Source organism: Chiroxiphia lanceolata, chromosome 8 (assembly GCF_009829145.1).
Source record: "Chiroxiphia lanceolata isolate bChiLan1 chromosome 8, bChiLan1.pri, whole genome shotgun sequence".
In the NCBI taxonomy this organism is placed as follows: domain Eukaryota; kingdom Metazoa; phylum Chordata; class Aves; order Passeriformes; family Pipridae; genus Chiroxiphia; species Chiroxiphia lanceolata.
The window spans coordinates 1921751-2053277 of NC_045644.1; the positions used below are offsets into that span (position 1 = coordinate 1921751).

General features: G+C 40.1%; 1 protein-coding gene across 2 annotated transcripts; it reads left to right on the forward strand.

Annotated features, from left to right (window-relative positions):
* The first annotated feature begins 2483 nt into the window (after positions 1–2483).
* On the forward strand, positions 2484–55622 carry PLPP4 (phospholipid phosphatase 4). Of its 2 annotated transcripts, XM_032695321.1 has the most exons (8): positions 2558–2897; positions 20595–20703; positions 24498–24588; positions 27882–27945; positions 29431–29555; positions 47445–47615; positions 52618–52806; positions 54146–55622. In XM_032695321.1, the coding sequence occupies exons 1-8, from the start codon at positions 2842–2844 to the stop codon at positions 54154–54156; spliced, it is 816 nt and encodes a 271-aa protein (XP_032551212.1). In that variant the 5' UTR covers positions 2558–2841; the 3' UTR covers positions 54157–55622. The 2 variants fall into 2 exon arrangements, with proteins under 2 accessions (XP_032551213.1, XP_032551212.1); XM_032695322.1 differs by lacking the exons at positions 24498–24588; positions 27882–27945; positions 29431–29555; positions 52618–52806; positions 54146–55622 and having other exon boundaries at positions 2484–2897; positions 47445–47570.
* The last annotated feature ends 75905 nt before the right edge of the window (positions 55623–131527 follow it).

Genomic DNA, 131527 nt, shown 5'->3' on the forward strand with positions numbered 1-131527 from the left:
TTCTCTGCTGCACCTGGGTTGGAGCTCAATGCCACAATGTAGCCTAAAATCTCTTCCTTGCTAATTATCCCCCTAACTCGTATTTGGTTTAAAAGTCAAAGCAAGTTTTGTACAGCAGACAGCTGCAGGTTGGGTCCAGTTTAAAAAAAAAAAAAAAAATCAATCTGATGTTTATGCTTCATAAATCCCCATCAGTTGATAGATATTGGAAAATCAGAACACTGCAGCAAGACAAATTTTGTTTAATTTCTAACCAGCACTGTTTATTAGCTCTGCTGGTAACAGTTGAGTGATTCCAAACACTAATAGAAACCTGTGAGAAAATCCCCTTTTCCTGCAGCAGGATATAGGAAAGACACTGTAGCAAAGTCAAAGAAGCTGAAGAATCCTGTGAGCAACCAGACAGTGGAAGGTGTCCCTGCTCACGGCAGGGGGTTGGAACAAGAGGATCTTTAATGTCCTTCCAAGCCAAATCACTCTGTTATTCTAAGATCCATAGGCTAAGACAACACAGTTGACAAGATATATGCAATTACAGGACAAAAATGGAAAGGTGACCAGAGCTGGAACTGGTAACTGTTTCCCCAGATGCCCAAGGAGAGCAAACACTCTCCACTTCGGTCCCCTGTGTCCTTCCCCAGGTTTTGTGGACCTGGGAACTGCAGTCCAGACTGACATCTTTATCTGATAGTCTTTGCAACTCCTTGTTTCATGCCTGGCTTGATTCACACAAGTTGTGAGGCTATTTCTGTGAGGAAGGACTATTAATGAAAACAAAGATTATTCTTGTGCACACCTAGCAGCAGTGGAGATACACATCCAGTCACTGGGGGCACAAGGGAGAGGGAGCACAAATATTTGACAATAGAAGACAAACCAACTTCGTGTCCTCAAAGGAAGGTGACACGTCCTTTATCACCACCACCAGTTTAATATGGAGATTTCACCATTGAGCTTTGTTTCCTGAAAGAGAGTGACCTTTTATAAAATCCAGAATATAAGTACTTGACCGAGCTTTGTCTTGAAAATTAGTGCAATCAGGCATACAAGGGAGAAAGATCTCATCTAAGTAACACTAACACTTCAAAAGCTCTCTCCAGTGCCAGTCACACATCTGTGTTTCCTGGGCTTCAGTCATATTCCTTGGAACAAATCTAGCACCGGTGTATTTATCCGTAGATGAGGTTAAGATGGAAGCTTATGTGTCTGTTTTCTTCCACAAACACAGACAATAAAAGTTTTACTACATGGTAGTTAATTCAGAGTTCAAAGCTTCCATTTTATGCATAGTGCATATATTAAGCAGATGGGTTTAATAAAGCCTCTCTGGCATTAATTCTCTAGCAATAATCATGTAGTAAAGTGAATTGGATCCCCACTGCAATCCAATGATGGCTGTTTTGTAACTATGTGCAGTATTAATAGCTATGAACACTTTCCTGAAGGACATGCCTTCAAAGGCCCCAAGAAATCAGATAATGAAATATATTTAAGTGTGAATTAGTTTGCTGCATTTCATAACTCAAGGCTGAAACTCTCTTACACTAAAGATGTTCAGAATCCAGTCTCTCCATGCAGAGGAAGTTAAATGAACTCTGTGCAAAAGCAGGCTAAGGTAATACAAGGATTAGGGTGGTTCAGAGTCTGCCATTGGGAGGAAGGGAAGATGGATTGGAGGAAAAACAGGAATAAACTGATGTCATGGTTGTTTTGCTGCCTTTCTCCCATCACAGCAATTTGAGGCCATAACTACAACCTCTGCCCATTTGTTGAGCTGGACCCAGCTCTGGGAATGGGCAGTGAACTGTTAATATAATTAGGCTATAATATCATATATTGGGCAGAATCTGACCAAGTGACACAGGAGTGACCTGCTGGGTTATCTGCATTAACAGTGAGAAGCAGGGTTTAAAACGGCACAGATGTCCAAAGGGTGGACAGCCTGTTATGGAAATACACGATGTAGAATGTGTTCAAACGTTGTTAATCCTTTATGCAAGGATAAAGCAAATGGGCCGGGCTCGGTGCCAGCACGGGTGGTCTGGTGTGTAATTGCCCATGGCACGGCAGGATAAGTCTTCATGAACACCTGATATTACCTGTGCGCGGTGTGCTCCCTCCCCCCAGCCCCGTTTAATTTTTGTTTCTCCATCTTTTCGGAGCGCAGGGGTTCAGCAGCAGTCCGTGATGAAGAGCGGAACGCCTGCCCAGCCCGCCACCGGAGCCGGGCTGAAACCCGGCTGTGCCGTGGGAGGCGATGGGCACTGATGGGCGACGGGTTAATGGCTCTCCAGCTAAGGACGGGTGAGCGCTGCGCTGAATGGGGTAGGGAAAAGCGCTCTCTACGCCCCACCGAGCCCCTTCCCGGCGTTAGGCGGGGACGGAGCCCGCAGTGCCCCCGCCGAGGGCATCGCAAAGGAGCCCCGAGGGGCGGGCGGGACGGCGCGGCTCCAGCTGCAGCTCCAGCCCCGGCTCGACAGCGCCGCGGGGGCGGGGAAAGGGAGGAGGGGAGGGGAAATCCCCAGGATTCCAGGATCCCCGGCCCCCGCACGGGGGGACACGGCGTTAGTCCCCGGGACCCTCCCCCGGCGCGGGCGCTCGGCAGTGCCCGCCCCGCACAGCGCGGCAGCCGCGGGATGGCGGGGCCGGGGCTGCGCCCGGCGGGGCTCTCCCTCTGCCTCTGCTTCTCCCTCTCTCTCTGGCTCTGCCTCGGGCTCTGCGCGGCCCCTCGGGGCACCGGGAGGGCGGCGTGAGGCGGCACAGCTGCCCCGGTGCCCCCATCGCCGGGCGGGGGATGAGAGGCGGCGCCGCGGGGGCTGCGGGAGCGCGCCGGGACCCACCATGCGGGAGCTGGCGATCGAGATCGGCATACGGGTGCTGCTCTTCGGGGTCTTCGTGTGAGTACCCGCAGCAACTTCGCTCCGGTGCCGCGCGGTGCCCGCGTCCCTCCTCGCAGCGGGGCGGGATGTGGGGCTGGGATGCCGTCCTGCATCCCCAGCATCCCGCATCCCCTGACCAGCGCCGCCCCGGGGGGCTCCGATGCTCAGGCGGACCCCGCGGGGGATGCCCGAGCGAGGGGCAGCTGCCGCCGTTCTCCTCCCCGCGCTGCGGGGGTTTGGAATATTGCAGCCGGGAGCCCTCTCCGCCCCTCGAGGTTTTGCCGGAGACAAGCGTGCGAAAAGCTACCAACCAAAAAAAAACCCCAAAAACGCCGCGACCCCCAAACGTGCTGCGGGTTTGGTTCGGGCGGTTGTGGTTTGCGCTGTGAGGTCTCAGCTGGCTCGGCGGTAAATGCGCCCCAAAAACTGGCTGGGGAAGCAGCGGGAGCCCCGCGCTGGGAACCCTGTGCCGGGGAGCTGCAGCGCTGGGGCTGGAGCCGAGCTCGGAGCTCGGGCTGAACGGGAGATGATGGAACGTGGCTGGCTGGCTCTGGGAATGCTCATCCGCGCCCTGGTGTGTGGGGAGGAAAGTCAGGGAAATCTGGTTGCCGACTGATGTGCAGCTATCGCTGCAGGAACGCTCTCTGCCTTTTTTAGGAGAAAGCTGTTCCGTGCTGTTTTGCTGCGTGTACTTCAGGCAGGCTTCCCCCTTGCCTTTCAGAGCGGTGCCTGTTTCTTTCTTCCAGGCAGTTTGTGTTCTGCGTGCATTTGAGCGAAGAAAAGTTCCGCTCTGTGTAAGTTTGCATATCTATTGCTTAATGTTTAAAGGGGAGCCTTTGTGGCCTCTCAGAAGTATCACGGAAATCGGATTTTGCTGTTTGCTTGTTTGTTTTCTTAACCACGGGGGTTGATGGTCACAGCTGCAGGCGATATATCTATTAAACTGTGGTACTGACTTACAGCTGGGGAATCTGAATGCTTTGATGCGAGTCCTTTCTGAACCTCTCACGGTTAATTAAGAACTTGCCCAATTTACTGGTGCTTGATTTTTCCCTCGGTGCTCATTTCTCTGGGATATTGATGCTAATCCTTTGATTTGCAACATGTTTCATTAAGTGGAATCATCTTCATTTTAGGGTAAACTTTGATACCCTGAAAATCCTGTAAGGTACCTTTGATATCTGTCAGTTCAGTTACATTGTACTTTGAAAGTAGACCTGTTCCTCTCAACAGAACTCCTTTCTGGAATACATGGACTTACAGGGTGAGCCAAGACCTCAGAGTCTGATGCTGCATCAGAACTTTTCTCTTAATTATGGTTGTGTGTGTAATTCATCACCATCATAGTAATGCTTATTACTATGATATGTAAATCATACCCCATTTGAAGTAGTCCTTTCTTGGTTATGCTTCTCTTCTGTCTTTATTTCCTCTCTAAAAGGTTCTGTACTTTCCACTGCTCTTTATGCTGTGGTTCTGAAATGCACTGAGGGGTAGCTGATGGAAAAGCTTTTGGTAGAGTCACCAAGAATGGCAAATGCCTGTGGAAGAACCTCCAGCATTTTCATGTAGCTCAGCTCTTGCCTCCTTGGAATTCTGGGGAATAATTCTGATGTTTCAGTAGGTCATTTAGAGCATTCATTAAAAGCACTAAGCACTGTAGTAGTCTAAATTCAGGTTGGTGTTCAGTTCCATGAAGAACTTCACTTTATTTGCTTGTGATGGTTCCGAGAATATAATCTGTAGTAGACCAAAAGAACAGCTTTATAATTCAGATAATCTTAACACCCAAGTAATCTTTTGCTGTTGAAATAGTACTCAATAGTTCTCTGTTTTCTTAACTGGCAATTATTCATGTTTTGAAGCTATTATGTTACAGAGGTTTAAAAATGGTATTTCCTGTGGCTTTATACACAGCCAGTGCAAGGATTTTTATGGAGCATTGAGTTCAGTGAAATATCTTTTCAAGAATGAACTTTTACTGGTGAATTTGGAAGCCCTGGGACTTTGGAATCCAGGCAGCAGCTCTCTGAGCTGTACTGCAGAAGAGATTTCTAGGAATGGAAAGGAATGCCATTAACATAAATGAGTGGAGGCTGGGTCTGAGCTCATCCCTGTTGTGATTGCCAGCTGGGACACGGATATTGGTCCAGGAGGAACTGGACAGCAGAGAATCAGCTCATTCTGATAAGGTGTTGATGACTTTGGGCCGTTGTGGTGTTAGAAGGCTGACCTTGAAGGTAATGGTTCCACATCCATTTGTCAGTTGTGAACCATCTGTGCCTCCCAGATGTCTTTTAGCTTCAGCCTAACAATTCATATAACTCAGAGTAAGATACTGGCATATTTTGTACCATAGAATGCAAAAGAATAAAGGTGCATATTCTGTGTCGTAGCCTTGCTTGGTAATAAATGTCATTCCATTAAAATGGAGGTGTGGAAACTCCTGTTGATGATTGCTGAAATGGAATGTATTGCCAATTGGGATGTGTTTTACAACCATGTTTTCTATACTAAAAACTGGGTTTTTTTTTTCCTCCAGTTGCCATAATTACCAACTTTAATCCTTCCACCAAAGGCAGAAACCTATAGTTATGATTCAAGATATCTTCCATCGAGCAAATGAACAGCCTTAGAAGTACTGCACACTTTTGATGGCTGTGTGTTGATTTGGTTGAATTCTACAGACGCTTAGGGAGGATAATGATAACAACTGAGTCGGTTCTAGACGTGTTCTTGGCAGTTGCTAAGTGTTCACTTAGCTGTTAAAGACCAGATTAGGCACTGAAATTTAGCAACTCAAGCTTCTGTGCTTTTAGAGAGATCTGTGCTGAAGGGCATTTTAGCCCTCAGGATTTACTGGTATTGAAGGAGGGATTAGTTAGGAGAGATTTATTAGAAGAACTACAGCTGCCTGAAATTGAGAAGCAGGAGTTAAACAAAACTCCTGCCCCAAACAACAAACACCCAAACCCCAAACTCAAGTGGCTGCAGTCAAAAATATGCTTAATGCACACTTGACTGGGAAGGTAAATAGGTAATTGGTTGAGTACCTTCAGCAAAATAGCTCTCAAGGTACACGTTAAAAACTGCAAGGAGAGATTTCTGTTCTGCCCCTCAGTTTTTCCCAATTCCTTAACATTAAAAAAATAATTTTAAGTTTTCAAAATATGTGGCCTTGCACCTTTTGACTGGGCTGAAGTGATTTGATGGAAGGTGGTTGATTTGCTACTTCCTCGGCCAAGAAAATTCTCCTCCTATAATTTGGCCATTACGTTGTTATTTGAAACTGCATAATGGAATATTTTCCAGTGAAACCTTGGCTTTAATCAATTCTCACTTCATATTTTTGTTTAGGTTCTTGTTTATTAATAAATATATGTGAATACAGAACTGATTTTTTTTTTTTAGAAGTGAAATTTTTGACGTAAAGTTTCAGAAGTAGAAATGGTCTATTGTTTAATAACTATGAGGATGTACTCTGTTTACAGAAAATATCCAGTGCTAATTTGAAGAATGATTGAATTTGAGTCTTGCATCTCTGTTTTCTTAATTTCTGTACTTATTCCTATGACCTGGAGCATCTTAAGATGCTTGATTAATGCTAAAACATGGAAAATGTGGCCAGTCTTTCATCTGATCCACGTGCCCAGTGGCATTTGTCACTTAGAGGATGATTGAGGAAAGCAAGTTGTTTTGACTGACTTGGTGGTTTTTTTTAAGATAAGCCAGTTGTAAAAGGATTTGTGAGCAAGTCTGGTATTTTTACACAGGAGTGGTGCCCTTAAAACAATGTTTTTCATCTGTCCTAAAAAGAATTCCATGAGTGGTGGCTCAGAGTGAGCCTGAGGGATGTCTTTGTTTCTTAGCAGAATACACAATGGTCTCTTTTAGGTATCTCTTGCAAGGAAAACTTTGTGCATCTGTTTGAAAAGTTTTAGAAGGCCACACCATTGTCTCTTGGTAGGAAGCTGGAATTTGGGTGTGCTGTAGTACATTTAACCCAATGACTTATCAACAGCATATTGCTGATATTTTGATATTGAATTGATTAAAAAGACAGTGTTTCAGGGATTGCTTCGTCAAAACTCGAGCTCTTCGGGGCATGTGATGTGATTAAAACATGAATGTCATTTAGAGTAATTGGATATCTTCCCTACAGCACAGTCTCATTAGCAGCCTCCCTTGGGAATAAATGTTTATCTGCAGGTAAACACATGTATACATCACACACGTGTGAGTTTGCAGGATTGACTGATGCTGACATGTTTTGTGTGTGTGCCATGGTCAAATTCTGGTGTAAGTAAATAAAAACTGTTTCTCTGCATGTTTACAATGTTGAGATTTTAATCAGGTTATGAATATGCATGAAATAATTTAGCATGGAAAGTTCTTTTAGGTAGCTCTCTTTGTCCTGGAGTGGTGATCTGGATATTGTGGATACGCTGCCCTTATAAATGACACTAAACATTGTCTTGTTAACACAGACAGAAAATCAATCACCTGAGGAAATTCTACAATGCTGCAGTTTTGCTTTGCTCTTCTCACAGGCTGTGCTTGCCTTTTCTCTCTCATATTAACTGGATGTTTGGAGGATAGACTGAGCTGGGAATCATGAGGAGCTGGAGATCTGCAGGGAACATACACAGAACAGATTGAGAAGAAATCACCAGTCTGAGACATTCAGATTTATTTCCTCACTCTGACTCAAACACTGCAAAATTACACAAATCAGTTGGACCAAGAATTGAAAGTACCTTTTAAGCCTGGGCTCTATAGCTGAAGGTTTCCAAGTGAAGTAGGTGTTTGACCACCTGAGCTTCTTGGTCTTTTTGTGTCCTACCTTCTCAGTTTGAATATCTGATAATTCTGACTTGGTTTGGAACCTGAGTTTTGACTTCTGATCCAAACGGTTTTGGACTTCATTTCTGTGTGCCCTAATCTCTCACCAAGAAAGTGAGAGTAATACTTCTTTTGCTCACCCTTCCTTCTCTTAATTGATAAATTCTGTGTTGTGAGGTAGCCAACACCCTTGAACAACTTCGGAGCTTTTTCAATATTGGTTTTGTGGGAAATATCCCTCTTTTTAAATTTAGAAAGATGGCATCAACTCAGGGAACAAAGAAACAAGGAAGAATTTATTCAATGCATCGGTTCTTTATCACACTGAGTTTCCAGGGAAAAAGACACTTTTGGTTTAAATTCCATACATTTTATAGTTTCACAAAATCCCCACCCTTTTCAGATAAGTTTAATATATTCATTTTTGCCTAAAAGGGTTTCTTTTCTCTGAAAAGGGGCTTTCCCTTTCTTTCAATTGGCTGCTGGATATCCTCTGTCAAAAATGATGGATCTTCCTTTGTTGTTAGCCCAGAGAGAGAAGAAACCCTCATGTACAAAAATTCTCACATGGTCCCGAAAAATTCTAGTTTTTAGGAACTTTTATATTTCCCTTATCCAGTCAAAAAAGTCCCTGATAGCCAGTCCCAGTTTGGGACTTGAATATCTTACAACTTCGTGATACACGTATTAAAAACCCCATATTTTTATTTCTCATCTTTCATAGCTAGTAATGATAATAAGAAATGAGAACACTCAGATGTTTTCTAACCTGTTTAAAAATGGGTGCACTGTTGTAAACCATAACTGACGTGTTAAAATGAGGGGAAAATTTTAGTTTTGTGGCACAGGTTGAAGTCTAGTTCACTGACTGGGGTTAACAAAGAGTTAAGGGAAAGACCTGCTATAAAAAAAGACAGCCTCTTTGGTGCTCAGGATCTGAGAACTCCTATCAAAGGTTGCATATTGAGCTCCAGTGGCAAGCAACAGAGTTGTTCCAGTGCTCAGCAGAGTCTGTGGTACCTTTGAAGTGATGAGAGAGTCAGACATAGAGCTTCTGTAACTCCCTGAATGTAGCTGATATATCACAGACTAACCTCAATTTTAACTGTGCTCAACACTGTGTCCTTGACAGGTTACTGTAAAAACAAAAGGCCCTAAATATTTATTATAGGGCCTTAATAAAGCACACAACCAAATAACCCTGTGCCTGTCCTGATGTGTGAGGCAGATTTGCTGGCAGGGCTCGTGACCCTCACTGGGGCAGCTCATGAAGAACTGCAGCCCTGGGCAAGGACTCATGGAGGAGTTCCTGGAGAACTGTCCCTGGGAGAGGGACCTCACTCTGGAGCAGGGACAGTGTGTGAGGAGCCCTCCCCTGAGGGGAAGGAACTGCTGAGGCAACATGGGATGATCTGATCACAGCCCTCGTTCCCCTCGTTCTCTCTCTGGGAGAAAATCAGAGTAAAGTTGGGAGAAGGGAGGGGTGGGGGGAAGGTGTTTTGAGATTTAGATTTTATTTTCTCATTTTCCTACTGTGATTAGACTGGTTTCCCCCCCTCAAGTAGATTTTGCCCGTGGAGTGATCTCCATCTGTTCCTATCTCCACCCAAGAGCCTTTCAATGTATTTTCTCTCCCCCATCCAGCTGAGGAGGGGAGGGATGAAGTGGCTCTGGTGGGTACTTGGCATCCACTCAGGGTCAACCTGGTGTTCAGATACTTGGTGTTCCACTTTGTTGAAGCTTCTGTTTCCATCATTTTCATATTGTATTTATTAGGGTAGGATTTTACTGACTTTGCTAACAGTTATTCAGGAGAAAATGTGCTTGTCTTTTTGTGCAGACTTCGGTCAGTGCAAAAGATAAACTGTTTTTACAGACTGTTGTATCAATACTTCTAGACTGTGGAACAAATTTATTTCATTTGTCTTCCCCGAGGCCCGTGGGAGGGGGGGAAGGGAAGCTGGAAGGGGATTTAATGGCAGGAATTCTAATTGTCCTGCTAATAGGATGGGATCTCCATGGCTAAACTCACAGCTGAATCCACGCTAAAAAAGGATGCTATTGTAAATGCCAAAGCATCTGCTCCAGATTTTTTGAGGAGTAAATGGTGACTTTGTGTCTCTTCTTGTTGAATCCTATTTACTCACAGACTTTGACATGTGTATTTATTTGCTTCTGGCCCGATTGAGGGTGTTTTATAGTGAGAATGCTACTGAGACTGGTGGGGTTCTCATAGGGGAAATTTTTCTTTAATAAATTGATTTTTATACTTCGACCTAAGCACAGTCAAGAAAGGACACAACTGTGTTTCTGATGGGAAAGACTTTTAATAAAAAGTACAATCTTTTTGCTGAGAATGCACTCACCTGGCACAGTAAATCAAGATCTTTATGGTCTCCCAGTCTGTCACTGACTTTGAAAAGTGAGTACTTGGAAAGAGCTGGCAGAATTATTGATGCTAAAAGTGGATCAAGGATTATATTTAGTGTGTCTTGTAACTTTTTTTGCGCAGTAAGGACCGTGCTGACACTGAACAAGGGAGGCTTGAGTGCCACATCCATGTTGGCAAGGATTAAAGGACAAAGTCTGAAAGCTATGCAAGAAACTCTGTCACTGATTGAGATGATTCTGTAAAAAAAAAAAAATAGATTAAGACTATTTCCCTGTTGAAAATCAGATTGCTGCCATCACTGGGTATTGTATTTGTTTGTTTCTCTGCATTACAAAACAGTTTTACCATCCAAATGGCTAAATATTTTCCCTGTTAAAATACCACTGAATTCTAATTATAAGTGCCTATAGATAAAATGCATAAGTGGAAATTGTTTTGCTGTAGGGTAGAGTAAAAGCATTGACAACTGGTGTTTTCACACTAAGTGGATGATTAAGATTAATTATGTATGTGAATTCTAGAGAGCTGGGGAGGAGTGAGGAAGATGGTAAGAGTGGTGTAGAAAACAGGTTTTTCTGAGAAAATGTAGAAATAATTGAGCTGATTAATCTAGAAATCTGAGGGGACGTGGCAGTAATTTTCACATACAAGCAGCTCCATAAAGATGTGTGAAGAAGACAAGCTGGGAATTGCACAGAAAGACTTTTAAAACAGTAACAAGGGAAACTTGAGCTGAACGTGGGGAAAAACCAACTAATTGTGAGGACTCGAGTGCTGTGATAGAGTGCCTGAGGCACGTGTAGAATCCTCCACCAAAGGAAATTTTAAAAAGCAAGTTACACTGAAGTGTCTTGGGTGTATTTTACACCAGGTTTTGCTTTGTTGTGAGGAGACAAGACTGGGTGGTCTTGTAAAAAATCAGCTCAATGGCCAGAGGTTTATACTGCCTGAAACTTTCCCAGCTTGCAGGGAAAAGTTTAAAGGCATTATGGCAAAATGTCTTGTAGGAGATTTTTGACTCCTCTTGATGGGCAGAAGAGGAAACAGCAGCACCAATATGGAGTTATTTGGAGAAAACTTCAGCAAACACTGAACAGAAGCTGAGTGATGCCAGTCTGTGTGCTAAATATTCTGCACTGATGAGACTGGGGGGAAAATGAAATCCTAGATTAGGTGAAATGTTTTACTCTGCAGTCTTGGCAGGTCAACATTTTACCCTGTTTAGAGTGCAGAGTTTTTCTGCTTCTTCGGGTTGTGTGCTGGAGGTGCAAATGATATAATGGAGGTGCAAATGACAGCTCAGGAATAGTTCAGCTCTGAAGGATTTGTGGCCTGTGTGGTGAGAGCCTTGCAAGTGGCAAACAACAGAGGAGAGTGTCATTTGATATAAAGTGTTAGATTTTCATTAGCTGCCAATTTTCACTAATGGGAGAACAGATCTAATAGCCTGTCTGTACTCTCACAGCCTGCAGAGAGAACATTAATAGTTTCCTTCATCTGCCGGCCAAGGTGCTTTCCAGGAGTGTAACTGTTGTTATTGGACTTTGGTGAGTGCTACAAAATGCAGAAAGTGATGTTCTTATTCCCCATTATTATAATTTACTACTTTTTTTAAAATAATTACTAATACTCTGGAACATTTAGTACTCACACAAGTTTTTTTGGGCTGAGTGGTTTTAATATAGTTGGATTTGATTGTGAATGTCATTAAGCAGATCATGTTTTTTTTTATCCCAAGAGAAAAAGGAAGTCATTGCCTACAGCAACTGTGAAGGAAAAACTGGAACAGACTTGTAAATTTGTATTACATTTACTAAATAACTTGGCCAAAAAAAGTGTCTCGGAATTAATACCAAAGTGTTTTATTTTAAAATGCATTTTTTTATTTAAGCAAGTTGAATGGATGCCCAAACAACAGATTATTTCATTTCAGTTTGGGTTGAGACGCTGTTATGTTTGAACAAAAATGGATGTTTTAATTTCACACAAAGAAAGTCTTGCTGGAGCCTTCTAGACTGGGCCTCAGTATTTCTCCTCTCTCCTGCTTCCTTATGAGCTCCTGAGTTTTAAATCCAAAAAAATGGTCTGAAAATGTGTTTGTTCACTTTTTTTTTGGACAATTTTTTTGGATACTACTTAATCCTCACTTTTATTGAGATTGCATCCCTCAGGTGTTGGTTCATTATTCAGACATGTGCTTAGTTGATTGAAGCATGTAAAATGAATTCTGGTTTTCATTTTAAGATCATGTACAGCTGCCAGCTTTGACACTTCTAACAGCTACACCAGTTCTCCTCTACTGAGCATTTCCTTTCCTTCTACTTTCTCCTCCCCAAACACACATTAAAAAGGCTTCTGTGGAATATTTTGTATCGTAGAGTATATTTAATAAAAACAGAGCACAGAGGCAGCAATTGATACCATAAATCACATTTTTTATTAACTAAAATGAGAGATAATGCAATGAAAGCTGGAACCAGTAGTCTTCACTTTGTTGATACCTGTTATTTCTGTAAAACTCTTTCTGTGACAGCAAAGATCTCTTTCAATCTCAGGTCACAGAAAGTTTTAAAAGTTAAAACCAAGCCAAAATATGTGACTTTGAGTCATTTTGCAGTGATTTTTTTCCCGTTTCAGTATAGCCACCCTTGGTTCCTGCTCCACTGTTCAAAGCTGCAGTGCAGCACGACCAGCTCTCCCCTCTTTCCTCCTTTCACCTTTCTTATTCCCAAATATTCCACTTCTTTTGGGAAGATAAGATGGTGAAAAGGTGTATCTAAACTAGTTAAGTAGTTTACTGCCTGGAAAGCCATTTTTAATCCCACTGAATGTGAGAGTTTTCCAAAGTCAGTCACCTCACAGTGGCAATAAGGATGCTCAGTGATATTTGCTTTCAAAGTGCTCAGCCCCCAAGCAAGGAGAACATATGGATTGGAAGGTTAGGGATTCTTTCAGGTGCACAGACTCCTTGTTCTTGGGCTGTTCATGCATGCTCAGATAGTCCTTTTCCTTTCCTCTTAGCTTTAAATTATGTCACAGGAAGGAAATTGTTTACTTAGAGGGTGCCAGAGCTTGAGAAAACAGTAGAAATACAATTTAAGTATTACTAAGAAAACTAACATTAGGTTCTAAAACTCCAGGCTGTTCTTTGTTTTTCAGCTTTTCAAAAGATTGTTCGTTCACTATTTGATAGCAGGTACTCTGAGGACATATGAAATAACATATAAATGAGATATATAAGCTGCAGGACTCCTGTTGTGAATCTGTATTGTTTTTAGTTCAAGATTTGGGCTTTTAGCTGAGCCAAGACTCCTCAGCTGTTGGCTCCTTGCTGATTCTTGTAACTCATATTGTTTCTTGAATTCAGAAGGCACAAGAAGGAAGATAAAATTCGAGCAGAAGTTTTGGGTCAGGTTTTAACTTGTTTCTGTTCAGATATAGATTCAGTGTGGGTACCTGTGGCACGAGTCAGGTGCTGTAGCAGATTTAGGAACAGTAATTCAGAGACCCTGACTGGCACAGACTCCATCACCTGGTTAAACACATCCTGGTTGAAAAACCTGCCTTGCATCATGGTTGGTTTTGTTGGACCTGTAATAGCACAGGTCACCCTGACTGGGATGAGAGTAAAGAGAGTGGCCATTCATCTTTGGGAGAACTCATACCCTGATAGATCTCTGTAAAATCAATGGGTCTGTGAGGCAAATTTGGGAAACCTGCTAGTGAAGCTGAAGAAAAATACTAAAAAACGCCTTTTTCAGCACAGCTGGGAAGTATGACTGCTATGGTGATATCTGCATTTGTAAAACTGCATCAGAATTTATTTTCAATCCCTCCTTAATCAAAATGATTTCTCATATATCTGAAGGGCTAACGTGGGCATATGTGCTAATTAAATGTCACACTGCAATTGGTAGCTAATTTAAAATATTCAGATGTATTTTCCATTGAGTCATAGTGACTCATCTGAAGCCAAACCTGCCCTCAGGAACCAGTTATCTACTTGCCAGTGACCTTAAATAAGAAAACCAAAACCATTGCTCTTCCCCTTTGCCTTTATCAGTCCCAGCATTTAATTCCATTGACGTTTGGCTCCTCTCTGGATAAAAGTGCACCCACTGAATTAAAAGTGGGGGAAAGCTGTATACTTTCAGATCAGAGTATCAAATGTGATTAGGAAGTGGTGTAGAACCTTTGTTTCTGGCTTCTCAAAAGTACAGGAGTTAAAAAAGATCTATGAACCTGCTCTGTTCCCACAGGTGTACTGGGCACTGAATAGGGACTGAATGAAAAATGCTTCCTGCAACCTTTTTTCTTGCCAGGACTCCTCCCAGCCTTTGTAAATACTTGTACCTACAGACAGGAGGTTACTGCAAATTAAGAGAGGCATCAGATCTCATTTCTGTGGCAATAAAAATGCTTCTGAATTTTCTTTTTTGGATGTTCCTGCTGAATATTAACGACTCTGCATCCTGCAGGACACTCAAACCCCATAAAGCTCTATATTAGGATTGTACATTGTTAATCAGAAGTAGGAGGTGTATACACTGCATGGCATTGTACTGGGAAACAAAAGTTTTTAGCTGTGAAGAAGGTAGAGATAATTTATTGATGCAGCGGCTTCCATGTCAGTGCGAGTGCACATTCCTTAATTGATTTTAGTGCAGCTAAAAATGATGTTTGCAATAGCACATCTCCATAAAAGCCTCTGAAGAATAAAACTAATAAACCACTGGTTTCTGTTCTGATGTACACGCTTCTTTTGCATTCAGCATCTGTTGCAATGTAAATTCTAATATATTTTTAAAATAACTCTTTTGTTTGATTTCTGTGGAGAAGTTAAAGCTCTTCCTTTCCTAGCTGAATGTTTGCCAGCCAGCAGGGTGTACTTGGCATCTGGAAGTACCAGTCCAGAGCAAACTGGAGCATTAGGAGTCTTGCTTTGATACTGGCACTGACACTTCTTGCTGGAATGGTTTTCCCTACCTTTGGGAAACAGTGGCAGAAAACATCAAACCTCTTGATACCCAGTGTTGTGCCTTAACCACAGGGAAAGTTTCTTCTATCCAACTAAAGTTTATGTTGTTGAAGTTATATTTTTAATTCATGGCAGCTTCTTCCTTGGTGAAACTGCAGTTCTTCATTAATAATTGAGTCTTGACCCTATTTGTGTACCCCTTTTTTTATGGCTGAGGAGCTGTGGATTTCCCAAATTACTTTGGGTATCAAATATCTCAAATCTCTTTCCTCTGAGCTGGTACAAAGCTGTCTCATCGTGCTGATGTGCACAGACAGCAGCATTTCAGAATCTGAACTCCTCCAGCTCCGTGGGGAGCAGGATGATGGGGACAAACCACAGGCATTGTTTCTTATCACTCTCCTCTCTGCTTCAGTTCTGTGAATTCTACATTCCAGCCACACACCACTTCAAGCTTTTCATATTTTGTCTGTCTTTGCAGGAGTTTGTGAAATAACCACCAAGAAGTTATATTTTTCTTCTTCAGTATTGCCCACAGGGAATAAACAAGCCTAGGTTTTCTCATGACATGGAAATAAGTTGTTCTCTCCAGGTATATCAGATAGCATGACATGAAGGCATTTCCCACTATAAGCATGGATAAGCTGAAGTCCTGGATTTAAATGTGAGCAGAGAGGGTGTGGATAAAGAGTGTTCAATGCAATGTACACAGCTGATGGTTGTTTAGGTTCTGTTTAGCCTAAATCACTTGTGGGAAACCCCTAAAGCAAATTCTGGCTTTGAGAATATAATTGTCTTCTCAGCTGTGGTGCCTTATGATGTGTTGTGTTTTATGGCTCTTCCTTCAAAAGTTTGAGGCTGTGAATCTGTTGTGTGAGAATCCCTCACTGAGTTCTGTGCTGTGCAAACACACTGTAGATAAGCCAAGCAATAGAGATTGCTACCAACTCCAGCACCCCTGACACTGCTCACAACCATGGAGTTTTCGTGTCAGAACAACCTGTTGCACAATTTAACATGGCAGGTACACCATAAAAGCTTTTATTACTAGATTTGAGACCCAGTTTGGGGAATAGTCAAAGAAATACCCGTGTAAGAAAGTGCAAAGTGGAGTTCCAGTGGCACAGTCCCAGCTGACCTGGGTCTGTGGGAGAGGCAGCAGTGGCTTTGCTCACTCAGGAGTTGTGCAGGCAGGGAGTGGTGGTCAGAGCCCAACTTTTCATTCCACAAGCCCTCAGAGGTGCTTTCTAAGAGAGGTTCATGACCCCTTGCTCTATATTCATTGCTTGCTCCAATAAGGGCTTACATGCAAAGGCACTGGAGGATCAGATGTGCTCATCGATAGGTGGAGCTTAGAAAAGATCACAATCTGTGGTGGTTTGAAAAACACAGGAATTTCAAAAAAGGCCAATTTAAAGGGGTTGTTACGATTTGTTCTTATGTGAAAGGGAAGAAGAAGTTTTCAGACACATACAACTTGGTATTAGGGGAAGGGAAATATTTACAAGGTTTATTTACATACATATGTATATATATAACAACTTAATTATTTCTTCTACAGTAAAATAATATATTACATTAGATTTTCTCCTTTCTTTCAAAAAGAGTCCAAGAAGAAAGGGGAAGTAGTCCTTTTTTTTACTTTCAAACTATAGTTCTTCTAAATTAATTTCTTGTGGCACTGTTAAGTATCTCTTATCTTGTCTTTATCCCCTGTTTTTACTTCGTGGAAATCCCAGCTCCCTCGAGTTCATGTTCCTTCTCTTCTTGCCATCCCATATGTACTGCTCTGTCCTCTCAGGGATTGTCACTTGGGAAAAGACTTGTCTGCAAGGGACAAAGTAAAAGGCAAAAATTCCCAGTTCCCACTCTCCCCCTGCCAAACCAGCTGAGGGCTGTGCTGCTGAGGGCCAGGCAATGGTCAAAATATTTATGTAATGTTTGATTCATGCACTTACCAGTGAATGGTTTCATAAAAAATCCCCCCCCAAAAAGCATTATTAGTCCATATTATCACAGAACTTCTGTGCACTTTTACCTGGGTCTGGCTGTGATGTGGTGCTTGCATGAAATGATCTTAAAAGGGCTCCGTGCTGTTAAATGGAAATGGAGTTAATGAACCTGGGAATTGTCCAAAGCAACTGCAGAGACTTGGGCACCTGCTGCTCAGGGGTGTTTTTAATGGGATTAGGGCTCCTGTTTCCCTTAGCTTGCTTTGAAAGTCACAGTTAAAGGCTCTTGAAGTTCACGGAAGTCCTTTTATACCTGAAATATAAATATCATCAGGCTGAAGTGTTCAAAATCATGCCTGTTAAACTGTTAAAAATGTTGGACAAATAGGTAAATCTGAAGAAAATCTCAGGCCAAAACCCTAAGACTAAATTTTTATGTACTAATACAAAATAAGGGGTTTTTGCCCACCTGCTACCAGGGGACATTCTGTGGCTGAGTCTGTAATTCCAACCATAATAGAAAATGTCTGGAAATCAGCTTTCTTTATCTGAGGAATACAATAATTCCTAGTAGCATCTAGTCATTTAAACAAGCTTGTGCTGGCTCAGGGGTAGTGATAGACTGTGCTTTGGGTTGGGATGAAGGAACATAAATCACCAAGTGCCAGGCAGCTTAGAAACCAGTGTGTCCTCATGACTGTTTAATAGAGTACAAGGGGAATTGCCTTCAAGCTACTGAAATCTCATATCCAGTCACCCATTGGTGAAGCTTTAAAAAAGAAGAGAATTGTTCTCTTATGAGTCTTGGCATAAAATTTTAATTAGCAGTTGAGCTCTTTCAGAAGATTAAAAAAAAAAAGTGATTTCTTTTTATACAGTCACTTTCCTTTAACTGTTTACTTTCTATTTCTGTGTTGTTCACACAGATGGGATCTGCAGCCTTCTGCATCTATTTTTTTTCTCTCCTTCAATAGTAATTTTGAAATTATTTTACCCAGTTTCAGGAATTTTATTTTTTCTTTTTTTTTCATTTGTTTCAGCATATTTGAACACTGTTCTTGGAAGACATTCGGAACACAAGTCAAAGAAATAAATGGATGCATAATCAGATTTATATATGTAGTGGATACAAAACTGCTGCTGTTACATCAAATAATAATAATGATTACTGTCATTGATAGATTTGTTGAAATTACTCATTCTTTATATGAGTACAGATGAGTATATATTAATCAGAAAATCAGTCCTCCACTGAAATCAGATATTATTTCTATTATTTATTATATTTTCATCTCATTAGCACATCTGTTATTTTGCTCTCAAAGGCATTAAATTTCATGACAGTGCATCATACCCAGGCCTGTGACCCTACTCAGCAACTGAACCCTTTCAACCAGCAGTTAATTGCTTCTCTATATAGCCATCAGTATCTTTAAAGACTGAAACCAAAAATAACATACTTTAGGACTCAGTTGAAATTTAGAACCAAAGTTGCTCGCATGGTCTGGGAATTGACCTTTATTTTTCTAGTTGAAGAGAGAAGTGTGAAATGAATTTTTCATACATGAAGTTGTTTATTTCCTGGAACTGTTCTTTAGAAATGTCTTCCACTTTCATGTCTTGTACAAGCCATTGTTTTTTAAACTTAAAAAAATCGAGTTTTAAACTTAAAAAATTCGAGTTTTCCTTTTGAAAAACACCAAAACAAAGTGTTTTGACACTTCTGAAGCTCCCCTTGTACCTTCTTTGGGGAGAGCAGGGTCAGACTCTGGATTTGAAGGAGCTGAGTATAATAGCAAATACTCTCCTTGCAGTACCAGGCTCTTTAAGCTTCCAGAATAATCTTGTTGTCCATGGAGGTCAGTGAAGGAAAAATAACTATTGTTACAAGTGACAAGAGTGTGTTTGACGTGGTTGGTCCTCAGATTTTGTTGTTTTCCTTTAGGAAAGGAAAGGAAGGAGAGGCCAGTTGGGCTCTTTTGTACACTCTGTCTGGTGGGAGTCTGACTGTCCTCAGGTGAAGGGGGTCAGAAAATCATAGGAAATTTTGAGTTGGAAGAGACCTCTAAAGATGATCCAGTTCCAACCCCCCACAGGCAGGAGTGTGGCTGGAAACTGGCGCTGATGCTGAGATCTTACACTACAGTGAGAAACAAAGAGCCCTCAAAAAAGTCAGCCCTCAGAAGGGATAAAAGAAAGATTTCCCAAGACCCAGAAGACTGGGTAAGACTGTTTTTTAGGAAATAGTTGACCTGGTTGGATTTGAGGACTCATCTTCGTTGGGGAGAGTTGCATAAATAAGTATGGTTTAATTTTACTCTGCTTTAAAAATCACTTCGAGCTTTTTCTCTTTACAGATAAAGTCAGTTACTGTGCCTGTTACTGGTATAAAACCTGGTATTATAGGAGAGCTTTAAAGCCCTTGGGCTTTGGAAAATTTACACTAAGAAAAGCTTTGCTGCGCTGCTGTGTTCTGGCTGGGCTCACCAAGTTAGACCAGTCTGCAGAAAACTGGTCCCTGTGTCATCTTTCCACAGCCTTTCTTTGAGTGCCAATAAACCAGACCTGAAATGAGCAATGCAAAGCAAAGGCCAAACCTCCCAGGAAGTTTTATACAACTTCAAAGCCTAAAAAACTTAAAGAACAGCGAAGGACTGGGTGGAAAAAGGAATATGGTTTAAATGAAGTGAGACAAATTATGCAGTCATAAAAGGTTTTTGAATCTTGATACAGTCAGAGATCACAATTCCTGCTTTCCCTCTCAGTGCATGAGGAAAGGTAGCCACACAAATAATTTACTTTCTATAGAGCAGTGTAACCTCAACATTTTATTTTGATGCTCTTCATTTCAAAATAATACAATTACAAAACCATGGGGGTTTTTGGCTTGTTTGGAATTTTTTTTTTTCTTTCTAAGAGAGCTAAATGACATAATAATGGAATTAAAACCAGTCTGTTTTGGTAGAATGAGACTTTTCTGGCATACCTAGATTCTTCTTAAGCTTGACAGCTCATTCTGTTTTAGGAGCAAGTGTCTTTTGGAGATATCCTCTGAAGTTATCTGTTCTTTCCATCAGTAGAAGGAATTGTTTGGGCTGCTTCTTTATCCCTACTTTGTGATCCTGCAAATACAACAGTCATGCTTCAAAGTCTGAATCTTGGCGTTTGAAAGACATTTTGGATTTGATGTCTGGTATAAAATTTCTTCAGGGTAAAAAACCTGCTACATGGATTTATCTAATCCCACAGTATTATTTGCACACCTACAAAAAACCCACCAAACAACAAAGAAGGCAATTTATTCTCCACAGTAATGCTTATGGAACTTTTATAAAGTTGTGGAATATAGACTTTTAAAAGCCATTTTCTGAAGGGTATATTTGTAAAGGTCGTATTACTAAAAATCCATGAGGTAGGATAGCAATGTATCAATACAGACAATTCATACATATTTAACTTTGGGGGAAGTTTTAAATCAGCAGAACTCTTCTGGGGCTTTTGGTCATCACTTCCAACTGTGAAAAACTTGTGTCTTTGATTGTTGTTTTCAGTTTTACAGAGTTTTTGGATCCATTCCAGCGGGTGATCCAGCCAGAAGAGATCTGGCTGTACAAAAATCCTCTGGTGCAATCAGACAACATCCCTACACGTCTCATGTTTGTAAGTACTAAAGGCTTGTTGGTCATTTGATGGCTGTGAACTTAAGTGCACTTTCATTTGTTGAGCAGCAGGAAATCTTTTGGAAGCAGAGGATGTTCCTTTGATTCTAAAGAGAACTATTTACCAAACCAGGGATGTCCAAAATGACAAAATGTAGCAAATCATGGGGAGTTTGTAAAAAGCAGCATTGTCAGGTGGCTGAATTTATGACTTGATTTTTCAGTTTAGGAGTTAAGGTGGTTTTAGCTTAGAGGAATGCTAGAGAAATGAGTGGAGAAGCTTTTTCAGTTAGCTGGTTGGGTGACCTGACAAAACCTTGCCATGCTTTTATTAGGTTAAGTGCTTAAATTCTGAAATCCAGTTTGGTTTAGGTGTGTTAGACACTGAGATACTTGAATCCAAAGAGTCCTTTTATGAGGTGACCATATATCCCAGCCTTCTAAGACAGAGGCTGAAGGCCTGCTTTTAAATTTGCCAACATGTTGTTTATATTGAATTAAGAAGTAGCTCTACTGTGGACTTTTTCAGCTTGGATGAATGAAAATATATGTTTTTCCTGAAATGGAAGAGAGCTATGTAAAAAAACCCAAACAAATGAAAAACAAACAAGCAAAAACAAACCTCAAACCAAACGTTAAATTGTTGTGCTGGGAAAGGCTGAATTGGATTCTGTTTTTCCTTATGCTGAGCATTACTTTGCTGCATGATTTCTCTGATCTGTGTTTGTAACTGAAGAGTTCAGGAGCCAACAGTGAATCATTGCCCAGGGTTTGCTGCAGGTGGTGGAACTGTTTTTCAAACCAGTTGTGATAATCATTAGTCCATCCTCTTGTTCTCCAGGCAGTAGCCACTGGGAAGCACAATTTTGGGATATAACTGTAATACATTTCCCTGTTGAGCACTTCCCAAAGCCAGCTTTTATAAACTTCATGGTGGGTGGGACTTCCAGGCAACTCTGTGTCAGCAACTTTTGCATGGACTGTGTTCCCTTTCTGGCTCAGGCTTTAAATGTGTCAGTAACTCAGTGAACAGCTGCTGAAATTAAGAAATGGAGCTAATTTCTAGATATTTTTTTTTTCTAATTTATGTAATTAAAAAGAAGAAAAATTCAACTCTAGCATTGATGACAAGCTTTCATTACCCAAACAATTTCTCACCACTAGTGTTGTACTCCAGTATTGAAATGTATGGCTGTGGCTCACCAGGAGGTGAACTGCAGGATTAATTTATATGGGGAGAGATTTGAATTGAAGAGAAATGTTGTGGATACTCCAAACCAAAAATCCAGATTGGACAAAGCTGACTCCTGCATGGGTAGCCAAGGATGGAAAGCTCTGAGCCTTGTTCTGTCTATCAGTGGATATTCCTTGTCTTGGAAAGTTCAAGGCACTGCCAACTTCCCTTGAGTGCATGGAAGTGTGTGGGAGTCCCTGTAACTTCAGCACATCTCTGACTTGCCAGGATTTATAATAAATGAGAGAGATTTTTGTCCATGTTTCACAAAAGCCAGGAAAATGTTGGAATATTTCACTGCTGGAAAAAAAAACAACCTTGCTGAAATGCAGTGAGGAGAGTATTGCTCAACAGAATGTTGCCAAATCTGTTATAGAGATGAGCCATACAGAATCTTTTTTGCAAAATAAAGGAAAAGGAGGCTTTAGCAAGCCAAGATTTTTTTGTATGTGCATTTTGCTGCGGAATAAAAAGCACCTTCCAGCTAATGCTTTTGTGTAAGGAACAGTAATGTGCTGCAGACATGAATAGTTCATTTCTCTCAAAAATTCACGTGCTTGTGAAATATGAGGAAATCTGCAGTTTTGCCAGGTTTCTGAAGATTGATTGGAAAGTGGTTTGGAACAAGCTGCCACTTGAATGCTATTCTTTGTTGGTATTTTCTGCTGCTCCTGCACGTTCAAAAGATTTCTAACTCCATTAAACCACCACTCTGATGTTGGCCTTGGCTGTATTTCGACGTGTTTTTCAACAGTGGGATGCAGATATCTTTCTTCTTTCCATTCCTGATTGGAATCCTTACTTTTTAGAAATTAGTAATTCCAGGTTTTGCTTTAATTTTTTTTTTTTTTTTTTTTTTTTTGTATTTCACTCTCTGTCTCTGAAAGCAGAAATTAAACTATTGCTGAGGATGGAGAGAAGTGAACATGGCATTGGCATCTGAACTTGAATCTCACACACTGGAGGCAGAAGGGAATTTTAAGTAGAAATGGTGCATCTTTTTGCCAACAAAACTTGGTTTTACTTGGTATCTTCATTTAGAAACTGCCTTTCTAAATGCAGATAAGGGGAACAGACTCCAGACTGTGTTTTAATGTATGTGGCTCGCTGGGTTAGATAATATTTTGCAGATATAGGTGAGAGGCAGCTGGTGCAAGATGCAGAGCCAAAATAACAAATACAGTGCACTCTCATGTTGTTGCCTACTCAGATATTCTAAAAGCATAAAACGAGGACTGGGATTAATCTGTGTTATGAAAAGAAGATTGAGTCACACATCTTTTGTCATATCTGTCCTTTGGTTTTTATTTCAATGAAGGCTCTTTAAAAAGTAAGGCACTGCTCAGCCTCAGTAAAAATAACAATCTTACTTAAGCCCTGGCATCCCGTGTGCCATTTACAGTTTAATTTTGGCCTTGTTTTAAAAAAAAAAACAGAACCAAACAAACCAATAATCAAGAAAACAGTCATTTTCACTCTTCTTTAAGAGAATAAATGCTTTTGAAAGACTGGGATTTATTTTTGCACAAGTGTGGTGGTGAAGAGGTTTGTAGGGTCAAGAAAGGAATGGGTTACTTTAGGCTGGAACCAGCAGGAAGCATAAATACAAGTTGCCTTTCACCTCTGCAGCTGAAACTCTGAGACAGAAAGGACAATGGAAGGGCCAGTTGGGAATAAAATCGTAATTCCCATGGCAAGGTGGTAATGAAAAACTCCCTGGTACTGTGCTTGGGACAAACTGATGTGTCTCTCTGGAGAAGGGCAATAAATACCTGCTCTGGGAGGCCAGACTGCAGCAGGCAGACACTGCCCCAAGATGCCTTTTGGCTCCCATTTACAGTGAATCATCCCAGCCCAGACTGCTCTGTGATAACAGAGCTGCTGTTCCTGGGAACCAGGGGTGTGCTTTGATGCACAGATGCCATCTCAGGTTCCTTGGAGGAGGAATCCTGCCCTGCAGTACTGACAATAAAATAATAAGGTTCTGCTTAACCAGGGACTGCACTTGTAGGTGCTCAGGTGTTGTTTTTCCCTTTTTGAACAAAATTGAGTGGTTTGCTCCACATCCAGCACTTGCAAACGAAAGAATCATAAAGACACGATCTTCCCAATGCATTCAAGAATGGCAGTTAAAAAGAAAAGAAAAAGTAAGCTAAAGAGCATTTTAAAATGCTGGGAAGTTGGTGCTGAGGTCTGTTGTGTTGAGGAGGGTCCTGCTGAGCACAGCCTGGATGAGCTGCCTCCCACAGCAATGCTCAGTGTGGAAAAAATGTACAAGGTCTGTGTATGAATTTTGTGGGCCTTATAGACTGTTACTTTTTCATTTGAGAAGCTGACACTTTAAATGCAGCTCCAGGCAATTACAAATCAATTATAACCCACGGCTGTGTTAGAATTTTAATGTGTTCAAAGACGAATCATCCCATTTTATTGAAGGTCAGGAGCTGGATAAAGATCATTCAGCTTCCCAGTTTAAATGGAGCTAACTGAAGCTAATTATTAATCAGCTGGCCTGAAAGGGGATTGCTGCTCTCACACATGGTATTTGTTATCTCTTACAGGCCATTTCGTTCCTCACACCACTCGCAGTCATCTTTGTGGTGAAGATAATCCGTCGAACAGACAAGACTGAAATTAAAGAGGCTTTCTTAGGTAAAGTGTGTCATACTTCAAAGATGGAAAATGTGTGATAGCTCTTGGAGATTGATTCCAACTGTGGTATCTAAGCCTTGAAGAAAACCTGTCTGTGTTCCAGCCCATTGCAGTAGTTTTCTGTGCAAGCCATCGCACAAAAGCCTTTGGTTTTAGGTGTGTTTCTAGGTGGACAAATTCTATGCCTTAATTCCACAATCCAGCTAGCAAGGGTTGGAATTTGATCAGCAAAGACAAATCCATCTGAGACACTGTTCAGATGGATATTTTTCTGTCACACCCCATCTATTACTTACCTCTTATTTATACTTGCAGCTCGTGTAAATTAAGGGTCTGATTAGAAAATCCTGTGAGACTCAACTGCTTAGTGCAGGAATTTTGTTTCCTCTGAGCTTCTCAGTGAATTTACTGTTACCCATTGCAAAATCCGTGATCTTGGCTCAGCTTTTCTAATTAAAAGCTGATCTTTCATCTTAAACTGCCCATGGAATTGGATATGCACTTTATCCTGGGCTGTGAACTGCAATGGCTTGTTTTGGGTCAGGTCTGATTACAGCTGTGGGCAGAAAATTCCAGCGGAGGAACAGGTAGACAATGGGGAGGGTAAGTCTTAAGCTGTTCCAGCTAATGCTGGCTCTGCCTATCCTTTGAAGTATTAGTGATACTTGCCCGGATCTTTTTTACATAGATATTGCCAGAGACCAATATTGACTAAAGCACTTCCACTGGCAGAAGATACTTTGAAGCACTAAGAACTGCAAATGTTTTTGTTGGCATGATGTTTGAAATATGCATCATTCTGAAATTCTGTTTTCCTGGCTAATTTACACTTTAATTTATTGGCCCTTACATAGTAAAACCAAAGCAATACTCAGCCTTGCCTTAGCTAGATGGGATGGAAATGGCATTATGTATCTGCCTGTGAAAAATCTTTCTGCACAAGGCTGCATTCCCTTAGCTCCTTCTTTCTCCAGCTGCTCCACCACAGGTGTGAAATGATCCCAGTTTTGTTTTGGCTGCTGCCACTTGTTTGCAGTAAGTTCTGAAGTGTCTTACAGTGATATTTTCCTGACAAGTCCGTTCAGTAGAAAAAACCCTTCATTCATAAAATGCACACAGTCACAGTTCTGAGCTTCCCCTCCCCTTGTGTAAAGAATGAAAGGAACTTGGGGTAGTTTCTCCATCACTTATTCTCACCTTTTTGTTCTAAAAGCACTTTTTTTCCTGCTGTTTTGCCTTCTGATTTGATACCTTCTGTAATGTCTAGGAGAAAACTTGCCAGCTTCCCCAGCACTCCTCTTGCTACACAGACTTGGAGGAAACACCAGCCTTGATGCTCTGTTCAGTTTGTGCCATAAGTGTGGAACTTCTTGTGGCTTATTTCTGTTCAAGTGTGCTCTGCATTAATAGGAGTCAGTATATTAATGTGTCTGGTGATGTGAAGGTTCATTAGCTGTGGTGGAGCATTGCTGATTGGCAGAGATCTTGCAAATGTTCATGATGAATGATCAGGAAGTCCCTCCAAAGGAATTTCTCTGGGCATGACACGTAGAAGAAAGAAAAAAAGTTAAAAGCACATGAAAATTCTTTGGCCCTCGTACAGCCATTAATGCAAAGAAGGTGGTTCAGTACACCAGGGGTAAGGAGGAGTTAAATTCCTACATGGAGATGCCCTTCAGCCTTCCCCTGGAAGTGCCTAAGTCTCTTACTGGCTGGATTATACAATGGGCAATATGAATATTTCCTAAAGGGAACAAAATGAGAGCAAATGGAATTTATCATCCTAACAGTCACACTGTCATTTGATCCCTCGATTGTCATCGTGAGGAATATTCAACAGTGAAAGTGTGGTTCAGTCAGGGGTGCAATGAATAATCAAGACAAAGCTCAACAAAAAGAGTAAATTATACTGCAAGTTTTCCAAAGTATTTTTTAAAAGGGGAATTTAGTGCTGTGACCTTGCTGGTCACGTGCATTTGACTATGGGGAAAATTTCCCCCATGCAATTACCATCAAAAACTGAGACAAAACAACTGAGGGGGGAAAAAAGAGCATGGAATTGAGTGGTCACTGTGAGCAGAGGTGGAAAGAGGAAGACTTTTTTTGACAATATGAGTGTCTCTAGGATTGAGTTGTTCTTTTATTTTTGCTGGCAGCTATTGCTATAATCTGAGAAAACCCTTATTTTTGCTTTGACGAAGGACCTACTTTTTTTTTTTTAACTTTAAAAATAGATCCTATAACACACATTTTTATGATTTATAGCATCCTCAGGCAAAGATTTTATGGGTGAGTGCTGCTGAAGTGCAGCATCTGGGGCCAGCCCAGTGAGAAAAATAGCTCATGGAGCTGTCAGAATCCAAAGTTACATTACTGTAAATGTTTTCCTGGAAATTAGAGATTTACCTAGTAACTTTTTTCTAATGGGAAATAAAATTCAGTGCCCCTTGTTTTGTAACAGAGAGCTATGGTGTGGACTGCAAAATTAAATCAGTTTTAACCCAAAAGGAGTCTATAGGCTAGATCCAAGTGCCCCTGAAATCCAGGCAGGGATCTCCACAGGCTTGAGATGAGACTTTCTTCAGAAAGTCTACAGACTTGACATGCAACTACAAATAAAAAAGATGATTCAGCCCTACCTGATAGGTAGGTTCCTGTTTATTACTCCAATTTTATTAGAAAAATTGGTTAATCCTGGGAGCAAGTGTAAGGGGAAAACTTTGAGATTTTTATTCAAAACATTCACATCCTTTCAAAAGGAAAATAAAAAAGTCATCCAGTTCTAGTTTTAGTCAAAAGTCAATTCTTAGCTTGAAATTGGACTGTTTAATATATATATACATGAGCACACATACACATGTGTGTGTGTATATATATATATATATATGTTACATATAGGTCTATACAGGAATTCTCCTTGACCCAAAGAGCCTAAGTTTTCCACCTGGTAAATTACAAACCTAAAAAATTGCAAACCCACAGTGCTTTATTCTCTGATTTTTTTTTCCCCCATTTGGTGGTTTATGCCTGTGCAAATGGCATGACAGGAGAGCTGGCTTTGTGTGGGGAAATAAGATTTCTCAAGAGTAAAAGCAGAACAAAGTAAGTCATGATTATTATGATGCTTTGGGGTCTGTTCTTAGTCTGGGTAATAAGTAAAACAGAAGGCTGCCAAGATCAGTCAGTTTTCAGTCCAGCAAAGGTTTCAGTCTGGGAATCAAATGCTGTAATGCTGCAATTTATTGCTTGGTATTTAGGTTGTTATTGTTCTGTTTGTTCATTCTGTTTTGTAGCTGTTTCCTTGGCTCTAGCTCTGAATGGTGTCTGCACAAATACAATTAAATTAATAGTGGGAAGGTAAGTCTTGTCATGTTATAAATGATAGCTTTAAATATTAAGATGAATGGAGACAGGTTGACAACTACAATACATTTTAATAAATAGTTGGCTGCTGTTCCCAAACTCGTGGAGGTGGAATAGGCTCCTGAGAGGTTGTTTTTTATGTGGTGCAGGTGTTGTACAACTCCATTCTGTGACATCCCACTGGGGCAGGAATCCATGCCCTCGTGTTTTGTTATTTTTTTTGAGGATCTGGCAGATCCAGACAGGTGAGGAGTTCAAAAGGAACAGTGTGAGCTGAAAACAGTCCATTAAATTGACAACACAGAAGGGAAGAGTCACAGCATGTGGGAGTTGAGATGCCAGTGCCCCTTGTCTGATTAAGTGGAAATCAGTTGAGTCTCTGTGTAACCCAGTGCCTACATTTTGTGAGAAGCATATTAGTGAGTGTGGGATTTCCAGGAGACTCCAACATCCACGACAGAACAAACCTTGGAGTGAAGCAATAAATGAACTCCTAGGCAGGCCATTTTTTTTAAACATAAAGTTGAAGGATGGGCTCAGAAAAAAATATAGCAAACAAAACTCCCTGAAAAGTGATTTTTAAGGTATTTTTTGGCTCTTTATCAAATTTTGAATAATTTCAGCTGAAAAATACATATTTGACTTGAATTCATAGACTATTTAATAGATTCCAAAGCTGCTTTTGTTGTTGACCTCTTTCACAGCATTGAGGGAGCAGTATTTGGTTTCTGATGAACCCTCTCTGCTGTGGTATTGATGCCATGACAGTAATGGTATTTGGGGCTTTTATTTTAAGAGTGTTTTTGAAAATAATTCAGAATCCTTTTTGCTCATTTTACCTGCACCCCAAGCCAGCTGGTGGCTCTCTCATCTTGTCTCTGAATCTGTGATTATTCCCTTTACTTTTTTAGGGGGGTTATTAGCTCAGGATCAGGATGACACCAGTCAAACCAGCTCAGAGCTGGGTCACCAGAAACTCAGAGGTTTGTGTAATGCACTTAGTCAGCATCAAGGCTGGCATTAGAATTTGGTGGTTGCTCTGGTGCCAGCCTTGTAGCCTCAGTTGTAGTCCTGGATGTGTTGGCAAGACTTGTGAGAATTTGTGAGTCATTCCGTTGTCTGGCTCTGTCACTGGGGTGCTGTGCAAGGTTGATCACCAGGCAAGAGTAACCCTGCATGGGTGTTTTTAGAGACAGCTCCCACTTTCATGCTGTGCTAGAAGCTTCCCTGTGAGAGCCTGCCTGCAAAAAATGTGACCTTGAGTTGACAGACATGGTTTAGTGGTGGATTTGGCAGTTAGGTTTGCTCTTGAGCTCCGGGATCTTCAGGGTCTTTTCCAACCCAAATGACTCTGTGTTGCTGTGTTAGAGCTGGAGGGAATGAACTCTGTATGTAATGAGCAGTAAATGTAATAATCACTTTGAGGTTTATCTGTTACTACAGCTTTTATATTTTTAATATCCATGGTGTTTTTTGTAGACCGCGTCCCGATTTCTTTTACCGCTGCTTTCCAGATGGAGTCATGAACTCGGAAATGCACTGCACAGGTGATCCAGATCTGGTGTCTGAAGGCAGAAAAAGCTTTCCCAGTATCCATTCTTCCTGTAAGTTCATTTAAATACAGTGCCTCTTCTGTAAAAAGCTGTCCTTTCTGTGCTTTGGAGTTGCTCTTTTGCTGTTCGATAATTAACCTGATTTTGGCTGAAGGGGTCTGCACTTCTGACTTTGCTCTCCACTCTCAGAAATTTCCTTCTGGAAATCAAGCTGTGAGCCTTTCTTACCTTGAGAACCACCTGACTTCACTGGGAGCCATAGGAGGACTGTCAGTAGAGTGCAACCCTGTTCAAGGTTACAGAGCACAGTGGGATCCTGAGGGGTGTCTGTTCCCCAGTGCAGACCTTTGAATGCAACCTTTGTCTATATATTACGTATTTATTTTGTTATATTCTGTTGAGGTATGAAGCAGGACAGTACAGTCACTTATCACTTTTGGCTTTGAGATGCTCCTCAGTTTAGGTCTGATGGTTTATTCCCAGCTTATCCTTTATCTTGACAGACATTTAGGTAAAAATCTAAAACCCTGTCTTATTTAATTAGTTGTATTAACTTAGATGTTTGCAAAGGTTCCTTCTTCTGTCTTAAAGAGTTTACTTCCAGCGTGTTTCATATCAAGTGTCTAATAAAACTTCTTTTCAACAGTAAAATAACTTGATTGCTGTGAGGTTGGTTGGGTTCTTTGGCCAGGATTGTTTGTTGCCTTCTGGTGTTCTGTTGCTGAGAACTCTAAGTTGTATCTGTGGAATTTGTTATTCTGATCTTTTTTCAAAGTAGTAACTTCAAATTGCCTAATTATGCAGAACTACATTATAAACAAGTTGGGTAATGAGATGAAGGAAATTGTAAGTTAATCTTGATTCCTTTTTCTTGTTTGAGTGCTAGAAATGGATAAGAGAGCAATAAATGTTTGTGGATTAGCTTTATAGTTCTAAACCACAAACCAACTTAGCTGTCTCAAATTTTGTTTGTAAGCTTTGATTACATTAAAAGGACAATATCAACTGCAGCTGCTTGAACTGCTCAGCTGTTTGAAGACTGATGTTGTAATACCTAAATCTCTGACAAGCCTTAAAATCCACACATATTTTAGTCTCATAACAGAGAAGGAAACCTTTAATTTGTCTTTAATTTGACAGTCTGGCAGTGCTAATCCCTGCTTCTTCTGTGCAGTAAAATTATTTACATAACTGGGATTGTCAGTATTATTGTATCAAGAATAGTTTATAGTTGTGATCATACCTTTAGTTTCTTGCTGTTTCCTCATCCCCACTTGATTAAAGATTGAAAAGGGAAAAAAATATGATGGAAAGCATGCAATTATACTACCTTCCCAGACCTATGAAGCAATGAGGATGTTTGGGATATAATAGTTCATGTTTGTAAATTTTTCCATAATTCTGCACTTTCTTATCTCAGTCTTACAAAGCTGTCCTTCCTGTCTTCTTAACATGTAGGTGTTTTTAAACTTTCCTGTCATAAAGTCAGTCCAAAATTTTTTTCATGGCTCCTTTCTCCTCCCTTCAGCATAAGATTGCTACTACATCAAATGCAGGAGTTTGATTCTTCACATTTGTCATCCGTTCTCTGTGTGTGGTGGAATTAATGAAAAAGCATCAAAAAATATATTATTTTTTTTTTGTTTCTGTTACTGTTTGAGGGATTTTTTTTTTTTTCTATTTTCATGACTGGAGAAATGTAAGTGGGGAGGATGAGAACTGACATAAACTATAATACCTCTCTTGGAGTGATAGTTCCAAGTAGTCCACTGCAGTTTGGTGTTTCCTACTTGCACACACGAGGAAAATAAATCACCAGTAAGAGCTGCCGGGCAGCTCATAAAGCGAAGTTAGAGGCTTCAGTCAAGAGCCATTTTCATCTTCAGAGCATTTTCTCTCAAGGCATTTCTTGGATAGGCTGTCAATCAAATGCTTTGTTATAACAGAATCTGAAACCTCATCCATGCAAAATGAGGCCCTTACCAGGAAAGTCTGGGGTGCTGTGAATGTTGTGCTGTGAGGGTGTGACACAGGGATGTGTATGGAGAGGGACAGCACTGACGCTCTCAGATGGCCTGACCTGACCCTGTGCACTCCTTAAAAATGTTGTGAACTGCCTGTTACTACTTTGAGAGTCATAGAATCACAGAATCAGCTGGGTTGGAAGGGACCTCTGAGATCATCAAGTCCACCCTTGATCCAACCCCGCTGTGGTTCCCAGCCCATGGCACTGATGCCACATCCAGTCTCATCTTAAAAACCTCCAGGGATGGAGAATCCACCACTTCCCTGGGCAGCCCATTCCAATGGCTGAGCACCCTCTCTGGAAAGAATTCCTTCCTAATATCCAACCTAAACCTCCCCTGGCACAGCTGAAGACCGAGCCCTCTTGTCTTGCTGATGGTTGGGTGGGAAAAGAGACCAACCCCCCCCTGGCTCCCCCCTCCTGTCAGGGAGTTGCAGAGTGAGGAGGTCTCCCCTGAGCCTCCTCTTCTCCAGGCTGAACAGCCCCAGCTCCCTCAGCCTCTCCTCACAGCACTTGTGCTCAAGATCCCTTCACTTTTGCCCTGAAGGAGGGTGTGTTCTCCTTATTAGAGCACAGATGATTTTCTTGGCTTCATCTCCCTGTGCCAAGGAGTGCACATAAGATAAATCAGAAAAGTGCATGGAGCACTCACTCCTGTTTTGATGCCAGCTGTAGTTCCCTAAGCTTTTAACTGTGATGATTTTGGCTTAGAATATGGACCCAAATCATCTTTCCAAGTTGGTGACTCCAGGTTTTGGGTACAGAACTCTAACTCAGAGGAGCAAAGACCTGACCTGTCACATTTAAACTGAAACTTTGACCTGGATTTCACCTGTATAAATGAGGGCAGACAACCAGTAGCAAGCAAAAATGTGCTGCTTAAGTAGTATGTGTTTATGTTATAGTTTAATGAATGAGTCTTGACTTACTGCCAAAACCAGGACAACTTCATGGTTAGATCAGACCTTAAATATTTGTTTCTGTTCACATGTTTCTAGAACAGTAAGGAGGCAAAAAAATTAAGGAACTAGACACTCTATTGTTTACAGAGAAAGGGTGTATCCAGAGACCTGTTTTATACCTCAGCTCAACAAGGAAGAGACCATTCTGATGTAAATATAGATTTGCAACAGCTGCAACCCCCCCAGCTTGGTTTTCTGATCTCTGAATGGCTTCTCTCCTGAAGTTTTTTAGAAAAAATGTGGCAACTCAGCAATACAGAATTGCTTCAAATATTGTTCAGTAAAATGGGCTGTTCAGGTTAAAAGAAAAACTAAACTCCTAGAGAGGCAGATAATCTTCTATGCTGCCATTTCTGCAGTAGTGAAGTCCCTGTACAAGCAACTGTGGGTAAATATTAGTAGCACAACACATTTTGTTTAGAAACACCAAAAATCCTGTGGGAATGAAATGCCAAATTCTTGACCCTGTTTTGCTTTCTTAGAGGAAGTGATTAATTTATCATGATAAAACTCCCTTTAGGCTCTTATTCTGCTCACAGATTGCAATTGCCAGTCTTGGCTTCAGCTTTGTTTAGTGCCTATTTTTAAATGTTTCTGAATTGGTTTAAATATTTCTGAATTGGTCAGAACTATTTAAGCTATATTTTTCAGTTAAGGGGTTGCTGCCTTAAATTAGAGGAAGCTGCATGAAAATGGTTTTGGTACCTTTGTACTGAAGGAAAAAAAAGTGGCTTGGTGAGAGTTTAATTTAACCTCCTTGGAGCCTGTGCTGCTTATTATTTGTCTCTTCTCCTTTTCCTGGCTGCCACTGAGAAGAGTTGGGATGAACTTCCCCCAGTAAAGGACTTTGCAGTTCCCTGTGTTGAACTTCAGGAGATCCCAGGAAGAAAGATCCCAGTTGGTATGAATGGATTTCACATCAAATGACTGGAAACCAAACTTGATAAAAATTAATCACTTGAAAAACACAGTGGCTGCAGAGATAATTGAACTTACAATTTCCTGTTGGATAGGAGAGATTTATGGGGAAAAAAGAAATCAACTAAAAATTAACATTTTCTGTATAGAAGTGCTAGCAGCCAAATAAATAAAATAGTTGTGATTTTATTTTTGTAGCTGCAATTTAGTTACTTAAATTAGTTTGAAAAGTTTACTTTTCCCTAAATTGTGCTATTGATTTCTTAATTTTTTTTTAAAGAGAAATCTTTATCGATTCTAGAGATTTCTTTTTACATGGAAAAAAAAGTAGAGTTTTGAAGAACTTATTTTGTGGTAACATCTCAATTTTGTTTGTACAGTTCCAGAGTGAATGTTAACACAGAGCTATACAAGAGCTCTTACTTCTTGTGTGGGTGTTTTTGTTTTTCTTCTTTGTGTTATTGGCTCAAAGAGGTTTGTAGTGATTACTATTTAATGTAGCTGAAAAAATCAGAGAATTTAATCAGAAATCTGAAATGAAGAATGTAGTCAGTGTGGGGACAAGAACATTGATATGTTATGACACATGTATTTTAATTACATCCTTGATGAATGAAGGTGTCTTGATCCATTTGAGAAAATAATGGCCTTTTAAAAGTGAAGAAGAAAATTATTTTCTCTGCCTTTTGAGTATAGTTTAGTCTTATCTCACAGCCCTCACAGACAAGATGCTAAATAATATGTAAAAACCCAACTATTATGTATTGTTGACCCCATTTTCCTAAGGAATTTTTGTTTTCCAAAGAAACAGTTCCTGTCACTGTTTATGTTTTAATAAATGGCACTTTTTATACAATTAAAATCTAGGTAGTAATATGTCAGTGCCAATGGAAGTGAAGTTTGCAGTGGCCAGATTGTCATGGTTGTAAGTGGTTGTAACATCCTGAAGAATTGATTTTTCCCAGTGTCATTGTTCAGGATGAGCCTTTGCAGGTATAAACTCATCAAAGTAAACATCCATTTCCAACACGGGGCATAATCTTGCTCTGCTCAAAAAACTCTGCCAGAACTGCACTGCCTGAAGAATTCTAATCTATTAATAGTCAGCATTACTACATCAAAGAAGTTTGCAGCAAACAGGGTTAATGGGAGCAGTGGTCTGGGAATTAGGTTCTTAACACCCACTGTGCACTTTAATAGGGTGTTAAGGAAACACTGCCAGTGGAGCATGTTACACATTGTAGATTCTGTTTGTATTAAAAGGAGGATGTGCACTTTATAAGAGTACTGGTGGCCTAAGAAAGGAAGTACAAACAGCAGTAGGAAAAAAGTAATTGGTTACCCTTTTCTTCTGGCATAATAAATCGGATTAGATCCTCAGGCCAGTCCTGAAGAGTAATTGCCAGCTTTCAGTAGCCAGATTCCATTATGAATAACAGCAATAATTGCTCATTCTGTTGTAGCAAGCTTAAATATAAGGAAATCTTTTCTTTAGATTTCCCTCATCCTTTCTCTGAATAAAGAGAGAGGAATCCCAGCTGATTTTTTGCACCTCAAAAATGTTCCTTGTGAGCAAGGTCCACTCCCAAATCCTACAGATATTCCTGCTCTGCCTTTCCCCCTCAACACTGACATATTTCCCACAAGTGGAGTTTCTAAGTTGGCTTCTTAGGATTGCTCTTTATTAAGGCTCCTCACAGAACAGAAAGCCTCCACTAGAAAACCAGCAGTCCTGTTGGTGTTTGGATTTGTTGGTTGTCACTGAGAGCAGGTGGCAGTGGGGGAAATGACCATGGACGTCATCAGCCTCATTCCATCCCTTGTCCAGGAATGGCACTTTACCCAACTTTGGAGCCAGTTCCCTTATCCAGAAGAGAGAAGGTGAACACTGAATGTCCCTTCTTCATCCTTTTCCCAAGAATCAACAGTTAATTCCCACAAGCTCGCACTAGTTTAAGTATAAACTGGCTCAGCAGCCAAGTTTTCAAGCAGCTATAATGCACATTGTGATAAACAAGGTGGCTGTTTCTCTGGGTATTTTCTTCCATGAAAATATATCTGTTCTATGAAAAGATAGAGCCATGCAGGTATGTTATTCATCTTTGCCAATGCTTGCCACTTATCTGTGTGAGAACTTAGCAAAGGTGGGAAGAAAGGCCCTTATCCTTCCCTCATTTCCTCTGCAGACAGTAGGCTTGCAGCCAAGCCAGGTAAGATCTCTTTACCCCTCACCAGCACCCAGCCTTCTTCATTAAAGTGACTAAAACAGATGAAGGATGAGGTGTTACAGCTCTCTGCTCTATAGAAAAATTCATCAGACCTTCTTGAAGAAAAGCTGAAAGTAAAATGTTATTTAGCAATACCGAAGACTGCATGAAAAATCAGAATTATGTCAGTTAAGCCTGTTGCTTTCTTGGTCTCAGGACTGAGATTTGCTGGTTTACAATCCACTGTAATTTGTGATTCACACAGAATACCAAAGAGGGATCTATGTGTGCTCTTCATTTTGTTTGTTTGTTTGTTTTTCCTAATCTGGAGGCCAAACCATGCAGGAAGAGTAGAGTGAGACTTCAGAGGAGAGGAAGCAAAAACAGGGAATCATCTTAAATCCTGAGTCATTAATGAGGAATACAGTGAATGACTCTATGGGTCAGCATGGTTCTTCTTCAAAAGCTGGAGAGCTGAAGTTAAAGAAAGTGAGCTGGAAATATGAGTAAATCTCTGAGTTTAACTTCAATAAACCAGTTTTTTCCAGCAGTTACTGCTGTTCTTGGTCATTATAGCTGTTCAAATTGCTTTCATTTGTGTAGGGAAGAAGCTTAATTACCTCACCATCTGATTTTTCCTTTTCTTTTGCCTATCTTCAACTTTTTAAGCTGAGTTTAAGGTATATGCTTGATTTCCCAGCCTGCAGAAGACTTCATGGTGAAGCTGTAGACTTCAGCTGTATGTAAAGATCAGATCATTGTTCTTCTGCCTGACCTTTTCAGTTGAAAGGGCTTGGAGTCACACCAGAGATCTAAAGATCAATTTTCATCTGCGAACTGCAGTGACAGCTCTTCTCTGCAGTGAAATGGGGCAGAAAGCTCAAGTCTGATTGGGAAGTGGATGGCTGGTAACTCAGAGGAGGCTGGCACATCAGGGCCTGACCATTTTTGGGGAAGGAGCCTCACTCCAGCACTGGCAAATATTGAGATTCCTTGAAATTCCCGTTGCAGCACAGCACTGACACACATCACACTCCAGGACCCATTCTGTGTGGGTTCGTGTGGCATTTCTGTATAAAAACAACCCAAATATAGAGATGTTTCTAAATCAGGTGTGGTTTTAGCTCTTCCTTAATAATATATCTTTCAGCCTGGAGTTTTCTTTAAGGTGGATCACCTCAACAGTGGGCTGATTGAGGCAGCACTTGGGAGGTAGGACAGGCTTGGATGAGAAGCAGGTAAACAGCCCAAGTAAAACCTTGGCTTGGTTGCATGTTCATTGTATTCACTGCATAAACATGTTTCTTTACTCTCTTCCAACTTTAATTTCAGGTCAAGGAAGGATATCCCTTTATCCTTCTCTGCAGACAGGAAATCAGAGAATCGTAGGAGTGGTCAGAATTCCTGTTTTGAGAACTAGAAACTGATATTTGTGTGGGAATTTGCCCCCAGTCCCTTCAGCTGTGAAACATTTTGATCAGTAAGGACTCCCAAAAGCAATCCTTGCTCTTCATCTTGGTAGGGTAGTTTTTTCACATCTATAGAGACATAAATCAGAATATGTGTGAGAGCATTCTGTCTAGACTGGAGCTGCTTGGAAGTAAATCCAACCATCCTGTTTCCATGGGGACTTTAAAACTCCACAGGGTTGTCACCTTCATGAGCTGGGATGGGTGATCAGTCTCCAAATGCTACTTGCTGCCTCAAAACCCTTTTGAGCAGCAAGAGTGATAGAGTTGACTCATGTAAGATCATGTTCTAATGAAAGAAATGAAATGAAAGGAGGAGGGCACTCCAAAGAAAAAGTTTCTTTATATACATTTAAGCTTGCTACAACAGAATGAGCAGTTATTGCTGTTATTCATAATGGAATAACCGAGTCAATCCTGAATTATTTCAATAAAAACAAGAGTACCAAGTGCAATTCTGCTGTAAGCCCAAGAAAAATAGATCAATAAAAAGCCTTGAAATGGAATGATAAAGTTAAAATGCTGGGCACCTTTCTTTAGAGGTGGCTGACTGATTTATCAAATGGCAGAAATCTCAGTCACAATGTTTTCTGAAAACATTAATTTAAGTCTCTTGAAAACAAGGGGATATTAAAAGTGTCTTGAGATAAAAGCTATGAGATAAATACAGGAAATCAAGTATGTTATTTATGCCAGAAAGGAAAAAAAAATCTGCAGAAAACCTCATTTGGATTTTGTTATTACTGTCAGCTCTACATAGAAATCACAATCTATTATAGGTAAGTAAATAGGTAATTTTTTTTCCCACTTCCTTCTGCAGAGGAATGAGCAAATAATATTCAGTGTTTCATCTAATGAAACCTACAGGAAAAATATTTATGCAAAATATTTTTATAATAATACAGCTTTGTTGCAATCAGTGGATTTGTCTGGTGATTTGAGACTTTTGGTTTGTCTTTGTTTCAGTCTGAACTAAGACAGTGGGTTTAGAAGTCTTTCACTTTGGGGTTCCTACACTTTGTTTAAGCAACTAGAGACTTTTGGAGAATGGTTCTGTTGGAAGTTTCTGGTTGTGTTGAAAGGCAATGCAAGTTGGATTTGTGGATGAAACTGCCAGTGGATAAGAGCACGGGAGGTCTTAAAATTACTTGCAGGGGAGCTGGGGGAAAGGAAAAAATTTTTGGATTCTTTTACTGAGGGAATTAATCAGAAAATAGAAATCAGAATGGTTGACCAGATGTTTGTGTTATCATAGCATTTCCATAGACACTGGGGACTAAATATGATTTAATATGACCGGTGAGTCAAATTAAATCATATTTTTAAAAGTATCTAAATATCACTGAATATTTAATACATCACTTGCTCAGCCATGCAAGAACTTCTCTCTCATATGATAAACCAGTTTATTCTTCACTGTATTAGCCTGTCTTTGCTGATCTCCCTGGGATCCAGTGACAGGACATGGGGGAATGATTCAAAGCTGTGCCAGGGAAGGTTCAGACTGGAAGCAGGTCCTTATCAACAGGATAATAATAAATAAAATAAATAATAAATTTGCTTTAACTTTTGGTCAGCCCTGCAGTGGTCAGGCAGTTGGACTAGATGATAATCCTTCCAACTGAAATATTCTATTATTTTTTATTCTGTTCTCCATGTTCCCTGCTCTGGAAATGTTCCTTCATGACTTACTTGAAGTCAATAAGTTTATGTGGGTGAACGCAGCAAGATCCTGTCTGGAAAAATGGAACTACTGGTTGATGTAAATAACAAAAAGGTCAATAGGTGATGGTTAAAAGATATTTATTTGTGCTATCAAGCAGTAGAATATAATATCACTTTCTGGTGCTGTTTAGTATGGCAAGGAGGCTGGAATCTGGATGAAAATAGAGTATCACTGTGTTCAGAGAATGCCCCTTTGCAGTAGGGTAAGTGATGAGCAGGAGTTAAATATGAGAAGCAGGATTACAATTTGGATATGAATATTCATGGCTCTGGCCTTGATGCTGTTACCAAAAAATGTTCTATGGTATACCTTGGAAATGTGTATTTATCTCTGACAATTTTAGTCCTGATAACTGGTCCACATCCCGGTGTCTGCATTTTTTTGGATGTGTCCTATTCCTCCTAAGAAAACTCTGCTTATTTGGGCAGAAAGAATTCTAAAGCTTACTCCTTGATTGAGTTTCTATCTTTTGGGAGAAGAAGCAAAATCTCTTGATTTTTTTTTTTTTTTAATTTTTTTTTCCTTCTCTAAACCAGTTGTAAAGTCCCTGACAGTCAACCCAGGAGTCTCCTTGGTGTGAGTTGTCATTTTAGACCGGTAAAAACCACTGCAAAAGTTCTTAAAACAACCCAGCCCCTTTGCTGCTGACTGGCTGATTGGTTAATATTTTATTTTCTCTTTATTTTGGCAGTTGACTGCTCCACTCAGTGCTGTTTGTCACTGTACAGCGCTGCTTTTGTGTTCCCCCTGAGGAGCTGCCTCCTCTGGTGATATCAAAGCTGATTATGCAGTTCATGCTCACACCAGATTTGCTTGATGAAGCACTAATTAAATGAGTGGTGTTTCTTGCTGTGCCACTAAAAAGAAGAAAGGTGATTGGGAGATATTATATCATCAGAGTGAAAGGACAGGTAGTTCCTCCTCCCTTTTCCACTAAATAATTAGAATTAGTCAGCTGTAAAAATGAAAATATTTTTACATTTTTAAAAGCCATTCATTTGTTTGAAAAATTAGAATTATGTGCTTCAGAGGGAAGAAATTACTGAATTTCAGTAGAATTGTTTGCTAGCCTGTGATAATTCATATAAAATATTACTTCAGTACATGTAATTATAGTTGGGTATCTAAATTTGAACTGTTAATTATCTTTAGCTAGCAATTTCATGGAGGATAATCATACTTCCTTCAGTTGAAAGTGAGGATTTTAAGTAACAAATGAGCTACAAGCCACAGGTTTTTGGCAGTAATTGCTGCTACTCCCCTATTTTCAAGATAAATCTCTTAATTAACAGCTGTATGGCACCGTCTCACTGAGATGATTCACCCTTTTATAAAAGAATCCAGGGAAATAAGAAACGGATTTCTTAGATAGGCAAAGAAAAAATAAAATAAAATCTCCTGTGGGGCTTATTGGCTTCTTAATTCAAACTCTGAGGAGCTGAATTAAGAAACACAACCAGGAATGGTTGTGTTTAATGCTTTTACCTGCTCTAGGACATGTTTACCTCTCAGTCCTCAATAACAAGGGCTGTTGGAATTCAGGAGGGGCTTGTGGGATGATCTCCTTGGAGTTCAGTTTTCCTTGTCCCTTGTCCTGTCACTCTACCTGGATTTAAGGCCTCTCTCCTTCCTTTTTTATGAGCTCCCTTAAGATACTGCAGGGCTGTAATGAGGTCTCCCCAGAGCCTTCTCTTGATGCTGAACAACCCCAGTTATTCAACACAACAGCTTTTTTTTTTAATGCTGTTATATGCCTGGATATTTCCTCTTCTTTCTTTCCATGATTAAAGAGGTTAATCCCAGATGTGCTGTGTACTCCAGAATGGAGAGCAACTTCAGTTTTGCTGTCTTCAGGGGATCTGGGCTGAATTGGAAATGCCCAACTTTAGAGTCCCTTATTCTCTCAAGAGAGTTTTTTAGAAGTTTGGAGCCCAGCGTTGAGTTCAGTGACAGAATAATGTCACTGTGCAGCCACTCACCCCTTGGTGTCCTGCTTTACTTTGATACCTGAGGTGTAGTTGAAGAAAACTAAATCATTTACCATTTTTTCCCTCTCCAAGCTCTTCTTCTTTACATAAAATTCCCAGTGATAAGTTCCTCTTGCAGATGGTGGGTAGATCAGGCTTCATTGCTCTGCATTTTGCAGTGTTGCAGGAATAAATAACATTTTCCTATTCCTGCTGTGTCTCACAGCATGAGAGATGTTCTGAGAGAAGCAGAGATGTTCTGTATAACCCTTACTGCTCTGGCTGTGCATGATCTTGGGGTTTTCCTGGTTTATTTTGGAAGTGTTCAGGGGGATTATTTGCAGGCAGTACTGACAGTGGTATAATCCAGAAAAATCAGTGCACCTTGTAGAGATCCTGATCCTCCACTGTAAGAAGTTTCCATCCATCAAGATGTACTTCAGATTGTCTTCTAACTGTGTTTTATATGCTGGTCTGGATGATTGTGCCAATTTCCTTCAAGTAAGTTTTAAGTTAAATGCACATCCCTGAACGACTGATACAGATACTTGGCAGGGTGAATGGAATGACAAGTAGTTGTGCAGGATATGATCCACTATCAAGGCTGCTCCATGCCATGTGTATGGCAAAGGAAGCAAGAAGTTACCCTGATCCCAGTGGATGGGACTTGGTGTATTCCAGGGTTGAACTGGAAAAGAAAAAATTGCTGTTGGCAGGGGTTATTTGTAGTTGGGTATCTCATAAATGCCCCATGACCATAATTTGTATTGGGGTTGGAGAGACAGTGACCCAAAGCTGGTGGCTGGGTATTGTGTTTGGGCTGAGTTCTGGCAGGAAGAGAAATGTGTTCTCTGATTATTGATCATTGACAGGTTGTAGCTGTTTACTTAGCACTGACCTCTTTGAATTAATCTGGTAACTCTTATCTCAGTTTGATTTTTTTTTTTTCTCAAGAGACTGGAGGTGCAGTATCAGGACTCTGTTTCATAAAGGGATGCATGTTTGGTCTAACAAACAAATTCAGCCAGCACTTGATCTTCCTGCTGCCTGTAAGGAGAAGAGTGTGTCAGCCTGGGACCACACCAGGGCAGCACCATCATGGGTGTGGTCAAGGATCAGTTCCATCCTGATGTCATTCTTTATCAAATCTGGTGGAAATTCATTAGTTGGACCTGATTTCACCAAGTGTGTTTGAGAAGCATTGAGATATTGGCAGTGAGTGAAGAGTTAAAAAAATCCTGGGCACAGAAAGGGATTTTTCTGGTGTGGTACATTTGTATGATTAGGGCTGCATTTACAGGGCAGGCTCATATATCTTATATTAATACTAAGGCTTCTTCAATTACTCTCTGAGTGTTGACCCCTTCTCTTCAAAGTTATGAATCTTGAACTGGTTTGGGCTTTTCTTTCCCATGTTCTCAGAGAAAGGGGATTTGTTCAAGATTTCTGTCAACAGAAATGGCAAAGTAGGCTGTGGAGCAGGATTACCTTTAGGATTTTTTGTAAATAACACCATTAACTGAACAAATCAAAACTTAGTTCTCATTGGTAGCAATGAGATGCACCCCGAGACCACTTCAGGTATTTCAGGTAAAATGAAGTGTCTTGAAAAGTGTATTAAAAATATATCAGAAAATAACCTAAAAAATATTCACAAGAATTCACTGGGACGGTCCTGCAAAAACAACCTAATGACTAACACTCTTGCTTTTCAGATAATATAGGTCTGTTTTTGTTCTAACACATCTCTGTCTCCAATAACTCTTTTGTTTCCCAAATAAATCCCTGCATACATTTGTATTTCGTGATGTGCTTTTCATGTTGCTTCTGCTGAACTGTCTTTCTTTGTGAAGAGAAATTAATAAAGCTGAGCCAAAGGGAAGGTGATTGACTGTCCCACTTGGAAAAAAAAAAACAAGAAAAATATTTTGCCTGTGATAATAAGCTCAAAACACATTCTTTGGGAATTGTACTTCTATAAAATGCTCTTTGAGTTGAATTTCAGCATTAAAATTTATGCCCTCATTTGGTATCATACTTTTTCCTTCAAGAAAGATAAATAGTTCAGTTCTTTGAACAGTGTGAGACTGAAAACATTTGCCAGCAGCCCCAGCTACAGGAATTACACAGTAGGCTGCTGTGCAATTCCAGAGATGAATAGCATGTGTTTGCATTTGGAAAATATAGAGTAATCACTGCAAGTCTAAAGCATTACAGACAAAGAGATGGATCATTTTGTCTGGTTCTTATATAGACCATTTGAATGGTAGCCTTGCAGTTTTATAATGTGATGCCACTTAAGTAAGTTGAGGATTTTTTTCTTCAGCTCAAAAACTGCTTAGTGGAAAAAAGACATTTGTTGTGTGCTTAGCAAAGCATCCATTAAAACTTGAGAAGCTGAAGATCCTCGTGGGGTAATTTAATTTTCAGAAAACACTCACAAAAGCAATTACATTTTTTTTTTATGAATAATTTACTTGGGGTGCTTTAGATCAGATTCTTGTTCACAGTTTCTCACTTTCTGCATTTTAACTTGGTAATTGTTTGGTCTGTACAGATCTCACCTGGACCCCTTGTCTGGAGAGAATCAGTGTCAGGATGGGGCCTGCAGTGTCTCCAGATGCTGTTACCTTTTTTTTTTTAAAGAATATGATAAAACAGCCTGAACAATTGATTCTAATGTAGTTTTATTTACTCCAATAATCACAATGCCCAAGAGGGAGCAGTTTTTTACGTGCTACAAGTAGCAATATGGTATATTCTTTTATCTCCTTTAAGTTACTTCATAGCACCTATTCCTGTAAGACTTAAATTTTTCCTTTTCATTCCAAAATTCCCTTCATCTCTGTTAATTTCTTATGGAACCACAGCTGGCTTATTTAGAGAGAACAGTTCAATGACAGTTCACAAAATATACAGCATTTTGTCAAGCCCTGGCTTTTCTTAGGAGAAGTTTTCCTCTGTCCAGCAGCTTGTGGTTTGAGGAGGACTTTTGATTTGAGTTAGCTACACCAATGGTTTAAAATATCTCATTTCCCTTTACTATATGTTTGATTCATTCCTTTCTCCTCTTTCACCACTTAAAATAATCTAAATATTTGTGCCTGGAATTTGCACCAACGTCTATGTTGTGTTACAATTGTTTTAAACTAAATCAGACTGATGTTCTTATTTCCTTTTATATCAATGTCCCCAAAGAGACCTGGTTGGCATTTTATGTTGTGGTCTTGCCTCTTTTCTATAAACAGTCTTAATTTCTTTCTGGAAGAAACCAACTTAGAACTGTTTCTGTAGATGAAGAGCGTTGCTTTGCTGCATCTTTGGAATCTTCTTATGCAAAATTGTAATTTTTATTATGGCACCATGTCATAATTTAGGGCATTTGATATGTGTATGTGTGCATTTGCATTTCCTTGGTGATATAGTGAGATACTGACTTTAGCTTTTAGAAAAAGGACTCATATATATTCTACTAATTGCCCAATTCTTCAGGGTAAGTAGCACCTTCAAGCCCAGGATTCTTGAAGAGTAAATTTTTGCATCTCTGCAGATGTTAGTTCCATAGCCACAGGCTGGAGCATCATTATATTACTTTTTTCCATCTTATATTAGGTGTAAATTGCCCTAGAGGAGTGGTTGTGAGTCTCTTCCTGACTTTTGGTTCAGAGGAACACATCAGGCATCTGAGACAAAATCCTCCTTTTTGTCTTGTGCAAGTCTCCTGAACTTCCATATTCCTTCCTGAGCACCTCCTCCTGGAAATGTGGCAGATCCTGATTAAAAAAACCCACAAATTCTGGGGATTTTTGTTATTTTGTTGTTTGTTTTTTTTTTTTTTTTTTTTAAATATCACCAGATTTTCTCTAAAGCCCCTTTAGCTAAATCTGCTGCTACTGACAATTGCTAGTAAAATTGCCTGGTATATACCAGTAACTCTGAATATGAGTCTGTGTGAACTGAACACCTAGTTTATAGTTTGGGCAGTATTTCTGTAAGCCCTCTAAATTGCAAGGCATTATAGAATTGCCTGAAAATGAAACCACAGAGCCTGGGAATGCTGTCTTCAGATTTTAATTCTGAAGATCTAAAAAAATAATAATAGCCTGAGATGAAAAATGGAAATACAAAGACAAAAGTAATTCTTGAGAAGAAGTATTTGAAAGTATTTATTCCAGGATTGCATTTGATATTGCATATCCAAGGCAGATTTCATTTGGGTCACTCCATTTACTCAACTGGAAAATGGGATGATGCAAAAAATCCTGTCTTTGCAGTCTCAGGTAAGTTTAAATGTGTTTCTAATTCCAGAAGTCTGCAACCCTGTGTCTGCTCACACAGATGTGAATGTGTTTTATTAGCCATCAAAAAAACCCCCACCCTAAACCCAACCCTGTAAAGAACTGCAGATCTTTGATACAAAAGACAGTGCCCCAAAAATCACCTGGTGCCACAGGAAGAGCATAGACAAGAGCAGAGTTGCTTTTTGTCCTGGCAAATGTGACACATGTGAGAGGCACAAGAAGAAATGTTAATTTATTGGTTTAGGTCTGTCAGTCTACACTGGGTACTAAGAGTTGGAGAGGATGTTTGAAAAAGGAGGAGGGTATTCCAATTTTCTGAGCTGTGTTAGTATCATAAATTTATTTTTTTCATGGTGGGTGTAGCCTGGAGCTCTGACTGTGCATCTCACAGCCTTTTTCTGTGCAAGACATGCTGCTTTTAGGAAAATACATTCATTTCAAGAATTCCCTGAAATGTCAGAAGAAATTATTTCTTCTTGTTCAACAGCCTGAAAGGCAAAGCAGGTTTGCACAGCTCTCAAAGGTCTGCACACAGGAAGGTGGCCCAGTCTGCAAGAAATCTTTTATTTATTCAGGATTGTTAACATTTCAAAGTTTGCCTCCCACCGTCTTCTGACAAATACGGAATCAGCAGTGGTTGAAAAAGCATCTAGAAACCAACATATTTGGTGTGCTGGTTTGATGATTAATCTGCATTCTGTCTGGCTCCACCACAGCCGTGCAGGGCAGTGATTTATTTGGGTGTTTGAAGATGAAATACAAGTCTTCAGTAGTTGCATCCAGGCTGTGGAATACAAACTTGGGAGGGAAAGCACTCTGGTGTACTGGCAGCTAAAAATGACCCTCCCATGGATTTATCAGCAGAACACAAAGGGGTTGCTTTACCCACCTGACATTTGGGAACCTGAGGTGAAGGTTTCTATCAGGAGATTAGAAAAAAAGATTTACATCTGACCCAGCACTGATAGTGATTTTACCATTACATTGGCTGAAAGCAGAGCCAGAACAGAATTATATTTTATGTATTATGAATGTCACCTATTACCCCTTATAGAGTTCCTCAGGTATAACAAAGGTAAAAACTATAGTCAGAAAAAAAAAATATTTCAAAAGGTTGCATAAATATGCCACCTGTTGCTTCTTACAGAGTTGCTTAGATATCACAAAGATTGAAAGTATAAAGATAATCAGAAAAAAAAATTTCAAATTCTTTATGATAAATAGTTATGATTTTGCTCTCTGTGGTTTGTGTGCTCACGTTCTAATTTTTGATCTCTGCAGTCAAAAGCAAAATTGAGTATGATGTTTGTCATTGTGATTGAAGAAAAGAGATGTATCTCACATATTCAGCTGCAGCACTAATTTTCCTACAGAAAAAAAAATATTCAGATGTTTGGTTCTTTCGAGAAATAGAAATGCATATTAAAAAATAATAATAATAAAAAAATCTATCTCATATCTCTCTGGAAGGTGAGGAGCCACAGCAAGGAAGAAATTCAGTACAGAAACTTGGGGCCTGAGTTCTCTCATCACTGCATGATGAGAAACAGGTTAATGGAACCTAAAAAATCTCATTTAAATGTAATTCAACTACAGTACAAACTGTCTGAATCTTTTTCTGCTTTGAATCTTGACGTTTTTGAATAGGTCTAAAATCGGGAAAGATGTGCTGAAAGTTGAAGCATGAAAAAGCTTTTGTGACTCGAGTTAAAAAATTTGCTTAAACGTTTCATTTAGTGTGCAAATAAAATTGGGCATTCTTTTCACAGCTGATGTCTCCCCCAGAGGAAAAAGGCAAATTGCTGAAGGGAAAAAAAATAAATTAAATTCCTCTTGCATAGGTGAATGTCTAGAGGTACCACACAGGGTTTGCAGACCTGTCAGATTATATGAAAGCTGAGTGTGGATGAGAAGAAAGTCAATTTGCTTTGCAGTGTTCACTTGCCTGCACTACTTGCATTGCCACACTGATAACACCCCTGCTGTGGAGAATATAAGTATGTCCTGGATCTTGTGGAAAATATGTCTTTTCCCATTTAGCCCCTCAAAAATGAGATTTTGTTAAAGTTTAAGGTCGTGATTGCTTTATTAAAAAACAAAGCAAGAAGGCAATTTGCTGCATTGTCTTAAAATACTAAGTTATAACAGCATCCTTGATATGGTTACATGGGAATCATCATTTAAATTTTGAAGCTCCCTCAGTTTTTTGCAGATGGGTCTTTTCAACTTTTATTATCACCCTGGAATGTCCAACCCTTCTCTGCAGCAGAGGAATCCTGCTGTCAGACCTTAAAGGACCTTGAGGGCTAGTATTGTGCTGTGATAAAAATAAACCCCTGTAGTGATGTGTTTTTTCTTTATCAGTTGCATTTTCAGGCCTTGGCTTTACCACCTTCTACCTGGCTGGGAAGCTGCACTGCTTCACCGAGAGCGGCCGGGGCAAGAGCTGGAGGCTCTGTGCAGCCATCCTGCCTCTCTACTGTGCCATGATGATTGCCCTGTCACGGATGTGTGATTACAAACATCACTGGCAAGGTGAGCCAGGTTTTTTCCAACTTATTTTTCAAATTCTCTGCGTGTTTCTTTGATTTTATTTGTGTGTTGTTTTTTTTTTTTGGTTACATCGAGACAGTTAAAACACGACGGGGCGGGTGGATGCTGAGGTTTCCTTGTGAGGCTGAGTTAACCAGCACTGACCTTCACAGCTTCAGGTCTCTGCCACAGCCCCCTCTCTTCCCTCACAGCAGTCACTTCCCAGTCAGATTAAGTGTATTTGTCACATAAAGACTGTTATCTCAGCCCTTTAAAATTCAGGTGTGAGACTGATGTAGAAGACTGCAGAGGTCAATGAGTTATCACAATCCCAGAGGAGGCAGAAAACTGGAATCCTTTATTGGGTTCACAACTTCATATTTAAGGGGTTCAAGGTTACATATTCAACAGGGGGCTTGCATATTCATTCTGTTACAATTGGGAGCTTTCCAGAGGTGAGGTAAGGGAAGAACCAGGTTTGACAAATCTCGGGGTCTTAGGAATTACCTCTCATGGGAAAAACCCACTTTAACTTGGGGGATTTTACAGGGGGGGACGGGTAACACAAAAGGAGAGATAAAAAACAATGGTTCTGCATAGGTTGATCAAATCAGGGTATGATCTCTTTGGCTTGGGTAGGGCATGTAATAACATCATGCAAGGAGTCTCTTCCATTGTGCTGGAGGAGGCAGGAAGAATCCACAATGATGAAGTTACTGAAAAGGAGTTTTCCCCAGCATCTGTGACTCGAGGTTTTCTGTTTAAACCTAACAGTTTCTTTTCTCATATCTAAAATTCAGAATCCAACAGAAGACTATGCCATTTATTAATTATACACTTATATTACTGAGGCACAATTCAGAAAACACTACCATCTATTCTTTCTAACATTTCTTGACCCTCTTTATTGCCATCTCCCATTCGCTCATCCCTCCTACTAAATAAACCAGCCTGTAATTATTTGTGCCCTGTTTGTCCCTATATTCCTATTGGAAATGCCATAATTTCTGATACTATTATGTAGGTCCTCCTGGCTTTATGTGGTGTTGCTGGTGCAGTACTGCTGGCCTTGCAAACTGTGCTCCCCTCAAGGTCATGAGTGCTCCTTTCCATTATCTGGTTAATACTAGTTACATATTGTTTTCCTGTTTTCCAAGACAGGCTGGAAATTTGTTCCCACCAAAGCCACTCTGTCACTCCCCTCCTCAGCTGGACAGGAGAGAAAAAATGCAATGAAAGGTTCATGGGTTCACATAGTTCAGGGGGAGATCATTCAGCCACTACCAGCATGGGCAGAACAGACTTGACTTGGGGAAACTAGTTCAATTTATTACCAATCAAATCAGGACAATGAGAAATGAAAGAAAATCTTAAAAACACCTTCCCCCTCTCCCTTTTTCCTGGCTGGGATCAACTTCACTCCCAGTTTCTCTCCCTCATGCCTTCCAGTGGCACAGAGGGATGGGGGTGGGTGATTTCTGGGGAAAAAGACCCCTTCAGTTTAAATTCCATACGTTTTATAGTTTCACAAAATCCCCACCTTTTTCAGATAAGCTTAATATAATCATTTTTGCCTAAAAATGTTTCTTTTCTCTGAAAAGGGGCTTTCCCTTCTTTCCAATTGGCCACTGGACATCCTCTGTCAAAAATGATGGATCTTCCTTTGTTCTTAGCCCAAAGAGAAAAGAGAAACCCCCTGTGTACAAAATTCTCACATGGCCCCGAAAGATTTTAATTTTTAGGAATTTTTATATTTCCTTTATCCGGCCGAAAAAGTCCCTGATACCCAGTCCCAGTCTGGGACCTGAATATCTTACAACTTCACAATACACCTAAAAAACCCCATATTTTTATTTCTCATAGCACTGGGCTGGTTTGGGCTGCCTGTTAAAGAGAAAAGGGAGCAGTGTGAATGAATGGGAAGAGGATGTTCAGGTTTACTCTCCAGTTTTGGACATGTGTTTCCAGCATGTACTGTCTCTTGCCAAGAGTAAGAATTATTTATGTACTGAAACAGAGGTTATTATGGCGTGGTTTATACACCACAGAGGAAAACTGCACCCATGGGGGTTGTGACTGTTGCTCATCACAGCTGCTTCTGTTTTGTCTTTGAATTTTAAGGAGATGGAGCTGGAAACTCAGCTCTTCCTGAAGAGCAGTGCTGGCAGATGTTATCAGGTGACCTGTGTTTTTCCCTGAAAGAACTGTGTTCTCAAGGGAGGGAATAGTTCACTCTGGAATACACAGCACAGAACCTCAGGCCTTGACTTCTCTGCTCAACAGAGTCAGCTAATTGTGTTAAATTATTTATGGTGCCTCTGTGCTGGAGCCTTTTCTGAGCTGTGAGGAGTGAAAAAGGACCATCAGTTTAATGTCCAAGGCTGAGCACACTGTAGGTGAAAGATGGAGTGGAGAATCCTTATATTAAAAAGCCACTGAGTGGGCTCAGAAGGTTAATATTATGAGAACTTTATGAGCTCTTTTCAGTTTGACTGAAGAAAGTAATATTCAAGACCTTAGTGTTGGTGTTCATGAATATTAGGATATTTCATTGTGAATCCAGAATGTATTGACTGCTTTTTAGTCCCTAAATCTCTCTGTAGACTTCTAATTCTGGAAATGTTAGTTTACTCCTGGAATAAGCAGAAATAAAGTTAAATGTTCTTTTTCCTTTATGGGAAAAACAAACAAACAAACAAACAAAAGAAACCCCAAACCAAAATAAACCCCCAAACAAACAAAACAAAACAAAAAAAGTAAGTTATGGCTCCCACCAGCTCAAACAAAGACAGAATTGTTGTCTTCAAAAACAGGAGTCAAAATAGCTGCCTGTGTGTTTGCTCCTCACCCCCAGACAAGGTCAGTAAGCGAGAAATCTTTGGCATAACTCATCTGTGAATCTGCATGACTGTGGTGCCCAAACTGAGGCCCAGAGTTGCATAATTTGCATGTAAATGTTTTGAAAGAAAGAAAATCCGGGCAAGTTCGCAGCAAGTCTTAAAATACCAGGGAACTTGTAGAGGACTGGCAAAAATGTGATGTTTCTCCATGGTTAAAAATAGTAATCATAGGCTTGACTTTATTGCTAGGCAAAATAAAAAAACAGCTGGGATAATAGTCAGTCAACAATTAAAGCAGAGTAATCTGAGAATTGCACCCAACACAGGTTTATAGAAAATTAATCTTGTCACAATAACTAAATTTTCTGCAAGTTGATTGATGCTGATACAGTGAAAATTGTTGCCCTGGGTGCCTTTTGTACCATGACAGTTTGATAGGGACAGGCTGAATGGTACAAAATCAGCTTCTCTGTGTGCATAGGGCAAGATTCCATCTGCTTCCAAATACTGTGTACACACAATCACCTTTTAAAATCTTGCTTGAACCTCTATTACGTCTGTTTGTGATAGATTTGTTATGTCCTTTTGTGTGTAGAAGGATTAGAAGGGATCTCCTCTTACTCAGCCGTGACTTGTAATCACACTTCTTAAATTCATCCATCTCAACATTAAATTTTTCAGGTTTTCTGGCCCTAGCTGTTCCTCTTAAAAGAAATCTCACTTCTCTGATGAGAAAAAAATACAAACCATTTGTCACCCACTGAAAATTGAACCTTGTTCTAATGCCTTTGTTCTAATATATATCAGACTGACAAGCTAGGGAATTTAATCTTTATTTAACGACTTTAGACAAAAATAATTTGTATTGATTTAGCCTTCTTTGTCACTAAACTCAATGATTCACCATTTTTATTACACCGTGGTTTCTTTGTAATTGAAAGGATGGAAACACAGGTACACACAGATGATATGGTGCTTAATAAGTCTGGTTAAAATAAAATGTGCTGCCAACTCATATTCCAGGCAGTGCCTCTTGTTCATTTCCATTTATTAGTTGTGCTCAATCTGAGGCTTTCAAAGACAGGCTGTATTTCCAGTGAAATTTTGCTCTGGTTGTTTGGAAATAAAACACAAGATCAGAGGAGTATTTATTAAGAGGCAGAACCTGACAGCAGAAGGAGTCTTCTGACACTTCAGGTAAGTGTAAGAATAGCTTCTGTTCCCGTAGGAAACTTAAAATTACCTGTGTGTGAGAGCTGCAAATATCTCATACAATGGCCTTGTTTTATCTTATTTTATTTTGGTTTTTTTTTGAAGGAGTATGAGACAGTAAAAAGCATCAAAAGAAAGATATTCAGAAGGTGTTAAGTCAGTTCAAAGGCATGTCAATCTTTGACCTTTCAGGTGCTTTTAGTAAGAATTCACCCAGCCTGAAATGGTTGTTGAGAGCTGTCTTTCTCAGGGGCCTTGCAGGAGCTGCAGGAGAAGTGAATTGCTGAAGCTCCAGTGGCCCACTGCCTGGAGGGAGAGAATTTTCCACTTACATCCTGCCTGCTCCCTGGAGAATTCCTTCTGGAATACAAACAGTGTGGTGGTTTGAGACCCCCAAAAATCCAATTTCAAAGTCCAAGTCCATGAGCAGATCTGGCACTGTAACTTGCCTTTTTCCTGGGGGTGCTTGGGCAGGGAACAGACTGTGGTCAGTGCAGTAGGTTGGGGTGGGCCTGTGAGCAGGAGGGCTCTGGATGGCAAACAGCACAGGACAGCTGTGTTGTCCATGGATGGAAAACCTGGCTGTGGCCACTCTAACTGAGGGCACACTGGAAGAAGATCCATGGGTTGCCAACCCCCAAATGTTGGTCAGCAGTGCTCTGGAACATCATGGGTGTTTAATGCCCCGTGGAGGCCACTCTGTTCCCTCTGTTCATCTCCCAAAACACAACCAACCACCTGCATTTTGAGTATTCAAAACGTTGGAGTTGTCCCCACAAAATACTGATTTTATGTGTCCTGTGTGACTGTGGTATTTGGCTCCAAATTCTTTGTGAAAACTCAAAGTTCACATTTTCTGGGTTGAGCACTTCCACATCAAGCAAATGTCTTCTGTTTACAGTTGTCACTTCTGGCTGACCTTTCCTTCTGCTTTTGTTGCTCTTTTTGTCTAGATGCTTTCGTTGGAGGGATCATCGGCCTCATTTTTGCTTATATTTGCTACAGACAGCACTACCCCCCTCTGGGTAACACAGCTTGTCATAAATCTTACGTCAGCCTGCTAGATCAGAACTCTGTGAAGAAAGAAGAGCGACCGACAGCAGACAATGCTACTGGGCTGCCTCTGGAGGGAATAACTGAAGGTCCCGTATGACTTTAAGAAATGTGCAGAATGAACTTTTAGCTTTCTCACATTTCCTCCAAACTGGTCTCTTAACAGTGTTTCTTACTGTGCTTTTTTTTTTTCCTTTTGTTTCTTTCCTCTTTATAAAGAGAAGGTCAAATATTTTATTTTTAATGCCATAATGTCATCGTACTTTCGAAGTTGATTTTTCGGTTCGTATTGGCTTGTTGTTGAATTACCTGTTTTCAGTCTGCTGCAAACAGATAGACTACTTGAGGGAAGGGGAGAGAATTACAAACAATCTCATAGGGAGAATGGTTAAGAGAGTAATTTTAAGGAGATGTGGTTGAGGATATAGTAGATCTGGAAACAGATTTTTCTGAAGTACTGACTCATCTTCTACAAAGTTCTGGTCATCTTCAGCACTCATTGATTTTGATGGGTGGTGAGTACACACAGCATTTTTCACCAGGTGTTCAGCATCTGTTGGGGCCAGCCATTTCTTCATATAATTTGATAATTTAGGGCATCATCCTTATTTTTATCTTGTTGCCTTCTAACATAAAAAAAAATAAAAATCTCCATACGCTGGCAAAACTTTGCATTAATTGCCAAGTTTTGACAAGGTCATTCTGAGCTACTGATGATAAAGCAGATGAAAGGTATGAAGGGTTAAATGTTTGAAGAGCCAAGCTTAGTGCATTAGTAGTTCTTCAGGATGATTCTCAGATTCAAGAAATTCCATGCTGTTCAAATTATCAACTTACAATAACATGTATATTCATAGGATGGACTAGAAACTTGGTACTACATCATCAGCCATTTTTTGAGAGCTCATGCAGTAATTACCATCCAAACAAATTGAAAGAAAAGAGCAACAAGCTGAAGTCTTTAAAACAAATGTTTTAAAAAAATCCTAAACCTGGGAGAATAAGGAGACACAGAGTTTCCTGTGAACCAGGTGTGCCATGTCCATCCTTGTGTGGTGACTCACTGCAGCATTGGTGACCTAAAGAAATGCAGAGATTTTCATTTGTGACCTTGAACGCTCGTGGTGGTTTCCAACACTGTCACACGTCCAGAGGAAGGCTGGAGACAGTTTTCTGCTAGTCCCATTCCACATTTTCAGCTCATCGTGGTGTTTGGGAAGGCTGGCTTGGCACCTGAACTGAAACTCAACAAATCAAACTGCTGCTGGTGTGGAGAAGGTTCATAAGTGTGGGGTTTGAGTTAATAATTTATTATTAGCAGGATTTTGGTGTGATATGCGTATGCACTATGCAGCACACATCCCATTCCTGTGAAATGATGTACCTTTGGATGGCAGAATGTCAGATTCCAGGTTTTTTTTCCCTTAGGTATCCTGTGAAAAAGCAGGCAAATGTTCCAGCCCACATCCTGGCACTTGGAGCTGCTGGTTAAGGAGATCAAGAGAACGTTGATCAACGACCATTCTTACGGTGCTTTAGACTGGAGGAGACTGCTGCCATAACTCCAATTTATGTGTTCCTCTTGGAATATGCATTGGCCTTGTAGGCATTTTGTGATTCAAACAGCTCACTGTCTTTATGTAAGGCTTGCCATTTACTTTTCTCAAAGCTAAGCTTTGTAGATATTTTTTTTTTTTTTGAGAAGAGCTGCTTCCTGATTGGCAACACTTGAATTTTTATAGAAAGCAAGTGAATTAGAGTCCCTTTGAAAAGAAACATAATAATTGTGTACAAGAGGATGCAACCTTGCTATGTATAAACTTATAAGATATTTGGAAATACCTATAAATAGGAAGTGACATCAGGGAACAGAATGTACTAGGCACGAACCCAGAAGTGTTCTGTAGAAATCAGGCCTGATCTGCTTTAAAACTGATACCAATTTGACTCTGCCAGTGAGAGGTGGGATGTTTTACTGGCAGTTACAGAATTCTGAACTCTACAGCAGAGACATTACCCAAACATTGCTGTGGGTTTGCTGGTGAATACAAATTCCCAAAACCAGCAGCAGCAAAGCCAAGTTATTCAGCATTTGCACTGGATTTAACAGAACACTCCTCTAGTGTAATTGAGGTCTTAAATTCTGGAAACCCACACAGCCTAGTGGAGGTGTAATCTTTCTCTAAAGTTTTTAACCCATCCTACGGAATTCTGTGACAGATATAATTTTCTGTTACTTCACCTGGGAGGATTAAAGAAAGCCCTGGAGGGAGGGGAAGGCTCAGCCATCAGCTTTTTCTTTCAGCAGGAACCCTAAGTCTTCCAGGTTATATGCAAATGTTAAAAAAAACCAAGCCCTTAAATCAAATTAGAAGTTTAATACTGATGCATAGAGCATTTTGCATGGTTTTATATAGATCTGGCTTATTCTCAAAATTGAGTGGGACCTCTTAATTGTGCTGTACACATTCCCAGTGTTTTAATGGCTTTTGATACAAACAAGCTGTCTTCTTTGGGATGGGGAAAGCTTATACAGCCCTCAGATGAGTGGTGGATGTTGAAAGATTGGATATGAAGTGTAACACAGCATAAAAACTTAAATTGCAAGAGTAATTGGTGAGCTTGGAAAAGCAGTAAAGAATAACACGTTTTAATGGGAATAATTAAATTGAAAGTCATAAAATAGACAATGTAAAAGCTTTGATTAAAATGTAATTAAAATTATGAAGGACTTAATGGAATGAAACTTGTGGAGGGATCTGTGGGTGCCATAATCACCAGTGCAAAGTCAGCATAGGGAAGGCATTTTTGTGGATCAGTGTATTTTAATCTCATGCTTTCTCAGTGTGAAGGAAATGTAATGTTGTAATGCACCAATAAAACAACACATGAATGTGGGTTTGTACATCTGTGTGTCATTGTTTTTTTGAGAAGAATAGAAGTTAGCAAGTTATTTTCATTAATAAACCACGTAGAGCATTACAAAAGACCCCAAGCCCTAAAGTGACTGTTATTGATAAGCAACGAACTGATGCCATTGAAATGGGACAGCATTCCTCCTTTAACCAAAATATGCTCTTCAGCTTTCCTCCAGGAAAAGGTAGAGTGTAAGCCTGCAAGGTTGAAATTTTGGAATATTTAACCAGGCATTGTGTTAGGAAGGAGTTGGAGCATTTATACTGATTCATTCAGATTTTGTTGTGTGCAGTGCAGTCTGATTTGGCCCTCTGGGTTTTTTTCCCTCAATGAACAGAGCCAGTTATTTCTATTTAATGTGAAATAGAACCTCATTTTCTTTCTTCCCATGGCAAAAAATACTTTGCTGTGGATTGGGAAAAAAACCCAACAAACAGATGACAAAGCTTCACTTTTGTTTTATGGTACTAAAATTGTAATGACTTCAGTAACTGCTCTGAATCACTGACCACATCACATCCTATAGGTGGAATAAAACCTTCACACAGTTTTTGCTCACACTCTTTTTAGGGGTATAATTAGCAAAATATTTCAGCTAATTTGTCTGCAGTTTTGTTTTCTTGTGATGACATGTATCTGTCCTGAGACAGAAAACTGTTGGGTTGCTCTGACCTAAGGGAAAAGTCTTGAAGAGAGCAGTGTTGGGTTGGTGGGAGTGAAAAGGTTGGACGGGTTTCTGTTGATGATGATGTTCAGAATGTGTTCACAAGTGCCACAAGAGGTAACAATAGCTATAAAATTTCTGTGACCCTTGCTCCCCAGTGTTAGTGCTCCCAGTGGTGCTTTGCCAGCTGAGACAGGCACAGTGAAAGCAAAATAATATCAATATTGATCATTGGTAACTGTGCATTCAGTAGGATTGGTTAGAGAATCTTTAGAGAATGCTGTAAAAGAAAACTCGAGGCTATGCTAATATGCTTTCATGTTTCAAATGCACACAATGCATTCAAAATGAACAAAATTATATAAGAAACACCAGTATAGCTAGTGGATTGGACACAATGTAAAGATCAGTTAGAAATAGTTCCACATGAGTTAATTTAATTGACTCTACTTCAGATAGTTAAAGCACCTACTAGGGTTTTATTCCCACAGCTTAAAGTGCATTTTAAAATTACTAAGCAGGACCACGTTGCTGAACAGTTAGGATTAGCACCCACAGGCACAACCTGAAGTCATATTTCTTATTATTACCCATTTTACAAGATATATACCCATCTACTATCTTAGAGTCCACTCCAGACTCATCTGATAAGCAGAATGTCTACATTGCTGTCCTAAGAGGCTAAAATTAAATTAGAAGTTTCCACTAGGATGCACCCAGTTTAATACAGTTTATTATATAGAGAACTCCTGTTCTCCAGGTGTGCAAATCACTCCCTGCTCGGGAACTTGCTCTGAACAGAGAAAAAACACTATCTTTTTGCCATTAAATTAAAACTTAACCTGTATAAAAGTAAAATTACAAGACTGGGTGGATAACTCCTGATACACTGGATTGAACTGGGATTCCTTTTACAGATGCTTGGCCTGCTGGCTGAATGCTATTTTGCTTAAACTTGCAGAAATAGCCCCAAAAATCAACATACAGACCATTCAGAGCAGACTTGGACTTCGTTTGAACCCAGACAACTAAAAACATCTGAGCTGCAGCAGATGTGTGCTGAAGTTCCTGAAGATGTGCCCAGTGACATTTTGCTACCAGGTTCTGAGCCAACTTCCCAAGGGGAAAACCAAGAGGCATTTTTTTGGGATGAGCCACGTTCTTGGTCTGTGCATGGAGGTGTGAATGGGGTGTGAAATGGAGAATCCTCCCTCGGTGCTTCCACTGGATAAAAACACAGCCCTGCATCCAACCAGTCCACGAGTACTGCAGGATGTCAGGCATGAAATGTGGTTGAACCAGCTCTGTGAACCTTCAGCCTTTGGCCTGAATTCCTTTGTTAGCTTGCCAAAAAAGCTCTCAATTTCACTGGGAGGTTTGCAGCAGTCGTGCATTATTCTGTAAAATACTGATTTTTAACATGGCCTGAAAACAAGTTTATTTCTAGGAGTAGATGGGGCTGGGCACAAGGAAGCTCTGTTTTTTATGTATGGTTTCCTTTTATTTGGCCTCTTGTTCACAGATGTAACTGTGCTTTTTGATCACATCCTCTGAGCACCTTCAGGTCCCTTGTTTTCATCTCCAGAGCAGCCTCTGTGCTGATGATGGGAAGAAGAGAATTGATGGTGACTTTTTTTTTCTCCTGGATCATGTCTCCTCCCTCCATTTCATTTCCAGGCAAGAACCTGTGCCAGAGCTCCTCTGTGAGCAGGAAAATAAAGTTTCTCTTCCTCACCAGCCCCAGCTGTGGCTGCTCTAAACAAGCCCGTGTGAGGAACCACTGTTCCTGGAAAATAAAAGGACTGGGAAAATCGGAATACCTCCACTTCACATGGATAACAAATGGAGAAACTGAGACCTGTGATGAGCAATGGTGATTGTGGGGCTAAACATAAATTAATAATAGGAAAATATAGCTTGGAATATTAAGAATCAAATACACATGTGCAATAACCTATCCCAGCTTACTACCTTACACAGACATTTATACCAGAGTGAGAGCTTTGGGATTTGGGGTTAACACAGCATCAATATCTATAACTTTCCAAGTCTAATTAATGTACTTGCATATTATAATCATCATTCACCCACAGCACAGAGTGCAGCTCTGGAGGGACTGGGTGTCATTACAGAATGGCCCAGCTGAATCCAGACAGGCTTCCACAGGAGAACTCTTGTTGGCATTGTCTGATATACAAAACTTCTCACTCTTAAACCAAAGGGCACTTTTTAAGAATTTTTCAGGCTTTTGCAATTCTTAGTGTTGCAGGGAGAAAGGGTAACAAGTAAAGAGAAATTTCCAAATGCCCTTTCACTTTTAACTTCAAGGGACTTGTCAGCCAAATTCACAGGTGGACCAAAAGCAGATTTGTGCTCTTCAAATTTCTGGTGTTACAGGTTGAGCCAACTCACAGCTGACCCCTGAGATGCTGTGAGGGGCTGGTGAGCCCATTTCTGTCCTCTGGCTTTTTCATATGTGGTCACTGCACAGAATGGAAACGATCTGTGAAATAAAGACAACTACCACCATGGAAAAAAATTATACAAGAGCCATAGCTAAGGCCATTTTTGCCACTATTCCAAGTGTCACTCTCCAAGTGACTTTCTGACACCAGTCAGAAGATTAAGAGAGAAGAGATGCTAATTAAGATCCATGCCCATTAGATAATTGCTGGAACAGATCTAAGCAAGGGAAAGTCTGACTTGTTAGTCCCAACAGCCTTTGCCTGTTGCTGGACACACAGAGGATGTGACTCTGAAGGCTCCCAGGGGTCATATCATTGTCAAATATCTCCTTGAGCTTTTTATTCAATTCCTTCTATCAGCATCATTAGGAGAAAGGAGTCCCCATTTTATTGAGGGTGAGATTTACAAATAATTTATCAACAGACTGTCGAATAAGTATCTCCTTTCTGTATTCTATTCACATCCTTATCAGCATTACAGAGCATTTGTGTGTACAAAAACCCATTTCATCTTCATTTCCACTCCCGCAGACTGAGGGCACGAGAAAAGATTTCAGATGCAGGTTGGTATTGAAACCAATATAACACTGTAAAAAAAGGAAAGGGAAAAGAACATTATGGCAATGTCACAATGCCACTCTGATCTAAGGGGTGTGAGCTTGTCTAGGCAGTGACTGTGCTGGAATTTGTATCTGCAGCATTGTGCAACAAAGGTAAAGCAACTTAAAACATGCTCTGGATCAGTGAGTGTGAAAGAGACTGGAGCTGGCCTGCACAAACACATCATTGCAAAAAGCAAAAGGCTGGAAATCCCGTTTCTGAGGCTTGTTTGGCAAACAAAAATTCCATTTCATAGGCATGTAATGGGTTAGGAAATAGTTTTAATTTAATGTGTTAATTAAACTCGTAATTTTAGGCATATTTTAATGAAAAAAACCCCACAAACATGTTCTCTCACTACATCTCAGTGTATGAAACCTTTTGCCAACATGTGGAGAGAAGGATTTCCACCTTTGCTCTTTCAAGGCTTCCAACTCTCTCATGTCAAGCAAATGCCCACAGTGACAGGGTTATTCTTGAGTGGGTGATTTGTTCCTTCCTAATTTGTTCCTTTCCTAATTCTATCCTGGGCTGAGAAACCTTTCCCAAAATTTCCATGTGAGTCTTCTGTGTCTGTGAATTGTTCAGATGGGAAATAGTTTCAATTTTAATTTTTGACCAGTTTATTTTTAGCATCAGCTGGAATCCCCCCTTTTTAAATACTGAAAGAAAACACCTGTGCTGCTAAACCCCAAAAGGGATGAGCACAGCTGATCTCAATATTCAGTGTAGGATAAAGGGGAACAAGCACTATCCTGCACCAAAATTTGGAGTAAGAGCTGGCAGGGAAGGAACAGAGCTGGCTGGTGGTGCAAGAAGAGGTGCTACAGGAACTCATTATTGGTAAGTGGATTTACATTTTCCATGAAGAGATGAAAACAACCTCTATTATATTTGGGATTTCCCAAGGTAAATGGAAATAAATCAGTCTGAGTGCCTTCCAGATTTGAATTTGTGAAGTTTAAGCAGTGCATGGTTTAATGGAAGGAAACTGTAGAACAGCTTGTGTGTTATGGATAAAGGGGGAAGCAGAAATATTGACCTTGTTTCTTGATGGCCCTTAGTTTGTGGAAGGTTTCTGCAGCAGAGGGAACCAGAATTGATCACCTAAGGAAATTTTTCATCTTCATTTTTTGGTTTTTGTTGGGGTTTTTTTGTGTGTTTTTTTTTTTTTTCCTGTGAACTGCTAATAAATGGAGATACACCAGCGTTTGTGGTTTCCAATCTGCCAAACAAAGCACAGCTTCTAACCCAAGGTGCACTGGCTTATAACCAATCAATACTATTAATCTCTTCCTTCCTCACTTTTATGGGATAATTACGCTGAAGAAGTCAGTTCCTGTTTTCTATGTGTATTTATTTAATGCTCATAGTAATTTCTTAGAAGCTGTACAGAATTATTAGGCGAGTAAATACATATTTTGCCATTTATGTTGTCCTTGCAAAAATAAGAGGAAAAGTTACCCCACTCCTACAATCTTTCTGTAAAACCATAGTGGTGACAGGATGGTTTAAGGAGTTTAATGGCACTGGTAATGGCTGTCCAATAAAAACCATTTATGAGGCAGTAAATGCAGCTATGAAGAAAGGTGCTTACAAGTGGAAAGAGTGCCTCATTAGGTTGTGATAATGCACTAAATACTGGAGTCAGTGCTATAATTAGCACTGCTGTTAAGGACTGTGTGTGATGTGCAATACCCTCTGACCCCAGAGGAGTGAAGGAGATATTAGGGACTATACTCTCGCTGTTCCTCTGTGAAGCCTTTGCTGAAGTTCACCTGGGTGCATCAGAATTGTGAGGAATTTGTTTAAACAGCAGAACTAACAGGTGCAATGTGATCCAAAACAATCCTGTGACATGAATTTCAATGCTGGGAGAGACTGGGACAAAAATACATCTTGTTGTCAGCTGAAGGAGACTAAAAGCTTTTCTGTCACTTCCCCCATTCTGGTGGATTTTTTCAAATTTTCACTTAGTCTCAAAGGAAAGCAAGAGGTATAATTTACTCTCTGGGTTTGTTAAAGGAATAAAGGTTAGGTTCAGAGGGGCTGGCTCATCACACAGTGTTCAGGTGAGTAGAGAAAGACTCAGACACTTTCTTCTTCTGGCCCTCCCCTCAGTGTAACATCACAACTCCCACTTTATGGTCCAGTGAGGTGCTCTCAGAAAACCCCCCGTGCTTGTCTTCAGGCTAAATTGTTTATTTATGTTTTGGGTCGCTTCTAAACGCTTCCATTAGTGCCCCCGCTGACTTGTGCGAGGTGATGCTCCTACAAAGAAAAACAGTCTCCCAGCTGAGCTTTTAGGTGTGAGGGTTTTTTAAACGGGCTCTCGGTGTCTTTGGTGTGCAGTGATTGCTCGCTGTTATTAAACAGTGACTCCCCGAGGTCTGAGGAAGTGAGAATCCCCTGCAAAGCAGTGGTTCTGACTATTCCAGTTAAATCATGGTTTCTCTTTTGCTTTTAGCAGTGCAGGTTATACAGCTGAACAGTCCAGATTTTATTCAGAGAAGCTGAAACTGGCTCATATAAGTGGGGTCTGAGCCAAGTTTCACTCAACATCAGGCCCTTAAATGAGGCTTAGTGGCTTTGGGCTTTTTCATAGCCACCAGGCAACTCTGTACTTAGGCTGCTCCAGAGGAAGTTTTAAACCTCCAGCTGCAAGTGAATCCTTGACTGTGATTAAGACAAATACAGAAATCTACAAACCTGATAATGAAAAGTTTATACTAAAATAAAAGTGGTTACTAGTAATTACTAGTAATCATTGGTAGTCAGAGCTGAGAAATAGAACTGTCCTTTGATCACTGGTGAAATCAATTTGGGCAATATTTGCATTAATACTGTGCATTATTTTCTGTGAATTTGTCTGTGGTGAGGTGAGCTGGCAGGCACAATAGAGCTCCTGAAAAAAAAAAATCCTCATAAACTCAAAATAGGTCTTTATGGGAAATAAACTTCCCTGAAGTGTAAAACTGGGTCAGTCAAATTGTTCCATTTCACCAAATCTTAATATCAATTATTCAAACTGATACTTGAGCTCTGATTCAGGCTTTCACTCTTTCCTGCAACACAGTAAATGCAGAGGGGGGGATGGATGTGCTGAACATGGCTTGGATCACTTCTAATTATCTGTGAGGGTTGTTTTTTTCTTTTTTTAATTCTTGATAACATCTGGTGAAGGACATGAAAGGGCTTGAGGGATGAAAGTTGCTCTCATCTTTCCTTTTGCTCTTCTGGCATTAAACTCCAATAGGCAGGAGCTGGTTTTTTTTTTGTTCATCCTTTGTTCAGTGCTCGTTAAAACAAAGGCCATTGAAAGAAGTTACCATTCCAGCTCTCTGAGGCTCCCCCGTGGCTCTGTAAGAGCTGAGCCTCAGCTCTTCGTCTGCAGTGTTGTTAACTGGTGAAAGTTTTTTGTTTTGGCCATTACACTTCCCACGGTCACCGTAACCAGATGTCAGAGCAACTCATTAGAAATGTGATGTTGCAAAAGTTACTGATTGCAGGGTTTGTTCTGTGAAATGTAAACCCGACTTGACTCGTTTTTTAGGTAACAGTTCTTTTTTGAGGCCACACAAATCGGCAGCAAAACCATTTGCTGCTTAAATCTGACAGAAATAATTGTTAATGTTCCTCCCCACAGAAGTGCTGTCCTAGGAAAAAGCAATGAAATTACTTCTTTTTCTTATTATGGCCATATTTTTAAAGAAGGTACAGTTCTGTTCTCTTTTCTTGAAGCTTTAGAAGGGGTTTGCTTCTGCTGGTATTGGCAGCTGTTAACTCCCAAAATAATTTACCCACTTTTCAATTCTGTAGCTGCTCTCCATGATCAAGCTTTGCCTCCAGTCTGGGAGAATGTGGTTGAAGTGCCCTTTCCAAAACCTCTTCAGATGCCTTTTGGTTCATCTTTCTTGGTAGTCAGTCTAGTAAGTGCTGGAACAGGGCAAATCAAAATGAAGGGTAGATTTAAAGAAATTTTAACACCACCACAACAATTAAAATTACTCTGCAGCCTCAGCAAGATGTGAAGCTTCTCTGAGCCCTTCTATGAGCAATATGCCTGTAATATTTAAAGCAATTAAGTATTAATGCTTAGTTCTAATTAGAAATATTCATATTTTTATTAAGCGCTGGATACTAAATAAAGTTTTCTTTCAGGTAGTTAAAATCAAGTAGGTTAATTATTGATCATACATATTGTGCTTTCCTCCTCCTTACATTTTTTGCTTAAGTGCAAATCTTGATTAGAATCTGGACATGAAACTGGAGTTGCTCCCTGCTTTTTTGTGGATTTTTTTTTTATTTTTGGCTGAGAGGTTGGGGGGGTTTTCTGCCTCTTATTATTTTATTGGACAGCTGAGGGCTTTTCATTGTCAGATGACTGTGCTGTGACCCTTCTGTCCCCTGAGTGTGCCTGGCTTCGGGGTCCCTCCTTATTTTGTTGAGATGGGATCACAACAGAGGATTGATCAAAAGGAACACATTTTATTGAGATGGGATCACAACAGAGGATTGAGCTGAAGGAACACAATCAGCAGCTGACTGAGATGCTTTCAGCTGAGCATTTTGCTTTTGTGCAGGCAGTGGCTGCCTTCATTTTGATTACCTTATCTTCATGCAAAGCACAAGAGGGAGATTCGGGTAATCTTTGCAATCTTTGCAATCTTCCAAGGCAGAGGTTTATCTTTTCCAAAACTTGAGCTGGGGAATGGCTGGGGTGAGCCCCAGAGGCTTCCTCAGTGAAGGGCTGTTTATCCCCTGTACCAGAGCACACTCCAACAGCCCACCCCTGAGACAGATGGAGATTAATGCCATTCACCTGACAGGCATGGGGAATTTACTCTGGATACAGCTGCCTTCTGTTCATTCCAGTTCTTGTGACTCCTGAGACTGCAGGATGTCAGAAGGTCTGGTTTTCCTTCCAGATTTCGGGGACTTCACTGGCCACAGAGCTATTTGTCATGGATGCTTTATGGCCACGTGCAATTACTCATTTCTGCAGTAGTCCCTCATTTCTGTTTTGGTGAGAGAAGCCAAGGAATATGGAAAAGAGCAATATGTAGTGTATGCTATAAACCTTGAGCCTGGAGCTGGGAAAGGGATGTTCCTTCTTGGGAGAAAAGGACCCAGAGGCAGCTTGCACTTGAGCATCCACACTACACAGGAAATAACTGGAACATTTCCTACACAACCACTAATGACCTGAATCTCTCTGGTCCAAATTAATGTCAGCTGATTGTTTCACAGCTTAGCAAGTCAGGGAATTCATTACCTGTGAAACAATGAGAAGAGTGATTCTTCAGGATGCAACGATTTGAACTCCAGAGATCACTTGCTTGGATTTGTCAGCCCCATAGGCGGGGTTTTAAATGTAAGACTAAATTAATTTTCAATGCCAAATGTAACAATTTATCTGTGAAACACGTAGAAATGTGGCTTTCTGCACAGAGATGGAACGTTGCCATCAGCATTAGTGACCCACAAAAGAGGTTGAGGTGGCATCTCCTGGGTGGGTTTCCATGGAATGCCAGCTCATTACATGGGTGAAGGATGGCAGTGACAACGTGATTAGTCACCAGCATCATTAAACAAAGTCCTGCTGTGAATGGAAGCCTGTGAGACACTGTGTTATCAACAGGTGTCTTCCCTGGGATGCTGCCTGGGTGTTCAGGAATGTATCCCTTATCCCATGGGAAAACTTCTGTAATTTCTCTGCATGCAACAGTGATTAGAGATCTACTCTGCCTTGAGATAAGCAGGAAGGACTGTGGTGACATTTTTCCCTGCCTCTGGCCTTGATCTGAAGCCATTCACTAATTTAAGTCACTTCTGGAGAACACCTTCAATATTTCAAACTTCACGCCTCCCAGCACAAAAATATCTCTAAACTGTTTTACTGATGTATTTGGGATCTTTCATTTCCTGTGTGCTCCAGGACAAGAACACCTGGAAAGCTGCAGACCATGACACTAATGAAATAATCCTGCAAAATTTTTTTCCAACCCTCAAGCCTTGCAGGCTGAATTTGGGTCAGTCATTTGCAGTCTGGCCCTGGTTGGATAGCTGGGCTGTAATGACTCCCTGGCTCCCAGCTGCAGGCCATTCAGGATATGGTTAAGCTGCCTCCTTTTTGTGTCTCTAGCTGTTGGCCAAAATTAAAATCAGAGCAATGTGGAAAGTGCAATAGTGTTATACAATGTGACTGCAGCAGGAGATCAGACCCTGAGACTTCATAACATTTGGCAAAGCCTTAAACGAACAGAAAACACAATATCAGGAGTCAGGGAAGGGCACTAGAAAAGTGGCAGTTTCCTTTGGAACCCTGGCTTAATTTTCCAGAAGTAATAGAAAAAAATTCCCATCTTTGTCTCATGTAAAAATAAAAAAGCACGTACAGAAAAAAATAAGCAGTTAAGATTTCCATCACACATGATGTGAAAGCAAGTATTTCAGGACTTCCACTAAATACAGTTTGTGATTTTCAGCAAAATGAAGAAGAACATGTTATATTTACTCTGAGTATAACTTTAAGATCTGAAAAATAATGAAAATTCATTCTAGAATATTTTATTTCTGAAACAGCCAAATTCATTACTGTTGTATGACTTTTAGATACCTAAATAAGTCAGGTTTTTACCCCCAAATTGTTGTACAAGCTCTAAAACAACGAGGGACTACAAGTCTTACAAGGAGGCAGCTTCATTTGTTGTGCCTCATTGCAGCTTAGGAAACCTCTTCTTTCTTTTAAGTCCTGTATTGAGAGGATCAAAACAGTGTTCAGGGCATTGAGAAAATGCCCTTGGACATATTGAAACTACAACAAAAAAGTCCACTCCAATTTCACAGTGAGACTGCCATCCAATTTGCTGCTAATTGATTCAGGGAGGTTATAGATCTGACTTCTGTGAAATGCTTATCTACAGTAACCTGATGTATGTATTATTATCCTACATCTATATCTCATTTTGTCCTACTACAAATTACATGAATTCATACTTTGCATGACAGAAAACTGCATTGACTCATCAACTACATAATTTCTCCACTTTTAGCTTGTGTTTAAGGAGAGCAAGATACTGCTAGTACAAAAGCAAATAGCTATTTGCATAAGCAAATAACTGTTAAAGGGGAGGAAAATTTTATCAGCTAGCATTAGTCACAAAATAAGGATTGGACCTCCTGGAAATAAGTCTTTGCTTCCCCAACTCAGTTAATTTAATATTTGATAGTCAACTCGGCAAACTTCTCCCCCTCCTTCTTTTTTTTATTAGCATAGCTACATTTATAAAGATCCACTGTTTGTAATTTATGCATCTCTAATTAATCTTTATCTTGTATATTAAATGTCATAGAACCTAGCATGTTCCATTTCTCCAGTTAACCCTGCCAGGCAACATCAGTACTTTGTATGTGTCCATCAGAACAGAGTGTTTTAAAACCAAATTTCAGTGTTCAAAGACAGACCTTTACATGGCAGCAGATCTTCTGGCTTGCTCTGGCTACAGTTCTTGCAGTGTAGCTGTGCCAACTTCCTGGAGTTAGTGTCTCTTAGAGTTGGAAAACCCAATTTAGCATCTTCTACACCCACCTTGGGCACTGCAAGTGACCTCACCTAATGCACTGCGCATACATTAGGAGAAGCAACTTTGTGTAGCCATCAGACAAGTTTGGATAACCTGTCCTAGAGCCACTGATGAGCACAGCTGCCTGGTTTTGAGGCATCCTGTGTCAGTCCTGTGTTGCCCTGTTGGAGCTGGAACCCCCAAACCAAGCAATGCTTTGCATGTTTGAGGCCATGGAGTGACAAGACGAGGGGGAATGGCTTTAAACTTAGACAGGAGGTTTAGAGTGGATAATTGGTAGAAACTCTTCCCTGGGAGGGTGGGGAGGCCCTGGCACAGGTTGCCCAGAGAAGCTGTGGCTGCCCCATCCCTGGAAGGGTCCAAGGTCAGGCTGGACAGGGCTTGGAGCAACCTGGGCTAGTGGAAGGGGGTGGAATGGGATGATCTTTAATGTCCCTTCCAACCCAAACCATTCTGTGATTCTCTGTTCCCTTTGTCAACTCTCATTGCTCCCAACATCAGTTCTGGAAGAGCTCTCCCACGACCCTTCCCAGCCTGGGCAGTGTCTGAGGTGCCAAGCACAGCTCAAAAATAGCTGCTATGAATTTGATATTATTTTTTAATATTTTTAGGGGTACCATCCATACCCCAGTGATGGGCAGCATTTGGATATTTTCATTCTCCCTGGGAATTTGACCTTTGTAGGCAGCAGGATGTGATCCCTGGTTCTGACAAACAGATACAGCTGGGTCTGTAAGGAAAGGATTAGGTCCTCTTTCTTTATGACCAGGTAACACACTGCAGTAGGAGAGTCAAGGGCTGTATAGTTCTTGGACCACACAGATCTGAGATCTGATCCCTGCCTGCTCTTGGAATCCATCCTTGCTCTCTGCATGGGATGTTTAATTCCCTTGCTTTTCTAAGGAACCCACCCTTTTCACCCACGTGGCAGCCAACATATTCTACTAAACGTCCCCCTCAATATGCATTTAGGTCCCATGTTTTGGTGAGAGCTCTCTCTCCCTGCTCCTGCTGTTGCCTTTCCATTGCCTGAGGCATCTGCCCCATCCTGGGACATGGCCCAGCATCCAACACCATCCCACAGACAGGACACTGCTGTTCTCCAACTGATAATCACTTACTGCTCTGTGACATATTTGATGAAAAGCAGCAAATGGTTCATGTATCTCTGTTTTATTGCCTTCCTCAGAACTAAGTGCTCCCAATCTTGCTTTCTGCAATTTAGCTCTCTCTGCTGCTTTACAGCTCACCACAGCAGATGCTTTTTGCCTTGCAGCTCTGCAAAAGCTGGTGGAAGAAGTCAGTGTTGTCATTAACCCCTCTGATGGCCAACTGTGCTGCAGCTTGGCTGTTCTGGGAATTTGTGCTTTGCCTGATATTTTTGTCAAATTCTTGGATTTCAACACTTACAACCCTGTCACTTGCCTCTTTTGTGTTGTTGGTTTTCCTTCTGATCTTATTAATGACTTTTCCCCTACGTAACTATTCAGCTTAGACCTCCTCACTGAGTAATTTTGATTTTTCTGTTGCATTTATAGTCCTCAGTCTGCAGAGATTGACTGGGTCCTTCTGCCTTGCAGGTGTTAATTGCTTGGTCAGGAGCTAATTCTGGACCATATGCATTTCTACGTGGCTTTTTCCATTTCTTATCATAGTAAGGTCCCAGAAAGGACTCACTTAGCCAGTGTTGTAAAATTTTTTTCCATTCAGTTTAATTAGTGAAACTGCAGAAAATACCATCAACCCCCTTTGAAGGACATATTCTGTATGCATCACGTGAGTGCATAGCTCTTAAAAGTCCTGGAACAGAGTTTCAGTGTTTAAACTCATCTTCCGGAGTTAACTGAGTACTGTTAGAACAGCAAGTGCCTCAAAAACAAATATTGCCAGAAATAAGTTGTCTTTTGAGTGGATTTCTTAGCAGCTGTAGCTCACAGGTGCAGGTACTTATATTTTTTTACTCGCTGGGGAGGCCCTGGCACAGGTTTGCCCAGAGAAGCTCTGGCTGCCCCATCCCTGGAAGTGTCCAAGGCCAGGTTGGATGAGGTTTGGAGCAACCTGGGCTGGTGGAAGGTGTCCCTGCCCATGGCAGGGGGTGGGAACAGGATGATCTTTAAGGTCTTTTCCAACTCAAACCATTCTATGATTCTGTTAACCTGTTTCTTCTACAATCTTCTACTCACAGGGTTTTTGTTAAGGAGATTTGCTTCTCCCAGCTGTTAATTGGGAATCACAAAAGGACACTGACAGAGGTTTCCATGTTAAAACCTGACTTCCAGCTGCTGGGTTGGGATGAGGTGAATAAAATGCTTTGCACAAGGCACTTGCCATTTCTAACTTTGCTGCTTGTCTGGTTCTTCAGAGTGACCAGGGTTTTTACCCTGAGGATTGACTGACTTATTAGCAATAGAAAGATGAAGTGTTAGATGAATCTGTACAAAACAAGCCTTATGTGACCATCTTACCTCAGGGAAGTTTCCTGTAACAAGAGATAAATAGATCCTTTGCTAGAGTCCTATTTTTTCCTGATTAATACCAACTTGAGGCTGCTAATTGTGTCAGAAAATATATGTACTGCAGCAATAGTGTGCCTGGCCTTTCTGGCTGCATCTGATGACAAAATGTGTTTGTATTACCTGGTGGTTAAGTGAAGTTTAATAGCTCTTATTACTGTGCCAGTCAATTATGAAATGAGTAGAAAGGCTTACTGCAAATCCTGTGTTTGAGGAGAGTCAGCTAATTAATCCAATTATCTACAAGCTCTCTAAAAACGTCTTATTGACTGTGGTTGTTGAAGCATCAACTCAAATACAAGAATTGCACACACACTGAGCTGACAAAGCCCCCTCCTTTCTGGCAGTGCAGATTCCCATTCCCAGTGCTAACCAGCACGGGGCAAAGGGAATGTGCTGCCCTTTTCTGCTCTTCTTCTGTGGGAAGAGAACAGCACTGCCCAGCACTGTGTTCCTGATGAGGTAAAGGAAACATCCACCCCAAAAAAAAGATATCTTGGATTAACAGTCTGTTTGCTGATATTTTTCAACTAATATAGTTAGTTGTGGATCCCACACTGACTGTCAAGCACTGCATGTGTGGCTTTAGCTCACTGAAATATGAAATGCTGGGTAAGAAAGCAAATGCATGGGGTTTATTCTGCTTCATAATGATAAAATTTGGATGGGACAGTCAAAAAAGCACAGCCTGCTGGCTTTTAAACTGTGAAGCTGTCTGTTTTCCAGGCTCCCTCCACAGTTCTTGCCATCCCTTTTTAGAGGAGTAACAGCATCTCTCAGGGCAGAGAAGTGACCTTTGCTCTAAATGAGGCCTGGAGAAGCTGTGCAGGACAAACAGACACCAGTCAACACTTGATTTCAAGCAGCTTAAGCCCTGAGGCTGCTTTGGGCTTGGAAAAAATGCCTGACAATTTTGGCTCTATGTCCTGGCATAGCCAAGGAACAAGAGGACAAACCTCACTGGGAGGTGTGTTAGATTCAGGGGCAGCCACTCTGATCATTCTGCACTTGGCAGGTTCCTTCAAAGCATGTTTTGCTCATGGTTTTGGAGCCAGAAGAGCTCAATAAAGAGTTGCCACAGAACAGACCAATAAAAGCAATAACCAGTGTGAAAATATGGGGTTTCAGCATAAAGAGCAATTAACAGTAATTTAAAAGTAACCCTAAGAAGGATGGCTGTTTGTTTCCTCTCTAGAAGAAGGAACATACTAAAAGTCATTAGCTCACTGTGGACTTAATAAAGGAACTAAACACCAATGAACATGAAATTAAAATTTTATATAAATGCACTGGAAAACTACTTTTATTAGCTTAGTTTTATGGCTTAATTAGAAGGAATCCTTTCCCCTTGCCAATAATGCTAATTATGGAGATCTTGATATTTTAATAAATACACTTGATACGGAGATGTTGGACTTAAGGAATATTACCATAAAATCAGGAAACAGTTGTGTGGGGAAAATGGTCTTAGGGAGAACCCTAAACCATGATAATGTAGGTGGTAGAAGTGGTATCAAGTGAGCTGTGATGATTTGCCCAGCAAGTCCAAGAATATCTCAAGGCTTATGTGCTTAGCCCAAAATAAACACAGACATCTTTAATAATCTACAAGAGCATATTTAAAATCAGAAAAGGCAACTGGCAAAGTGCTGAAAGCCAGTTGCACAAGGGAGCTTTTAAAAAGCACCTGGAGCTCTTGTGAGTGCAAGATTTAGGCTCTTGGAACCCTCTGCCTACACGTTCTAAATGGATAATTTTTCTTCTAATGACACACTTGTGTTTGAACAGGGAGTTAAATCCTCCTCAGCTCTTTTGGACTTGCAGACAGGGACTCCAGCACAAAACAAACAGATGTACCTTCAATTTTCAGGCTGTCGAGAATTTGAACTTAATACTCTTTCAAATCTAATTTCTTACAGTTTGGGAAAGGCCTGCATTAAATAGTTAACCTGACTGCATTATTTCCTTTTAAAAGTTTTCCAATCTGAGAGATATTTGAATTAAGAATGTTCTCTAATATTTTATTTGAAATTTACTCTTAAAAAAAGAATTATCCAGATTTTAGTCTGTTTTAAGCAGCTTCTACAGTGTATCTGCCACAGCCCTCTCCTGATAACCCATGTCATACAGAGCTATCAAACTTTTAACCACCTTTTTATGAGGATCTGACTAATGTGTCTCAAAGCCTTGCACCTACGTTTTTTATTTTGAAAGAAGTGATGAGGAACAGCCAAGTCCTGAAACTCTTAAATCTGATAGGAAATTTGGACTGGCTCAGAATATCTGGGTGGATTTGGGATTCGTGTTGCAAATACAGATCTGATCTTTGTTTGTGCTGAAAAAAAAAAATGAAGCAACTTTACCTTCTGCCACCTTAAAATAAGCTGGAGCTTTGAATCAGGTAATCTGATCAAAAAATTTAAAATGGAGGTGGACAAAAGATTACTCACAAAGCTGAGCTGGGTGGCACACATAGCAGGTTCACCAGCACATTTGAAATGGAAAAAGACCTTGTGAATTTACTTTATACCTTAGTAAGTAAATGGAGAGATCAGAATGATACTCCCAGCTCGCAGAGTCTGCGCTGCTTTTGTGTGAGGGAGGTAAGAGGGCAGAGCTCTAACCCAGCCACCACTGCTGTCCCCAGTATCAAGGCAGACCTTGCCCCTTTTTTCCACACTCCTTTGTGAAGTGTAACAGGTTGTGGAGATGGGCAGTTGTAGGGGAGTCTGAGTGCAGCTCTGGAAGTGATTTTTCAAGGACGTGCCCATTTCTAGTGCCGTGGTCCAAGCACTGCAATGAGATCTCCCTGTGCTAAAGGCAGCCAGGCTTGGATCCCACTGGAGATTTAATTTGCGAGATTTAGGCTGTCCTAAAAGACTATAACAAGAAGTCAGAGATCAGAACCTAATGGCCTTATATCTGAACTGTGCTGAGCTTTTCAAAGCTGCATGGGTTCATCACACTTCCATCCAGCTCCTGGCAGTTGCTACAAGTTTATCAACAGCAACCTTCACCACCTCTAACATGTGCTCACTTGGCAAATATGTTACTTGAAATGAGAAAAAATGGAGTTTTAGCAGTTACCAGAACAGATTCACACATGAGACTGAGGGCTGTTGTAGCTGGGTACCACAGCATTGACCACAGGTTTTTTGGCATCCCAGCAAGGCTGATGGGAATATCCATGATGGGTTAAATTTCTGCAGCAGATGGCCCTGCACAAACATTTCCTGACACTGAAAGACACTCAGGCACAGAAACATGCTTGTCTGGATGCTTGTACTTCTTTCTAAAAGCATGGATATAATCTCTTTCCAAGTGATTGGAAAAGGGTGTGTTTCTATCTCAGCAGTAAATCACATAAAGTGACTTGGCAGCAGTTTTGTAGCACAGGAGGTTAATGAAAGGGAAAATGGAAAGCATTCAGATAATAGCACCACATCTTTCTCTGAAAGTGCTGCTGTTTGTGCTTGTGATTAACTTGGTCTTTAAGCAGACTAAGAAAAAAGTCTTAATGTTAAAACAAGTTTATGAAGTGGGAAGTTTAACCAGTGAATGGGAAGCAGTTCTTAGGGATATGCATGTAATGGGTAATGAAGACCAAAAACAAGAAAGGCCTTCATTGATTTAGCCTGGGGAGGGGGAAGGGCCTGTTGTTAATAATTTGCTGATTTAACAAGGTGAAGGCTGAAATTTGGGTACAGAAAAGGGAGCAGACCCTCCTGAGGCTGTGCAGGGGCTACATGTGGAACAGATCCCAGAGCTCCTCAGCCTGCAGGTGCCCTGCAAAGAACCTCCCCAGGCAGGAACACTCAGCAAATTCACAGGCAGGTGCATGCTGGGGTTCCTCAGATCCTTTACATCCATCACTTGAACTGTGTTGTGCTCATTCCACCAGCTCACCACAAAACCTTGAGATTCATCACAGGACTAACCATTTTCTGAAATCCAGCCACGCTCCAAGCCTTTACAAAACAGCTTCAAAACAATGATTTTTTAAATTATTTTTTTTTGTAAATTTTTTATAACTGTTGGGCTGCATCTTCTCCTGCGTCTGTGAAAAATATATCCCTCTATCCTTAAAATCTGTGTATCTGGAATTTCATGAATGAATTCTAAGCCCTGTCTGGTTGCCAACTGCATGGATATTTTATTTTCCTACAGCACAGAGCTACCTTGGCTGTCTGTCCCCCAACACACCCTTCTGATTGTCTCACACAGACACCCAGCTTCACCAATTAATTACATTGATTGATTGCATTATGCCATTAGTACTCCTGGGTTTTGAGAGTGAGTTTCTGTATCTACAGAGGTTGTGTCAAATATCCCTGCAAAAGAAAATAAAAAATCTTGCAAATAGATTTTTTTTTTTGACCAGTCTGGGTTTTGAGCAAAATATTTTCTAACCAAAATGTTTAATTTTTCATTAAAGTATTCAAAAAGGTTTATAGATGAGAAGCTATAAGATAATAATCATAAAAAAGAATGTATTTTTGTTTTAGGGTTGTTTTGTGCTTTTGCTGCTGAATGCTGCATGCATTAAAAAAAAACCCAAAAAGTTTCTTGGAATATTCTGTCCTCAAATGACAGACATTCCTGAGCTTACATTAAATATAGGTGGTTCTTCTGGTATGCACAGATAAATGCTGAATGTGAAGGCTTACATGAGCTGATGAGAGATAGAATTGCTGCATTGATTTAACAGATACTGATTAGCCTAAAAATATTCACTTAGGATAAAACTAAAAGTAAATGGGAGGAAAATTGGGTAATCATGATCTCATAATACTGAAGAATGTGCATGGACTGAATAACAGCTTTGGGAGTTTTTGCAAGCACACAGAAAAATTGACACTGAGGTTACTCAGTGAACAGCCATTAATTAATTAGTAGGTGTAATAATGTGTTTAGCCTGTGCAGTACAGAAAATTGAGACAAAATCTATTTCCAGAGGTAATTGCCAAAATACATAATTTGTATTAGATCATTATTGTGCAGGGTCTGATTTCCCTTCCATGTTTCTGTGCTTTTCAAAAAAATGTTTTCTTTAGCTATTTTTTACCTCAACTGGTAACTGCCAGAAGAGCTGGACACAAACACACCAAATAGGCTGTTTGAAAAGACAAAAAGTATTTTACAGGTGAAAGGAAGGATGTAAAAAAATGGGAAGGGAAAAGTTGTTTTACAGTCTAATCATTTAACCATGACACCAAAGACATGTAGGTCAGAGAGAGGCATCAAAAGGAAAAACATTTCTACAGGTGTCTGGGTTCTACAAACTATTTTGTTAAAGTTTAATATATTTTGATGATGAAAGGCCACTGCAATGGTTTCTCACAGAAGTATAGGATGCACTGACTTTTGTGTATAAACACTGAATTGTACTTTGGAATTACAAGTTGGACCCAAAAATAGAGTGGAAAAATACTCTATAAGCGAAGCCATGAATTCAAATCTTTGTAAAATCCTACCTGAATATCCCAGATTACCCCCCCAGCTGTTCCCTGTCTCTTCAACAGGGAAGAGACAGTGCTTTGGGCTGTGACCAACCTGTGTTTTCAATATGAGGGCCACAACCTGGTGTTGTGGTGCCCCTTCTGCCCTCTATTAATGCCCTGAAAAGCCAGAGTTGTCCTGGATCAGGGCAGATCTGTCACATCCTCAGCATGGAGGATGCAGGAAGTTTTGTTCCAGCCTGGCCCCCCGTCTGCTCTGGCAGCCTTTGAAACCCTGGGTGGGAAATTCTCTGCTGCTTGATTTTGCTGTGTTTGATTTGTAGCTGGAAAACACTCGGCCTTTGCAGTTGTCAGTTTTAATCATTTCTGCTTTATGACACCTGATTCCATGGCAGCAGGGATTTTAATCCATGCAAAGGCAGCTGAGGAACAGGGCAGCCTTGAGGGAGTGCAAACTCCAGGTGAATCAGCTGTTGGATAACCAAGTAATGAGCCTAAGATCACAGGAAAACACATTTGATCCTACTTCAATTTCAAAAAGAAGATATGGGGAAGTCTAGTGGAATTTCTCTGCATCTTGGATATGAGTCCATTGATTTTAAGCATGACTATTGCTCCCTCAAGAAAGGCTCATGTCACTGTGTGCAAATTTGCTTTATATCGAGCTATCTGTGCATCCTTCAACCCAGAATTCTTGAGACAACTTAAGAATAGAGTTCAAGAGCAATAATAATAATAATAATTGCTTTTATCTTTCTGTTGCTTTGTGCATGTACAAGAAAGAGATGGCAATTTACATCTGTGGGTTAAAAGACTCAAAAGAGAAAATAAGTAAGTAGGGAAAATAAGTGAGTTGGACAGGTTGCAGTGGGGTTTTGGGGAGTCCAACCTTGCTGATGTAAGAAAATTCTTCTTCTAGCAACTTGCTTGCTCTGGAGGGCAGTGGTGAGTGAGTGGGCTGGGTGCTACCCCTGGGATGGAGGGAGAAGGAATTCCAGTGATGGAGGGGCAGATTCCCAAAATGGCTTGTAAGAAGTGCTCTTGTAAATGGTTTCCTCTACCAGCAGTGCCCTTAGGAGCTGCAGACACCTGGCTTCTGGAGCTTTCATAAAATCCTGGTCACACTGATAAACCTTCTAGGAGCCTGAAAAAAGTGTGAAAATTCACTGGTGTAATTCCAGTTCATATCTTACTATTTTATTTTAAGGCAAACTTCTTCCCTTTAAGCAAACTAACCAAGTTAGCCTCAGTTGTTATTTGCTTTTTCGTCAATCACTTTGAACTCTACCAGTGCAAAACATTGCATGAGAGCTGGGTATTATCATTTTATATGAAAGAAAAATTCTGTGGTGAGGATTTGGGCACAATATTTTACAGTAGTGATGTGGGTTAGTGTTAACCCTCTTACTTTACTTCTGAACCAGCAGTTATTGCCCTTCCTGCATCCTGCTTAGAGATGGAGAAAATGATGCATTGAAGGATTAAAGCCAAATAAGCCAAACCACTCCTACTGGCAACCCCATGGAGCTGCATTTATGGGAGAAATAGCAGAACACTCACTTTCTGTACTAGTTACCCTTTACTAATAACAGCTGCATTTTTGAAAGATGGTGTTGAAATTCAGAATATGGATGCAGAGTTAAAGGCAGCCCTCTGTGTGGGAGGCAGAGAAAATGAAATGCTCAGAGAAAATGAAAGAGAGGATGCAGAGAAACATCTGAAATCAGATTTACATTTTTGAGAGGTAAGGCACAGGAATAAAGAAACCTCATTCTGTATCAATAGATGCACTGGCCACAGTATTACACTTGTACAGCAGGGAAAGCCATGAAAAACACTGTTAAAGTGATAATATAATGCCAAAGATCTGGATAAATTGTAGAGGGACCTGGGACACAAGAGAGAAAGAAGTTGCAAAGTATTGAGCTGCTTATTAGAGGTCCTAAGCAAGACAAGTACGGGCAGGTTGGGGGGGACTTATGCTCAAAGCACAGTTCATTTAAGTAGCTGATAAGCTGGTCAGAGACTTCTTCTAGAAGATTTGGGTTTTTAGTTGGGTTATTGTTTTGTTTTGTTTGTCTTTTTGTTGTTGTTGTTGGAGGTCGTTGATTTATTCTTTTACTAGAGTGGTGTTTGGATTAATAATTTTCATGGGGCAAAAATGTGGAAATCTGGACTTTTCAATCCACAAATGGTGATATCTGTCCAAAACTGGAGAGACAGGTGCTTTTAGTGGTTTCCCAGTGTCTGTAAGAACTATTTATGACTTTTTTTTTCTGTTCTGTGCTATATAATGGATATATTAATGTGGTTCACTCATCACCACAAGATCTGTAGGTCAGATGGACCCAGTGAGAACTTCCAGTAATAGTTCCCTGAGTACTGGACTGTGGTGAGGAGATTCTTGGGCTGTCTGTGTAGGTAGAAATCATGAGAGTTTTGGACTGTGCTGCACAAAGGTTATTTTAGGACCTCTCTTTATCCTTGAAGCCACTCTGTGTTCCACTTCTCTGCCTGTAAATGTGTTCAGCCATTTCTCTGTTTGGATTGTAAGATCTTCAAAGTGTTCCTTGCTTTTGCCTTAGACAACACAGATGAACTTTCCTGTGATTTAATCCAATAATAAATAATCTTTCCTTGGCTGCCCCTTACTGACACAATTTTTTGTGTCTTCTCTTAAGTGATTTTGAGAAAATAGGCTGTGTGGAACCTTGCTGGGCTTACAGAGGACACTATTATTTTTATTTATTATCTTAACATAATCTTAACAATAGGAGAGGAAAAAAGATAAAGTTATGCATAATAAATGGAAAAAATTCATGAGAAGAATCTCAACAGACCTGATTTGTTTTTCCATTGTATTATCTCTAGGTGACAACATGATATTTCTTACAGCTCCTATCCTCTGTGTTGACTAATAAAGCAGCTAATGATCTGCTATGCCTAAACAAAGTACAAATATTTCCAAAGGCCTGAATATTTCTTGGCAAACACTACATTAAAAGGGATTAATCTAAGCAGAAGTATTTTCTGATGCAGAATTAATTTGCTGTTTCATACCGTGATCCAATATATCAACCAAAGACACTAATACCACCTTCAAAAATGGGAAATAGATATTACTTTTCCTATTGCTGTGGAAGCATCTGCAAGCTTGTTTTCTGTGAAACCACAACAGGGTTTTAACGTCTGGATGCTTTGACTCCTTGTGGAAAATGATGGAGTTGGAATAAACTACAGAAGAGAGGAGGTTGTTAGGATTAAACTCTTTACTGATGCTGATCTGGGACACAGCACCTGAGATTTCCAGGCTGTAACAAACCAAGGGAATTCATGGAACAGTTTTCCTCTTGCTTTCCCTGTCACCTGAGGAGAGATGTCATTTTTTCCTCCTTTATCCCATCTAAAGGAAAAGCAAAAGTACCTGAGAGGAGGTTGGAGCCAGGTGGGGGTTGGTCTCTTCTTCCAGGTAACAAGGGAGGGAACAAACTGGCCTCAAGCTGCACAAGAGCAGACCTAGATTGGATAGTAGGAAATATTTCCTCACTCAAAAGGTTGTCAAACACTGGCACAGGCTGCTCAGGGCAGGGATTTAAAAGAAATACTTATTTCCTCTACAACGGCTCAGATTGCCTGGTAGTCGATAGCAACTGATAAAAGAGGTATAATTTGTCTAACTGGTAAATAAATGGCACAAAAGAGCATTATACAGCCTTGACAGAACCTCAGGGGGGCTCAGCCACTGAGCTTAACCAGAGACAGGTGCCAAAAGCCTGGATATGTGTGGCAGTATTTGGGAAAATACCGTGTTGTACTCAAACCAACCCCCACCAGGGATGAGTATCCTGCAGGAAGAACTGTAGGACAGGCCCACATGGAGAAACCTTACACACACACACACACACACAGATTGCATCAGACAAACAGTCAAGTTGCTGGAGCTGAAAATCCCCCTCCTCATTTGACACACACCAAGTGTGGAGGTGCAGTTTTGTAGCCTGGGATGGGTGACTCAGCTCTCATCTGCTCCCGGGCAGCTGTCACAGCTCACCTGATATATGAAATCATTAAACTTCAGCTGGTTGCTTGTGCCCAAGACCTCCAAACAAACTTGGTATTAAGGGAATTAAATTCTCTTGTGGGTGTCTGTGTGGCAGGAATCTAAAAAAACCCAACGTATCTTACACAATAATACACCTGGCTTGAAGTCATCATAGAAAGTTTCTGGCTTTACTGAGAGCAATCCAGGTACTTTACAGATATTTCTAAGCAAGTTTCTTTTACAGTTCCTTGGAAATAATGGATTCTGATTCCTTTTACATGCAGTCATGAACAATTACAACATGGTGACACTACTTTATGAGCACTTTCCAAATCATTAAAAATACATATATCGAGCTGCCCAGTGCTATAAAACATGAGTCACCATGCAGCTCATGGAAGTACTTCTGAAGGCTATAAAAAAGTACCACTCTTTCAATTTTTAATTAGTTTCTTTTGTGCTTAAGTGGCTATAATAAGAAGAAGTTAGCAAGTAATTTTTTTGCAGACAGGCAGAATGCAACACAGAGCATTAATAATTTCTTTGATTTGCTTATTTTACTCTTCCTGATGTTAGTGAGAAGATATGAGTAAGATATGGGCATTGGGGGAGATGTTCTTTGTTATGCTTTTTTACAGAAAGCCACTTTTATGCAATGGTGAGGGAGGATGTACCAGTAAATAAAACCTGGTCCTGGAAATCAGTGCTTAAGATAGGAGTACACACCTTTCTAACCTTTTTTTTTTTTTTTAAGTTCTGCCTGGACATTTAGCTTCCCTTTGAATATTTTGTTTAGCTCTAATTTTGACTTTCTTTTTTAATGTTTCTGAGAGAAGCTCTTTAAAATACGTCTCCAGAGGTTCATTTCCTTGTGACATTATCCCATTTTGTTCTTTGTGGAAATCAGGGGTTTTTATGAATATAAAATTTTGAAAGGTTAGACTTTTACTACAAAACCTCTTTTGAGAAGCAGTCCCTCTGAAGCCTCTGAAGAAGTACAACTTAATCTCTCAGTTATTGTCTTTCTGGCTTTTTCTCCCCCTCCCCATAGTAGTCAACCCACCTGGGTATGTAAAAATGTAAATATAAAAATTTTCAACACATCTTTCTGTTTAAAGAAATTAACAAAAAAACTCCCAGAATTCTAGGAATGTCTTCTTGACTTTTTTTTGTTTTGTTTTTTTTTTAAAGAAAGTTATGTATGGAAAATTTAGGACTAATTTACTTGATACAAGTATCTAATCTTGTGGAGATGAGCTCCAACTAAACAGACCAAACCAAGGCCCAGGTCCAAATTATGGCTGCATTTCCTGCACCTCTACTCAGTCTTGCCCACAGCTGTCTTTTCTTCTCAGCTGCTTCTGTTAATTCTTGGAGAGAACAGATATTTTTATCACAGACAGAAATGATTTTGATGGAAGTTGTTTTGGTTTTTTTTAAATAACTTTAAACTTAAAGTAAATAATGGGCAAATTTAGAGACCTGCAACATGTTTTATTTAACACATATGGCACTTAATTTTTTTTTTATGAATTTTTTTTTGTGTGTGAATGTTCAGGAGGACTTTATTCCACTGCTCTGTCTTCATTATCCCACCCTTGTGATATGTTGTGTGAGCTTTCCACCATCAGTGAAAGCAACGGGGTTTTAGGGACCTGAATGCAGCATTTCTGGTGCTTGATATAGTTTCCCACTAAAATATTATCATGTTACAGGCAATGTTGTATCTCAGTCCACCTTTGAGCTACTTCTCTCCTCTTCAGCTTTCATCTCTGCATAGTTCAAGCAGTGCCTGGCTTTGTTTTTAGACAACCCTTGTGCTCAATTCCTCAGAACATGAAGACAAACCCCCCAGGTTCAGTGCAGCATTTCAGGTCTGTATCACGGAATCACAGAAAGATTTAGGCTGGAATGAACATCCAGAGGACATCTGCTCCAGCTCAGCTTTGATGTTTGATCCATTTTCGAGCTTAATCCTGTAGCTCAGGTCCTCCTCCAGCCAAGCTTCCAGGATTTCAAAGGCTGGAGCTTTCACAGGCTCTCCGGGCTTTGTTCCATGCTAAAGCACTCACACTGTGAAGGATGTTATCCCAGTCTCTGAGCAGTTTTCCTTGCTTTAACAGGTGTCCACTGCCTCCAGCCATCTTTCTGCAACCTCTGAGAACAGCCTGTTTCCTCACACAAACTTCCTCCTGACCCTCACTGCTCCATTTTTCATCTCCATCCCCCACAGATCTCATTTAGGCCCCCCTTGTCACCTCAGCAGCCACTCTGGCAAGGATGGACTTGGCCCACTTTGCCAGATCTTCTCTTCTCTGCCCAGTTATTTACTGTTAAATAGCCCTTCATGACTCCCTTCTCTTCCTAGGAAATACATGGACATAATTTCCTAATTTTGCTTCCATCAGGGAGCAGATCAGCTCCTCACATTGTGTTGCAATAGGTTCTGCATGAGGATAAAATACTGTTCTTCCATTGCACTGGTGAAACCTGAGACAACCTAATTTCTCAGTCCATGAGGATGAAGAGTATGAGGATGACTCCTTTTTCTCATCCTCCCATCCTACACCTGTACAGGTACAGATCAGTCCAGGATTCTTATTGTGCACAGTGTTCAGAAAAAACAGATTTTTTTTTTTTAGAGCACCATTATTCCTTGTGGATTGGTGGAGTAATAAAACATAATTAATCATAGGTCCTTATCAACAAAATATTTGTTATTAAAATTCAGAGACACTGCTCATCTCTATTGGTTGGTTTTCCCTCATGTCTCTTCTCCTGTGTTTTAATAATCTGTGCTATTTTTATTTATCATGAGCAAACAGTCTCAGACTAAATTAAACAAACCACTAGGACCTTAATTTGCCAAGCATTACCAAGGCTTTTTTTTTTTTTGTTTAATTAAAAATACTTGAAAGATTCTAACTGAAAAGGCCAGGCAATATTAGTCAAAGGAGTAATTGCTCATTTCATGTGGGCAGCTCAAGTTAAATATCTCAAAGGAACAGCCACATTTGGAAGTTCTGGAATTTCAGTTGAACTACTATTTCTAAAAGGAAGGATGACTTTTCAGCAACTGGATTCATTAAGATCTAAATATAGAATGCTTGTTGCTTAACTTGAGGTGTAATTACCACACCACCTTTTTTATTTACACCACCCATATAACCATGCTGGAAGACAAAAATGCTTCCAGATTTATCTATTTTTTTTTCTCAGTTATTCATTTAGTCTGTTAGTATTTAAAAATCTTATTTAGGGGAGAATCTGAATGGTTCATATCTAGATCTATATATCAAATCTTCTCCTAGAAGTTTCCAAAATATTTGAGAAAATACCTAAGTGTGGCCCTAATGATTTGGTGTTTGTGCACATATAACAATGCACAAATTAAGGACAGGATTAAGGGACTGACTTGGAGGCCTCTTAGCTTCTGGCTGTGCCTTTTCAAACACATTTATAATACTGTATATATTTAATGGAAAAGAATGATGGCAGAGAAAGAAATCTGCACAACCCCAGGTGAGTCAGGGTGAACGTGAACATTTTCTTTGTTATTTTAAAGGTCTTTTCCAACCTAAATGATTCTATAATTCATCAGTGTTAGGCTGGGATAACACCAGGGTTAACACCACCATTCTGACAGTGAGAAAAAGTGCAGATTTATTTATTAGGCATGAAGAGCAATGATTTATTTTATCCAGGTCTTCAAACAGATGTCAAAGATTTTAGGTCACTTAAGGTGTAGTGTGTAAATACCAATTTCTTGAGCTCTCAGGTCCACAGAGAGAAAGATCAGCCAAAGGGCTCGAAGGGAAAGCTGAGGAGTAGAGGGAAACAGAGAAAAAAAAGAGGGAATTGTGCTAAAGCACAACCAGCCCTAGGCTGGTGACACCCTGGGAGAGCAGTTCTTCACCTCAGCAGGGACAGAGATCAAGGTCCCCACTCCCCTTCCCCGTGGGTGCTCCTGCATTGCTGCCTCCTGCAGAATCCACTCCCTCAGCTCCACCAAAACCTGGCAATGCCCCACATCCATTGACCCAGATAAGGAGAACTGGTCTGTGACTCAGCGTGTGTTAAAAAATAGGCTGTGTGATTAATGCTGCTTGATTTTTCTTGTTCCTTGTCAGTGCCTTTTGAACAATTATCATATTAATAAGTGATCAACATGTCAGGGACTAAAATAGCATTTAAAGACACGAAGGCAACCTGCTAATCAGAATTACATTACCTTGGTACTGAAAAATTATGACCAGCCTTGGACACTTCTTCTTCTTCCTCTTCTGGTTTGCTTTAATTGGAAATTTAAGAAAATGCTTTGACCTTTATATAGCATTGCTCAGATCCTTTACAGCTCTGCTTGGAGTGCCAGATAATTTCTTTTAATTTGAAAGAATCAAAAGCTATCCTAATATTACAGGAAATTAGGGTCTGGCCAGTCCTCTTCATCAGACTAATGATACTGTATGGAAAACTATTGGATGGGAAACAGTGTGAAAACTTGTGACAACACACAGAATACATGTAAACTAGAAAAAAGCTCTCACACTTCTCAGAGCTATTAACTCTCCTCAAAGAAAAATCCCCTAAAGGTATATTCTCTTCTCTTAATACCGTGTAATCCTTTGTCATTGACAACAGTGTTGCACTATTATTCACATAATTGGACATTTAAAAAAAATATATATAGTTAATTCAGAGTTGTCTTCAAATAGTTTCTTTTTAAAAATACACCTTACCAGCATCCATGGCAGAGGCTGCTGGTTTCCCAGCAGTTGAGTAGCAGTGTTATAGTCACTCCATGAAACACTGCTGGAAACTTGACCTGATATCGGGGTGAATTTTCTATTATTTGGGTGCCTCTCTCAATTCCTTTTTTTCCACTGTGTCATGGTTCAGCAGGCAATGATACTTCTTACCTCCAACAACTATTTCTCAGAGATGTTGTTCAGGGAAGTTGACTTTTTGACATGTAGAAACTCTTCTTGGAAATATCCCTGAGACACAGGGAGAAAAAAGGCCACCAGCATTTCTAAGAAGCGCTGCTCTGACCGAGAATACACAAGAGGTGTGACAGTGGAGCACAGAGAGGGAAGCAGAGACTCCTGTTGTGTTCTTGAAATGTGTTTGGTGTGCTGACACATCACTTAATAATAGATAGAAGGGATTCTAAGGGCTCATCCAATTTATCTTTCTATCTCCATCTATCTAAAGTGCCTGGCCATTTTCTGATTCATCTTCTCTGAGCGACTTTCAACAATACAGATCCTTTTTATTTCCACCACTTGCCATCTCAGGTGATGCATTTTATGCTTCACCTTTGGCATGGCAGGGAATTGAAGGCTGGAAGAGGTCCTGGAGGTCTCCTCAGCTGTTCTCCTTGCACATCATCCATCACAAACCACAGCACCAGTTTACTCTGCAACTGTGCAACAAATCCCGGCCAGAAAAGAACAAACCTGATCCCTTTACAAACCTGAAGGGAAAGGTAATATTCTTTTTTGGCAGCTGGACACTAACTTTTACAAAATACATTAAAATGTAGCCCAGATGTTGCTTTTATTTCCCTTAATGCTTTCTTAAATGCTCTTTAGAGAGTTTAACCTTTTAAATACACTAAGGTGCTCTTGTGAAGGAAACATTCCAGAAGTGTGTCCTTTAAGCACAGCAATATAGCTGTTCCAGGGATGGTCTGGGAGCTGGCACACTGCCCAGGAGAGCAGCTTAGAGCTGCTGTGGTCACAGAATAAGCAAGTCTTGATAGGTGTTTGCAGGAGATGTCCAGACAGGTAGCCCAGGTAAATCATCCCTGATTAATCCCAGTGTCCTCACTCCATTCCTTACCTCTCTCCCTGAACTCTTTCCCTGACAGTTCAGTGTTTATCACTGGGTTTGAGAGGGTGCAGTCTGTATTTCTAACCTGAACTTATTAAGCAGAAGTGCTTAACAGCAGCAATAATTTACAAGACAGACAGGAAGGCAGGGAGTGGTGACAAGAGTTTCTGAACAAGTGCAATATTAAACCAAGCAAAGGTTTCACTGAGAGAAAAATGTACCACAACTCCAAGCTGATGCAGGTTTGTGTGTCATTTCAGGTCAACATCATTTTTTTTTTCAGCAGTCATATGGAGCCTGTAACTTATCTTGGAGAATTTGGGCTTTTTCTTGGGGATGATTTTCTTTTTAGGCCATATAACATTATTCCTGTTGCAAGCATATGGTTGCTTTTTATACACAGGGAAAATACCACACACCTCATGTACCTCTAATAAGGTGAAATAAATCTCACTTCAATCATGAATTATTACTATGAAAAAGTGAAATTTGAGCGTTTAAATTAGTAGCCTTATATCCAAACATGCAACTCAGATTTAATATCTCAGTCACTCAGCTGCCTATTTATATTACATGATGCACTTTATCCTCACAAAACATAAGTGTTTATGCAAAGATAAGCTTGTTTTTCCCTGACCTGTTCAGTAAAAGTGTGAACTAAGATGTTGTTACAAAATCTTTGAAGAATAGTAGGTTAAAAGAAATGTTAGCACCATCCTTGATACTATTTGCAAAGATGGCAATGAGGATAAAAGTCCACCAAAACCAAACCCAGGGGTTTTTTCATTAAAAGCTGAAGAAATCCAGCTTACAGAGAAACGCATTAAAAAACCCCTCGTGCTTTTTTACACTTAATCATTAGAATATGACTTTTAATATCTTTATATGTGGCTGTTATACGCTTTTAAAATTTCACTAGCTTCTCTTAGATGTCATTTTTACTGCTGAGGTGTCCCCTTTGATATTTGATGTGACATCCATGTGTCAGGCAGACTGGAAGGATTGACAGCTGCCCCTTCAGAGCTCCAGTTTGCCAAAAAACTTGATGGGAAATGCTTTTTGCTTGGAAGAAAAGGAGCATTTCTCTTTTACCCACTCAGCACTGAAACCCACTTGCTGATTGCTGGGTTTGTGATGTTCCCTGTTATTCCCTATAACTGAGGATCCAGCAAAAGACCGTGCATTTATAAGAGCTGAGCATTGTTTTCTTCATATTTGGTAATTTTTTTTGGTGCAATTCTCAGGTTTGATTTTTATTAGTGATACCTGGAGGATTTTTACTTTTTTTTAGCAAGATATGAAACTACTAGGTTTGAGGTTTGTTAAAAAAATAAATCAGATACACTGGTTGAATTAATTTAACAAAATTAACTTTCAAATCTGTTTGTAATACATCCACCAAAATAAGGGTTGTGACCAGAGCTGCATCATTCTTCCATCCTACATGGTTTCCTTCTTGCTCTTCCCTTGCATATGTCTGATGGCAACAGTGAGTTGGTTCCTCTCTGGGACAAGATGTATGAAAAAGGGATTTTTGAAGAGGTCTTACCTGACCACTAACCACCAGCCTGGGAGAAAAAAGGCTCCCTGATTTTTTTTGGTAGCAAAGAAGAATCTTTCTCGCTCTCAAACTGAATTCTCTCAGAAAGATTCCTTTGTTCTCCCTCAGTTGAAAGAATGAATTCTTTCTCTAGCTCTGCATGGCTGGTGGAGCTCTAATGCAAGAATAAATCAGGCACTGATCTGTGGCTGCCTTCCCTCCCCTCATCCCAGAATTGGTTATGAGGAGCACTGAACTTCTCTTCCTCATCCCAGACCAAAGCAGGTTCCTGGATTTGCTACTCCCACAAGGAAGCTACAAAAATGATGAGTTTAGTGAGGGCCTTTTGCTTAGTCCATTGCTGAGGAGTAGGAGACAATTTTGGGTTGGCTGGGCTAGAATATATGTATTAAAGATCTCTGAACAGTCAGAGATCCAGTAGATTTTCCTGAAGCTGTGTGAAATAAAGGCATATCATTTCTCCAACATCTAAAACTGGAATAACTAAAGTAAAACTCACACTCATTTGCATGCAGAGATTTGCTCATCTGTGAATCCCCTAAACTCCTTCCCTAATAAACCCCAGTCATGTGGCTGTTTGCAGACACCAGCAAACAAAACACGTTGCAAGAGGAGGTCAGGCCAGGATTTGGAATTTTCCAACACTATCATGCATAATTTTCCCTTAGTATTTAATTGAGGCAGCTGATTAACATTGAATAAAACCATTTCCCAATTTGAAATGATCCTCTGCTTACATTGTTATCTCTTTATGTTGTTTTCCAGGCCATGTTGTAATTGCTCACCCCACAATTAGCTGTGGCTTTGTTTCCTCCTCCCTGCTATCTCCTCACTGCACATGCAGCCTTCCAGGGAGCTCTCAGAGTCCTTGTTTCTGTCTAACATCTTGGAAAACCAAAAAAAAAAAAAACCTGTTCCTGTAAAGCCCTCAAGGCTGACAGGCAAGCTGAGTATAAAATTTGCTCCATCCCAGCAGTTGTGCTGCCTGGTGATGGATGGGAAATGCTGCCTGTCAGCTTTCTAATTTCCTAAATTTGCAGCTAATTTCCTAAAAAACATCCCTATGCTGCAAATAAAAAGCAGAAGCCTGTGTGGTCTGGAAAATGTGCTGCCATTCCTGCTTTTGTTCTATTTCACCTGGGAAAAATAATAAAAGCACCCCTATTCTGAAAGAAGTGGGGAAAAACACGAGCAGGAATCAAATGTACCTTGTGTGTTAGTAAGATCATCACTTTTCTTCCCTTTGTTTGCTTTACTGAAACACTTTGAAAAATAGTGTTCTCCTGAAAGTACAAACAGGTTTCACTGACAAGTGTAATGAAGCACTTTCCAGCACACACCTCTTCTCTTCACCTGTTTCTGTTTAGATCAAGAACAGAAGAGCACAATCTGACCTTTTTTTCAGCCCTTTCCATATCCTTAGTTATTTTTTAGTAAGTTTGGAATCGGTATCAATTTAAAAATTGATCTTAATCACAGTATTTGCAACCCGTTGGAACAGTTATTGAGAAGCTAAAAGTGGGGATGAGCTTCCAAATGTCCCATCTTTTCTTGGCAGACATCAGTGGAACAGCCCAGGGACCACTCCTGGAATGGCCCAAAATCAGGGGCAAAAAGCAACTCATAGGTTCATAAAATCATAGAAAGGCTTGGGTTGGAAAGAACCTTAAAAACCATCCAGTTCCAACCCCCTGCCATGGGCAGGGACACCTTCCACTAGCCCAGGTTGCTCCAAGCCCTGTCCAACCTGGCCTGATCCCATGGAGCCATGTGGAGCCTGGCCTTCCAGCAAACCTATTGCTCCCAGGTTTATGGTGTCTCTGGCTTCTTCACAAAATACAGCCTTTTTCCTACCAGAAAATTTATTGCACAGCGCTTTTGCTTGCCAAGGTAGATTTTACAGTGATTATAAAGCCTCCAGCAAAGGTAGGAAAAAAAAAATATGTAGAAGATAATGGGAATACTTCAGTGAAGTCCAGGAAATTTAACACCGAAAAAATTTCTGTTGCATGAGAAATGAAAAGCAAAGAGAAAAGGGTGATGTGCATTTTGTCCTCCAGAGGCCCCTGCATAAATTGCTGAAATGGATGAGTTCCTCACTGTATTCATAGTCTTCTTAATTGGAGTGGTTCTTTGGGAAGGAGTGCTCTGCATTGATTAGATGAGGGTGAGGAGGACACAGAGGCTCCAGAGGATTTTGTTCCTTCACCCCTGTGCAAGATGCTTTTCTGTTGTGGGGGTTTGCTGTTGCCATGGGTTTAAGCCCAGATCAGTGAGGCTGGATGGGCTTGGCTGAAGCTCCTCCTGGAACATCCTTTCCCTGCCCAAAGAGAACCATCAGGTCGTTGTTCTCATCACTCCCCATCTCCTCACTTTGTACCATCATTTGTGCTCCCACTGCAAGTTATCTTTTCTCCTGGCATTGCAAACCAGTGGGATGTGACAGGCACCCCTTCTTTAGTGCCCACCCACCCTTGTGTGTGCATTATTTTTGGTCCTCACTGGAGAGCCTGGAATTTATCCAGTTGGGTTTCCACCTAACCTTTACCCTCTTTGACTGACGAGCTTCCATGACATGTGCAATCTCTGTTCTCATTATCAAGCTGTGGCATTTTATATTATCACATCTGGAGTGATTTTACATCTTGACTCTGAGCTTTTCCTGATTACACCCTTCCCTTGTGAAAAGCTCCATCAGCACCTTGCTTTTCTTTCTGATTTTTTCCAAACCAGCTCAGAACCTTAGTGCTTCATGGGGTTTTTGTTAGCCATGAACTCCATCTTGAGCTGCTGTTCAGACAGAAGCTTTGAGTTCCTTTTGGATATATCTCAGTTGCTCAGTAGTTTACATTTTTTACTAGTAGAATACAAAATACCTCAACTGAAGTCAAAGGAAGAAGCTACAGTGCAGACAGAATTTTTTAAAACTGAACTCAAAAGCACTTTTTTACAGCTAATTCGGTACTCCCTGTCTTTCCTGATTTCAGCTGCTGGAGGAAGATTGATTCTAATTAGTCTGATTCCAGAACTGAACACCTTATTTTTAACCTGTTCCCAATGCAGACACAGCCTGCCTGAAGAGTGCCAGTTTGGAACAGCCTGCACTCAACTCAGTCCACACCAGCTGGCTCAGGAGGGTGATAAATGAAAATACATTAATGTTGCAAAAAAGATCCAGACTGGGCAGGGGAGATGCTGCATCTTAAGAAAATAAGGGGTTGTGATGAGATCTCAGGGTTTGTGATGTATTTCTCATCGGGCTGTGAGATTCTGTTCAGGTCTTGGCATCCTCGTGGAATCATTTCCCAGCACTCCTTTGACATGGGGCAAAATGACCTGAGGCAGCTCCAGCCAGGGAATAAAACACACACAGCAAAGTCATTTTACTGAGCAGATTATTCTTGGAAAATATGATTTCAGAGGGACAGCCATTTGTTAAGAATTCAGGTTTATTCAGTAGCCAATAGCTACAGGAAACAAAGAAAAAGGAAATATACTTCCCAGGTTAAAATACTTCCAGTTTTAATCTGAAAAAAAAATAAATTGAAAAAGTTAATCTAAACCAAAGCAACATGTAATCTTACTCTTGGTAAGCATCCTCCTCTTCTATGACCCTTCAGAATGACTTTGGGAGCTGGGGCTTATAAAAGTTTTTTTTCTTGAAAGCTTCTAATACAATCAGTTAAAACAGAAAGAAAAAGCACTAGTGAAAACAATTTTTAAAAAATCCTTTTTTTTCCCCTAATGGATTTCCCCACATTACTGCTCTCAAACAGCTTCTCACTGTTTTCTATGTATTTATGTGCATGTGGTATCCATAAACAAGGGCAAAGGTGCAGTGTTTACTCATGGAAGAAACTGGATTGTTAATTTATATTGCTGTAAATCCTCCCACACAAAAAACCACACAAGTCTGTGGGATTCTTTCTTCCCATATTTGCAGCCGTCCTGATCTCAAAATCTTGAATTTTAATTGCTAGATTACCAAGAGCAATTCCTGATGCTTTTTTCCTTATTGAAGGAACCTGTACATCTTCAGCCACATAAAGTGTGAAGGTGAGGAGATCCTCCTGTCTTGTGAGGCTTTGTTTGGGGATCCCTCTGGAAAACTGGGCACACAGCTGGCAAAGGAAGATGAATGTGAGTTGGGACAGAAGCAGCAATAAGCAGCTTGATTTATAGAAAATCTAAAAAAGCTTTTCCTTTTGAGTGTAGCAAAGTTATTTTTGCAAGGAAAACCAGCGCTGAGAATATCCAGGTGGGATTAACACAATACCAAAGCAAGGGACCAGCAGGTGAACACCAGGGCACAAGGACAGGGGGGAAGTGCCATGCCTGAAGCTGAAGGATTGCAAGACTTTGATGTTTTTATCCAGCCTTTCCTGGAGTGACCACAACTTGTGCAGGTACAGGGGGAACCTGGCACAGGGAAGGCTGGTGCTGGAACCTGCTTCTCCAGGAATGGCACCTGGCAGGTCCATCTTGTGTGCTGAGGGGCACTGGTGGCAGCCTTGAGCCAAAATTTGGAGGGTTATTCAGAATTTTTTCATTTATAAGCCATTTCTCGAGAAGACCTGAGGTTTAGAAACATTTTGGTGATCAATGTGTTGAACCTTCTGGCTGCAGATTTTTGTTAAACAGGAGCAGAGAGAAAGGGGATCAGAGAGATCACACTCAAGGGAACGCTGCAGTGAGAGGAGAGATGCTGTCATATCCCATTTACTGTTACATGCCTCTTCCCTTTATGTGTTTCCATTGCCTTCACAGATCAAAGTAATCATTACAGGGGCAGGAAAAGTCCCAGCAAGGCCTCATCTGTGTGCTGCTGGTATGGCCATGCCTGTGTGGCAAAGTCATGTCTGCTCAGAAGTGCCTTTTTAGCAATGTATTTTGGGAAAATCGAGGGAACTTTGCCATATTGCTCCAGTGAGAAAGTGAGAAAGAAAACTGGGCATATCCAGAGAGGAGCGAGGGGAGCAGCGACATCCAGGGGGTCCCTGCAAGAGGCTCCCAGCCAGTTCTGTGGGAATGTTATGAGCTACTCCAGTATTCTAAAAGTGCAAAAGCTCAGCCAAACATATTGTATTTCAGCGATCCCTGCTAGGCTACACAGAAGAATGTTCCAGGCTAGCAGAGTCATCCAGGATGAGCCGTGATGAGCTGCATATTAACTCGCATCCTTGTTGTACAAGAGCTTAAACTCTGGGTCCTGCTCTCTTAATGAGAGTTCCCTCATTGCTTGTGGATATGGACAGGGACATCTATGAGCTACCTTCAGCCTTTCTGATTCACAGACTTGTCCTAATATTCGAGTATTCAGTGAATAAAAGCTCTTCTTCTGGAGGGAGAGGCTGTTTTGTCAGGTTAATTAAATCCAGTGTGCTGCTGTTAGAAATTACAAAAGAACCAGACTTGTGTAAGCCTGGGGCATCAGTGGACTATTTTATACAAAGCTTTGTAAGCAAAGAAAGAAAAAAAAAGAATCAAAGCAGGGGGCCAAAGTGTCTAAATCAAAGAACTTTTTCTGGATGAATCTTTCTAGCATCTTGGATGCCAACCTGATGGATATTATTCCTCTCTCCAGCAAAGTTGTACTGAGTATAATGAAATAACTTGTAGTACTGAAGAGGAGGCTGAGAAAACTTCATAAAAAACCATTAGAAAATCCACAGTCTTTGATGAGATGGTGCTTAATAAATGCTTAATAAATGTAATGATGTTAATGTTAAGTAGCAAAATCCCTTATTGTCCTGAGGCCAACGTTGCTTTAATAAAGGAGAGAGAAGAGGCAGAAGATGTTGAGCCGTGTCTCTCCTGTCAGTCTCTCTAATTAATACTGAATGTTAACTAAAATGGCAAGTAATAATCTCCAGTAAGTGATATGGAAATGTGAATGCTTCAGCTGGAGAGAATTCATAGACATGCTTTCATATATTCATATTACATGGTAATGCTCCAGTGGCTACATGTTTTCAAGCTTCTTTCCTTTCTTTTTCTCTGCATATTGACAAAAACCTGTTCCTGAACATCAAGTCTGGGCTCATCATTATAATAGCTCTAATCCTGATAAGTGTCACCCTACGCTGGAGATCAGTACTTTTTACTTTTCTTACTTTCAATGTGTTTTTTCATTTAGCAGATTGGTTATTTGTATTTAAAAAATCATCAATATTTTGAAAAGATATCTTTGCTGGTTTCACTCCAAAATCTTAGATTACAGGTGTTCTAAATTTTGAGTTGTATCTAAATCTTCCAATCATAAATAACATTTTTACACTTTTTTGAGGCAGGCAGACCAACTCCTGCAAAATGCTTTAGATTTTTGGCATACATTAAAAGCTTCAATATTTTATTTGCAGTTAAACAAATTTGTACACTTTCTCTCTGAGAAACAATTGAATTTAATTCACAAAGTTTCATTGCAACGAGACAGTGTTTAGAGTTGTGGGGCTGAAGCTGGACTGGACCTTCCTCAGTCTATTCAGTGCCTGTTTCTACATCTTAACAGCCAAACTCTATTAAACTTCGTAAATTCAATTTTATTGGGCTGTTTTGGAGGGAGTGTGGTGTGATTGTCTTTCAGCTTTCATTGGAAACAGTGGGCACATTAACCTGAGGAGAATGGGTAATGTCTATATTCACCTAGAATTGTCTATATTCACCCAGAGTTGTCTATCTTCACCCAGAATTTAATGCCCATGAGCACAGACAAGGAATTTTGCAAATCCACTCATTTTTGATGTGAATTGCCCGTTCTCAGGAGTGTCTGGGGGGGAGGAAAGTGTTCCAGGGAGTATTCCTGTTATCTCTCTTCTCCAGGTGTCTGATTTGTGATGTTTGCAGAAGGAACACGAGTCTCATTTTGTGGGATTCAAAAAGCCTTAATGTCTGTATTTGTTATCAATGGTTTTTATGTCCACTTAGTCCCAGAGTGTTTTGGGAGGATGTTGTAAGGGGAAGCACCAGGAATCCCACAGGATGGCAAAATGATGAGAGTGAGATGTAGTGTGGGGATACTTTTGTGGTTTTTATCCTGGAGTTTCACAGCAAAAGGCAAGGAAATTACAAAAGAACCAGACTTGTGTAAGCCTGGGGCATCAGTGGACTATTTTATGGCTTATACAAAGCTTTGTAAGCAAAGAAAGAAAAAAAAAAAAGAATCAAAGCAGGGGGCCAAAGTGCCTAAATCAAAGAACTTTTTCTGGATGAATCTTTCTAGCATCTAGTGACTGCACCTACAACAGAGCTGAGAGAGAGATGTCAAGCATGGAAAATCCAAGCTCCCTTCAAGCTGAATGTAGGAAAATAATAGAACAGATAAGTGAAACCTTTAAAAATCAGAGGTGTAGCAGTGTGTTCTTCAAATAGGAATGGTTTAGTCAGAATCCTATGGAAATCCCTACAAGACTCTCAGGCAGAAAATTTCCATGGCTATTCCATACAAGGTGCAGGTGTGGAAATGTTTTATTCTCCTGCCTTATACCAACCCTTTCTCCATTCAGAACCACGTGGTAATGGACTCTTAAGTCTCAGCTCCCTATAGGTCAAAAAGACCTATAACATAAACAGATATATAAATATAAACAGATAATAAAGAAATATAAGTAAATATAAATAGATATTTGAAATTCAGATTACTCCAAATTATTTGCATCCATGGCCATAGCATCTACATAAATACAGTAGTTCCAGGGCAGAAATAGTTCAGTGTAGATCTGTGTCTTTCAGAAAGATCAGCCATAAATGCTCAGCAGGCTCCTGAAAAAGTTTTGAGTGACTTTCTCTCTCTGTTAATTCAGCAAGAAGTCAGTGCTCAGATCAACCCTTGGAAGACAATTAAATTAACTCTCTGCCTGGAAGCAAGTATTCCACGCTATGGAAAACGTTTGCTCCAATTTCTTTTTTATTGCATAAAAAAATTGATGAATTTTCCAAAGTCATTATCTTCATCAAAGCCAACCTGCTCTCATTAGACATCCTTCACTTCCAGAAGAGCTGATGTTCATTTGTATCTGGTGCCATCTGCTTTTACTGCTACAACAGACATTTCTGGGAGATTGAATATGGTAATGCTCTTTTTTCACCTCTTGTGCAACAAGAACTTATTTTTTAGCACGCCTCCCTCTGAAAGGAAGGCCAAAATGAAGGAGAAAAACACGCAAGAAAAAGTTATTTAGCTTTCACTGCTAACCACCTACTCTGAGAAGTTTGAACTGGTTTTGCATTTTATTTCCCAAATATCTTGTAACAGTTAAAGGTCCATGAAAAATATCAAGTTATCCATGTTATTACTGCTACAAGGTAAAGGCTCTACTGTCTCTGTACACTCTTTAGACTGATGAGGATCAAGCAGCTTTTCTGAGAATGCAATTTAATAGTGAAATTCTTCTTGACTGCTTCCACCTCGATACATATTCAACCTGTTTCAGCTGAACCTCAAAAATTTTGTTGTGACCTCTCACTGGAGCTATTAAATAGGGAATGTGTGTTTTTCCTTTTATTTAAAGGTTTCATAATGAAGTGGCACAGCCTGTTCAGTACAGCTGAGCTGTACCAACTTCCTGCAGTCAAGGTCATCAGAAAAATCATCTAACCCTTGAATATTATCATTTTCCTCTTGCTTTCAGAGTAGACTTTGTGCTGTATTCTCAGATGAGAGTGAGCTCTTTTGAATTTTCATGGCTGGGCTCTTTTCCATGGTTTGTATCATCATTCTCATTCTGGTACCAACAAGAAAACTGAACAAGGGCAAAATGTCATTGGCTTAATATTCTGTAGTGTCAAAGGTTATGATCAATAATAGAAAAGAGGGCACACTGTTTGTTTTGGAAACAGTTTCCTATATTCTAATGGGAAAGGTGAATAATGCAAATTAAGTACTATCTCTGAAAGCTGAAATATGACTGTCTCACTTTCTGTCTGTGGCATGGAAAAATGAGCGTATCTGAAAAAGTTACATAGATATCTTTATCTGATAATAAACATTTAAATGCTCATAGCTCAAAACCTGATGGCCACAGAATAAAAATAACATGAAATATAAAGTATTCCCCCCCCTTTGTAACAGAACCGTAGAATCATTATTTGAAAATATGAAAATACATATATAGTCGTGTCAAACCTCAGGTTCTTTCTTTGCTCAAAGAGCCATTAAAGTTCAGTGCATAATAGTAGCTTTACCACATTAATGAATTCCTTTGAGGAATGTACTTTTATCTCTCATAATAAACACAGTCATCTAAATCTTTGGCTTTGGTGGTTTTTTAGCTATCACAGTGATATCAAATCCTTGCTTTGTCTAACCCACTGTGTGTCTATTGTATAACTAGATGCTGTTTTCATGCCAATTCTTTCTGAACCTAGAATAATGTATCAGGATTCCCATTTCTTTTGATGCTGAGCCTTATAAACATAAAACCAAACACATGATTAGATATTTGGGAGTCATTCAAAGTGAAATATCTGCCACTAAAAGGAAAAATGTGAGACCATAAAGCCAGTGTCTTCCAGCTGAATTACAATCATAATAAAATACCAAAGTGCATCCTTCTGTCTCAGAATACAGATGTTCTCAATACTCCTCTTTTTAGCAATTTATATTTTTCATGAAGCTCAGAGGTGTTTATTACAAATCATGAGGTTTTGTTCGGGTTCTAGGCTGCCTCACAAGGAGGAGAAGCTGAATGGGAAACTAAAGAACGCCTTGTGTTAGTATAAATAAGGATGATGTACTGTGCTAAAACCTTAGGATATCAATTGTAGATCAGGACATATTTGTACTAATCTCAAAAATTGAAAAGTAAGAAGTTGGATGAGTTTCACAGCTGCAAAAACCACAGGCAAAGTTCATTGTGTGCTTTCTCTGAGCTGCTATCACTCTATTACTATGTGTCTATAACTAGATGCTGCCCCCATACATCAAAAAAAGGCAACAAAGTGGATCCTCTGAATATCAGACTCTGTTTCCCTCAAACAGCTCTTGAACTCCTTGCACAAACGTGTCTGTAACAGTTTATGAGGGCAGGAGAACAGATGAAGTGTTTGATGTATGGGATTAAAATCACTGTATCACACCACCTCCTCCAGTATGGGATTAAAATCACTCCATCACACCACCTCCTGCACTGAACACCCTTTGTGCTTTACCAGCTGCATTAAAATGTTTACTTCTCTCTATTTTGTCTTTTCGAGAAAACCAGTTCAGCCAGGGAAGTTCTGCAGCAACTGATAATCTCACACCTTTATATAGTTAATAAAATGCTCTGGGCTTTCCTTCAGTATTGATTTTCACCAGCAGTGAGGAAGAAAGATGACAACAAAACCCCACCAAAGGAAAACAACCCAACAACCTCCTGCTGACTGAACCTGGTGCAGGGATGTGTTTGTGCTTCTGAGTTTGTGTTCCAGGAGTGGCCACCTCGAGCACCTCAGGGATGCTGGAGTTTGTCAAGGAGCAGTGAAACTTCAGCCTGAGCTCCCGGAGCTGTGCCAGACACCTTGGGAAGGCACTCAGTGACTCTGGGGGTGCAGGAGCCTGAGCTGATGGTGTTTGTGCAGAGCACAGACAGCATTGTTAATTATGGCTTGGCAAGGCAGTGGGGCTGGAACAAGCCAAGGGAGGTTTCTGACTGGGATTTCTGATCTGAATTTGGCATGGAATGATATCAACCAGCTCTCTCTGCTGAAGTTTGCAAGGAAGGGGTTTCGTTTGGTTTGGGGGTTTCTTTTCCTGCCCTCTTTCATATCTCCCATTTTCCTTTCATCCCCAGGTTAACTGGGACCAGGTTCCTGCACCAGGAGTATTCCTAATCTTCTCAAGTGATGCATAATTTGTGAGGCTTTGCAAGAGATCATGTTATATTTAATAACTTCTCTTGAACACAAATGGCAACGTTACTGTTAATTGTTCTTACCTTACGGTAAATCATTACAATCAAAACTCTTTGGCATTAATGTGTTAGAACAGAGTGAGTAATCCACCAGTCAGATTGACTGTGTATAAAATGCACTGTTGGTAGCTTTGCTTTCAGGTTAGTTCTTTTATTCAAGGGTGAGTGGCACCTGAGGAAATCACAGTTCAAATTAAGAACAAATGGAGTCCGATTTCCCAGGAAAAAAATAGCGAGCAGGTTTTGGGCTGACACCATAAAGAGACAGGCATTCATTTACCAGCTGTTTACTGTTCAGCTCCACTGCCATCTTTCTCATCTTTCACAATAACATTCCCCTCATCATTGACAAGTCAATTCCAAACAGCAAATTCTCTTTTACAAGTGTTCCCTCTATGTTGCTCTTGGGCTTCAGAAATGCCTGGTGTGGTTTAATTTGAGGGAATCAGAGTTTCTCCCTGACAGACCTGTCTGATTTGTTGATTACCTGGGATGTTTTCTCACCCACCAAGAGAAAAATTAACTCCCCATTTTGACAGACCTGCTGAAATGAATGTGGGTTGCAACGAAATGAGTTAACTCCCAGCCTTCCCATTTCAAGGTCCATTATGAAGTACTGTTTTTCCTGCTCTGCCAATGGAAATGTAAATCCTTCAAAATTTTAGCACAGATTTTCTTCAATTCCATATCCAAACAAAATGGAATAAAAAAAATAAAAAAGAATAATAAATACACAGCTTACGTCAGGTGGGAAATTTTGAAATGCTTAATTTTTTTCTTAAGACCTCTCAAAAATCTGAACTATTGAAATAATAATTTTGCATGTGGACCAGGTTTTGTCTTTGAAATTACTTTTATCTAAATAAGATTGTTGGAAAAGAAGTGACGTGTTTCTTGTGATCGTTTTTACTCCTGAGTTTTTCCCACAGATGTGGGTTCAATCCAGGAAACTTCCGGAGCATGGCTTTACTGGGTCTCTCGATGCAAGAGCTGCAATGGGTTTTGAGACAGCCCTTTAACTCCAGCACATGCTTTGATGTGGAATTGTTCCATTTTCTTGACCCACAGCTCCTGTCTGCAGCCTCCAGGCTTGGCCAACATGGAGCCACATCTGACCACCAGTGTCTGAGGCAGCTCTGGGGTGATGAATAATTCACTCCCCCAGCACACCTGCTTCTAGGGTACTGAGCTTCCAAACCCACCTTCTCACTGCTTTTCTGTTCCAAATGGGAATCATTCATCATCTCTGCCAGCGCAAGAGATTTCTGGTGGCAACCTGGAGCTGTGGGAAGCAGTAAACCCCAAGACACAACATTCCAAACCATCCTGGCTGGAGATGTCTGGGAAGAAAACTTGCACCTCCTGGTTTCCACAGGAGCACCTGCCAGTGGTTCATCACTGCTGGAAGCCAGATGGGATAGCCCTGAGTGTATTCCCCATGCACCTGTATTTCTGTCAGGGGAAATGAGGATTCACTGCCTCCAAACTCCATAGGGTCGGAAGGGGTTGCACGAGCACGAGCAGCGTTAATTTGGCACTGCTGTAAGACTGAAGATATTTGTTGAGAACAAGTTGTTTAATTCCCTGCCTCCTGTAATTCAGAGGAAAATGTAGCAACAGTGTTTTCTTGACTATGACACAAGAGCTTAGGAGAAGCAGGGAACTCAAATGAAACAAACTGGTACGACTTCGGAGGTACCTGCTGTGGGTAAAAGCAGGAACAAATAGATGTGAAAGAATTGCTGGCAGGACTTATGATCTGCTGGTGAGCTGGCTGATGTGGACCAGTCTGCAGGAGTGAAAACCAGAGCCCTTCAGCCCTTCACCAGGAAAAAAAAATCGAGTATTCTTAGAGTGTTTTCAGAACCAGCAACAAAACAAGCATTAACATCAACCACAAAAGAATCATTCCCTCCGCTCCCAGCAGGGGACTTTCTTTTCAGACAGGCTACAAAAAAGGTTGGAAACAAGTAAATATGATGATAATACAATCCTTCCAGAGCCCACTTTCCCCTCCAATTAATCTTTTTCAATCTACCACTCGTATAAAATGATCTCTGTGTATGGTGGGAGTGTGAGGAGGTGCTTTAGCCCACAACCACAGCTTGCAGCAATATTTGACTCCTGCTCCATGAGAAAGATGCTGCAAACTGTTCTTACCTGGCAGAGAAGCAGAAAAGGGGATGTTTCAAAACATCTATTCCTTCTGCTGCATTGTGAGGGAATCACAGACCCTTAATGAGCTGGAAGGACTCCGTGGATGTGTGGTAAGTCCTCTGGGTAGTTAAAGATCCTGCAGAGCTGATGAAAGGAAATGTCACAGAGAGCTCTGTGCCTTTCTTCTTCAGCCCTAAAGATTTACTGCACACAGAGTTATGGACTGTAGATATCCCTAGTTGTGCTCAGAGACAAAACACACATCCTGGAAAATTCAAAAGTTCCAGAGGCAGACAGACAGAAAAAAAAATTGAATCAGACAGCAATGGCTATTCTTTATTTTTGTTAAACACAAAAATTCCAGAGATATTGCCTGTGCCCTGGAGGAGGAGCCATATGTGGGTTAAGCACATGACAGTGTGCTCACATGAGTGAGTTCTTTTGAAAGGAGATGAAAGTTTCACTATGTTCAGTGGAAGTTCCTCAGGAAAATTGCCTTCAAAATCAATTCTAGTTGGTCACAGACTTGGCTCTTTGTGAAGAAGATGGTGCACTGACCCACACATTTCTACCACTAAACACCTGCCAGTCGTGGGGTGTCATTCAATAAACAGCCACAAAAATTGCTGTAAGACCACCTTTACAGTATCCTTGGTAGTAAATATTTACTAAACAAAATCTATTCTCAGTATAAAGTGAAGTGTTTTTGACCCAGACACACACTGGAGAGTGCTGGATAACTACTGACCTACATCTAAAGTGATGTGGATTTGCCAGGATTTATAAAACTGTCTCTTGTTCTCCCAACACACCCACGTGGACTTTGAGTGATCCCTGGTGCAGCAAGAGCAGGATTTCAGCCACAGACCCACTGCAGGCCACAGATGGGATACAAACCCCAAATCCAAGGCGTGTTTGCAACAGGGAGTGCAGGAAATGGGAACAGCTGAGGGCAATGGGAACCCACCTGTGCCAACCAGCACAGAGTGGAGCAGGGCTGCAAAGAGCTCTTCAGGAGGTGTTACTCTTATTCAAAGACATGGCTTGCATAAAAAATATCTTAGCTATATTTATTTGTCTGCTTTGTGGCACTTTTTTTTGTGTATGTGTGTGTTTTCTTTTATTTAGAACATTTTAGAGTTGGTTCAGTGGTTTTTTTTTTTTCTTTTTTTCATTGTGTTCTTTTGAATAGTACTGTGGCTTATTTTGAAACCAGCACTACAGTACACCCTCCTGCTTCCTTTAAGGCTGTGTCTGACAACACAACTGTGATATGGCACGAGAAAAAAATGTAAGTTCATTTTAATTCCATATATTCGTGACCTTAAAGCAGTAGGGATGGGATTTGTCTTTCTGCTGAGCTCTGCATGTGTTAAAAAAGCACATTTTTTCCAACACGAAGAAGAAAAAAGTATCTCAGTGGTTTTAATATTGTCTATGTTGATGCTTGCTTAAAAATACTCCTTTTAGAGAATCTTGTGAATTATCTGGGGGAAAGAAAAGTTCTATTAGGAGCAAAGGGAATTAAATTTTATAAGCTGGTTATTAATTTTTAAATGTTATACTTGCAAGTTGTGTCAGAACTGAACAGAAGTAAGGAAATATTTTCTTTTTTTTCTTTATTTAAGTTCTATGGGCTTGTGAAGAAATAAGCTCACAACTGCTTTCCCCCAAACTTTTCACCTCAACAGTTCTATCCCCCATGCCCTCTTTTTCTATTTTCTTCAAGAAATTCTGAGTTACCCTTCAACTTTTGGGTTGCTCATTATTATATCATATTGAGCAACCAATTCAGCAGAAGCTGAGTCCAAGATCAGAAGCTGTGGAGCAAACCAGGGAAAAGCTAAAGTGAAAACATGAGCTTGCTCAAAGAAGAATGAAGCTCTTCTAAGAATCCTAAGGAAGGGAAAGCAGTGGCAAATTTAATTTTCTGCTTAGAAAACAAGCCCTGTTTAAGCATTTTTTAAAAATTATTTTAGTTTATCTGCATATTTTTTCCTTGGAGCAAATGTAATATTCTTAGTTTTCACTGAGTATGATGAGGATATTGGTAATTTGTGAGCTCAGGTTGGTGACAGATTTGTGTGAGACTTAATATAACCAGGAAATAACTCTCCTTGTTTTAGTGTTCTGAGGGCATCTGAAGAGGAAAACAATAATAATAACAACAAAAATGTTGATTTCTTATGTCTTTAACACCTTCAGGTGCTACACCAAGAAATCCAGCCTTCCTTTGCTTTACTCTTGATAAGCCTGTTTGAATAGAAATTACTGTAATTAGCCCCAGATTTTGTGTTGTCTTGAGTGGGAAATATGGGATTTTATAGTGGCTGTGGTTTGGGATATGAATCATCAATATGTAGCTAAAAAGTGCTATGGCAGAGGTGCCAATCTCTTGCAAAGAGGGTCATCAGCCAGCTCAAGTTGGTCAGGAGGGGACTTATTAACAGTTTTAATTTGTTTTTTCTTTTCTGGATTTGAATTAAAAACAAAACAAAAAAATATTAAAAGTCACTTTTCAGAAGTGTAGAACTTTGTAGTATGCAAACATAAAGCTGACACTGACTGTTGCCCTGAGATTTTTATTGTGAAATACAAAACTATTCTAGCAACAGAAGTATCTGAAATCTTTCTAATATCAAGTAGGCCAGTTGAAATAAATACTGGGATGAAAGCTGGAAAACAAATGCTCTGTGCCCTCATGTATCTGCTTCCCTTGGGCTAATTTTGAACCTGCCAACTTATTCAGCAGGATCTCACCACTTTCCTTCTAGTGCTTCTGCTGGACACTGAAAACAGAGCCACCTTAATAACCATAATTAATAACCACTAAAATGAACAATAACCATGCAGTGATGCTTTAAAGGTGCAAGTAATGTGAACACTTTGCTATGTAAATTCTAAGCATAATCAACCGAAAAGCTATGAGAACCCAGGCTGCATTTTGATATCTTCATAAATAATGTCCTGAGTTACTCCTTCTTAGTACAAAATGGAAAATAAGGGCAAAACACAGTGGCTTATTTTAATTAGACAAATTTTAATTTGTGTTCAGGGGAAAAATCTTAGGCCACAGTGTCTCTGCTGTCCTGTGAGAACAATGAGAGAATTTGCTGAAAAAAAATCTTCAGCCAAACTGGAGGATCACACAAATCTGATGTTACAGCTCAATGTCTCTGCCTGAAACACACATGAGAAAGAATGATCAGGATGTTTGTTTAATTAATAGCATTATGCACAGAAGAGAATAAGCACATTTACTGCATGATGAATTTTATCCCTTTACAAGAAATAAACAGCGAAGTTTTATTGTTGTGTTAAGTTTGCAGCACTTGCCAATAGAGCAGGTTTAAGGAGTGCTGGCTGTGACTCAGATTAGATTCCCATAAATTCTCCAGGCAAGCCTTGTCTAGAACAAGTGATGGCATCTCTGCCAATCTTGTCCCACAACAAAAATGCAGAGTGGATAGTGAAAAGGTGTGTTTGACTTGCCTTACCTGGGAACTCTGTAGCAGAGGTTCCTGGTGGAACTGGAAAATGCAAGAAACAAAAAAAAAAAGACCAGCTATTCATGACTTGTTTCAACCTTTTCCCCAGAGTTTGTCACGGAAAATTGCTCTGGATGCAGAGTGGAAAATACTGTTCTCCAGCCACGTTAAACAGATTAAGTTTTATCGTATTAAAATGCAGACCAAACACTTTCAGCCTCTTAACTGAAGCTGTGCTAACATGATTTCTTTGGAGACTGGGGGTTTGTGCACCATCTGCCCTGCCATTATCAACAGGCAGTGTTCCATGTGTATCAGGAAAGAGCTGAGTGTTGAAGCCTGAGATTTAGCTTGGGTAATCCTATTGGAACTTCTTTTGAAGTTTTGTTGTTCAATTCACGAGCATAAGTTCAGGAAAACTTCGGGGTTTTAACCTTTACACAAAGCAAACCAATCCTAATAAAAGAAAGATGCAGAGTTTGTTTGTTTACAACTCTACATCTAATCTTCTTTATCAACAGATAGGTCAGAAAAGTAGATTTCTTCAGTGGTTTTCTGTGTTTAATGAGTGTTTGTTCCCTTGCTACAAGTGTCCCTTCTGTTGTAGATGTTGTGGATGCTCCATAGACCATTTAAGTTATGATTTAGTGAGGGCAACTGCACTTGAAAATGTTGGCACAAGTGGCTGGCTGAAGGGCACAAAAAAAAGCTCATGGCACAGGAGAGAAATGAGTGCAGATTTCCAAGCACTTTGCCTCCTGTTTTCAGGACAGAGAATCTTTCCCCTTTCGAAATAAAAAAATAGCCAGTGAAAAACACTGAGCAAAATCTATCTGGAAATCAAAAAGGTAGGAATAGTTTGGATAGAAACCATTCATTTCTGTCTAAACCATTTTTCCCTTCATTGTTTTTCTCCATTTTAGTGTCAAGTCTTTTTTTCAATTTTTTTCCCCATGCCAAAATCTCTTCTTTAGCTCTCAGTCAGGCACTTTGCTGTGTCACACCCATCTCTGGAGTTAACACATTGGACTCTTCTATTACCCAAGCTCTCCAATTGCTGCTCTGATTTCTTCTTCCACACCAACTTTTCTCAAAACTCAGAATTAATTTGCTAAACCTCCACTATTTATCACTAAGAGTCCTAAACAGACAACCTTTAATTCCATCTGCTGCTGCTTTCGTCAATTAAATTTCATTTTCAGTGACGACGAGGAAAGATGCCAAGTTTTATGGCAATTCACATCAACTACTAATTTGAACCTGTCACTATAGCACCACACATTGATATAGATTTCCCCCTGGGAAAAATCTTTGTCTGTTTATGTTCTGAAGACAAGAGATGACAAACAATAATAAAATGTACAATGTTGTCAAGAGCGGTCACGGCAGATCATCTGTTAATTGTTTCCTTCTAGTACCTTCTGGAAAGCATTTCAGTTTTTGCCAGACAAACAACTAATTTTAATTGGCTGCTGGATGGAAACAACATCCTAACATCTGTACAGAAGGACCTTGATTTGACAATTTAATATTCAGATATTAATATATTTGGGGCAATCAGGTGAATGGAAAGTGCAGTGAAGTATTAAAAAAAAAAAAAAGGCAAGATCCTTCTATTCTGTTTTTTGACCTTTTCAACTGGATAAAAGGTTCCTTACATTAAGTTTTCCAATAATATTGCCTAAGATAACCATGAGATGGGGTAAGAGAAAACAGGGCAATGTCAGGGCAGCTTTCCCTCCCTGCCGAAGTGCTTCTCCAGTGACAATCCTGAGCTGTGGGAGTGAGTCCAACAGACAGGAATGTTCACAGCAGCTGTCGAGGAAGAGCTGTAAAATACCTGACTGTCCTGAGAGCTGCAACAAAGGTTTCCTTTGCAATCAGAATAATTAGGAGGAAGAGAAAGCCACAAATCACTGCAGCACAGAGTTTATCATCCAGCTTAATTACTTTTCATAGAGAAGACATAAAAAATCCAAAGGCTCCTTGTCAGAGGGTTACAAAATGATGGTCCACCAGCCCCAGGCAGAGATGTGGGAATGGTTATTCAAACACAGAATGTTACAAAGAGGTGAGGTTTTTGTCTCAAGCGTTCCTTTTTGCTGCAGGCATCTGTGTGCTCTTGCATCTCATCCCTGCCCAGCCTCAGCATTTGCTTTCTGTGGCAGGCAGCTTGTCATGGATTGCAGTGGTACCTTAGAAGTGAAGCTCTCACTTTGTTTAAAGTGAAAGCTACATCTGGGAGAAAATGAGCCTAATTCTAAATATTCCAAAGAGGAGCAGTCGAGCAATATTCTGAAAATCTCTGAGGTGGTTATGGGCACTGTGTATGAAACACTGAATTTGGCTTGTTCAGTGCTGTTCAGAAAGGGAAAAGCTCTTTGTCAGTGATTCCCAGAGATCCAGACAGTTGTGACTTCTTCTGAAAAGCATATTTTACTACATAATGACAGGGGGCAAGTGAATGCATTAATTAGCCATTGGAATGGCTTCACTGTCATAGTCAGGGCATTGGAAGGGAAATCTTCCAAATGCATTTAAAATATCAAAGTTAACTCAGGATGAGTTTATAGCTTTCCAGAGCCAAGTAAGTGAGGGACAGCAGTGATGGGAAGTGATTAAACTTTATTGTGTTGCATGGATATTGGGGAACTGTGGCTGCTGGAAGCAGAGGAGGGCAGTGGAGAGTGCAGGCTGGGAAGACACTGGGAGCTAAATCAGAAAAAGTTATTTTACATGGATTCTGAAAAATGTGTGTGGTGGAATCCTCCTCATGGGGCTCCCTGAGAGTGAAGCCAAGGCCAGAGGTCACCCTTGTGCCTCCACCTCCCAGTATTTCCACAGGGTCTTGATGCCCAGAATTTGGGGAGGGGGTATTTATTAATCTGTTCTGTCTCCCTGGAAGAGTGGGATTATAGTACAGAGGAAAAGCTGCTTCTTATCCTTTTTAAATTGTGGAAGCAGTTGAGATTACAGAACCATGCACTACTAAAACCACTTTACAGCTGAACTCCTTTCCCACTCCCTGTGAGCCGTGAACACTGGGCTGGAGATGAGCTGGAATCTCTGAAGTGCAGAAGAGAATTCTCCTGGAGTAAATGAGCCAGCACAGGAAAATCTGTGATACCTAGAGAATAAATAAACCAAAACACTAATCATGCATCTCAATAGATGATTTTTATTTTGTTAAACAGATGCCTGCAGGAGGTTCAGGAGAGCCTAAAAGCTTTAACTCTGCCATTAAACTCCCCTATGACCACCCCTCTTCTATTTATTTTTTTTCCTGATAAAGAATCAATTAACTTATGTTGCCTATAAATAATACTTTAGATACATATCCATCAGTTTATTGGCTTTGATTGGATTTAAATTAAGAAAAAAAATAAGGTATAAACCTAAAACCAGAAACTTTACTCATTATGAGTCTATAGCCATCTGTGAGTTATTTTTGCTTGTGTTACCAATCCTTCTGTTTATCCAGTTGTCCAAAGCATCTCCTTGCAGAGGTGTGTGTATGTATCTAAGGGCTGTGAAGGTGGCAAACAACTTCTGGCACAGGATACTATGCAAGCAGGAACACAAAAATATGGCCCTGGTTCCTCTCACTTATTAGATGTATTGCATATTGCAGCTATAAAGCAACCCCTGCATTCTTTTGCCATTAACAAGTAAATGAGTCATCAAATAGTTATATTTACAGTCTGGAAACTATTAATACCTGATTATAAAACCCCTCAGCAGAGCATTTCTACACCTGCTCGTGTCAATTTTGGCTTCCATCAGACTTCAGCAGGTTCGAATTCAGGCTGTGCTGAAAATCTTCACTGTGTCAGGAATGAAACTGTTAATGACCAATGACTGCTTATTAGAACACAGCTCCCTCCTTGCCTTGGTACCTCTGTAGCTCTCCACCTAAGGTTTGATATTTCTCTACATTATTGCTCTGTGAAAGAGCAGGCTGCTCTTTGGGGGGGGGGGGATTTAATTTATTTTCTTGAAGAACAGAAGCAAATAGTGAAAAAGAATATTTGAAATAGGCAAAGGTTCTAGTTAAATATACTAAAATCAATGAAATACCTTTTTAAACCTGAAGGCACATTAGTTTCTTATGTCCTATGCATGGGAGTCAAAACCAATAGCATGGGGCTTTAGCTTTCAGTACAATCTGATACTGGAATAACAGCACTGTAGCTACACCTTGTTTCTTATTAGCACCAGAGAAAGCTGTTTTGCTTTATATTTATGCATTTTGTTTTGCTTTATATTTATGCATTTTGTTTTGCTTTATATTTATGCATTTATTTATTGCTTAATTACAGCGACTCCACACATTAATTTGGAAATAAAATCATCCATACACTTTATTGTTTCAAGGGCAGAAACCCAATTGTAGGTAGTAAAAGAGATCCCTAGCAAGGGGAGCTGGGAGATAGGCAAGAAATGGATGTTGTGCCAACCACACCAGTTGGGCCATAGTTTGTCTTTGCTGTTGCCCACAAAGACAGGTGCTGTGACCAGGAGGTGGAGTTTAGGACATCACCTGCTTTGGGATTATCAGAGAGCTGCTTTTAAGGTAATGGAGAGGGGCAACATCTGAAAACAGAAAAACAAAGAGGAGAAATGACTCCCTGGTAAAACTGGAGTGTATCACCAGGCTCTGGGAATCTCCTTGTATTGAGTTTAATTTCAAGGCTTTTTGCTGTCTTAGTCTGAAAAAATTCAAAGTGGTAAATATGCTCCATCCTTCCATAAAATACAGGGCAACACACTCTGTCCTCCCCATCTGTGTTTCTGATATTTTTTTTCCCTCTGCTTGAGCACTTTCTCTTGGTTTACTTTCCACGTCTCTTTCAGTCTAATTTTCCCCTCAGGGTATTTATGGTCTTATGTACACTTTGTTATTTCATCATCTCTTCACAATCTTTCAAGTACATAGATTTCCCTCATGATTTTCATCTCCTTTTCAAGCTATTTTTCTTTTCAGGTATTTCCTTTTTATTCTTTAACAAGAATTTTCATTTTCAGTCTAGATTATTTTTTCTCTGTAGATTTTTTTTTTCTCTGAGAAAAACCTCTCCAGATTTTTTCCTCTCTGCACTCCAGTAAGGACGTTTTTGTCCACATAGCTTTTATTTTTCTCACCTCCCAACTCTAGCATCTCCTTTTTGTCCTTTTTTTTTTTTCTCCCATGTGATTAATTTTGTTTTGTCTCATTTATCTCCTTTCAATGCACTTGGGCAACTCCCATTGCCCCCACTACACCCATTTACTTTCATTATGCACTGTGGTTGTCTTAGATGGAAACTGCATTCAATAACCTAATGATTATTTTGAATTCCACCTCCTTTTTCTACCCTCTGTCCTTATGTTTATCCCATGCTATGGCTAACTAGGAAGATGAATATTTCCCAGCTACAGGATACTTTGGTATAAAACTTCACCTCTGTCTCTCTCAACCTCAAAGCAAATCAAAGGGAGACACCTGTGTGACACCTAATTCAGGCCATTCCTGAGATGAAGCCTCTAAATTATCCTGGAAAGAGGAGGGAAAAAAGGAAAAGCCAAGTGTGTAAATTGTAAGCAAACGACAGTTGTCCTGTCTCTTGTAAACCAGTGAGGATCTGTTGGCCAACAGCCTGGAGCAGAATGTTGCAGGTGCAGTGTGGGAGAAGAAATCAGTCAGTATGTTAGCCTTAATTATAAAAAGAACAGTGTGTCTTGGAGCTAAATCCAGGTCTCTCCTGACTGCTGCAAAATGGGGCTGATGAGTAAAGGGTAGTTTGAGTAAAAAAGGGAGCTTAAAGATCCAGATGCAGATTTGACACCCTAAAAGCAAAGAAACGGTTTTGGTCTGATCTCTGAGAAGTGATTGCATCATTATTTTGGTTTTCATTCAATATAACAAAATGTGATAAAAGTTCTGCTCTTGGTTGATTGTTCAGTTTGGGTTTTTTCAGCTGAAAATGTCATGATCAGATTCTTCCTACAGAGTGCTGTATCTGCTTTACAAATGTTAATTTAGGCTGTGAAATATCTCTGCTGATCAGCTTCCCTTAGTTACCTTTTGTGACTATTTCTATGTGATGAGAAAAGCCACTCCACCTCGTTGTTTCTCTTTATTATTTGTAATTGGGGCATCAATCAGCCTGTCCTTCACTGTGTTTTTTAAAGTGGCACATGGCTGTGTCTTTACTGACTTGGCCAGATTGTTGTGTTTGACAAGCTGCCACACATATTCCCTCTCAGCCCACAAGTGAGCCCAGTTCTCAAATTTCCAGAGTTCCTAAGCCTGTGGCTACCCTGCCTGACAATCTTGATCCTCAAGCCTCTTGACACCTCCTACATTTCTCTTCAAAATTAAGCCACACTATCACAGGCAACATCAGGTTGCCCCAACCCTATTTCAAGTGTATTCTTCCAGAAGGTTTAAAGGATCAAAGGGAAAAAATGATGGTAAATTGGCTCTGCTGCTCCCCATAGTTGTCCATAAGGGAAGTACCCCCTCAGCAATCCTGAGGATTGAGCTGTAATAGAGTTGCAACTCTTCTTTTCATGGGAAAGGCAACACCCACACTTTTGATTTGAGTTGTCAGTAAAAGAAGAAGGATTCTCATCTGCTGGAGGACAGGCAATCTCTGATGGCTTGTTGTGCAAGGACAGGTTTGTTGTGTACAGGGCCAGGATATTTGTCAAGGAGAGTGAATGTGGCAGATCTCTTCACCCTATAGCTGGTGCCCAAGATTCCTGATTTCAGTCAGGACTGAACAGTGCAGAGTTGGGCTTCCCACTGAGAGGTTCAGTGTTATATTGGATGTAATGGGGCTGAAATGAGAATTACAAAATAGTTCTTTTACAATCAGGTAAACATGAGGATGCTCTATTGTGCACTCCTTTTTTTTTTCTTTTACTTCAGCTAAAATGAGTGAAAACATCTTCAAACACAACATTTAACTTGCAGGAAATTTAAAACTGTCAGGGAAATGTACTGGAACCTGCAAGTCCTCCACACCAGTCATTTCCATGAAGCTCTTCTGAACAGCAATTCCTTGATTATTCTTGGCTCTATAGCAAGTATTTCAGCATATTTGGTACTTACTCTTCGGTGTCAGTGGTGGAAGCGTAGCTTCTATATCTCCTTATGATTCTTTTCTGATACTCCCATCCCCATGATATCTGTTTGTTGAGGCTTTTAGCTGAAAGTTGATGCTGTAGTTAGGTAAGTGTTACCACTTTCTTAAATGCAGAGAAAATAAAGTTAACAGTCAGCACTGATTTCTCCAAGGTCAGGGACAAAGTGAGTGTATGGGGGGTGGGGAAATACTTAAAAGATTAAAAAATAAAAAGAAAACAACCCTACAGGTGGAGTTGGATACAAATTGGCAGCATCACTAATGCCATTTAGCCTCTGAAAAAGGCCACTAATGGTATCATTCACTGAAAGCTGATGGGTACCCTTTGAGCCTGACCTTTTATTAAACCAATTCTCTTTGACTTAGATTGTAGTGCCTCAACTTTGCCTGTTTCAGGGAGGTTGAGGTTGAGTAAATAGTCCAGAAAATTGGTAATACTGGAAGAATCTCTGCTAGCAAAAGAAAAACTTCCTGTAGTCACTGCTCAAGTTTTTTACAGGCTTAATATCACTTAGTTCATCTCCCGCTTCATGATACTACTTGCTGATGAAAGCATCAAACAAATCAGATATTGAGTTTACAACTGAACAGTGTTCTTCAGGTTTTCTACTTCAGTCTGACCTGAGTGACCATTTGAACACAGTCAGTCTTGCACAGCTTGTTGGGCTGCATGGACAGACGTGTAAAGAGTAGTTTCCAGTGGAAGAAATACTTGGACAGCACATTTTTCTGTGCAAAATGTTGTCTGTAAACACTCACAGGCTGTGCTTGAGGTTAAGGCAGAATTCCACCAGAGATATTGCTGGCACGAGCTTTGTTCATTAGAAAATGCATTGAATGCTGACCTGGCTGACAAACAATATTGACTTCTAATGTGTTTGGAACCAAGAAATTTCATTAAGTACTAGCAGTTGGTGATTTGAGTAATTGGCCTGAGAGAGGAAAGAGATCAGTGTTGATACAAAGAACTGTGCTGGTGCTAGCCCTGTAAAAATGCACAAAACGAAGTGAATGAGAAAAAGTCTGACTTAGGAAGGCTGTGGGAAAGGTCCTTAGGTAACAGAAAATGTCCCTATCTGCTTGTAACACAAATATTTTGGAATATTCTGGATGTTTCACTTTAAAATTCCAATTTTTATCCAAACAGACAAGAGTTAGGAAATTCAAATACTGTTATGGATATTCTCTTTATTTATTTACCTGTGACTGTAACTTACATCAGGGAGGGTTTTAAATTGGAGCTAAAACTACATGAAAAAATAAATGACCCTGTGGTCACCACAGAGAACCCAGGACTGGAAGCAGAATTATTGGCTCATTTTAAGCAGTACCTCTATATGACAGCCATGTATCAGAGGAGAAATGGGGTGGTTTCATCATTATTAGTAGCTGGTTTGTATTATTCTTACTTCCAAAACTCACAGTCTGGTGCCTTCTAGCAGTGACACCTCTGTGAGGTGACATGTTAATACAGGAGACACTCTGGAGAACTGAGATCCGTGACAATCTCCAAGTGATTTCCTGCATGAATGACTTGATGTGATTTATGAGAGTTGCAGGGACGTTGCTCAGAATTGGTCAGGATTTTCCCAGATTTTACTTCTCCAAAGCTCCCCTGCAAACAGAGCAGCGAGCACTGATGTTGTTCTAACATCTCATTTCAGGATGATCATCATATTACAAAATGTAACACTGTGCTTATCAGAATCCCATAACCTATAAGTTTTCCCTGTCTTTGCCTAGCTTATCATTCCTTTAAATGTTTTTATAATACTGTTTTACAGTCCATGCACGCTCAGAAATATACATCTGAAGAACAGTCTTATTCTTCAAACCTGCCAAGCAGATTATCAGTTATTAAATCTTTCCAAATCTCTCTGCTTTACAATGAAATCAAGAGAGTTCAAGTTATGCTTCTATAACCCTATTAAACTGGAGGCTGTAATTCTTGTGAAAAAAAGTTATTAACTGAGGCAATTCATCATCATGGAGTCTAAGAAGTAATCAACTTCTCTGTGAACAGCTATAAATACAGGTTTGCAGACTGTATAAAAAGGCAGCCTGTTTGGAAACATTCAAAGACCTAGGGAGTGAAGGGCAAACATCAAGAGGTGCCCAGGTGTCATGCAGGCACAGGTTTGCTGTTCTGGAGCAGGTTTCTCTCTGTGCTTGACTTTCCTTCTGCACGTAGGAAATAAAAAAAGGACACCCAACCTAATGTTTCTGGAAAAGGTGAGAGAGAGGACTAACAAAGGACACAGGTATGCACATGGATTGTCCAGCAAAATAGTGACCAGTGCTTGTTATCTTCCTCTCTTCCAAAGCCTGTCTCATTCTGTTTTCATACTATTCACTGTCCTTTTCAGATTGTGCTGCAAGAAAGCTCCCACCTTCTTCCCACATATCCAAACACCTTTCCCTGCTCCCTAATATCCCCAGCTCCCTCTCCTCTCTGAGCCCAGCTTGTTTGGCTGTTTTAGAGCTGTGCCTTTGCCCAGCTGCCTCCCTGCCTTTGGGACTGTTCTCCACCTTCTTCCATAGGGCTCCAGAAAGGTCTCTGCTCCATCCAGTTTCTGGATGTCCTGCTGTTTGTTCTGTCACCTATTTAGAATCAAGTTCCTTAGCTCTCTGTCCCAGGCAATAGGAAAGATACCTGGCAGGAATTTATCAGCTGCTCTGGGTGTCTCAGCTCTCTGGGGACAGGGAGACATTAAAGGAGCCTGAAGACGCAGAAAACTCATCCTCTGAAAATCAGACTTTTTAAGTAACTTCAGGCTGGATAATCAGAAGTGTCATTAGCAATTTGGGTATATCCCCTGCCCTGAGTCCTTACAGGTGTAGATTAATAGATCCATGTTCTGGCTTTTTTTTTTTTTTGGCTGGAAAAGGAAAAGTAGTCATGTCCCAGTATCCCTCACAAACAAGTGAGTCCTCTGTGCTCTGCCAGTCCTTTAACTCTTCTCCTGTCGCTGTTGCAGCTCCAGGAGGTTCTCCTCCTTCTCCAAGCTTTTCTGCAACTCCTCTGAGTGTCTTTTACTTGCAATACTTCATTTCTGCCACATTTCTGCTCTTGACTTTTTTTTTTTATGGTTCCTATCAATAACCTGGAGTGCATAACTTTCCAGTAGCTGTATTACACTTCACCAGCATTCATATTTCCAACATCAAACACATCCCAGGACAGACTTTGAATCATGTGACAAAGCGTGGGGTAACTTCAAAAAAAAAATCCTTGTCAAGCAGAATTCTTAGCACCTTTTGTTTACTACACAGATTTTCATCTTTAAGATGCATTTTTGTTGGGAGGGATTTAAGAACTCACTTCCTGGCATAGCTGTGCACCATTAAAGATGGGCTATTTCAAAAAAACATGGAGGCAGCTCACATTTCAAAGCAAGAAAACCCAGTGTTTAGAGTAACATGTGATTTCAGCTACTATTAACAAGTAGTATTTTCTGTTCTCCTGTTTTGCAGTGCATTTTTGATAGTTGAGAAGTTGTGTTTTAGTTTTTACTCCAGCATGGTCTGAGATAACAATATACATCTTTATTCCATTCTGTCCTTTGCAGCTTCATCTTTAATTCTGAAAATTTGGCCTGTAAGCTTCCAGGCAGATAAAGAAAAGAGTCCCCAAGATCAAAGAGGTGGTAGCAGATGAAAAGAAACTAGAGAATGCCTTTAGGGATGAACAAGGAGTCTTGAGGAAAAAGGCACTGAATATCCAGTCAGTCACCACCAAACCAGGGAGACAAATCTGTGAAAAAAGGAGAATTATATGAGGAAGGATGATTGCTGTTATTAAGGCAAAAGCTGAATTTCTGATGGTGGTGTGAGAGACAGAGAGAGAATACACAGAAAATAAAATTGGTTTTTGCCATCGTCCTATAGGTGAAAACAGAAATAACAACATTCAGTGACCCTGGGCTAGAGGATTCATTATTTATAACAGTTCATGTTCTTCATCACCCCTGTAATTTGAAGCAAAGGGGATGAGACTCCTTTTCTGATATGCTCTGGTAGTGCTGGGCAAAGTTAATATTTCTGTTAGAGATCCAGTAGAGTTGCATGAGCAGATGTTTTACTCTATGGGTAATAACAAATTTTGCTGCAAATACATAAGAATAAGGAAAAGCTGACCTGCAATAAATCATCTTCCCAAATGCTGTGCTTAGATAACAGGTATATGAAAATAACAATATGCAGCCTATTACTTACTGAAAGTTCTTCCAACTGAATTTAATTAGCTTTCCTACAGGCTATGGAAGAGGATTAAATATCTACTACCAAATTCTATGTCATTATTGCTACTTTCTTTGGCATATGATTAGAGAAATTACTCATAGGAGTCGATGGCAACAACCTGTTCTGCATTGCTGGAAGTGTAACAACTTTGCCATGTGGCATCTGAGAGCATCCTCAGGCTCACTGAACACACTGAGTCAACAGAACTTGAGTAAGAGCTAAAATAGCCTTATTATTGCTTGAAAGGCTCTGACTGTCTTAAACTGTTTGCTTGTGGTCTTCTTGAACCATCCCAGAGTTTTCACATCTGAATTACGGTTACTTTTTAAAATATAAGTTAGTTCATGCAATCAAGGACTCTTTTCAAGCAGTGAATGCATTTGAAGTACTTAGACCACCTAAAAACAATGCAGCAACTGTTTTTAAGTGTTCTCAATTATTTGCTCTGTTCAGTGTGACTCTCGTCAAGGACATATGAATGATTCACTGTTTCATACGCCTTGAATCACAGAAAACATTATTTTACTTGTTTTATTCTATCTAGCTCTAATAGTTGACCTTTATCTACAGCTCTCAGTCAGGACATCCAAGGGAAGGAGCTTTACTTGTTAACAAATGAAGTATTTTATAGAAAATTACCCTGCAACAAGCTGAGCCTGCAGCAAGTTAAACTTGGGGATGTGAAAAGATTCAGCCAGAGTGTTCTGTGAAGCGGGATGAGAAAATGATGGAAGGGAGCTACAGGGACACAATATTTTGTCTGGTTTGCTAAGGAAGAGACAGGTGGGAGACTGTTGGGTCAGGAGGATCAGAAAAGCTTTGGCAGAGAGCATTAAGAGCTTGGCAGCCGGGAGATGTGCAGACAGTGAAGGTGAGGAGGTTACTCCTTGACAGCTTGCTGTAGATTTGGGGTAGTTGCCCAGTCTCAATCCCTGCAACCTGAGCTGCCTCGCTGCTTGGTCCTCCTTCATTTTGGAAGTAGTCAGGAAAGATTCAGGCTCAGCATCAAGGGGGCACATGGAGGCTGAGGCAGGTTCAGGATTATGGTGGTGTGACTTTCTTGTGCTTCTGGAGTGCATTAGGATTTTTTCCATGCCTATCCATGGCCTAGGATGCTGTAATAGCTTTGTGTCACCCTGGTGTGCCTCTCTCATCACTCACAGAATTGCTGACATTCAGCACCTCTCAGAGTCCAGCTCTACTGCAGCTGTAAAGTCCAGGCTTAACTGGGGTGGGAAGTTCCCTTTGAGCCTCAGGCTTTTGAAAAATGGGCAAGGTTTGCTGCTCTAAATGTCATCACAGGCAGCTATTTATCAAAGCACAGCACACCGCACACCAGAAAGGCAACATGCTGTGGTGTTTGCTTTTGTTGGACTTTCTGGGAGAAGAAAACAGCCCAGCAAAAATCAAACACTTCCAGAAATTATTTAAAGGAAATACCAAAGCAATCCACAACACACTCTTCTTGGGTTATTAAGCTACAGTAAAAACATTAGCCCTGCACAGATCATTATTTTATCATTAGCTTAATGTCATCAGTTAATGAAGAAACATCCAAGCAGCTCTCGGATATGTTTCCTTAGGCTACACACAACCAAGGATAACAGATGCAATTAAAATGCTGCCAAAGTCATCATTTTTGTGAGGGAGCTTTGTAAGCACCTGTCAGTGCACCACCAGCATGGGGGCTTTTTGGTGGTGGAAAAGAGTTTTGATTTTATCCATCTGGGCATTTGTTTCTCACTAACCCTAATTTTGCCCTGAGCACCAAGATAGGAAGTTAGGAAGTTTTCTATTTTAAATGATTTACTGCCCTTGCAATACCAGCACCAAGATAGGAAGTTAGGAAGTTTTCTATTTTAAATGATTTACTGCCCTTGCAATACCACCCCTTCCTCCTTCCACATTTCAGGAAGGTGTGTGTTTAACATATGTCACTGATGTGGAGGTAATTAAATAGAAAGGGAACAAGCATCTAAATTATGATAGCCCTCTAGTGGAATTATTGTGCTAATTTTGAATTATATTTTTCACTTTGTAACCCCTTGGGACTGAAGTTAACCCCTGAAGTTACTTTAAACCCCCTTTGTTTCAACAGCAGCTGTATCAGATTAAAAAAAATCTATTAACTGATCTGCAAACTGAAGATTTAGCATCTTCCTACCGATACTATACATTTTTTATCAAAGAATTAAGTTCAGTCTTATTATATTCTATTAGAGGGAGGTTATAACTCCAAGTGGAAAAGACACAAATTAATTAAGCAGAGTTGCCTCTACTCATTCCTTGGGACTGTTTCAGTGCATGTAAGAGTTCCTTTCATTATTTAAAGGAAAAGTAATCCCACTGAACTGGTTAACATTTGATCTTCTTGTTACTAGCACAGAATGGCACTGGCACAATGTCCCTGGCAAACACTGTGCATTAGCTGCAGCTCCTACGTGTCTGTAGCATTTCAGGCACCACAAAATGCCCCCAGGCAGACTTACAAAGCAATGTCAGCTGTAGTAAACCCTCCCAGCCTACCCCAGGAATTTCTGCAGAGCCAGTAGAATAAAATAAAATGCTTGAGCAATAATGTTGCAACTTGCTCTGACTCTGAATTGCTTCAGAAATCAAAATCTGCCGTTTGATTTTCAAAATGGACTTCTCTTGAATATTCAGGATATTACAATGGATGCAAACTTAAAACACGCATCACACATGGGTTTAAGGCAATATTTTGAATGACGTTGTCACCTGTCTCTCTTTTTTCTGATGTTGCCCCCTCTGCAAAATAGTTCATGATTCTAGACTCAAATTTATGGATGAAGTCCCACAAAGAGGCCAGTCTACCTTTTAAAAGCGTTTGCAAAAGTTTTCAGGAAATAAGTTTCCTTGAGAGCATTTAGGACCTGTTGGACATCATGGAATGAAATCAAGGGTTTTAAATTCATTCTCTTTATATGTAAATTACTCTGACTCACCATTTTAAAATTGAATCCTTGATGATTGTTTAGCAAAAAACTGGCACTATGCAGATTCAGGCTGCATAGCTGTCATAAGGCTGTCCTTAGTTCTAGTTTAAACAGATTTCTCCCATCTCTACCAGTGCTCCCAGCACAAAGTTGAGACTGGACAGAACACAGAAGCTCTGAAAGTCACTGCCAGATTGTCAGTGCAGTATCTTTCAGAAGCAATAGCCAGATTTTTTCCAAAACCTCTACTAAGCAATCTGAGAAAGAAGCGTGTGCTTCCTGGGGATGATCAGCTCTTCTTTTGTGGTAGGTTATAAAGCATTTCTAGGGTGATTACAGATTTATTTGCACGTATTTGCTCATCCCATATAAAACCTAATGCTGGGGGGTTGGAGTTTTCAGTTGAGAAAGGTGTTTCTTGAACTGTTCCAGCTCTTTGTAGGAGAGGAAATGGAGATGGGGGTGGATATGACCACTATGTAGAGTGGGAATTATTGTTTATTTATCAGCATCACCTCTTCTTCTGATGTTCCCTGTCTGCACAGGCCCTGAGTGAGGGAAACTGTACATTGCCACCTGTGCTACTGCTTTTTCAGTGTCTCCTGCCATCAGTGTATGAGTTGGGACCTGGAAAAGTGGGGCCACTCATTGCTTTGACCATCACACAGTGCAGGGGCAGCCAGCTCAGAGTGGCTGTTGTTCATCCAGCTTACTGGTGGGAATTTGGCAGTGACAGAGAGAGGAAATACAAGGCAGCTCACCTGAATCACCCTCTGGGCCTCAAAAATAACATCCTGAGACTTTCAGCGGCTCATCTCAGGGGAAAAAAAAAAAACCCAGAGGATTTTTCCTGACAGCCTTGTTATAAGTAAATAAATTTTACTCCTGGTGTTCTTCCTAACTTGTTAGATTTTATGACTTTATTGAAAAGTGTGCCACATGGCCAGGACTACTGAATCGTGCTCTCCAGACTGGCAGATGTTTCTCATAATTAACCCAGTTTTCAGCCAAGAAGGAAGCTAACATTTCTCAGATTTGTTCAGTGAAGACCTATAAATACACACTGTTAGTGTTTAGACAGAACAGGCTGTGTCCCAAAGGCAGTAAGCAAATCAGTATCTCTTAATACAAGGGAAAATCAGGTCATTTGAACTCAAATGGAACCAGAGCACTTAACTGGGCAAACCAGCCTGAAGAGCTGCTGTTGCAGTTGGCAGCAAAAGGTGTAGGAAAAGGTGACAGAGGAACAAACTCACCAGTGGGAATGTTCATCCTCACCTGCAAGGTTTGCTTGTGCTGGAATTGCTGCCAGGACTGACAATCCTGATCTGGACAAAACTATGGTCTGACAGGAGACCTGTTTTGAAATGAAAAGCAACAGCTCTGAACAGTTCCATCCTCCAGACTTTAAGTTCAAGTGACATGGACCAGGAATTAACACGCTGTTGTAAAGTTTCTGCTTGAATTTGTTTGAAAATCACAGCAACAGAGAAGCACTGTGCACCAGCTGAATTTCTATTAGCATATTAAAAGGAATTCGATGAGCTATAGCAAGGTATTTAAATTAAGGTCAGCTCGGTTTCTTAAGCAAAATTCTGTATTCTGCCAACAGTGTGTCTGAGTGGAATTTTAGAGAGGGCAACTGGAGAGCATCTACTCCTCAGGTATAGAAATGAATGTAAATGCAGTGCAAAACACCTCTGAGAATCTTGAAATGACTCAGTTTTCTGAAATTATTAAAATCTACAGCAGGAATCTTGGTTTTATTTATTGTTTTGGAGGAGTTTCAGCTCTTTGTTTGCAAGACGAGGCTGGCAAGGTTTTGGCTGTTGGCAGCTCTTACAGCTTCTATAAATTATTCCTCACTGTAATCCAGTTTCATTAATCTGAGTAGAGAGGCAGGTTCTTGGAAGAAAACTGGGATGTTTCCACCAAATTTGACAGACAGACATGTTTTTCAGCTCCGTGGTGAAATTTAAAACATTTTACACAATGTAAGTGAAGATAATGGTAGTGTTTGCACAGGTGAGCACACCTGTGTCCATTAAAAGAGCCAATAAGGAAGGACAATTCCATAATCTAATCTGTAACTTAGAGCAAACATTAGGATTTTAGTAAGGTTTATCTCAAAACAAGATATCACAAAACAAGAGTTTTACCCAAATAATTTCCACTGATCACACAGAAAAATGACTAGCTGCTTACTGACTTTATGTGTAAAATAGAGCAGGAGAAAACAACAGACATATTTGCCCTAGATTTTGAGAAACCTTTGATTTATCACTACTAGATGGGCCTGAAATCTCATTCTCTAGTCTTTTCTCCTTTTTATTTTCATTTCTACTTTGCTTCCAGTTTCTCCAGATATTTCTTTCCGTTTGACTTTTAGAAAAAAATTTACCATATAAAAACCCAAGAGCAATAAAACATAACAAAACCCAAGTCAAGCTCATTTCAAAATCTTTTATTTTTCCTCAACCATGAAATTGTGGGATACATTTTTAATATACTCAGAGCTGTTTGTTAATTAGAATATGTCATTGCCTTTGAGGATTCCAGGAGGTACAATCAAAAGTCTTTGCATGCTTCAAGGCAGCTTTGAAAAATATATCCCCACAGTCACCAAATGGATCAAAATATGTAAAAATATAAAAGCTACAAGGGGGTTCAATTGTTTAATCAAAGAGATGGATAGGAATTACAAATCTATGAGCTATTGCCTTTGGGAAAGGCTTCAGTAAATATGGCAGAGCACTGCATGCAAATATCCTGATAAAATCCACTTTCCTGTAAGAGCCAGGTCAGCTCACTGGTGCAATTTGTAATCTTTATAGAGGCTTTAGGGTTGATTTTTTCATTTTTTTAGTATATTGTTCTCTTCCGAAATTAAATCTACATTTTAAATCTTAACTCGTGCCATCTTAGTAATTTAGTTCCAGCATCTATCTGTGCCAGTCATTGCCACCCATAATTTTTGTTAATTAAAACCAGTCACTGCAAGGGGAAATTAAAAATGGAAATGCATCGAGTTTCATACCAGTTGCTGTTGTGGAATTTGGAAGCCTTGCTTGAAAAGGCAAAAATTTTTCACTGAAACAATTCATTTGCTGCTTTTTTTTTTTTTTGGCAGCATATCAAATCTGAGGCTACTTAATATGATAAATATTACCATGTATTTTGGTAAGCCATGAGTAAGTGAATCAAATATCAGCATCAGCACTACTTCCACCCTGTATGTCAAACACCAGAAGAGCTGCAGCAGCTTCTCTGCTTTCACGTGTCTTTTGCAACTATTTCTTCTCAGTGCCCCTGCTTTCTTCATCGCTGTTAAGAGAGAAAAGCAGGGATCAAATTCCTTCCCGCAGTAACTCCACGGGTGTGAGCTCGCATTGGAACGCTTCATTCTTCTCAAAAGCAAAATTATCACAAGCAGCGAGAAGGGTTTGGTGTCACATTGTCACAGAGAGCCAGCATTCTCACCCTTCATTAATGAGGATTTTCTTTTGACAGATGTGATTTGTATCCCAGCAGCTGCGAGCGTTGCAAGCACTTTAATGGGAAACACCGGGGTTACTCCCAGCTAAACACTGATTTTCGAAGAGTCGAAGTGAGATCCACAATGTATCAGTTAATGAGGAGGTTTTGCCACGCAGCCTCCTGCCCCGTGAATCCTTTTCTTTGAGGGGACACGGGACATCAGAGACTCAGATTTTCCCTGGCTGTGCCACCCATTTGTGGGGAGCCTCTTCATATCCCTGTGAGGCAATTTTTCCTACAGCAAAATAAGCGTCGTGGTGCTTTTTTTTTTCCTTTTAGAAGGCGAGGAACAGTGCCCTACAACACATAAGTGTTCTTATTCCAGCTAGAAGGAGATAAACCTTTTATTTTTAAAAGCAGATGTCCATCGTTGATGCCCTGCTGTGAATGCCTTTGCCGGGCCATTAACGCTGATGGATATCAGCAAAAAAACACTTAACAGGATTAATTACCCCTGCGGTTACCACATCATGTCATGTGAGGAATCACGATTAATCAAAGGAAAACTTCTTGGTATTTTGGGTACCACTGAGTTTTGACCAGTAAAGGCTTTCTTTATATAGCTGAACATCACAGTGTATGGGCAGCACGTTTTTTTCTATTCCTACTTCAGAGCTGCTTATGAATAAACCCATAATTTTCCCACCCCCACGGATTTACCAGTATATTCTGGTGTCTCCAATCTGTCAGCGTTGCCTGTTGCTAAATCTTTTTGTGCTCTAGGGTGTCTCAGACAGCGACTCACTGAACTGAACAGAAAAAGTATTGAAAAATTGCAAATCAGGTTGCGTTCAACCTGATCAAAGATGCAAGGACTCGTTTTGCCCAGTAGCCCTTCAGGGGGCTCAGGAGATCAGCAGTTAGAAATAATGCAGTTATGCTTTCCATGGAATTTGGTAATGAAATGAGGAATGCACTTAATTGCACAATCCCAACGGTAATACCTGAAGTAATCAGGTTTCTATTTGGTTCTCTTCTTATTCCTCCCTGTCGCTTTCTTTGTGTAATTGAAATCTTGCTACAATAATTTTTAAATTACTGTCCAACATTTAATGCATAAATAAGGATATGAAGACGGCTAAACCAGTGCAAATATTCACAGTGCTGACATAGTCTTATCTGTTGTAAAAATACTTCCCTGGAAGTCACATAAGTTGTCCTTCCAAGTTTTTAAAACATGGAAAATTTAACAAAAACTGGAAGAAACGTGATATAATTTAGAGAGGGAAAATGACCAAGGTTTTTTTTGCTTTGATGGTGTTATTTGGTGGCTTTTTTTCTAAATTTCAGTAAATGAGTAATTATCCCTTAGTAAATTGTGGCAAAATGGATTAGATATCCTTGTCAATACCATGGAAAAAATCAAGCCCTTGAGATTACTTGTGTTTAAATTACTTTACAAAGGACTACAAAATATTATGAACTACAAGATTATGTTCCAAAACTGCCTTTTTTTTTTCCCTTAAAAATATGCAAGAAACAATGACTGTTGGCCATGTACATCATGTGCATCTATCCAATTTGTTGACTTTTACACACCAATCAGCATTTCTAATCCCTTGAAAGCTGAGGGACTTCAGATCTTCTGAAATTTAAGTCTTCGTACTTAAAACAATTTTTCAAAATACAAAACCTCATGGATCTGTGCCTAGTTTCTACAGCTCACTTAGTGAGCTATATTTTGCATATATAGTGTGTGCAGAAGGTTCTTATATTCAGGTCAAATAAGAAGAGGATTAATTTGGGGTGTTATGTTCTCTCCTTCTGGAAGGTTTCTCCTCCTTTCCTGGGGCTCCCACGAGGCTGAAAACGGCCCTGCAACTTTATTATTATATTATTTATTATTAAAAATGCAAATCAGAAGTTTTGAGTAGTGCGTATTAATATTTTAATGATACATTTACAAACAGAAAGTTAGGAACTTGTAGTTTTATATGAGAAGTTTTCTGTTACCAGGTTAAACATTTTTTGGTGTCAAATCAAGAATGCTTTGTAACTATCACCCCTCTGAATTCGAGTCTCCTTTGGATTTAATATTGTACAACTCATGCTAAATATTTAATTTTTTTTATGTTTTCTGCTCTGAAGCTTGCATGTCTGGGATCTGGTTCAGATTGATCATTCTGTCTTCAAATCAGGGATATTTTATTTAAAATGCTGTGGAGAATAGGGAGCTTGAAAACTGTTTTATTGTGGAAAACTCATCTACAATAACCCAGTACATGAAAAACCTCTCTATTTCCCAGTATGTGCAAAATGCAGCAAAGAGAGAAAAAGAGAAGGAACATGAAAATGTAAGGAAGAAGATGGAACAGAATTGCTAAGCAGGGAAAAGGTGCTTTGGGTTCACAGTTTGAGATCTGTTGCTCTTGTCAGCGAAAAAGTGGCTGTTTAATTTGTATTAAAACTGAATATAAGATCCTTCTCACAGCAAAACTTCCAAAATTGCTGGAAGAAACAGCTTGCAAGGGAATAGAAAATAAAATGAAGGAAGTCTTTAAAGAGTAGCTGAACACTCAGCCTGTGAAAATTGTGTTTAGCACAGGCTCCTGTTTCCCTGGTTGGCAGCAGCTGAGCTCTTGGTCATGTTGATGAGCTCCAGGCTGATCTTCATTGTCATCTCACAGTCCTTCATCTCTTGAATTTCTCTCATTTACTGCCACAAGCAGCCACCTGTTTACAGCTGCTGTGCATGAAATTTTTGAAGGTGGGAGCTTTGGTGACAGCAGACGCTGTGTTTTTGATACAGATATTTAAACCTTGAAACTCTGTTTTTTTCCCAAAATGAGTTTGAGAAATATTCTTCTGCCAACATCCATCAAAAGCACTAACAGTCTTAGAAAAGTAATTTCTCCTATACTGAAAGCCTCAAGTATCCTGATGCCACATGGTCATCAATACAGATATTTATCAAATTATATCCATTAAGAATTAAGGAATAGATTGTCCTTAAATTACGCAAATTTTGGGGAAGTCATTTTTTCAGTTAGTGCCTTCTCAAGAGAAGATGAATATATGTCACTTCCCTAGTAAAAGAATATTATTGCTCCCCATGGGTAAGATACTGGGAAAATCCTATTATCAGGGATCTGGGGGCTTTTAGCATAATGAAGAACAGAAATATTATATGTAGACTTGCCAGGTCTAGTAAAGTTTGCAGACAAATGCATCACAAAGTGAACTTTGCACGTGTTGAAGTAGAGAAAACATATCCTCGTTCTTCAGAGGAAGAGAAACAGATTTGCTTTGTATTCAACCAGCTGTCAGCACGTTCATAATTTAGGAAAACCACCTGGAAGCTGTGGGATGCAGCACAAAGAGCATTTGCTCTGGGATGGAGGTACAGAAATTATCGAAACAGACCAAAAGTTCGGCTGTAATTTTAGTGGAATGAAGTACTTCTGTTAGAACTGAAGATTTGGCTTGAAGAGAAATTTGTTTAATTATTTCATAAGGGAAAAAAAAAAGCAAACTCGTTACACATGACAATATTTTGAAATAAAGGTTTCTTACTCTCACAGTTTATGTCCTGTTTAGAATGTAGGTCATGAAGTTTATTATTGTAAACACACCCTGAACTGGCTTCAAAGTGAATATATTTCATCCTGCCTGATCTCCCAGGAGTCCTACTCTGGAGAGGAGAAAAAATGGGAGACTGAAATCATCCCCGGTGCCTGCAGTACAGGAATCCAGAGATTCCTTTATGGCAGAGTTTCAGGGGAAGAATCTGAAAATGTTTTGCAGGACAGAGACAGAGTTACGTTTTCTTGAGTAAGAAAATCCAGCTTAACACCGCAGATTTTAAATTCCCCAGCCCCCATTGCACACTGGAAAAATCTGCCTTCTTAAATTACCTTGTACAGTGCTGTTTTTAAAGGTTATTTTCATATAATCTTGTCTTGAGAAAGTCGTGGTCAGGCGCTTCCAAATATTACTTCTGTGAAAAAACCACCACACATTTGTGCGTTCCCGTAAATTTAAGTTCACAGATGCATTTCTTATAGTTCTGCTCTGAGACCCCACGATGAGTGAAGTTAAAAAAATGTATAAATTCTCCAGTATTTTATCATTTCTGAATTGTTTCAACACTCATTGGGTTGTTCCAGGCCTGGAAGAACACGGTGTATCCCTGTAGAAGTCCTGGATTTCAGAGATGTCTTAGTCCTGCATTTTGTTATAATTCCCACTTGAACAGAAATCATATTTCTGAGGCATGAAATGTCTTTCACTGATCAGACTCCTGAAAAGAATTTCATGTCAACTCCCAAAGGCCTGTTTTTGTTGGGATTTTTTGTTTTGTTTCTCTGTCTGTGTGTGGGTTTTGATGGTTTGCTGTTGTTGCTGTTGGTTTTCTAATCTGCCTTTGTTTTTCTTGTGGTGAAGAGAGGAAAATCAAAAATGGAAAGGTAAATAAAAAGTACATAAAATCAAGTATGGCAATATTGCCACAGTGTGAAGGGCCTTAAAGTCAATGTATCACATGGCTAAAGCCAGTCAAACTCTCTCTTGAAAATATGAGAATGAACTTAAAACAGCAGCTATTATTATCTCTCTGACATCCACTGCGTGTTGCAGTTTCACATTTTAAAGAATCTTCCTTAAAGAAAAGGATGTGAACACTTTAGAAAATCACCAGTAAAGCAAAGCTACACCTCTCTGCAATATTTTCACTGAAAGGGAAAAAAACAGATGGATACTGCTGATGTTACAGAACATAAACCAACATATACAGCTCAAACAGGACTTTAAAGAAATAGCTTTTATTCATGGTTGGTGAGGCAGGGCCTGATCTCTGCTAGAACATCTATTTTTTTTTAAATGGACTCTTCAGAGGATGATTTTCACCTCTGTGGGTTCATGGCATTTGTCTGTTAATAGATGCAGTATTTCAGCCAAGTCATTTCCTACCCTGAAGACACTTACAAGAACAGGACACTTAATGTGTCAAAAGTGATGGGTCTTAGGAGGATTTTTACCTCTACCTTACCTTTATCAGTGATCATAAAACTTGCTTTTTCAGCACTATTTCAAAGGCAGATCAAATATTTATTGTACTTACGGGAAACATTTACATAAGCTCTTTAAAACCTGAAATCTCAACGGTAACACACCACCACAGAAAAAGTATTAAGACTTATTTGATTTCTTTCCTTAATGTAGTGCCCCATGAGGAAGCAGTTTAAAGTGTGAAAAACAGCCCTGGCAGGAGCCAGCTTTACTGAAGAAGCAGCCCTGGTGAGTTCACTGACCACATATTTTTCTCTTTCCCCTGGTTCCCAGGTTCTGGACTCTTCTCCACACTGGTTTGCTTTCAGAGCCTTTTCCAGAGTCATCTGTCATCCTTTAACCAAATCTCAAAGGCCATTTGTTATTCTTTCCTCCAGGATGCACCAATGTCCTTCCCCTGCACGCCCAAGAGCCACAACCTGTAAAGCACCATCAGTGAATCAACTTCAGAAGCTGATTTTTAAACTATTTGTATTTAATATTTGGGTTCCAGCAGCTCTGTAGAATCACTCTCTCTCTGACACGAATCTGTATATTTTTTTCTGCTGCCAACACACAGATTGCATAGATGACAATTTTGTTCTGCCAGACTGCAGCATGATTTTCTGGTTCTTAAAGACTGGTTCCTCGGTGATCATTTTTTGTTTTGTCCAAAGTGGAAAAGTGGAAAATCCCAAATCGAATTGACTGGGAACTCTGGTCCACTTAAAACTTGTGTTCCAAAAATCGCATCTTTTCTTCCTGTGATCAATTTTTAATAACTCCAGAGGAAAAAGGTCCATTCACAGCTAGAGGGGAGTCACAGGTCATCACTGTGCTAAGAGGAAAAGCAAGCTCTGTGCATCATTTTCCTTGAATTTTCCTGGAACTTCTATGTCTTGCTCCTCCACCTAATATTTATCAGTATATCAAAGAGATCAGAGCATTTTCTGAGACACTTTGCAAAAAAAGAGCAGTAAGGTTCACCAAAGAACCCAAATCCCATGGCAAGACATTTTGTAACACTCTCAAAATTTATTTTTTTTAGGAAAAAAGAGCAATTATAAAGCTGCTTTTGGCACTGAATATGTAATGGTTTATCAGAAACTACTACCTGAAGCTGTTGACACCTCTCAAAGGGACTGTTGGGAACACATCCATAACCTGGAATAGCAGGGGTCTGTATCCAGCCAAGGAACTGCCAGGAGGAACATCAAAGGTGAGGAACAAAATCTTATTTTAGTGTTACTGTCTGTGTGTTAATGCTCTGTGTTTACACGGGGACTTCTTCTTTCACAGGTCGCCTCAGCCTTTTATTTGATTCTTTATAAATAAAAATTTATAAAGGTTCTTTATAACATTTATAAAGATTTACAAACGTCTTTGATTCTTTATAAAATCAGAGCAACATTTAACACCTCTAGTTTCCCTCGAGCTTGTAAGAGGCTCAAAGCTCCACAGTCTCACTTAGACATAAACCACTAGAGAACAGAATTCACCCCCAATTTTGGGGAGGATCCACACCCCACTGGTGTAGAAATCATCATGGTTCAAGTAGCTGTGCTGCCAGGCTGTTTTATTCCTTGGTACATGTAGATGGTACTGCCACATATTGGATTACACACAGTTATTTTCCATGGATCTTATCCATCTAAAGCCTTGAAGGAGGGCCACACTTTGTCATTGGCTGCCAAACTTCACTGGACACTGGAATCAAACAAGTCCTAATATATAATTTTCCAAAGAATGTGAAAACTCTTTAAAGAAAATATTATACATCATGAAATAATTAAGGTTTGTGCTCTCATAAGAATAATTTTTGGGCTGTATCCAACATTAAATATTAATGTGTAGGATATATTACATGCAGATATTAATAACACTTCACTGGGTATTCATGGTTACCATGGTTTCTTGACATTTAAATTTTTGAATTTAGTTTAAAATAACCTGCACAACCCAAACCATTAATAACACGGATTAAAACTTTTCCCTTGCATTTATTATGCAATATATATGAGGATACCTCTATTTCTCAATATGCACTTTATCAAATTCAGTAAATGACTGTGTTCACAATTTCATTAGCTGTAGTCATGAAGTTGTAGATGGCTCTTAAAATCAGTCTTTACTTCATTTCCCATTATTTTTTCATTAAGCATGTCTTCTTAGAGACTTCTTCCTCCTTAAACATTTATGTCATGGAAGTCCAGGTTGTCAGGAACACTGATTGATTTATCAGTGTTGAGTATACTGCATTGTTTCACATAAATTTCAAATCCCAGCTTCACATCACTGTCACTCTTATCCTGTATCTTAGAGCAGAATGTGCTGACGCTGATAAATTACTTATTAACTACGAAAAAATACTACTTCATTACATACCTAATAAAATAATAAACAAATGCTTCCTCAGGTTGCTAGGACATTTCCAAAGCTCTTAAATACTTAAAGCTTGTCTCCTTTAACCCATTCCTTGGATTATTTAGTTGTGTGGGTATTTATTGCACGGTGTCCAGCACCTCTCCACACTTACCTAGAGCAGAGCCAGGAGCTCTAGCAATAGTCACCACAAAAAAGCTCAGGGTTCTGTTAGTGGAAATTTTGATTTCCCTTCTCAGCAAAAAAACCCAATTTTTGAAGCCAAATCAATCAACTGGTCACCGGATGTGGCTACCTGGGATCAGCATTCTTTGTTCCCTCTTTGTGTCTGTGAGTGATCACACGTATTTCAGGTCTATGTCTGTTTATCTACTGTGTCTCTCAAGGGGTTTTTGTACAGGATACCACAGGATTGATGGGTACACTGTTATTCCTTTGCCTTACTATATTTATGCAGGGCCTCTAGGTTGCAATTAAACTCAGAGCTTCCCTGAGTTCTGAGCACCAGATGCTGTACAGCTGCAGAGTGACTGAGTAACCCTGTATCAAGACCTCATAAACTGAACAGGCAAGAGAAAAGGGGAAGAAAAAAGTGCCTCTTTATCTCCTACTGGGTGGGACATCAAACAAAGGGATGTAGATTCGATAAACTCACTCTCCCTGGGCACTGTTTAAAGCACGGCACTGCATCAGTGGCATGGTTGGTACAGCTGGACTGAGCTCTCTGTTGTACTCATCAGCCCTCTCTTTGTTTTGTTTAAGTCTTCTCTGTCACTGTTTCACTAAATTATAGAATAATTCAGGTTGGAAGAGACCAGGTAGTTCCAACCCCCCTGCCATGAACACTTTGCCTTGGACACTTCCAGGGATGGGGCAGCCACAGCTTCTCTGGGCAACCTGTGCCAGGGCCTCACCACCCTCACAGGGAAGAATTCCTTCCCAATATCCAACCTAAACCTGGCATCTGCCAGTGGGAAGCCATTCCCCCTTGTCCTGTCACTACATGCCCTTGGAAAGAGATCCTCTCCATGCTGTCTTGTAGCATTTTTATGCACAGGAAGGGGCTCTAAGTCTCCCCCAAACCTTCTCTTCCTCAGGCTGAACAACCACAGCTCTCTCAGCCTGTGTTCACAGCAGAGGTGCTCCAGCCCTGTGATCATCTTTGTGAACATCTCTGGACTCTCTCCAACAGTTCCATGTTCTTTTTGTGTTGGAGATCCCAGAGTTGGATGCACCACTGCAGGTGGGGTCTCGCAGAAGTGGAGTAGAGGGGGAGAATCACATTCCTTGACCTGCTTTTGATGCAGCCCAGGACACATTTGGCTTTCTGGGCTGCAAAAACACACTGTAGGGTCATGTAAAGCCTCTCAACACTTCTGTTTCAAGGTATTTGACAAACTATTATGTCAGTCAAGGTTGATGCAGCAGTAATTTACCTGTTCAAGATTATTAGTTAATTATTTCATGGCATCAGTACTTGGAAGAGATGTTGCCTGGGTAACAGAATAATCCCCTCTTTTCTTTGCAAAAGTTTTAAAGCTTGTATGATTTATTTCATCCCTCATTCAGAGGATTAAGCCACCCCAGTATTTGGCCCAGCATCATTACACTATATGGTTCCAACTCCTGGAGCATCAAATGACTCCTAAATGAGGTTCCCTGAAATCACACCTGCAACCCAATGGGTTAAATTCGATGAAAATTCTCTTTAACAATGGCAGGCTGCAAATCTAATGCAGCCGTGAACTCAGTTACACTCATGTATTTCAGGGAGGGAGGTAAAGGATCATCAGAGGAAATATTTATGGAAAGGACCATAAAGAAATAAAAGGGCCAGAGCCTCTCACTGATTGTGTTCAAGCGGTCATGGATGGAATCAGAAAGCAACGGCACAAAACTGGCACCATAGAAAGTAAGTCTAACATGTGAATTAAACATTAATTTCTTCTAAGTTTCATCATCTTTTTTGGACCCTTAGAAAAGAGAGAAATGCTTAGGGCTAAGGAAAATATTTTCAGAAAAAAAGAAAAACAGAACAGCAGACCACTTGAGAGGGATTTCTTTTGGTGACACTTGTTCAAAACAAAATGAGCCTGCAGGCAAATCATCAGATCTCTCTTCATAGTTTGCTCCACCACCTCTGAGAGTTTAAATTTACATGACCAGCAAGTTAAGTGGAACTGGATTATGCTCACTTGGAGGAGAGTTTCTGGATAATTTTAAACTTTTGAGTTGAAAACATTTGGGAAGGGAAACAAGTATTTGAGTCTTTGATTAAAGCCATCTGGTTTTGCATCAAGCTGATACAGTTCTAGGTGCTAAATATTCCACACTCTGAAATTCATATATTGATTTTATTTTTATGTTAATTTTAGCAGAACTCTGAAGTCTCAGAAATAGAAGCTCTTTCATCAAATCCACTTATTTAATTTTTTTTCTGAAAATACAACATGGAATTTAAAGATCCCTATTAGGATTTTAAAGTTAGACTGGGATTAAATGAATCTTTACTTTAGATACACCTCCCTTTGCAAATATAACCATGGCCCATAGCAATGTATGAATTGGTTATACACCCTGATTTCAAACTGGGGTTTGTATAATGGAATGCAACACTGCACAGGCCCAGAATGTGGTGGTTCACCAGTGGATCCCAGGAGCTCCTGGAGCTCTGACTTCAGGCCATGGAAATTAAAGAGGTCCCAGAAGCTTTCACAGGATTATTCCTGTAATAATCACTATGTAAAAAAGAAACCTAAAAGAGGGAGACATCTCTCTATTTTGGTTCCACTTCTTGTTCAAACTCACAGAAAAATTATTTACAGTCATGAGCCAAAAGCTAGATTATTAACATGTTTTTTACATGATCACCCACAACTTTATTCTCCATGTGTACTTTCTCAGGACCATTGGAGCTCAAGCTGTCTGGAATGAAGTCTCTCCCACTGGGTTTCATATCTTGGACATCTGCTAGTCCCAGAGGTTTTCATGGGTTTAATGACATTACTGACTACATAATTAAGCAGCTGTAAGCGTAATATTTATTTTTCATGCAACAGCCAAAAATTTATCACTGTATTTACAGATGAGTGAGAGGACTAAGTGCTTTGATGTATTTTGCATTCTTCCTCATGTCCTCTCCATCCCTCTGATGAATCTTCAGTCTGTATCTGTCTGGTTTACACCCCTTATCTTCACCCCGCTGTCTGAGCCTGAAAACCAATCTTAAATTCTTAATTTTTCAGCAAATTTGGTGACACAGCCCTCATTTCGTCTTCCCCTCCCCCCTTTTTTTCTGGTATCTGTCTTTATCTTCAGCTACCTGAAGTATCTATATCTTTTAAGCATTTCATGTATCTCTTGTTTTTCTGATGTCAAGAAAATGGACAGAAAACTGTTGA

Coding starts and splice junctions, on each gene's coding strand:
- PLPP4 (XM_032695321.1), top strand. CDS start 2,842: ATGCGGGAGCTGGCGATCGAGATCGGCATACGGGTGCTGCTCTTCGGG. Junction 2,898..20,594: donor CTGCTCTTCGGGGTCTTCGT/GTGAGTACCCGC, acceptor TGTTGTTTTCAG/TTTTACAGAGTTTTTGGATC. Junction 47,616..52,617: donor TTACAAACATCACTGGCAAG/GTGAGCCAGGTT, acceptor CTTTTTGTCTAG/ATGCTTTCGTTGGAGGGATC.